The sequence below is a fragment of the Lissotriton vulgaris genome, unplaced genomic scaffold (assembly GCF_964263255.1).
Source record: "Lissotriton vulgaris unplaced genomic scaffold, aLisVul1.2 SCAFFOLD_4485, whole genome shotgun sequence".
NCBI classification, from domain to species: Eukaryota; Metazoa; Chordata; class Amphibia; order Caudata; family Salamandridae; genus Lissotriton; species Lissotriton vulgaris.
The window spans coordinates 8,572-152,750 of NW_028252393.1; the positions used below are offsets into that span (position 1 = coordinate 8,572).

At 43.3% G+C, this 144,179-nt stretch overlaps 1 protein-coding gene across 1 annotated transcript; it reads right to left on the reverse strand.

Annotated features, from left to right (window-relative positions):
* Positions 1–25,702: 25,702 nt before the first annotated feature.
* LOC147662578 (extracellular calcium-sensing receptor-like) lies at positions 25,703–97,559 on the reverse strand. The gene is made up of 5 exons (XM_086951070.1): positions 97,528–97,559; positions 86,199–86,490; positions 42,918–43,748; positions 29,379–29,606; positions 25,703–26,188 (listed from the first exon to the last, which is right to left on the reverse strand). The coding sequence occupies exons 1-5, from the start codon at positions 97,557–97,559 to the stop codon at positions 25,703–25,705; spliced, it is 1,869 nt and encodes a 622-aa protein (XP_086807196.1).
* Positions 97,560–144,179: the final 46,620 nt, after the last annotated feature.

Sequence of the window (144,179 nt, forward strand, 5' to 3'; positions counted from 1 at the left end):
GCTAACCTCAATATCTAGTTTTCTAAAATGTCTAATAGTTTCCTCCAGGTGATGGCCTACCCAAGCCACAACAGTGCAGTTGTTCATCATGGCAGGTTCAACGATATTGGAATTCAGCCACACTATTCTGGCCCATATGTAAAAACAACATCCAAAACAATCAAATGTTATCCTGCTTGCCATTGGGATTGGATGTTTCAGTCCAGAGTAGAGCAGAAAGACAATTGAGGCATTGGGGGTGAGGGTGGCATCTGATGTCAGGATGGGACAGACCTGTGCCATTATTTGATTAATTCTGGGGGCACATTTGGAGCAAATGCCCCCTCTGCCCTCCAGGGAGGCAACCTACTGTTTTTTTTCGTATGGGGTAAGAGCATGGTCTAATGTCAAAGTGTGATGCCTGTGCTCCTTTCTTTTGCCCCAAAAGTAAAATTCCTGATGTCTAATAGGCTTTTTTTATCCCTCTGTCAGATTTGAGGAAACCTCCCCAGTTGGGACTAACTTCCCCTCTGCCCCATGTGGGCAGAAAGACACTATTACCCTTTCTGGGGTTGGGGTATAGCTCGATGTCAGGGTACACTGCCCCATCCTTTTGTTTGTGTGGCACCGTTCTGAATTCCCTGGTCTAGTCTAGTGAGCTTTCTGACCCCCCCCCCTCCCAAAAGCAAATTGGAAGAAAACCCTCTGTCTGCCCCTGGTGAGAGGCAGAAAAACAGGTTTGTTCTTTTTGGGGCGTAAGTGTGGCTAATGCCAAACTGCAATGCCTGTATTAATTTCTTTTGTCCCAAATGAAAAATCCGTAGTGTTTAGTGGGGTTTCTCATGTGCCAGGGGGACAGATTTGGGGTAAATTCCCCAGTTGGGAAAAACTTCCTATCGTCTCCCAGGGCTTTACGAAGACATCATTGCCCCTTCTGGAGTGGGGTTTGGTTTGATGACAGGGTAGGCTGCCCCCTCCTTATGTTTGTTTAGGCATCATTTTGAAATCCCGGGTGTCTAGTAGGCTTTTTACCCCTTCCCAGGGCGGCAGATTGGGGGTGAATAATCCTATCAAAGCCCAGGAGGGCAGAAAGTCTAATAGGTCCTGCAGTGATGAGGTTGAAGCATGGACCCATTCCCATGGGAGCCGCTTAACCCTAAAAATAATACTGCATTAATGCAGTCCCTGGTGGCTAGTGGGTTTTCTTGTGCCGAGGGGGCAGATTGTCCAGATCCACCAGCCGGACAGTTTGGGGGTAATCACACCATTTGCCCCCGGAGTAGCAGAAAGATTGTCATGTTTGGGGTGGGGGACTGGCCATGCCTAGCAGTCCCTAACCATGTATTTTTATAACAATTTTACCTGGTGTCTAGTGGGCGTTCTGCTCTTGCTGGGGCTTGATTCAGTATAATCACCCTCATTAACCTTCTGGGACAGATTGGGGGTAATTGCCCCATCTACATACTAGAAGGGGCAGTACATCTGTCTGTGCCCTTCTGGGGTGGGGTATAGATATGCCAATGGTGGACAGTCCCCAACCCAGCTTTTCTCCTTGGTGTCTGTTGGGCTTTCTGCCCACACAGTGGTGCAGATTGGGAGTAATCACCCCTATTACCCCCAGGGGGCAGAAAAACTGTCCGTACCTTTTTGGGGTGGGAGCAAAGCCAATGCGGGCTGCCCCTACCCCTCTATTTTTTTAAACAATTTTTCTTGGTGTCTAGTAAATTCACTGGTTGCTAGTGGACTTTCTGACCCCAGAGGAGGCAGATTCGAGGTTATTACACAATCAACCTCCTAAGGAGCAGAAAAACTGTTGGTGCATTGATTTGAGGTTGGGACATGTCCATGCCCATGCTGGGCAGCCCCACCCCTATATCTGATTTAACAGTTTTCCCTAGTTACTAGTCGGCTTTCAGCCCACCCAATTCAGTGTGAAATTTTACACTCTGCTTTGTCGCAGGGTTTCCGTTCTCTCACAGAACTGTGCACAGAGATCTAGAACCTGGGTGAGTCAGGGTGACCCAGAACTCACCGTTGTTTCAGAAATACCCTTACCAAGCTAGCTACAGTGTCTCATCGGTAGTAAATACTTCCCAATGACTTAGACAATCCAGAACATGAACTTAGTATACCTCAGGTATCGAGGAACACATGAACACTCTTTCGTTATATAATCATTACAAACCGAAACTGGGAGGCAGAGAACACACGTGCAAGTTTGAAATGTTTATTTTTCAATGCAACATTCTCAAACGCAGTATCTTATATAATATCAACATACATATTATAAAAATCAGAGTTAGCAGCATAGTCACTAATCCATAATAAGCAAAAGGTGATAGCATGTTATGATGCAAAGATCTATAGAATTCTGTATCACCTATATTTCGCGCACCCTAATTAGCATATTATATTATATCTAAGAAGGTCTCATCTGGGTTCTTAGCAGGGCGGACCCATACCTCTAATTCTCAGTAGGAGGAGATCACATCAACCGCTACCAGCTCTCAGCATGCAAAGCATCAAGTGTGTTGATTCATTCCCTGTAACTGTATCTTAAACCCGCGTAGAGCCCAATATTGGCAACAACATTATTTATGTTATGACTAACGTGGTGCGAGGATCAGGCCTTCAGCAATCTTGTGTTAGGGTATTCTTAGAGTGTGCAGTTCTCAGTGTGCAGACAGTTGTACCAAGTGTACCCAGCACGACTGATACCAGATAACCACATATGCGATACCGGCCTCTAACCCACAACAAAACTCGTTATTCAAAAGCAAATAACTACCGTTGGACAACAAAGTGAACGTGGGAACTATTGCAGGAACTGGTGTCCCTTTCAAAACACACGCCAAATTAGGTTTGTCCTGATTACAAGAACCATGCAACTGGATGTGTCTGCATATTTGTGAGCGGTCAGGCGATTGTGTACATTCTTCACCATTCAAATTCACTTCATTTCCCTCTTTTAGGCATCTATAAGTGTATGGTAAAGACCATGTCTCATGGAGAAAAGCACTGCCTAATGGTTAATATCGCCCTATAGCAATATATTTCATACAATTTGTAAATTTATACAACGCAAAAGGTAAGGTAATAACACCATGGATAAGCCAAGTTGCAGCCGTCACTTCAGCCACAGAAAAAGGCAAGGATTCTAATTTTTCAATGTGTAGCATAAAAAATGTCGCATCTCTCATTGATAACATGCGCTGTTTTTCAGTCAGATTAAATGGGGCAAATAGTGAGGATACGTTCATAAAATTCCACGGCACTCGACCAGACTTAAGAGTCTGTAGTGTCCAAGCAAACTGCATCACAGAACGTAATTGATTTTGACCATGATATAAAACGGACACTTCATCATGTACAATGTCAACAACAGAAGACACAATATTGTTTAACGTGTAAATTCGGGAAGAAAGCGTGTTAATACTGTTATCAACAACTGCAAGCACCTTTTCTAAATTTGCTTGATCAATAGCTCTCAGGCGTTTAGCAGCCTCAACTTGGGTAACTTTCCAGATTTCATTGTAAATTGCATACAGCCATCGTTTAGATCTACCTTTAGCCGGGCCTTTCATAAAATCGTTCAAATCCACATTATCAGTTAATTGAGACAGATGTAGTTTAACTGCAGTTAACGTGGAATGTTGTAACCAATTTTGACACAGCTTCCCAAACAGAATAAGTTGTGACAGTATAGTCTTCATCAAAACGTGGATCGGGCCTGACTTTTGTGAACCCTTCAGCCAAACCCATAAAACGTTGTTGGCAAGAATCAGCACTCTTTTGCCATACCAGCCAACCCTTGGAATCCAAATTGGAAATGTTAAAGGATGAATTGTGTAAAAGAGTTTGCAACTCATGAATGGAGAAATCAGTGAAATTACCCCAACCTGTATATTCATCTAAATCTGGGATGGTCGGTGTATTTAATTTTTTAGAAGTAGCCAATCCAAAGCATGTTGTTTGGAAAATGGTCGAATTTAAAAACAACATGTGATTCGGGATGAGACATGCACGGTGCAAAGCCTCAGTGCCTTGTACCTGCCAATCTTTGGTACCCCAAACCGATTTAAGGTAAATTGTTCCTTTCCAAAACTCGTAGCCATCCACAGCCAACCTGTCTAGAAAGGACTTCGAATACAGCAATTTTGTATCGGTAAGTCTAACTTTGGAAATGGGCTTTTGTGTCATTTTAAAATAAAATGACTCGGGATTAGACTGATTAAAGTCTGTAAAATAGGTATATTTTTTCAGAAATGTATTGGAACTGCCACCGAATGGAGCAGGGCAATGTTCCCATTGTGTATAATTTACAGCAACCCTCCTGGAATTTGTCTTATGTAAAAAATGATTACCATAGTGTTGAAAACACCAATAATTAATAGAATCAGTGTACAGATCCTCAGCATCGAAGGCAGCATAATACTTCAAATCCGAGAATAATGCTTCTACGGCCTGAATATCCCAATCATCAGAACGTATATTTTGTTTAATCACATCTCCCATGTTTACTCTAAGCACATTTGGAACATTAATCACTTCAGTGGGCCCATGTATCTGAAACCTAACCGCATCCCACACAATCCCATCAAGGACAGGCCAAGCAGTAATGTTAACTGTATTTAAGTTTCGTTTCAGTCTGTGCGCTGAATGTGAAGAGGAAAGAGGGGCCAATGTTCCATTAAGGTACCGAATTCCTGTTCTTTCTTTAACGTAGTGACCATCAATCAGACGGAAAAAATAAAACACAAAACCAATTGACATAAAAAGATAAAATGCAAATAGGATCACCCAAATGTATGTCCAAGGGGGTATTAAAAAATTTTTTTTAAACAACGTGGCATATCTTGCAATGTTTGAGGGTTTCTTTGAAGGTTCCGAATCAGAGTCAAAAGAGAATCTGGACTGGTTGGCCAAACGGGTCTGTAAATCAGGCATCGATAAATCAGCAGGATAAGTGTAGTTCAGCTCATCAATGTTAGTAACAGGAATAGTATTTAATAAAGGACTGGATATGGCAGGCATCTCGAGGGACACCTCCTGTTCTGCGCCAGATGTTATTGCTAGTACAGAGTGCCTCACCATGGAAGGACAGGATACAGCCGGTGTCATACTATGAAGAATCGGCCACCCTGTGTGTCTTGACATTGTCAATAGAAATAAATCTGTTTTCCTTACGACCTGGAAGTGGTGGTAAAATGACTGTTCTTGTGCCCTTCACTCCAAGAACTCGAACCGGTGCTCGATGTGAGGGACCAAACTCTTTCTTGTTATCGATCTTCTCTCGAACCAGTTCTCTAACTTGGGGTAGCCAGCCAACTACCGGGATCTGCAGCGCATCATCCGATGTGGAGGGCAAATGTTCCTTTGCAAGACTGTCTCTGGTCTTTTGTAGATTCTGTAAAACATTGCAATGTTCATCTACGTCAAAGGCCGTGGCCTGGGCCTTGTAGTCCAGCCCATCGAGGTCAGGTACATACATCTTGATACCAAAGAGCATTTCGTATGGGGTCCGCCCACCCAGAGACCTTCTAGGGAGATTATTAAGCACACGCTGCACGCCTATGAGGTGGGCTAACCAGTTACTGCCAGTGCCTATAACTCGAGCTGTCAAAGATTGCTTTAAGTCGCGGTTCATTCGTTCAACTACACTATTACCCTCGGGTCTGTAGGGACTCGAAAACTTGACTTGGACCCCCATCGAAACCATAGCATCCTTATATGCCTTAGAGGCAAAAGCCGGACCCTGATCCGAATGGAAGGTACCACAGGCAAAAATTCCCACAAAGACTCGCAAATCCTTAATGACAGTACGTGAATCAGCGCTTCGATGTGGCCATACCCACACAAAGCGTGTGCATGAATCTACTGCTACTAAGATGTACTTGTATGCAGTATCAGAAGAAAATGGACCGCAGTGATCCAAATAAACGCATCCAAGTGGTTTATTCGAGATGTACAACTGTGTCTGAGGCGGACGCGCAGCAGTTGAAGGCTTAATCTGCTGGCAAATGTCACATTGAAGAACATATTCGCGTGTCTGTTTATACAGTCCCCGCCACCAGAACCTCTGTTGTAGCTGCGTTACAGTGGCTGAGACGCCCGCATGCGCAGACGCCACACCTTCATGAGCCGCTGCAATCAAAACAGCCCTGCGATCCGAGTTGGGAACTAGACTTTCGCCAACATCAGGGATTTTCACATAAGGAACCTTATCGGGACTTAAGTGGTATGTGTATTTAGAAGGGAACCCCACAGGATATTTACTTCCCTTCTCCGTTGCAGCAACCGCTGCCAAGATGTCGTCATCTATTTTGCTTTTGGACCTCGTGACTGCTGCAACTAAGTATTTTGATACTGCTGACTTCGCGTCTTCATCAGCAAGCGAATTGCCAACAGCGTGGACCCCCACGCGCTGATGACCGAGAGTATGAATCACAAACACGAGTGGCAGCTTATCTTTAAGTTCCGCCACTCGGACCCAGATCATTTTATGTTTTATTGTGCTACCTTTGGAATCACGAAATTCATTCTGAATCCAAAAGAACAAGTTTTCATTGTAAGACTGGACACAGTAGTAAGAGTCACTTACGATCAAAGTCGTCACACTAGGATCTGCGTACTCCAATGCAAGCATCAGAGCACGAAGCTCTGCTAATTGTGCGGTGCAGTCTCCAAGCGTCTGCGTGTGCACAACACTGGACTTGAACTCATCGTTCACCATGGCACCGACCACAATGGCGCAAGCGGAAACGTAGGCATGTTTAGAGCCATGCGCAACCTGCGCTGAACCATCAGTGTAAATGATGCAATGGAAATCCTCCAACGGCCGCATTGCTAATGGAGCAGGATGAACAAATTCATACTGCAAATACTCCTGCGACCGTAAAGTGGCGTAAAAAATAAACGTGACATCCTGGGACGTCAAGGATGCAGCCCATTGAATCCACCGAGGGTGCAAAGCTTTGGAATTAGGTACACTGGCTTTCGTAACCGCCTCTAAGGCAGGACACGGGGTAACAACCAACATGCGCTTTCCTTGTGACAGGGCACGTTCCTTAAGAATTGCCATCTGCACAGCCGTTAAAACTTTCTCCACAGTGGAAAAACGCAATTCAGCCGATGTGTACAAGTGTGACTTGTAAGCAATAGGTACTGTGTCTCCTTCATTAAAAGTCAGGTACGTGAAACCCACCGCCCCAGGGATAATTCTTATCACCAGGTTGGTTTGGTTATCACGAGTCTGTAAGTATTCAGAAGCGAGCAAATCAGCCTGTAAAGACTGCAGAATGGCCGAATGCTCAGGCAGCCAGCATGATTTGGAAAAAGATGGTTGTATCAAAGCATACAAACGCTTGATACGCTGGGCATATTCCGGAATGTAAGTTCTCCCGAAATTTAAAAAACCCAACAGAGATTGTAATTTTTTCAGTGTTGTCGGAGAGCGCAACTGTGCGCATTTCTCCAGGAAATGGGGTGCTAAACCCTTCCCTTCATTGTTAAGCTCGTAACCTAGAAACAACACTGTGTACTCTGCAATGTGCGACTTTGCAAAGTTAAACTTGTAACCTATGTCAGCAAAGCTACAAATTATGCTATTTACTCGACACAGATGCTCCCAAAGATCGTCGTCTGTCAGATAAATGTCATCCACATACGAACAAGCAACTGGGTCGAAGGCAGCTCTCCAAAAGAGAGACAATGCGAGCGGAGAATACGCCAGGACTGTTCTTATAGCCCATTGGGAGACGCCGGAACTTTTTCTGCACACCGCCGCATGTAAAACTGGTCCATTGGGAACTTAGACCGTCTAATCTATGGGCATAAAAACCGTTGGAAATGTCAAGCGTGGTTTTGAACCGTTTACGCTCAAGACTATTCACTAACGCAGAGCCATGAGTATTCTGTACTGCACAGTTACGGCAATGCGAGTTCAAATGCCTATAATCCAAAACCAAACGATATGAGCCGTCAGGCTTGTTTACAGTAAAAAGGGGTTATTCATCGGTGACACACACGTTTCAATTACACCTTGATATTCCAATTGTTCAAGGATAGCCGCGACTGAAGCTTTGCCCTCACGCCGTATGGGATATTGAGGTTGAGGCTGTGGCTGTGACCGTAAAGGAATCTCGTGGCTCGGTGATAATTTATCCCAGCCACACTGATTGCGGTACACAGCCGGCGCAAGCGCCAGAGCCCACTCTTCTGCAAAATGCAGCGCTTCCACTCTCTGCACAGTGTGCGCGAAACTGGGCAGGATCACCTCCTCCCCGCGCGGAGCTGCGAGAACAAAAGGTGGGGGCCATTCAGCCTCCGAAAGCAAAATGTCATATGTGGACGAGAGATTTTCCCAAAATACCCCTTTTACAGTTCGCTGCATGTCACCTTCAATTAACAGGACAATTTAAAAAAGACGTTCAGGGGGAGCAACATGCGTGTCAGCAGTTTCTATCACAACATAAGAATCAGTCGCTGTCACCTTCAACAGTGGACGGAGGGCCTCTCTCACTATGGTAATCTCTGCTGCGCTGTCCAGCAAGGTCAGAGCCCACGTCAGATTCCGAAGCCGCGTTCTCACTATCTGGGGCATAACGATGCGCTGTCAGGGCGGCGACTTTCTTCGTGGCAAACTGAGGTCTCTTGGGCGTAGAGCCTTCCTGCTGCTCTCCACCGTTTCGCGGGCGGGGCTGAACACGTCCTTGCTGGCCACCCCGGCCCCTGCCGCCCCTCCACCACCGGTTGACGGAGCCGATGAGTCCTGAAAGGAACGAGGAGAGCGTTGGTCAGAAGCCTGAAACCTCTCAGGCGATTTAATCATCGCGCGGTCGCGCAAATCATAAACACGATCCGACTGCGCAGGCAATGGAGACGCAGGAGCAGAAACCTGTGTTTGCTGTTGTTGTTGCTTACCCTGATTCTGCTTTTTAGGCCAATTTTGCTTCTTGGACTTTTGTTGACCACTAGTTTCCGATGTCTGACCCTGGGGCTGCTTCTTTTCCTTATCAGGAAAAGCTTTAACCCCCTTCGCATTGCGGCCAACCATTTTGTAAGCGGCTACAATTATCCTTGCTAACCGTCGGGGTCGTTCGGCCTCGGGAACCAACGCCAATGCATTAGCCACCTGAAAGTTCACTGCATCCCCCTTGACATTCGCAAGGATCAGATCGCAAACCACATCAAAGGAGCCACACAGGCGCATACCCAATTCAACAGCCGATTCCGGTCCGTGTTCGTCTTGAACACGTTTAAGGACCCCACCTAGATTGGTCACAGACGGGGAGCCATAGCACCTCGAATAGACCGCTGCAAAAGTCTTGCCCCAGGTCTCACAGTCAACAAGGTCAGGAGCCAGATCTTTCGGCAAACTTAGTGTAAGAATCCGGTGTTTATCACCCGGACTCGTATTGGGAAACACAGCTTCCAGCTGGCCGAATTTCTCAGCAAGCCAGAACGGAAAATCATCCTTTTCCTGGGGCTTCTTACCCATCACGGAATTCACCATGACCGGATTGATTTTCAGACCAGCATGTTCACGAAGCTGTGCGCCCCTAGGGGCCGCGTCCTGAACATTACGGCTAGTGTAATGAACAAGCGCTCTAATCACTTCCACCGCGACTTCATGAAGCCGCCGCAGATCTCCCACGTTACAAGTGGCACGACGGGGGTGAGGAGTAAATCCAGCCAAAGCGGGCCAAGGAGTGCCCGGAATGGACAATGGACCTAACCTCGGAGCGGTTAAAGCGTGCGGTAGGGCGCCACCAAACCAAACTCCATGCTGCCAAGCGTCAATAGGAACTTCCAGTGCTCTGTACGGAGCATACGCAGCCGGTACATCTGAAGCAGTGTATGAGTGGAACACACCAGAATTAGCGTCCACCGCCGGAAATGTCACCCACGAATAAAATAGTTCGTACGGGTAAGCATGTTCCGCACTCACCACTAGAACCACAGCCAAGCCCTCCAGAGGAACATCATACATCCGCAAATGGTCACGCACCGCAATGCGACTATGCTGCGGGATGTCCACGGCTTGAGCCATGTCAGCACAGGAAAGTGAAAACACAAAGATTACTTTGTAGCACAACTGGGTAGTAATTCAAAGAAACCTTTTACAGTTAGATTCAAGCTTGAAAATGACCTATTTCAAAAATAGGTACGTTTTTCCGACACTGCAGTTTTCCGGAAACGGGAATGAAGGCGTTAAGGTTTGAATGTTATACTACTCGAGTGTCATGATATAAGGCCAACCAACGTATGGGCGCCATGTCGCAGGGTTTCCGTTCTCTCACAGAACTGTGCACAGAGATCTAGAACCTTGGTGAGTCAGGGTGACCCAGAACTCACCGTTGTTTCAGAAATCCCCTTACCAAGCTAGCTACAGTGTCTCATCGGTAGTAAATACTTCCCAATGACTTAGACAATCCAGAACATGAACTTAGAATACCTCAGGTATCGTGGAACACATGAACACTCTTTCGTTATATAATCATTACAAACCGAAACTGGGAGGCAGAGAACACACGTGCAAGTTTGAAATGTTTATTTTTCAATGCAACATTCTCAAATGCAGTATCTTATATAATATCAACATACATATTATAAAAATCAGAGTTAGCAGCATAGTCACTAATCCATAATAAGCAAAAGGTGATAGCATGTTATGATGCAAAGATCTATAGAATTCTGTATCACCTATATTTCGCGCACCCTAATTAGCATATTATATTATATCTAAGAAGGTCTCATCTGGGTTCTTAGCAGGGCGGACCCATACCTCTAATTCTCAGTAGGAGGAGATCACATCAACCGCTACCAGCTCTCAGCATGCGAAGCATCAAGTGTGTTGATTCATACCCTGTAACTGTATCTTAAACCCGCGTAGGGCCCAATATTGGCAACAACATTATTTGTGTTATGACTAACGTGGTGCGAGGATCAGGCCTTCAGCAATCTTGTGTTAGGTTATTCTTAGAGTGTGCAGTTCTCAGTGTGCAGACAGTTGTACCAAGTGTACCCAGCACGACTGATACCAGTGCAATAACATATTATTCTCAACTAAATCACCTCTTTCGTCTAGGTTAGAAGCTACAATAACAATTAGGTGTCGTGTGCAAACCGAAGCAGAAAGAAAATATGGCGTTTAAACATTTAATAAGCACATGCTAACTTAACACAATATATAGAAGCGTAGTAACCATATGACAGCTTGTTTTGCACTTTGTGAAATTATGCACCATTCAAGGAAACTCTTACCAGAAAAATTGCATTTGTGGCAAAAATGTACACAAATGCAAAGGAACAACAGAACACAAACTGCTTTTGTTCACTGAGCTTTTAGTTTTGCAAATTTTCATCAAGATGCATTCTCAATTAAAACATTGATGTGAAGACACATGTCATACTAACATTGAGATATCAATCAATCAGGGGTTTGTTGAAGTGAGACATATCACCCGTAAGGGTCTCATGGCGCTAGGGGTGGGGATGGGGGTCTGTCAAAGAGCCAGGTTTTGAGGTTTCTTGCAAAGATGGGGAGCGATGTTGTCTGTCTGAGGTGGAGCGGAAGGGCATTCCATGTTGTGGCCGGGAGGAAGGAGAAGGGGCAGCCTTCCGATCTGGTCTTTGTGGTGCGGGGGACCACGACATAGGAGAGTTGGGCTGATCATAGGGTCCTTTAGGGTGCGTAGAATTTGAGTCGGCTGTTCAGGTATGCTGGTCTGGTGCCATGAAGGGCCTTGTATGCATGGGTGAGTATCCTGAAAGTGATTCTCGGCTAGACAGGGAGCCAGTGGAGTGTGCGCAGGTGCTGGGAGATGTGGCAGTGTTTTGGCAGGTTGAGGACTAGACTTGTGGCGGCGTTCTGGATGTTCGGCAGCTTGCGGGTGAGGTTTTTGTTAATTACGGCATAGAGTGCGTTGCCTTAGTCGAGTCTGATGGTAACCAGGGCATGGGTCAAGGTCTTTTGGTGTTCAAGGGGGATCCATTTGAAGGTCTTATGGAGTAGGCAGAGGGTGTGGAAGCAGGAAGACAAGACAGAGCTGATTTGGCGGTCCATTTTGAGTTCGGAGTCCAGGATGATTTCCAGGTTGTGTGCGTGGTCCAAGGGGGTTGGTGGGTTTTTGAGGGCGGGGGGCCACCAGGTGTCGCTCCAGGTATTGTGGTTTGGGCTCATGATGAGTACTTCTGTTTTGTTGGTGTTTAGTTGAAGGAAGCTGTTTTTCATCCATTTGGCGATGGCTTTCATTCCTTCTCGAAAGTTGTATCTGGCGGTGTTGGGCTCATCGGATAGGGAGGATGAGTTGGGTGTGATCTGCGTATGACACAATGTTGAGTTTGTAGGTTCTGACGATGGGGGTGAGTGGAGCCATTTAGACGTTGAAAAGCAGTGGGCTGAGGGAGGAGCCCCGGGGACTTTGTAGGTGGTAGGTGAAGGGTCAAAGAGGAAAGGGGGGAGTCTGACCTGCTGCATACTGCCGGAGAGGAAGGAGCGGATCCAGTCCAGGGCCTTGCCCTCGATTCTTACATCGTAGAGTCTGCGTATTAGGGTGCGGTGGGAGACTGTGTTGTATGCCGCTGAGAGGTCGAGGAGGATGAGGGCTACTGTCTTCTCCTTTGTCCAGTAGGGTGCAGATCTCATCTGTTGCAGCGAGGAGGGCGGTTTCCGTGCTGTGGTTTTTTCTGAAGCCGGACTGGGAAGAGTCAAGGATGTTTTGTTCTTCAATGAGTGTGGGGAGTTGGCTGTTGATGGCTTTCTCGATGACTTACGCTGGGAACGGGAGCAGGGAGATTGGTCTGTAGTTTCTGAGGTTGGTGGGATCCACCTGAGGCTTTCTTCAGGAGGGGGTTGACCTTGGCATGTATCCAGTCATCGGGGAACAAGGCGGGCGCCAGGGAGTGGTTGATGGTGTGGTGGAGTATGGGTGCGATGGTGTCGGCGGCTCTGTTGAAGATGTGGTGGGGGCTGTGGTCCGTGGGGGCCCCTGAGTGGATAGATTTCATTGTCTTCAGTGTGTCTTCGGTGGTGAGGGCTGTCCAGTTGTCAATCGCTGGTTTCCAGGCGTCTGGGGTGATTGGTGAGGGTTCAGTGTGTTGGTTGTCTTCGTTGAAGTAGATGCTCTTGATTTTGTGGTGGAAAAAGGTGCTCAGTTGATGATGCTGAAGAGTTCCTTGCTGTTGTGCACTTGGGTGGAGATTCTGTCTTCAATCGCTTTTTTCCTCGTTTCTCTGATGAGTTGATGGTGGGCGTTGGTGGCGGCTCTGAAGTTGTTGTTTGCTTCTCTGGATTTGGTGTTCCTCCAGGCCTTTTCAAGGCTGGACTCTCAAAGTTAGGTGGTAAACCATTTAGCTTTCTTGGTGCGGGTATTGTTGTCTTTCTTGAGTGGGGCTTGGGTGTTGGCGCTGTCCGAGATCCATCTATGCAGGGTTTGGGCTGGGGTGTTGGGGTCATCGTTTTCCGCGACGGTAGGGGTGGAATTGTTGGGTGAGGAGGTGAGCTGGTCGTCGGTGATTTTGGTCCAGTTTCTTAATGGGAGCAGGTGCTTGTGTCTGTGGATGGTGGGTGTTCTGAAGGTGACGTGGACCAGCGATGCTCGGTCCATGGAAGTTCGGTGGTGTGGCCAGACCTTAAAGGACAGACCTTTAGTTTGTATAGTATTGCCCAAATCTTCTGTAATTACCCAAATCACATTCTTAGATTGAACTATTTCAATGTCACAGTGAATCACATGGTTAGTGCTAAACGCCCCACCCACCCTAGCCTGGAAGTTGCTTGTGATGTAAATCTGGGACTCTATTGGAAGAGGAAGCCGTTAGTCTCCCAAGATGGTTACTTTCTATCGTTCATGAAGAGAATATCGAGATTTCTATATGCCATGAGTGTAGGTGTTGTAGGTAGAAACTGTTTTTGAGGAGCTATTGTCTTGCATTATGCCTTATTCATGTGGTACAATGACAGTTTGTCAGTACAACAAGAGAGCGGAGTCTAGTTCTCTTGCAAGTGCAATGTTAAACTACCTGAGGTGCTGTTTATAGATATCAATCAGAGTGTTTCAGTGCAAACTGATTAATAGAGACTATATTAAACTATAAATATTCACATCAAGAACTACCTCATTATAAAATATCTCCTTGTCTGATTTCCAAGCTATCTAAGGATGGACAGACATATATATAGAACAAACATTGAAAAAGTCATAAGGTTTAGCGTTGGCGGCCATTATGCGGCAATTCTTTTTTTATTTTGCAAACTTTATTGTTCAGAAAGTTGGCAAGCTCTCATCAATGTAAATTATAAAAAAAAGGCCTAATAAAGTGCACATTACCAAAGTACACCCTCTCACTGAAGGGAACTACTTTGAGTGTGCATGTGCTCTCTGTGAAAGAACAGCATGCCTTAACTCGTTATGAAATCAGCCAATAGATGAAATGGGCTGGCATATTCCTCCTTGATGCATGGTGGAGTGGATGGACAAACAATTTGAATGACAAAATCATAGACAAATGGATAAAGTCTGGCTGAAAACAACGATAAGTAACTATGTTATACACACAGTTGTAATAAAAAAAAAAGTCCGGGCTGACAGAGACATTAAAAAGCCAATCAATCTGACACTGGCCCCTCACCTTCTGCATTTGAGAAATATGTAATGAAAGAAAAAAGGCAAGAAAGAAAGAAAAGTACAGGAAAGAAAGAAAGAAAGAAAGAAAGAAAGAAAGAAAGAAAGAAAGAAAGAAAGAAAGAAAGAAAGGACAGTAAGAAAGAAAGGACAGTAAGAAAAAGGGAAGGAATGAAAAAAGGAAAACAAGCAAGAAAGATGGAAAGCAAGAAAGAAGACAAGAAAGAAAGAAGGATAGAAAACAAAATAGAAAGACATACAGAAAGAAAAAAGGCAGGAAAGGAAGGAAAAAGGCAAGAACTATCATAAGGAAGGAATCAAGAAAGAAATAAACAAACAAACCAACAAAGAAGGAAAGAAAAAGGAAACAAAATGAGGCAAAACACAAAAGAGGCAAGAAAGAAAAATAGACAGAAGGAAAGTAAGAAGGCAAGAAAGGAAGAAGCAAAGATAGAAACAAGGAAGAAAGGAAAGAATGAATGAAAGAAGTAAAAGAGAAGGAAAGAGAGAAACAAGGAAGAATGAAAGAAAGAAGATGGACAGAATAAAACAAAGAAGCATAAGGTAGAAGTAAATAAAACAGGACAGATGAAAGGAATCTAGAAAGGTGATAAGGAACAAAGGAAAGCAAGAAAGAAAAAGTAAAAGAAAGAAATAAAGGAAAGAATGAAATAAAGTAGACAAAAAGGAAGGAAAGAAGTCAAGAAAGAAGGAAACAGAAGGGAAGAAAGAAGGAAGGCAAGAAAGAAGGTAAGAAAGAAGAGTTTTCAAAGTTCTGGTGGTTACACTTATGCATGCGCTCTAAGACGTTCAGTATTATCTGTATATGTCACCAAATACGCTAATGAGCAATTACATTGCACGATTTCTACTCACAAGAACCTTTCTAGAAATCATTGAATAGGATTGAGATAAACACAGTAAGGTTCTACACTTATGGTAGGCAGTTTACGTGCAGCATTTTGATGCTGGTTTTTAACCCAGTTGGCTATCTTGGAGTATATCTTTTGACCTGTGAGCAACATAAGAATTTCGGCAGTACAAGTGTTAATCCACTAAGCAGTCTATACACTATACAAATCTGACACAGTGATGTGTTTTACTTTGTATTTTGTAGCATGCATGTTAACCCTATTTGCTATTTTATGATGAATCTAATCTGTGACTAGACAGCATGCAGATAGGTCCAGCAGGATGTATGACGTTACAACGCATACCATTACAACTACCTACCATTACAACGCGACCATTACAACGCATACCATTACAACGCATAGCGCTTAGAGGTGCTGGATAGTGGTAAGTATAATTTACTATTCCAACTCCAGTCCCCGTGGACACTAGGGAAGGTGTTGGATAGTAAATTAAACTTATTCCCTATCCTGGAGCGCCCCCCAGCGCAATGCGTTGTAATGGTATGCGTTGTAAAAGTTGCGTTGTAATAGTAGGTAGTTGTAAAAGTTGCGTTGTAACAGGTGTATACCGGTCCAGCAAGTGCATTAGCCACCAATGTTCTGGTAAGATTTTTTAAACTGCAGTCTGTTTGTGGCCAATTATCTCATTTATCCTTGGGCCAATTTCTTCAATGCAGAGAATTTAAAAAGAAAATGTCTGAATTTACTATCAAAATTTGCTTCTCCCCTCCAAACGTAGACATTTGCTTGCTTAAACCATAAAAAAAGGGAGCAGGCACCTATTTATTTCAAAATTAATAATAAAGTATTTCAGTTTTATAATAACAATTGTAAAATATAGGGCATCAATGTTGTTTTGTGACCAGGAGTGCACAGAATTATTCTCTTTTCATGAAAATAAATGATGTATCATGGTCATTTTGAGAAACTTTAACCTAGATTCCCTCAGGATTAGAGTACACTATGCTAGCACAACTTTAAGTAATGAAACACTTGTTGGTTGTTTCTGTTATGTGATTTCCAGTCCAGTTGCTTACAATAGAGTTTTGTCACCCTGAGTTTGTCTGTGTAACAGCTGGCCTGAGGTTGTGTTTTTGTTGGGTTGTGCTTGAGGGGAGCCACGGTGTGGGACATGCGTTGATCCAGATTTTGGGGCTTTTGATGGCTTTCAGCAAATTGTTTGTGTCCTCGGGTCTGTGCTTGGCGAAGGCAGAAGCCATTCCCTCTTCTGAAACGCTTTTCAAGCTGTGGCATATAGTTCCAGTCGTGGTAGATCTGTGAGGGTGCTGAATTGATACTCTGAAGCAGACAAGGGGATGGCCTGTCCACGTCATAGTTCCTGGCTTGTTTACTGTGATATTATGGATTGAAGAGAAAATCAGGTCTGGCAGAGTGGATTGGCTCAGTAAATTGTTGGGAGAGACCACGGATTCTGAGATTTTATAGAAGGGTCATAGAGTTTGGGTTAGAGTTGTCTCTTAAGTGAAAGGTAAGGTCACCATGGAGGAAGAAGGCATTGGCATTAATACTGAGGGGTGGAGCAAAGTCCATCATGTCACTGGCAAAATTGCTGCAGGGTCCAGGTGGTCTGTATACTAGTGTATAACCCAGGGAGAAGTTGGCTCTGATGTGTATCCTGAACACAAGGTTTTCCATGTAGCTGGTAGGGGTGTATAGGCAAGTGGTGGAGCTGATGGTACTTTTAAATATAATGACGACTCAACCTCCAGGATTGTGTTGTTGCTAGGATATGAATTTACCTTAAAAAATGTGAAAACACGAGGCTTGTAGCAAATCTGGAACAAGTTGGTTTAATTAAATGCAGTGGATGAGAGTGTATCAACAGAGTGCGTCCAAAGAAAACCTCTTGCTATATAAAGTTTCGGCTGACTCTATATACATCTTGTGAGGGAAAATAAACCAATTCTGCATTCTTGAAAAAAACATCTCAGTTGTAAATAACAAGTTAGGGCATCTGATACGGGACACAGATGGCCCTCGACCTTGGGGAGAGTAAGTGTGGGGCAGTGGGTATGTGTCCAGATGTCTGGTGTGGGGAGAGTGTGATCACTAAGAGTGGTGTGCATGCTGTGTTCTGATTGGCTCAGTGTTTCTATATACATGTGGCATCTAACATTGCGTTTCTTTGGGCAACGTGTGCTTCTGGCCAAACGTGTTTAATGGGGCCAATTTCCCAGACATATTTGTGGTGCAACTGTCTAGCTGTGGGATCGGACAGGGTTTTCCCTAGGTGCACCACTTGTCACTCGATAGGCATAGGTTCAGGTCACAGGGTCTTTCTGACAGCAATGAAACAACGTGAACGTGAAAATGCTTTTATTGTTCGATTAATTAAAATCATTACAATATGCTAACATTCTAAAATAATTATCTAAAAACGAAATAGGTTAAAACCCCTGATTATTGCCACAGTCTAATTCGACCTAAAACATTCATTATAGTATCATAATCTAGCAATACAGTTTTAGAACAAAGTGCGTTCGTTTTTAAGACGAAGGTGTGTCCACCTCTCCCCTGCTTCCAGTCCTACAGATTTGTTTCTGCGGCTCAGCGTTTGTGGACAGTCCTGCACGGATTAGGTCTGTAAATTTCCCCAGCTGTGCTGCTATTTGACTTTCTGTAGACGAAAAACACAAGTCCGAGATTTCGCTGCATCGCTTAAGGCCCTGAACTCTGCAGATTGGGATGACCAAGTGATGCCTCTGACTGGCTAGCTTTGGGCAGCAACACAGCAAATGATACCAGGATTCCTGATGGTAGTCACAAAGTCTGCATGCTATTAATTTGTCCGCACGGGCCCAACTTTGATTAAACTCTACAATGGGTAATGCAAGGAGCCTCACATAAGTGATATTTTTTTGAGTTTGAACTGATAGTGCATGCTCAAAATAAGGCTGTGCTTTTCCCACTTTGTAAGAGGCATCCCGTGTGGAAAGATTTGGATGGTGATGCAGACTTTCAAGATCTCTCGCGAATGAAATGTACTTCACCTGTCTGTTCACTGCTCTTTTCCATGCAGCAATTGAAATATTAACATTGACCAGGTTTTGCTCCTCTATTTCTAGCGATTGAATAGCTCCTGTCAATTGTGCTTGCCATGGTGATCCGCTTTCTTCAAAGATTGTTTTAATTTGTGTTTTAAAGGCTGTTGCTGGAGCTCTCAAAGTGCTGATGTAGTATTTTATTGTATTCCCAGGCAAGAGATGTCTGGGCGAGAAAGCCCCAGCTCCAACCTTACTCTGGCTCTCCTGGCCTGTCGTGGGATTGCCAGCAGTTTCTTATATATGGAAGTTTGAAAGCTCATGAAAAAATTGTCCAAGGCGCCGGGAAAGGTTAGGTGGCCGTAATTATTTGAGGGCACTGTTTTTGCTTTCAGAACTTTCAGAATGGGTTCCTAGATGGACTATGTAATTTACGATTGAGATTTCTCAAGCTGCAAATAATCCCAGCACCTTTATTTCTTAGATGTTTCAAATAAGCTGTTGATTTTGCCCCTTCAGTAAGCCTGAGACCCAAGTAGGTGTAATTTTTGCAAGATCTAATTTGCTGATCCCCTAGGTGCCATTGAGCTGTCTGTTTTTGATGGTACTTTCCAAAGATGAGGATCTTGGTCTTGTCCTGGTTTACCAGTAGGTTGTTCTTTTGATTAAAGCTATGTAGCACGTCTAAGGCTTTCTGTAAGCCAGTCCTGGTATGATCCAAAATTACAAGATCGTCGGCATATTGAAGGATTTGCAGCCTCACGTTCCCCATCTTCGGAATGACTAAGTTTGCCCCCTCCAGTGCTTGACCCAAGTCAGATGTATAGATGTTAAAAAGGAGCGGTGCAAGAACGCACCCTTGTTTAAGGCCGCTGTTTGTGTGGACCTTGTTGGTCAGTGACCTTTGACTGGTCTTGATCATTACCCAGGTCCCATCATATAGAGACCTTATTGCCTTTAGCAGCTTTTGGGGAATAACCCAGTTGGTAAGTTTTCTCCATAGTATGCCACGGTCTACCCGGTCGAATGCTGCACTATAATCTACAAAGCAGCAAAACAAAGGAGGTTGAGCGGGCTGGATTGCACGTCTGGACAGGTATCCCAGTGCTATGATGTTATCTACTGTGGAACATTGTGGTCTGAATCCTGTTTGGAAAAATGGAAGGATGTTGTTCTCCTCTGCCCAGCTTTCCAGTTCCTTCAACAACACTCTAGCATATGCCTGTGCCTCAATGTCTAACAAGGCCACTAGCCGATAATTTTCAGGTTTTGTGCGGTCTCCTTTTTTATATATGGGAAAAAGAATTGAACCTTTCCACGATGATGGAATGGAGGCCGTTTCAAAGGCATGCTTGAAGAGTGGGGTTAGCTGGTCTGCCCAGAATCTGTATGCCACTTTGAATACTGCCGCTGGCACTCCATTGGGGCCCGGGGCACTATCTGACCTCATTTTCTTGATCAAGTTGATTATTTCTTTGTATTAAAAAACAAGCATGTGTCTTCTTTTTCTTTGTCTAGTGGAATTTGTTGTTCTTGCATAACCTTCCTTTCCAGATCTGTTGTGTACAATTGCAGTTCATTAGAACTTCTTAAAATAATGTGGCGTTCAATTATATCATTTTTACTGAAATTCTCAATATTGTGCGTACAGTCCTCATAGCGTACATCTATATTGTCTTTACTGAAATTGACATTGTTATGCATGCGTAAATTATGGTGTACATTGACATTGTTTCTATTGGTATTGACATTGTTATGCGTTCATGGATTATGGCATACATTGGCATTGTTTCTACAGATATGGGTACTGTTGCGCAGGCATAGATTATGGCATACGTTGGCATTGCATTTATGGGTATTAACAGTATTATGCTGGCATCTTTTATAGATATGTTGACACTGGCTTTATCGGTTTTGCCATTGTCAGGCCTGCACATATCATAGTATACATCAAGATCGTATTCACCCATCCTAATACTATTTTATCTGAGGTTTATGGTGAAGGGAACTCTGGCAATGCTTTCTTCTTCAGAAAGGAATCCTCATATTATTCAGATTCCTGCGATGATGGTGAAACATCTTTTATTGATGACCCAAGTTCTTTTTCTCTTGAGAAGAAAGTACAAGCTCCAGAAATAAAGTACCTCAAGCTTAAACACACCTGATAAACATGTGCTGCTAGAGCAAGGGCAAAGGATTTGTTGAGGTAGGTTGCTCCTTATAGATTCAAGCTGTTCTTTCAACTTTTACTCATTGTTCTGTGGACACAGACAAGTACACTCTAACTTGTTGATTTTTTTAAATGTATTTGTGGATGATGAGTTTCTCAGCAACAGCTGCTCAAACTAATCTCTGTGCCAATCAGTATTTGAGGCAGTACAGAGTCAGGCTTCTACCCCATTCAAGAATCCACCAGTGGGCTTCAACCACAATTGAGTAGGTGATGAAACTTTGGGTCTTAAGCTACTGATGGTGTATTATCTACTAGTCATCTGAAACCTCTCACTGGTCTTGTGATGCATTGCAGTGCACGCTATTGTTCTATGCTGCCAGGAATAGGGATCGGTTTTTTGTTTATGCAGTGTATGCATCATTTCAATGGCATGACATAGGCTTGTACGAGAGATCATCCACAGTATGACTGTCGGTTCAAATTTTGTCCTATGCTGGGCCATGTTACAGGTCATTTTCTAGCAATATATGCATCTTGAAAGAACAGAGCTATGCTCCTTAGGTTATACAAAAATATCAAGTTGTACTTACTTTCTGAAATTTCTCCTGGTTCTGACTACAGCCTATAAGTCTTTATTGGGAATTACTTTAACTTTTCACTACCTGGGTGCTCTGAGACTTTAGGTACGAGTGGAAAATCTTTTGGTAAATTGTGCATCCTCTTCTGAACAAAACACTCCACTTATCCCTAGGTAATTTATATACTGCATTTCCACTTTTCAGGTAGTTGTTTTCTATGTCCACTCCTAATTGTGCTACAATCAGAAGAAAAAGAAAATAATTGACCAATGAGCTGGTAACTAGGGAGAATCAAGTGGGCAGTACAGTGCTTTATATCATGAAAATCTGCTAGCCATGCAACATTTGACCACCATACCCAGCATGAAATCACCAGTGTCCATGTATGTTCAATTGGCTGGAGTCCAGATGTCTAATTGTGTTTTGAACTATAAACAGCTAACAACAACAAGCATGCCAGTACTGATAATTAATCAAACATCATTCCATAAGATCGCATGGATCTTTGAGAAGCTGTTGCCGTGCTTGGTGCATTTCCTTGCATAAGCAGATTAGATGGACTATATCGCCTTGTTTGGTTTTGCTCAACCTGCACAGCTCTAGTGCTTGTGACCTTAGCCATGGTGGAAAATATTGAGCGCACGGAAAGATTCCCAACCTATGTCTCAAAAATTTCATTTTTATGGACTTTGAGTAACCATGGATGAAAATGGATGTGGGGCCAGTGATTTGTTGGAATTCAGGGTCATCCAGGCATGCGATCTATTTAAAAAGCTTGCTTTGTCCTCCACCAAAGAAATTTGTTTTAAGATTTTTGTTCTAATAATGATAGCATCTTTCAGAGTAAAACCGAAGTAAAACCAATTGTTCAATGACTCTTAACAAATATAATCAAACTTGTATTTTAGTCATAATTTTTGTCCTTATATACCTAGATGCAAAACAACAGTTGATGGACAGAATGCAGATCAATGTCATACATTCACACCAGTACAGAGATATGGGCCCAAATCCATCGTTTATTTGCACTCCACACCACATATGGCTTGGCAGTTCGGACTGGACTGTTCCCAAGAGGCACAGGGTCAAGGCTGATTTGCATATGGCCATGTCTGAACTGGGGTGGTCTGGAGTGCACAAAAACGATGGATTTAGGCCGAGATCTCTGTACTGGGGTGAATGTATGACATTGTTCTGCATTCTGTCCATCAACTGTTGTTTTTGCATTTGTCACCCCGATGGGACGGCACGTGAGTCCCGTGCTCTCCACATCACTGGAGTCAAGCTATCCTGGCTGAAGATGGCTGATAGCCAGAAACCGGTCGTAGGATGCTTGAGTCCGGTCCAGGGAAGACATGGCTTGGCAGTTCGGGCTGGACTGTTCCCATGAGGCACAGGGTCAGACTGATTTGCGTATGGCCATGTCTGAACTGGGGTGGTGTGGAGTGCAAAAAAACTATGGATTTAGGCCCAGATCTCTGTACTGGGGTGAATGTATGACATTGTTCTGTATTCTGTCCATCAACTGTTGTTTTTGCACTTATATGGCTAGAAGCTATGTATTGCAGTTTAATTTTCCTTCCGACCAGCCATAAACCTCTTTTTGCAGGCCGTCTTGTTTATATTCTCAGAATTTCTCCACTTGTAGCAAGAGTAGTCTCTTTGCTGCTGGCGATGTCTACTTGCGGTGGACTGGTTTGGGGCTTGTTCCTATCAAGATGTACAGCAGTGCGGAGGCCTGGTTCAGTTTTCGTAGGTTTGGGAAATTTTTCTTTCAGCCAGCAAAAGGAATTTTACCAGTCTACAGTTTAGTTTTATATTATCTGGGTTTAAGCAGGCTAACACTGCTTGCCTCCTGGTGCAGATGCTTTTCTGTTTAAATCGCATGGGTCTTTGAGAAGCTGTTGCCGTGCTTGGTGCATTTCCTTGCATAAGCAGATATATCGCCTTGTTTGGTTTTGCTGAACCTGCACGGCTCTAGTGCTTGTGACCTTAGCCATGGTGGAAAATATTGAGCGCATGGAAAGATTCCCAACCTATGTCTCAAAAAGTTCATTTTTATGGACTTTGAGTAACCCTGTTTGAAAAATGGTTGTGGGGCCAGTGATTTGCAGGAATTGAGGGTCATCCAGGCATGCGATCAATTTAAAAAGCTTGCTTTGTCCTCCACCAAACAAATTTGTTTTAAGGTTTTCCAGACCAGTTTTCTGAAGTTGGGGTAGCCAATTTGCGCATCTCAGAGTTCTGTAAGTTTGGTGTATTCTAAGGCTAGCTGAAGGTAGCTTCTGGCTTGGGAGATCTCCCTATGCTGTATATCCTGCCACAGCAGATGGTTTAGCGTGTTTGTGGTGGCACTTCTTATCCTGTACAAGCAGATAATATAAGTGCCATACCTAGATCTTGTCGTAGGAGTCCGAACTGCAGCCTTATTTGAGCAGGTGATGTATAAGACAGAAGGCTGAACATAATTCTATAGGCTTAGACCTGAGTATTGTCCAGCTCCCTTGCATCTCTTCCTTGCATAGCCTCGCTACCGTAAGCGATTGATGGAAGTAGTTTAGCCTTAGCTACCTTCAGAAGCGGAGTCAGGGATGGCCCCGTCAGTTTGCAAGATTTTTGAGAGTTAAGGCGATCAGCACGCCTTTCCTTCTGACTTCTTCTTTCTGGCGCCAAAAAACCCTTCCTTGTCGAATATAACTCCAAGGTACTTGTATTCCTGAACCGGGTCAAGTTTTGTGCCTCCAAGGAGGCAACTTTTATGGAGGTTCTTTTTGTTGTTTATTGACATTGTCCTTGTCTTGCTCACGTTTATTATTAAATTGTTTTCTGTGGCATAGTTCTGCATTTCCGTCAGTATATGCTGGAGATCAACGTAAGTGTGGCTAAGCAGAACTAGGTCGTCTGCATACATGAGGTTGGACAATGATTTCCCTCCAATCCTCGGAGAGTATGAGTTGCAGGCATCAAGCACCTTTGAAAGGTCCGCCATATATAGGTTAAACAGGGTTGGTGCAAGCACACAACCCTGTTTTAGTCCCTTTGTCATGAGAACTTTCGTGAAAATATGTGTGCTGCCTAACTTCACCTACACCCAGGTATCTATATGTAGAAGTTTCAGCATGTTCAGAGTAGGCTGTGGTATGCCCCATTGTGCCAATTTGCCCCATAGTCTGTTACTTTCTATGTTATCGAAAGCAGCACTGAAGTCAATATAGCATAAATACAGAGGTAGTTTTGAGGCTTTGGCTGCATCGATTATTAGAGAAATTGTGAGGATGTTTGTGGATGTGCTGGCCATTTTGCGAAAGCCTGTCTGGTTCAGCGGTATAATAGAGTTGACCTCCGCCCAGTTTTTCAGCTCCTCTAGTATGGTCCCCGCAAAGTATTTTTCTTCATTGTCTATTAGAGCTACCAGGCGGTAGTTATTGGGCTCAGCCATCTCACCTTTTTTATGGATTGGCCCTATTGTTGAGCCCTTCATGATTCCGGTGTTCTATTTAGCCGTCTGACTTCCAGGAATAGATGTTGCAAGATATGAGCCCAGTCTTCACTCAGTTGCTTTGTACAGGACAGGTGGAATTCCGTTTGGTCCCGAAGCCCCTTCCTTCCTCCCTTTTGCGATCTGCTTTTTGATTAAGAGAGACAGAGAGTGTTTATCAGTGCCTAATGATCCGTTTTCAATGTGTGGCTCCTCCGGTTCCTTCATCTCCGTGTTGGTAGCTCCCATTTGTTCTTTAAATGTCCAACTATTAGCCATTTGGAATCCAGCACTGTCTATTTGGCTGTTGAAATGGGTAGTGAGGAATTTTACCCAGATTGCTTCCGGAATATATGATCCACTTCCCTTGTGGTGTGGGTGGATAATGCTGTTCACAGTCTTTCAGAAGCTGGCGCTGTTTTTACTGTTTACGTCGTAAAGAAGTTGTGCCCAAAATACCTTCTCACGCTCACTGTTTATTTTCCATTTCAGCGTTTTTAGTTTTGCCCTTTGTGCATTTAAGGAAGCTTGTGCAGAGACGTTCTCTGGGAATCCTCTCAGCCTGCGCAGAGTTACATTTATTGATTTTTTTAAACGCTTCAGCAGTTGTCTTTGATCCTTCGAGATTGAGTTTTTTTCCAAGCTTTCTGTCAGTAGTTTTTTGTAGCAAAGGGTTCTGCATATCTATCTAAAAGCTTGGCATTTGATCCTTCTTAGGTTGAAGGTATAGGTCGTACCCAGTGTTGCATCCATGCTGATTGGTCTTGCTCCCGTCGCTTTTATTTGGATTTCTTGGGGGCCGTGGTCGCTGTCGCCCTTGTCCCCCATTCAATACCCAGAATGTGGAAAGAGTGCAAGACTTGCAAAGGTGTGGTCCAATATGGAGCTTGTTGTGGAGGAATAGAAAGAGTTGACTGGTGGAGTATCGTCCGGAAATCTTCCACTTAAGGCTCAAAGATTTAGGTGTTCTAAATCTGCAAGTAGGCGATTGTTGCAGTGCTTTTTCTTTCTGTACGGTGGATGACACTGTGTAGAAATGTTGTAAATTCCGTTTTGTATTGCTACCTCCTCTCCTTGTGATGAACCTATAAGATGTTGGGTTACGTCCCCAGTCAAAATGAAGGTCAGGTTTTTCATCGCTGTAGCATGCTTTGCTACTTGGTTTGCAAGTGCTGTTGAGTCTTTTGCTTTCCGTTTAGGGTGGACATACATGTTAATTAGGCACACCTCCTTTACTTCGTCCTCGAGAGGGATTGCAATTATAACTGCAATTGTTGCATTTGTCATCGAGTCCATGAGAGTTGTTGAGGATATATTTGTTGTGGAGACAAAGGTTGCTAGCCCACCTGAGCTGTGGCCAAATCTGCCTATCCTTGTTGCTGGAGTAGCAAAGCAGGTATAGCCCTCAATTTGCTGAGGAGCCAGGAGCCAGGTTTCCTGCAGAAAAATGATATCAAAAGTTGTTACATGCTGTAGGAATTCTGGATCCTCGATTTTAGTTGCTAGGCCTTTTATATTTCACAAGCATGATCTGAAATAGGACTCATTTTCTCTGCTGTGGCTTCTGTCGCGTTTGTCGCATCAGTGGTCCTCTGTGTGTAATGTGATGGTGCGCGATATTACTTCCTTATTGCAGCCTTGGCTTGTTCTAGCAGCAACCCATGGAACCATTTCTTGTCGGTCCCAGTTGCTGCTTGCACTCTGTTGACACGATCGTCCCCGTGCTCCCCTAAGTACACTGTTTAGGTGTACTTGGTGTGTCTTTAGTTCTGGGGTTGCGCTGCTTAGTAATGGCAATGGATAGGCAGGTTTTTGGAAGGGGGCAATATCAATGCCCCAGATTTGAAATGCGCCCACTTTGGCCAAGGTTGCTTCTGCGGTTTCACTTGTGGTCCACGTTGTATTTTTTGCCTCTGGACATTGAGGGTTGGTGGTATGTATAAACTCTATAGAGAGTAAATCCTTTGTCCTCATGCCCGCAAGATTAGGTATTGATGCCGTGAGTCTTAAGATGTTGCCTCGATTTAGTGTGTCCTGATGGCCCTTGGAGGTGTATAGAGGGTAAAATACTAGAACGTCTGACTCAAGGTGCCTTCTTTGTTTCAGCCGCAGCTTCATAAATCTCTAAGGTTAACACAAAAATACCATGAGCCAATTTTACATAGACCACACATATTTGAACACATACATTACATATTTTGCATATACTATTCATCACGCTTATTAGTCAACACAAAACATGACATAGACAACAAATTGTACAATTCACAAATGAACAAGCTCTATTTCCAAAGTTCAAATCGTGAAAAATTAAGGACGTGGAAAAATTAAAAAGTGAAGAAAAGGCCCAAAAATGGTTGCACATTATTTGGAAAACTGTTTTTAACAACCTTGGTTTGGGCAGTGACCAAACAGTGTACTATTCATGGTACCCGGGCAATCTCGTCAAATTTTTACCCAAGAATTATTTTCAAAATGCAAAAGAGGGAGAGCCTGATAGTATACTTTTACACACTTGAATGATCATAATATAGTCGAGGCGTTTCGAACTCCCAAAAAAATGATTATGTGGGGTTCTCCTCTGGACCTAGAACTCAAAAGAGCTGAAATGAGAAAAAAAGAGAAAAAAGTGCTTGTGTTAACTCTTGATCAGAGCCGGAATGCTCTTGCTAACGATTTATCTTCCCGAAGCGCTGTCTGCAGATATTGACTGATAAGCAACCAATTGGTGAACTTGGGGTTTCATTTAGTGGACCAACCATTTACATTTCAGACGCTCTGATAGAAGATACCAATACCAGCAAACATATTTGCGGTATCCAAGTCTCCTTATTATTCCTCTGGCCCGATTACTCTTGTCCTCACTGCAAAGGGGCAACTATTGTGCATAAATATTAGTCCTGATGATGGTCTTATAGACAACAGCACTCAAGACCGAAACGTCGACCAAATCATCATCTCCAAAGCTAAACATCGCTTCAAGAGTAGACCTTTGTTCATGAGTGGACTCGGTTACCCTGTACCAAAGAAAGGAGTTGATGAATTGTTATGTACTGATCTGTTGACTTACGCATACATCTGTTCATAACTTGCTTTGCTCACCTTTATTTGTTTTTGATTCCCCGTGAAATAATTTCCTGATTAATTCAATATAAATACCTTTTCAGATATAATTATTTTTCCGTGTGCTTCTTTTATCTTTGTGCTTTTGACATTGAATGTTTTCCTTATTGAAAATAACTGTACTGTTATCCTATGGTTACATTTTTGTTTTAGTTTAGATTCTTGAGAACTAACTCTATTGACTGATGCCACCAAATTAATTCAACTCAGTAAACAAACTAAATCCCTTGTAGCTTTTCCCTACTTTGAATTGTTCATTGCCCTTACCTACAAGGGTTAATTGGGTTACCCATTACCTCTTCACCTTTGCACAATGGCACCAGGGCACCTGCGTTGGCGCTAGACAGCAGATTATGCACCAGCACAGGCGGAGAGCTGTAACGCTCCATATAATAGTAAATATGGCACTTTCCTGCCTCTCCCTTCTATGTAGCGCGGAGCAGCACAGAGCAGCAAGCTGTCTTTCTACACTGCAGTGTGCGAAAACTTGTGAATACATTTTGCTTGTATGTTTCTTTCACCTGTGTGGATGTACAGGGCATGAGTGTCAAAAACAGTCCTGATGATGTGGCACAAGTGACAAAGTTAAGGTGTGATTTGGAAAGTGTGGATAACGTTGGGTGACTATCATTGTGGTTGGTGGGAGTGTTAATATGTGGCTTGAGGTGGTGTGTTGTTTTATTGAGTGGGGCATGTACTTGAGTTGCAAATGTTAATGACAGCGAAGTGTTGGTTGATTTGCACTGTGTGGTAGGAAATTGCTGAGTGGCTAGTTGTGTTCTCTAGATACATCGTAAAGTAAGTCTCTTGTTGAGTGTCAATGTGTCTGTTGGGTGACTAGCCACAAGCAGTTAAGTTTTTGGTTAACTTAAGACCAAAACTTAAGTTTAACTGAGACAAAATCCTAACTTTAAGACTTTTGGTATTCACAAAATGCATTTAGGAGTACTAAAGCTAAGGTTCCTAACTTTAGTACTCATAAATGCACTTTGTGAACACCAAAAGTCGTAACGTTAGGATTTGTCTCATATTACTTTTGTGAATCGGGCCCATATGATATCATTTTCCCATGTTTTTCTCTGTTCCAACACAACATGGCAGGAGCAGGTTCTAGGATGCATCAGTTAACCTAGCCTCTACATCCTACTTTTGCTTTTCCTGGCAAGGTAGCAGCCAGAAGAGGTACAAATGGCTGAACAGTCCTGGCACCCTGGAAACTGCAGCCCCTTAGAGCAGAACAAGCTAAAGAAGTGGAGCAGCGCCCGCATAGGAAACTTGGACTTCCCGTTTCCATTTAAGGTTTTGGAGCTATGTAGCTGCTATATCAAGAAATCTCCTCACATTTTCTTGTTGAAGTACACATGGGAGGCTGTCATGGACAGATTTTGATCTGGGATTTTGTAGATGAAAGAATCCATTTGCAGTGATAATCTCCATTTTCCTATGTCACTGGCGAGCTGTCTCTACTCAATGAGATGCAAGATCTTTATGAAAGATGGCGTACCTGAGTGTCTCCTGCTGTCCATCGAAAGGCATCAGCATCAATGACCAGACTTTGATGTAAGGTAGAACTGGAGCCATAGCTTCCCACCATCATTTGCTTGATGCTGCCATTTTTATCCAGCTGCCAGTTTACAACATCATACACTGCAGGGGGGTTTCCTCTCTCATCAAAATACAACTCTTGCCCATCTGAATTTGGGAAGTGAACATTCTTGATGTAGTGGAGCACCTGGTGGTCAAAGAATGGAAGCACTCTTAAATATTTGCACTGTTTCAGTTGGTAGTTTGAGGTTGTTACAAAATAAGGGCCTTTTTCACAAGGGTAAACTTACAGTGTAAAATGTAATGTTTGGAAGAATGTACTATAAATATTTTATATCACACCCAAAAATGTTTGAATAGTATGGTAGGGAGAGATTGTTTTCAAATAAGGGCCTGATTTTCAAATTTAAGCGTACAATTTTTTTGTAAATTGTTTTTCGGGGTATTGACAAACTGCGAGTTTAATTTTACAAAAGTAATTTTACAGCTGTGGATACTCCGCAGTTGGAGCAGAGAATATCACGTATAAAAAGATAGGACAGAACTCAAATTACTATTAGTAAAATTAAACACAGGGTTTGTGAATAACAAAATAATAAAGAGCTGATAGTGTGATTTTTATAAATGGAATACCATTTATTCAAAAGAGTATGCATGTGCTTTATTGTTATGCAGTTTTTCTTGGTTCTGTATTATCTGTGACGTTTGTGATACTGATATGAACATGGGTCTCTGGCTCCTAGATCATTTCTTTATTCCAGTACTCAATTTTTCTTTTTGCAGTGATTGTGTATTTAATCCATTGCTAACTCCCCGTAGAAAGTGGTGAGTTTTTAGTGTTTATGTTACTGACTGCTGAACAAGAACAAAACAGTGTTCTAATCCAGTCATCTATATTTGCCCAGCTTTTAGACCTGTCAGCCTTAGGGTGGTCTTCCTCTTAAACTTTGCCTTCCTATTTGCTGATCTTGTTTTGTTGGTCTCAGAACACTGTGAACTTTGATACTGAAAACCTGAGCTAAAATGCATGCGCTCACTTCTTAAAACATGGTAAAATTGGGAAATGTATTTTACTTGTTGTTCCCTAGTAACGTGGCAGTGCATGTGCTCAAGGCCAGTAAATTAAATGCTACTAGCAGGCCTGTAGCACTGATTGTGCAACCCATCTATTAGCCCTTTAAACATGTCTCAGGCCAGCCATTGAATCCTGTATGCAGTTTTTTACTGTCAGTTAAACCTCGAAAAAGAATACTTTTGCCATACTCAAACCTTCCATTTTTTTTAGTACATATGTGGCTACTCTGCTAGAAAAAAAAACTGCTGAGATGCTGAAGGACTGCCACTCTGGCAGACTGCTACCCTGCCGGACTACTGCCTTGCTGTGCTGCTGTCTGGCTGTGCTGCCTGCTGCCCTATTGTCTGGGCGAGAAGGACTAGACCTACATCTCTTGAACCCAGAATGCCAGGGTGACTCCGAGGGCTATTTGGTTGTTCACCTGATCAGAGGCTTCATATACATAACAGACTCCCAACAACCTTCAATCTGGATTTGGAATTCCGCCATCTCTAAATCCTTCCCTCCCAAGTGATGCCACCTCAGACCTGAGCCCTGGGAAGTGGGCCTGTAGGTGCTCTGCCAAGCCCAGCTATAGTCCCCGTAGAAAACAATGAGAAGCAACGTAAAAAAATGTAAAGCCCCACAAAGCCACAAAGTTCCCATAATGGCTGCCAGTATCATCAGAGGCAACAGAGAGTGATGCAAATCCTTGCCACAAAGTTGCTAGCTTATCAGAACTGATGCAAAACCCCAGAATTCTTCACAGCCCAGCTCACTACTGTTTGAAGTGTTGTACAAATACTTTATTGTTACAGCAAACAAATGACAGACGGAATACTGACAATGCAAACATTCTCCCCTAGTCAAAAGATCTGAGTTAAATTCATCTTTCTTTTGCCCATTACGCCACCCAGTTTGGACCGAGCCATATGCAAATCAGTCTTGACCCCATGCCCCTTGGGAACAGTCCAAACAGAACTGCCAGGCCAAGTCCTCCCTGGACCGGAAACAAGTATCCTGGGACCGGTTTCAGGGTATTTCATCCTTCTTCAGCCAGGCTACCTTGAATCCAGTGGCACAGTGAGCAAGGGAACCACGTCTGAGCATACTCATCCCACTTAGGGCGAAAAGTGTTACAACAAACAAATGATGGACGGAATGCTGACAATGCAAATATTCTACCCCAGTCAAAAGATCTTTGGTAAATCTATCTTTCTTTTGCCCACTACGCCACCCCACTTTGGACCCATCCATATGCAAATCAGTCTTGACCCTGTGCCCCATGGGAACAGTCCAAACCGAACTGCCAGGCCAAATCCTCCAAGGACAAGAAACAAGCATCCTGGGACCGTTTTCAGGGTATGTCACCCTTCTACAGCCAGGCTAGCTTGAATCCAGTGGCACAGTGAGCAAAAGAATGAAGGATTAAACCCGGATCTTTGTGACTTGAAGTAAATGTTTGCAGTGTTCTGCATTCCGTCCATCAATTGTTTCTTTTGCACACGTCGCCCTAAGTGGGAAGGGTGAGCCCAGACGTGGGTCCCATGCTCACTATACCACTGGATTCAAGATAGCCTGGCTGATGAAGGGTGATGCCCTAAAACTGGTCCCAGGATGCTTGTTTAGGGTCCAGGGAGGACCTGGCTTTGTAGTTCGGACTGAACTGTTCCCACAAGAAACAGGGTCGACTGATTTGCAAATGGCTGGGTTCAAACTGGGGTGTTGTGGTGAGCAATAGAATGATGGATTAAACCTAGATCTTTGTGACTGGGGGTGAATGTTTGTATTGTCCAGCATTCCGTCCATCAATTGTTTCTTTTGCAAATGTTGCCCTAAGTGGGAAGGGTATGCCCAGACGTGGGTCCTGTGCTCACTATACCACTGGATTCAAGCTAGCCTGGCTGATGAAGGGTGATGCCCTGAAACCAGTTCCAGGATGATTGTTTCCCATCCAGGGAGGACCTGGCTTTGCAATTCGGGCTGGACCGTTCCCAGAAGTAACAAGGTCAAGACTGGTTTGCATATGGCTGGGTTCAAACTTGGGTGGTGTGGTGAGCAAAAAAATGATGGATTACACTCAGACCATTTGTGACTGGGAGTGAATGTTTGCATTGTCCAGCATTCTGTCCATCAATAGTTTCTTTTAAAAATGTCGCCCTTAGTGGGAAGGGTATGCCCAGGCATGGGGCCCGTGCTCACTATACCACTGGATTCAAGATAGCCTGGGTGATGCCCTGAAACTGGTCCCAGGATGCTTGTTTCCCGTCCAGGGAGGACCAGTCTTTGCAGTTTGGGCTGGACAGTTCCCACAAGGAACAGGGTCAAGACTGATTTGCATATGGCTGGATACAAACTGGGGTGGTGTGGTGAGCAAAAGAATGATGGATTAAACCCAGATATTTGTGACTTGGGGTTGAATGTTTGCATTGTCCAGCATTCCGTCCATCAGTTGTTTCTTTTGCGTACAAATACTTTAGACATTGCCTCTGAGTTAGGCCTAATTACTCTGTACCAAGCTACTCAAGGGTTCAGCATAGTTTAATTTAGGGTTTGGTTATGACTTCACCATGGAAAGAATTTTGGTTGCTGCATCAGAAAGCTTTAACCTCCTCCAACCACAGCCCAATTTTTGACACTGGTGTTTAGCAGTGAGGATGTGGACTTGTGTTTGTGCAGTGCCTTACAGTAATTTAGTCTTACACTACCACCCCCATAAATAAGACCATTTCAAGTTGTTATATTCTCCTTGATTAGTTATTTTCAAATCTACTTTCCTTGCTAGCTGGCTGTCTGCGACCATGCCTGCAGTGATGGAGCTTGAGGAAGTCAACTTGGAAAGTTATACTGTGGCTGAGCTCATGCAGTTCTGCCAGGAAAGGGTGCTCCAACCAGGAAGGGTACCATGAAGTTGGAGCTACAGTAAGCTCTGAGAACTTAGAGGAAGGTCTAGTCACTGACAGCCACAGAGGAGCAAGGCGAGGAGAATGGTGTGGAGAAGCAGGATCATGATGTAGACATCAGCCCTGAAATGCAGTCATCAAGGGAGGGGGATGACCTTTCCTCTGAGTGAAACTCCCTGCCAGAGCAGCAAACTGTTTTTCATTGTGTGCCCTGTCCTAAGAGGAGCTGGAGGCATAGAGGGAGTTTCAACTACAGATGGCCAAGATCAGGATGGAGGAGAATCTTGATTAGAAGTATTTATACTCTGGAAGGAGCATTAAAGAGCTGAAACCGAGGGCAACGCAAGTAGAGTCCAGCAATGGTGTCAGCATTACCTCAGTGTCTGAAGATGATAAGAAGGTCAAGATCTCCAAGGACTTGGTACTCATTTATATGGTCGGGAACGACATGGATGAATAGTTGTCAGCTTATGAGGTGACCCATAGAATACACAAGAACCCAGTGGAGTTTCTGTGGAAGCATAGGCTTCTAGTAGGGAGGGACACTTGGCTGACTCTAGAAGTAGCAGACCAAACCAGATACAACCCCATGAAAGCCATCCTGTTATCAAAATTTGGGCTGTTTACTAAAATGTATTGCCTGAGGTTCAGGGACAGTCACAATTTCCTGTACCAGTCTTGAGTGAATTTCAGGGACCACTCTAACAAGGCACTGAAGGGATGGATGAGGGGCAGCAAAGACAATGAATATGATGGACTGTACTACTTGATTCTCAGGGAGCACATACTCGTTATTTTTTATAGAGCTGCATCACCATCTAGTTGACAGCAGACTGACTGTTCTCAGGAAGCCTGCTGACGAGGCAGACCTCTGGGTCAGCACCCAAGTGACTGAAAATGCATGAGCCTAATCCCAAAAAGTAGTCAGGGGTCCGTCAAGAAGAAAGAGGGTCGACAAAATCCTAAAAGTTAAGAGTTCTCAAATGGTCAAAATAATGTTCAAGGTTAAAATGTTAACCAGTCCCAGTCTAGGCCCCAGAAAAAGAGATTCCCTGAGAAACAGACAGTGGTGTGTGTCTCCCAATGTACTGAGGGTTACACATATGGGCACTCCAAGGGAGAGTCTAAATGTCCCAAGAAGGCATGGTCTCCCACTGGTGGTCAGGTGCCTGGGTTCGTTAGGGAAGTGCATGGGGTGGAGATGCTACTGCTTAGCATTGGGGGAAGACAGAGGTGACCCTAGAAGCACTGCAGGATAAATAGATGGTGTCAAAAACCCATATGCCAGTAAATACTTCCAAGTATGGACATGGGGTCACTATCAAAGGGCAACAATTTGACTGTCTAAGGAAAAAAGAAACCAGCATGATTCTGTAAGATGTCAGCTAGTGTCTTCGGAGCATTTCTTCCTTAGGACATTCCAGCAAGTCATAGTTTGCAGACAACTGTGATAGTCATAAACCAGTGACTATGTTTCCCTTGGAATGAGGTGGGACTCCATTTCTCAAAAAGTAGCTGCTAGCGCTACCGTGCCAGTAGATTGTCTGTCGGCAACATCTTGGAACACACTATCTGGAAGGAAGTACAGCTCAGGTCATACTTGGAGATATTTGGATTGCCAGAGTGGATCTGTGTGGTCACACAGGCCTTGGCTGACCAATAAGGGAGTTAATGGTGCCTGGAGCCTGAAAAAATTGCCTAGGCATATGCCACAAAGAATAAGGGCAAGGGTTGTGTAAAACCCGCCCCTGAAGTTCCCCTGGTCAAGGTTGATGGGACATCTGAGGAGGATGCTCCAGCGTCAACCAGGAAGGACATTACACTCTGGGTGAACTGCCTGAGCATGCTTTTTGGCAAGTTGAGGGTGGGCCCACCAGAGAGAAATTCTGCAAGCCATAAAAAAGAGGCCCAACTAGTGGGCTTGAGGTGGCAAGCTGAGGACCAGGCAGCAAGTGATCCTTCTGGAGATCACGTTGTCTGGGAGAATTACCTCCCATAATGAGTCTAAGGTTCCTAGACCTGGGGCAGCCTGTGTGGTAGTGGTCCCCCAGTGTTACAGGGACTTCCTACAAGGGTTGGCTCATGATATTCTCTTGGTAGGACAACTGGGGTAAAGCAAGACTTTCACCAGGCTTGTTGCTCACTTCTATTAGCCCTGGATTAAGACAGCCTCAGAGGCATTCAGTAGGTATTATCCCACCTGTGGTTGGCTCTCCCTTTGAGAGGGTAGGCATCAATATTGTTGTACCTTTGGACCCCAAGACAGCCTTAGACAACAGGTTCATCCTGGTTGTTGTGGCCCATGCCAAGAGCTATCTAGAGGACATGCGGTTAAGAAACAACAGTATAACTTAACACAAGATAGCCCATTCTTCCATGTTGGAAGGTGGATTATTAGTAAGGGTAAGTATGCACATACCACTAGCTATAGGCCACCAACACAATGTACGCCCAGACAAGGTCTCAATACATTATTCCCTCCCTCAGTCCTTGATAACTGGCATCTTGGTTACCCCAAAACTGGTTCCAGGATCCTTGTTTCTGGTCCAGGGAAGACCTGGCTTGGCAGTTGGACTGATCTGTTCCCATGAGGCATAGCGCCAAGACTGATTTGCATATGGCTGGGTCTGAACTGGGGTGGTGAAGTGAGCTAAAGAGCGATGGTGGATTCAACCCAGATCTGTGACTGAGGGTGAGTGTCTGAAAAGTTTCAGCGCTCTGTCTATCATTTCCTTGGGTTTGCTTTGTTCTACCACATGATTGTGACTTACAGGTAGGTTGTTTGTGCCAAATGTAGTTGCTCCAAATTACCATATACCCTTTTTAAAAAGAGCACTGGACCTGCGTCTGGTTAGCAGGGCTCAGGGCACATTCAGAGTCAGTTATCACCGGTATCAGCCAAAAAATGGGGTGTGATCAGGGCAGAAAGGATGACCTTCTCATATTCCCTCTTATAGAAACTCAGAAATTAGGAAATAGTCCTATTTACAAAGCATGGCCTCAGACACATTGTAAGATGGTCTTTGGGTAACAACCCAAAACCTTTTACAGGACATGACATAAAACACACTGCATTAGTAAACTCAGAGTAACAGATACAAAATTGCTGTTTCATACTAGAGATAAGACAGGCATATCACCAACACAATGGCATTTGTATCTCATACCTATTCACAAACCCAGTAGATTCACATCCTCTGTTAGGATTCCCATCCATCTTCTGTCTAAACTGTATTGTCTAAGATCTTAACCATACATATTTCTGCTAAACTTAGATTTAACTCCTCATTTTACTGATACTTTCATCTTCGCCCAATATACCTTTCAGCTGGCACAGATACCCGTGACTGGGAAATGGGGAGATATTAATTGAACTGGTAGATATTGTTGACTGTGGATATTGTCAGATACATTGTGGGTTATCAGGATATTGCATAATCTTACTTCCACAGTTAGTAAGAACAATTCCAGATTATTCAATGTAAAATTGAAAACCACTGGGGAGAGGATGAATTCTTGCTGACTATCAGTCATTTATATCATCTGAGGTCTTGAGAAACCCTACAGACCATGTTTACTGTAAACACAGAGGTAGGGTGCAGGCAAATAAAGCATGGCAAGGTGAGATGCATTTGACATTGACTGTCTCATTGCTGCATTATGATCTAAAGGTTGATTCATGAGTGTGTTGTGTTCATCTACATATGAAGTTGGATGACACAGCTTTTTCTGTGTTACTGATCAACAAAAGGCATGTGGTATGTGGCAAATTTGTCAGATGCTACATTGCCAGGATCGAGGTTTTATTTTTGCCAGTATGGATCCTGAGTATCAACTCCAAAATATTGTTGACCTTAATATTTACATCAGAATATTCTGGATGCAAACATATTGCAGTCAAGGGAGATTATTTTTTCTGTTTTTGTTTATAAATTATGATATCAAATGTTTATAATACTATTTGCTAAAATAATGTGGTAGTTAATATTGGTTTTGTACTGTATTTGTTGTTTATTAGTTTACTGGCTGAGAATGTTTTGCAAACAATATTAATTATGTTGTAGGTTTATTGATGATTAAATGATTTATGTTAATCATTTTTCATGTATTCATTTTTTATCTATTGCATTGATTTATTGTTTCAACAACAAAAATTGAGCGGAAGGTTCCCCTGGTTTACTTAAACACAGGTAGGGGGAAAATGCTGCAATTAGAAAATGTGGACCTGTGATTTTAGTGTAGGACTCTGTAGAGTCAAGAGTCCTAGCTAGAAAATACCAATATCAGCACAAAACCTATTAACATGTGGGTCCTTAAAATAATAACCACTCTTGAACACATAGGTAAACTAAATATCAAGCATTATCCCAGGAAAAACAATATATTCTGATTTAGAATAGACATCTATCAACAAACAGGTAAACACACCAGAGGAATGAAAGTGTTAACAAAATTTATTAAAATACCTCCCACTAGGGGTTACATTCTAGACAAAAACAATAAAAATGAACACATAAAAAAGGTCAAAGTACAAAGGGTCGACGCTGCGTTTCGGTGTGAGTTTCAAGTATTTACACCTTCTTCAGGACACTTTGACAGTTTCTTAAGTAATCTGATGATATTCTCTTTTGGACATTGAGAGAGACTTCAAAATCAATTAGAATCGTCTGTGCCTTCACTTTTGCTCAATTACTTAAGAAACTGTCAAAGTGTCCTGAAGAGTGGGAGGTATTTTAATGAATTTTGTTAACACTTTCATTCCTCTGGTGTGTTTACCTGCTTGTTGATAGATGTCTATTCTAAATCAGAATATATTGTTTTTCCTGGGATAATGCTTGATATTTAGTTTACCTATGTGTTCAAGAGTGGTTATTATTTTAAGGACCCACATGTTATTTGGTTTTGTGCTAGGTGATTTATTGTTTCCCCATCATTTGCAATTGTATTAGGAAAATGCGGTGGGTAGCGTTTTAACATACATGTTGAATTCTATTATTGTTGATAAATTAGTTCATTGTTTATTCACTATATTTTGATCAGTTTGTTGAGATTGTAATTTTACCAGGGTTTTAGGTTTTACTGAGGCAATAGGGTGGGCTGAATTTCAAAATCCTTTTTTAAAAATATTTTAAATCATTACATGCTATAGATAAAATATTTGTTCTTTTCTACATTTATGTAAACTAAGCATTATTTCAAATATGTTGCTGGTGATAATTAATGTAAAATGTGTTAATGTAATAAGTACATAATATATACATTTACAAATTGGTTAAAATATGTTTCTAGTTCTCAATATTAGTAATAATGTATGTATATGATTTATACTTTAAAACAAACAATGAACAAGACATAAAAAAGTAACTGAAATGTATAGTTAACATGTTAAAAATGTAAATAACATCAATATGTTTTAAGCTAGGTGTTACAATGTATCTAGCTATAAAACTTTGAATTAATAAGTTTGATGGAGTGTACTATTAATATTACATGTGACACCCTACAGAGTTTGAAAAGTATGGAAAAGATGTTATAGAATATTCAAAGCCTGAAAACATAAAAGTTTTCTATATTATTTTTGTGATAGAAATTCATATTGTTAGTATACATTTTCACAGCTTTTGTAGGGCTCCAGCTAGACTAGTAAATAGGAAGTCTCTCCCTCCTTTTTATGCTCATTTAATAATGTAAGTGGGATTGGAGCAAATATCAAATATGATCCCGCCAAATATATGTACTTACCACATAATTTGTAAGTTTACACCTATTGTTAATAAACTGGAATTAAAATAGTAAATTTGACAGCCAAAAATATATGCATTTTCCACAATGATAGTAGGATGGGAGTTAGAATAGATACATTTGGCACCCCAAAATGTATGTACTTACCCCAATTTTAGTAGGATTTGGGTTCAACTAGTACATTTGCCTTCCTCAATTATATGCACTGTTCCCATTGTTCATAGGACTGGAGTTGACATAGTTAGTATGCCGCCCAAGATATATGTTCACTTTCCATTATATTAGGGGAATTAGAAGAGCCCATTTCATACCCCAAAATATATGCACTTAGCCAAATATTAGTGGGACAAGAGTTACAATACAAAACATGCCCCTGATATATACTTTGTCCCAATGTTTGTATGACTGGAGTTAGATTGGTACATATGTCCTCTCCCTTTTGTACCGCTCTCCCTAATGTAGGCACATTCCCCAATGTTAGTTTACCTGGAGTTAAAATAGAACATTTTGCAGCCCCACATTTATATAGTTTATCAATATTTGCAGGGCTATAGTTAAAATGGAAACTATGTCCCCCTCTCCTAATTATTTCTCCAATGTTTGCAAGAGTAGTGTTAAGAAGATAAATGATGCTCCCAAGTAAAATTTTATATTTTTTTAACATTTTAATATTCTAATTTATATCTTATGTTTGAGAAATTGGTGGGTCTTTATTTTGAACTGCTTTTATTCCTTCGGATTTTTAAATAGTTTTTTATGTTTATGTTCATTATAAATATTACAAAAGTTTGATATTTAATATATTGTATTTTTCTGCATTTATATTGGCTGAGTGATATGGAGAATGTGCTTTAGACTGTATTTAACAACATTTTAAATTAAAATAATTTTGATTGCCATTTGTGTAAAAACCTTGCAGTTACAGAAAAAAACCTCATGAACGTCTGTTATTAGGAAAATAAAGACACCCATTTAATTTATGTGTGTTATTAGATGATTTCCTGTATTTAAAAAAAGAAACTAATTTACATTTCAGTTTATATATTTTTATTTTAGTTTTCAAAATATATTTTTATTGCTACTGCTTACATTTTTCCAAAGCTACAAAAAATGTATTTTTAGATGTGAGTAGACCATCATATTCAATATGCTAATGTTTCTAATTTAGAAATAAGTTACATTTTTAATTATTACAAATATAGTTATTTTGAAAATTATATTGTTGATAGTTTTGCTCAGCATCATTTTGCAATAAAAAATGTTTTTACTGCTAATTCATTTATTTATTCATTCATGTGCATCACACTTTGTTCATTATTTCACTCTGTGTACATGTTTCATAATGACATGGTTTGAGATATCTTCATTGTGCTTCAACAGCCAATATGGTATGTATTCATATAGCGTGATTTATGAAGTGCAGTAAAATGAAGCAAGTGGGCAGAAGAAATTCATACGTTATATTTCCACTCATTACATCACAAATCACAAGGCCTAACGTCTTCTTGACAATATCACAAGCAGCATATAAGACCAATAGACTAGAGAACAGTTTGAAATTTCTTGGTGAATTTTGAAACTGAAGACACTTTACTGAAAATCAAGCACCAACAATGCTGGTGTTATCTGAATGTATCAGAATGTTTTCCAGCACAGGCGTGACAACCTACAAATGGACATTATCCTGCTCAACATAGCAAGACTTCAAATTGAAAACCTTCAACTAAAAATAAGAGGAAGGTATGAGTGTTAATAGCTCATTCATGAACCTCCTTTAAGACTCTTTTAATAATAAGACATATTTACTCCCAAATATGAAAGAAAGGATTCCATTGTATCATCAAAGCTTTATTTAATTATTGTTTTGATACAATAAAACTCACTTGATCTGCTGCCAGTTTCTATATTATATTTCCTGTGTAGCATTTTTTCTTATAACCATTACGTTTATTTCTGCAATAACATCAGTTCATATAACATGAACAAGAACAGGGATTTAGTGTTTTATATAAAAATAAGCCATATATGTACATTTTAAAAAGGCTTTATCAATTATAAAGCCTTTTTAAAATGTACATATATGGCTTATTTTGTGTGTTCACCTATGGAAGCAAATAGTGCTTGAGTTCACTAACATAATCCTGTAGTCTCTGAAAGGAATGATAATGTTCTAATATACATGTACGTCTGGTAAATTGTGGGGGATATATAGTTCACAGCCTGTATATCTGTCTGGTTCAAGTTAGTTCAAACTTTCTGGGGCATTATCTGGGCTGGATTAAAAAAAGATATATGTAAAAAGATATCAATCTCCATGCCTACAGTGGTCTTCTGTTTGTCATGCTTGTTGTCCATATCCCTAAATTGCTTGTGTCCTCACGTTTCTCCTCTGGGTACCCTCTTCATCCTTACTCTGTTTTCTTTTCCCTCTACCTCCCGCTCATATTTTTTATTTGACCAGGACATTTTGTCCAGTTTCAGCTGTGTGTCTGTATCCCATTTGTTTTTAATTTGCCTTTTTTGTTTCTGGTTCATCATCTCCATTACAGGTTCTATACCATTTCAGAATTATATCAGTTTTATTCACACTTGTATTTCCCTATGCATTTTTCTTGAAGGTGTCTTCTTTTTTTTTTTTTACTAAGTATGATTATTTTTTCCTCCCTCTTACCAGAGTATTGGTTCTAATATTGAAAAGTACATTACGTTTGCCATTATTGAATTGTTCTCTGAATATTACACTAGATGGATCTAGCAAAATAATTTTTTTGCTATATCTACAGGGCAGTGTAAATGCAATGGCAGGCCTAAGATATGGTTAAAGGGCACACTAGTAGCATATATTTACAGGCCATTTGTAAATGTGCTACCACTTTACTAGAGATCTAAAAGTAAATTAAATATGATATAGGGGATAAACCAATATTACCATGTTTAGGGGAGAGTGCACGAGCACTTTAGCACTAGTCAGCAGTGGTAAAGTGTGCACAGTTTTATTATCGGCAAACAAAAGGAAAATAAAATGGAAGAGGCAAAAGCTTGGCTGTCAGGTCTAAACAGGCCAATTATAGTTAAATTGGTACAGGGTATACCGCATATAGAGCAGTCCAATATGAATGCTAGACTTATACATCAGTTTTGTGATATTTAAGGCATTCTCCTTAAGTTCCAGTACCATAGATATGCCGATACCATCCATATCCTAATTAAATAATGCAAAATAATTTGAAGCGGACACCATGTTCTCTAGTCAGACCTCTGAGGTATTGTTTGAAATATTGAGAAGTGACTCCATATATTGATGAACTCTCTTTAAAAAAAAACCAGAGCTGTTAGAAAACACAAATATATGAAAACATATATTAGTAAAAGGTTCTAATGTTATAAGAAAGAAAGACTGATGCAGCAATTTACTGCTGTTACTTGGACGTAGCACATAACCATCGCAGATTAATTAAAAATTAAAAGGAGGGTTTGCTCTGCTTATTTATCCTGATATGTGAGAGTGAAAAGGGAGAGCTCAGCAGCTGATGTGTTTTGTAATAGGAACATACAGAGCATTGCATCATGGGTGAGATTTTAAATAGGAAGGGTAACAACTGCATGGATCTAACCCAAGATACAGTACAAAGAGACAAGTGGCCTTCTAGACTATACTTTACTTTATCGTTCAATAAAACATTTCAACATCCCCCAATGGCACACAGAAACTGTGGATCACCAGCTTAAAACAAAATCCATTCTGCATTATCAAGAGCCATTAACATATTATTAATTCAATTGAAGTAAAGGTGCTCACCTGCCATGGATGGAAATTGATGATGTTGGCACAGCGTTGACCTGGGAAGTGTCCTGTCCCGTTTTTGCAGGAATACATGTCATTTAAAGCATGTGCAATGACATAAACAGCAATATAGACATTGTACGCTATTCTCAATTGTTCTATATCATTGTAGCTAATATCAAGGCTGTCCAGATTTTCACTTCCTGTGCAGAGTTGAGTTTGATTTACCCACGGCATCAAGGCTTTTTTATGATCTAACCACCTGCAGTCAAAAGCATCTTCCCAGAACTGTTTGAGGAATACATCATCTGAAGTCCCTGAAGGATGGATCTGGTTTAAATGTTCTTGAAAGCCTGGCATTTCTCTACTGTGGATTGCAAACCCAACAGTGCCAGCGAGGATTCCAGAATATTTCTTGTGTGAAAGGAGAGTAGATGTTGACCATGCCTCACTGGCAATCCAGATAATCCTGCTCACATTTTGTCTCAATATCTCCTCCATTATAGGGATAAGATTTGCATCATTAGAAAAAACAACTATGGCTTTTGCAGTGGAACGTTTTATAACTTGAACTATATAATAAGCATTCTTGTTGGCTGCACTTGTAACGATTTTCTCAGAGAAAGCAACGCACACCTCAGTCTGTGCAAGCTCTGCCTGAGGTATTTGGATGCCTTGTTGCCCATAGTCATTGTCCAGAGCCAAAAGGCCAACCCAGGTCCACCCAAAATGTACCACGAGCTGGGCTAGACCATGGGATTGGAAGTCATCACTGGGTATAGTGCGGAAAAAAGAAGGAAACTGACTCCTGTCACTCAGAATTGTGCTTGTTGAAAAATAACTGATCTGCATTTTAGAAATGAACATAAATTAGTTTCCTGTTCCTGCAAATCAGTTTCTGTATATCTGTTGTAACAGAGTGAGCATCATTCAGTTTAATGAGGACAAACTTGATAGTGCTGTAGGTGATTGGCATGCTCACTTTATCATCACAGTAATTGACTGTTCCCATGGTCATGTGTAAAAAAAGGTCTACATTTAGGATTCTCAAGATGTAGTCTAGCATTCATTAGCAGAATACCTTACTGTTAGACTTGTCACCCTTGGGGTGGTCTTCCCCCAAATAAACCCCCCCTTACCTCCCCCAAGCTTACCTCCTTTTTTGGTGAAGGAATTCATTTGTGTGGGCCTTAAGACTCTATCCACTTTACTGCTGCTAACCAATGCTAAGATGTTACTGCTTCCTCCCCTAAACATGGTTTGATTGACTTGCACCTGATTGGCATATTTAATTTGCGTATTAGTGACTTTTAGGGTGGTATACCATAAACCCAGGGCCTGTAAATTAAATGCTACCAGTGGGCCTTCAGAACGTATTATGCCACCCACTGAAGCAGCACCTTAAAAAATGCCTTAGAAATTCCACTGCAGCTTGAATGCAGTTTTAAACTGCATGTATATTTTGCATTTAAACTCCCTTGCCAGCCCTACCACCCCCCCATTATTACATATAATGATTTCCAAAGATAGACCTTCAGTAGGCCATAGGGTAGGGTGCTGTATAATTAAAAAGTTGGACATATTTTTCAGTACTGTGAGGCCTACCCCTCTCATAGGATAACATTGGGGTTTCCTTATTTCTTTTAAATAAACTGAAACTCCTAATTGGGAGCAGGTGCTTATACCATATTTTCTATCTATAACATTGTAAAGATAAACCCTCTTTAATCATAAGGTGTGATTTTTCATTACTATTTTGAAAATTGCACTTTTAGAAAGTAAGCATTTTCCTGCCCTTAGCTTTTTGGTCACATGACTGAGTGAAGCTGAAAGGTAGACTTTTTGAATAACTCCCGGACAGTCCCACAATAGAAGGCTTAGGTGTAACTCAATGGGCCATCTGCTGTCAGGATGGGGGTGTAGTTGAGCACAGCCCCACTGCAACTGAATAGGGTTTGCACTGCCTTCACACAAAGGTCCCTAAATACCTCACAATATCACTGCAGCCAGATTGGAACCATGGCAGGGTAGTTAGGAAATTCCTGTCACTTCACTAAACATTTCTAAAAGCTTCTCCCATCTTCCAGAAGAAGGACACAAGGGTATAAAAATCTGCCCTTCAGACCCACTCTTCAGTTCACTACTGGACCTATGGAAGGACTTTTAGAAGACTTCCTGCTGCTACCACTGGCTGTACACTCTGAAAAACTGATCTTGTACCTGTAAGGGCTGCTTTCCTATCTGGAGCCTGCCTTAATAACTCAGAGAATAGTTCTGCTGTTGAGCCCTGCATTTTCACCTAAACCCAGGACTATTTGATTTACTTCAAGCGCTAACTTGCTGTCCTACTATTCAGAGCCGCAGAGATACAAAAAGCTCTCTCCATGTTGATCCCACACCTGGACCCAGCCTGAGTTAGTCATGAACCTCCAAGAGGTGTCCCACCAGTCGAGGACTCTTGGTTGTTATGCTGAAGGTGTCCAAATGGCCAAAACACAAAGCTGAGGTCCTAGTAAATTGTGGCCAAAACAGCATTGAAAACTGGTAGTAGACTAGGACCAACCACCTCAGGTGCATCGTCGGTCTGATTGACTTTGTGCCTTCTCGGCTATGTTCTTCTCAGCAGCAGCAAATAATTTTCATTGGTCCTTGCCAAACAAGTGTCCGACCTCATGGAAATGTTTTAGACACAGACATCTGCCTCCTCCTGCTAGAGATTTTGAATTCTATTTTAATGGCTAAGTCCAAACGTAAACATCTTTGGACCCAAGTCAGTTCGAAAATAATGCTTCCTCCTAAAACAACTCGGGCAGCCTTGCCCCACTGAACTTTAGCTTCTTATAATTTCTTTTGATTCTAAAGGTAAGTGCTTACTGGGCCCAATCCACTTATTGTATCTGAACCACGCTTCATCATAGTTCACATATTTTTCAACTATGAACCAGTCTTGCTTGACTACATGTTGCTGTTTTGATCTTAGACTTGTGTGTGTTTTGCCAAAAAACGTATGACTTTTTTACTGTTTGTGTGCTGAATAAATACTTTACTCATTTCCTCTAAGTTAAGCCTGACCTCCTTTGGTACTGAGATCCACAGGGTTAAGCAGAGGTAACATTATAGACTTTGTGAGGTTCACCTTGCAAGGGATTGCTTGACCAGGGCGCATACCCCTGTCAACCAACAACCCAATTTCTCACATTGGTGGCAGCTGTGGGATCAAAGCTTGTATTTGTGCAGTGTCAGTGATTTGTGTTACACAAAACATACAGTTAAATAATTTGACAACAGCATAACCCTTTTTTTTATTCTTCTGTAGTTTTCCATATTTTCTCCCTTTTCTAGATTTCAGTGCCCTAATTTTCTTGTAGCACCATGGAGATGTGCAACTTTCATGAACTCAGCAGGAGTGAGCTTCTGCAACTCTGCATGAGGGACTGAAAGAAGACAAGAGGGCTACCACACTGGGTGTGCAAGAAGCTCTCAAGTCTTTTGAGGAGGTGCAGAGATGGCAGTCTGCCTCAAAACAGAAATGATGGTGAGGACAATGAGGACAGAGCACAAACAGAAGATGAGGAGAAAGAGGAGCCAGCCCAGAGTCCTGAGCTGCCGGGTGAACCTACCACAACACCATCAGATGACCAGGATGCCTGAGATTGAGTAGGGAGCAGTGTGCCTACCAGGAGACTGACTCTAGAAGAGCTGGAGGAGAGGAGAGAGGAGAGGAGAGGAAACTCAAACTGGGGATGGCCAAAGCTAAGAATGGAAGAGAGGAGAATTGCCTATGAGCCCATTCTTGGGGAGCTGGACTAGCAAGTGGAGTCCACCAATAATATTGGCTGCACACTAACAGGGCCCACTGTAGAGGTGAGGGTCCACATACCCAAGGATCTGGTGCCTGGCTGTGTGGTCGGAGATGATATTGATGAATGGTTCTCAGTATATGAAGTAGCTCTGAGAGAACACAAAGTCCTAGCAGAGTACTAGGCAGATGGCTTGTGGAGGTACATTCCTGTGATGGCACGGGACATACTCCTAACACTTAAGGTAGAGGTCCTGACCAAGTATGCCCCTATGAAGACCATTTTTCTTTCCAAATTGTGGCTAACCCCTGAGGGACAGTTGCCAACCAGGCCTGGGTGGACTGCTTAGATTATAACAACAAGGCGCTAAAGGGCTGGATGAAGGGCAGAAAGGGAATGATGTTGCTGGGCTGTATAACCTGATTCTGAGGGAGCGCATGCTTGTTCCTGATTCACAGAGCTGCCCCAAAATCTGGTAGACAAGCTGACTGACCCCAGGAAACTTGCTGAGGAGGTGGACCTCCGGCGCAGCACCAAACTGTCCAAATGACATCTCCGGAGACCCCCAAAAGGGTGGTCAGGGTTCCCACCAGAAGAAAAAGGGGAGGGACAGAAACAAGAAAGTCCTATCTTAGTGATCACATGCAAGGGGTCGCTCTTCACCCTTTTAAGTCAGAAGCCAAGCCTTTACGGTGTGGGTTACCACAGGGATCGGCATTGAGCTCTTTACTCTTTTGCGTATATCTGGCTCCCCTCTTCCTGCTAATTGCCAAATGTGAAATAAAAGCTATTTTCTCTGCGTGTGACACCCAGCTGGTATTCTCCTTCAAGGACCTCTCAGTTAACACTTTCGCCAGATTTAAGGGATGCCCGAGGGACATTCCCAGCTGGATGAACAACAATACATGAAAGCTTAACGTGGAGAAAACTGAGGTCCTGTTTTTTTGCAAGGCAAGCCCCCCATTAGCTGGACTATGGTGGCAGAGGAAATTGGTCTCCCCCTGCCCCTCAACTAGGGCAAAAAACCTGGGTGAAAAATGGGAATCCTACTTGACGTTCTCATTGCATCCTCTTGCTTTGGTATACTGGGAAGCCTTATAAAATTTCTACACTTATTACCAGAGAGTTGCCGCAGATCCCTTGTTCATGCATCAGTGACATTGAGGTTGGACTATGCCAATAGTCTCTACCTGAGGCTGCCTGCATATCTCATTAAGAGTTTGCAGTTGGTGCAAAATGCGGCTGTGAGATTGATCAGAAGAGCACCTTTTAGACAACACATCTCTCTGCACATTAAACAGCTTCACTTGCTACCTGAAGCAAAACTGACAGAATTCAAGGCCCTGACAGTAGGGTTAAGGGCTCTGAGAGGCCTCTGTCCCAGCTGCATTGCCATACAAATCTACACGTATCAACCCAAACACTCTTCAAGATCGAACTCACAGAATCTGCTTTGCGTACCTTGATATGTGAAGGCACGCATGGGGGCAGATCTTTTACGGTAGTTACGACCAGATTATGAAACTCCCTTCTGGTTAAACTTCCCCTAATTCAATCTGAATTGGAGTTAAGGAAAGCGCTGAAGACTTGGCTATTCAGCCAGAGCTAGACTTCAGGCATTCTTTCCTGCTTGCCTACGTTAGCGCTGGTACACCTCTGTTTGACGTCGCTGTTGTGCTTTTATACATTTAATATTATTATCGTTATTATTATTATTATTATTATGAAAGAGTTCGCTCAATGCCCCCAAAACAGTTCTCATGAAAAAGGGGCCTAATCCCAATCTGGCCACCAGAAAAAGACTTCCTTGATAAGAACAATGACAAGTTTGTCCCCAAGTGCTATAAATGTTATGGGTATGGAAACACCAAGGGTGGTATCAAGTGCCCCAAGCAGGCACAGCTCCTCAGAGGTAGGCAGACCCTGGGGTTGCTTAGCATAGTACTTTTTGAGAAGATGATCCAAGATAGAGTGGGGGAGGTCAGGGAGGTTACCCTAAAGTCTCTGGGTGACAAGGAGATTGTGACCAAAGTACACATACCTTCCAGTACTTTCAAGTACAGGCAATAGGTCATCATCAATGGTCAGAGGGTTGAGGCTCCGAGGGACACAGACACCAGTATGACTACTGTCAGGTGTCATCTGGTGTCCTCGGAGCAAGTGATTCCAAATACGTTCCATAAGGTTTTAGTAGCAAACAAACAGGAGAGCCCCTACCCTGTGTCTCTGATTCCCTTTGATGTGGGGGTCTAAAGTATTTAAAGAGATACTGTCTTTTAGGGAATGATCTAGAGAACACTGCCTGGAAGTAAGTGGAGCTCAAGTCATATCTAAGAAGATTAGGGTTCTCTTAGAGGGACTGTGTACCTCCACAGGTCCATGGTTGCCCAGGAGAGGAGTCAAGTAGTTCTAGAGCCTGGATTGAAAAATTGCCCAGACAGCTGAGGAAGGAGGGAAGGGCAAGAGCCATGGAAAACCAGCCCCTGAATGTCTATAGCCCACAGGGGAGGACAATGCTAGGGATGTGAGGAATTCATTGAATTTTTCTCTGCGTAAATTTGCATGAAATTCTGCAGAGTTACGTGAAAACTTTACGTAATTACCTGGAGTTCCATCCATTGCAGTAGTAATTACAGTTATGGCAGTATCAAGGGGTGGTTACAATAGCTCCTCACTCTTTTCACTTGCATTTAGCTTGTGCATTATCAGTAGGCCTGGGCAGAGTTCGAGGAGTTCCAAAAACTCTGAGGCGCTACGCGGAGTCCCACAAGTGGTGGAGTGGGTTACGTTGTGCTGTTCACACTGATTTTCAGCACTGGGTGTTTGTCCCACGCTGTAAAATCAGTGAGACAGCACCATGTGCAGAATAAGAGAGTGCTGCTTTTTTCTGCTGCTCTTGTAGATGTTCTACTAGAGAAGCAGCATCCTCAACGCAAACTAAAGGTTTCTCAACGTGAACGGTAGCAACCATCTGCAACCACCAATATTGAGAAATCTCGCCAGGAGAGGGTCGGCAGTAAGAGGTTCGCGCTTGAGCTCACCAACTTAATGTTGGCGAAAGCAACTGAGAAAAAACTCCACTCTGCGGCGACCATGGAGTGGGAAAAATGCACCCACTCTGTTAGCAGAATATTACGCCAAGGCCTAGTTACTGGCTTAGTTAGTGTTTTCAATTGCTGCTGAAGTAGTCGCTTACACTCTAGAAAGCCCACCAGTTGGGCCTGTTATTGAATTGTTGCCGTTTCCTCAGGATATCCGTTCATTTGCTGTGGGAAGTACATTTTCAAAAATTCACAGTCAGACAAAATGAAATACGTTGAGCCATATGTATCAAAATCCTTGTTTGCAATTCTAAAATAGCAATTTTTTGCGAATCGCTATTTGAGAATCGCAAAATGCTATGTATGTAGGATTTGCAATACATTTTGCGAATACTTCATATTCCTTAATTGCAATTCGCAATTAAGGAAGACCTCACCATTCATTCCTATGGGCCCAGAGGCCCATAGGAATGAATGGGAAGACATTCTCAATTTGCAATTAGCAATTAGAGAATCGCAAATTGAGAATGCAATTTCAAGGGTGCAAGGGTGTCAAAAGTACAACCTGTTGCACCCCTGAAATAAGCATGGGTGCATATGTGGCGCACATACATGCCCTAAGGGCATGTATGTGCTTCACTTTGCACTTTGAAAAATGCAAAAAAGTGCATTTTTCAAAGAAATCGCAAATTACCACCAACTTGAAGTTGGTGGTAATTTGCGACTCCTTAAGACCAAATTGCACTATTTTGGTGCTTCTTACATTGCATTTAAGGAATCGCAAAATTTGTGATTCCTTAAATGCAAGCCCAAAATATGGAATCACAAATTTTGCGATTCCTTATTTTGCAAGCAGATTTGACTTCCTACATACCATTTAGCAAATTTCTGCGTTTGCGATTGCAATTTTGCTTGATACATATGGCCCAAAATTCTTTATCTGCCACAGATTTCTGCAGATGAACAGCTTTCTTATGAGGCTTAAATACAATTTAGTGAATGCCATCTTTCAGCCATCCAAAATTGAAAGTGATCAGGATAAATATTGCTTGTCCCACATGCAGGCCAAAGGGTTGCGCATTCAAGGTAAGCTCGACTGCTGTATTCAAATTTTTCTGTGCCAAATATTTACCAAGTTATCTCCAAATAAAATGTTATGGGATCCCTGTGTAACTAAATAAGTGTGCAACATTCAATCGTGGCAAATGAGGGTGCTTAGTGTGCATATCAAGGGGAAGTGTTAAGACTTGCTAATCTTCTCGCTAATTCTCAACTACGGTAAAATGAAGCCATAAAGCACATAGACTGCAATCGATGGAAACGTTACTTTACGGATATGTTGCTTTCATGGTGATTGGAAGCCTCCCCGTCAGTTTTCTGTATGGTGGATTAGGGTTGCCATTCCCACCTGAAAGTGAGCCAAGGTGAGGCTCTGGGTCAGAAGGCAAGTCATGCTCGATAATAACATAAGCCTACAAGCCTTTAAGGGATTAAGCAGAGGACAGTGCCAATTTCAGGCCATCAGACATCAATTCTTTCACCTTTTCTTACCTGCTGTAGCAAATGAGAAACAAATTAAATTTCATGCCACTACCTCCACAGAAACTATTTACATTTTTCATGGAAACTAAATTGTCCCCAGAGTAATGGACTTCTGATTCTATGAAAATATAGTGCAACATAAGTAACGGAAATACATGTGTGTCTCTCTGGATGTGCCATTCTCTTTGATGTCATTCATGATGGCCGATAAATGGAGCTCTGGCATAGCACAATGACAGATGCACATCGGTGTTCGGGGTGCATTTGCATTGTCCGCTGACTCTTCGCTTCCTGCTGTGCACCACCTTCCCCTTCTGGCACTGCAACACGGGTGCTCTCATATGTTATTCTTCCTGCTATACATGTCCAAGCATTTTTATACATTCATAAGGCTCAGATGGAATGTGAAGGAGGAGCAGAATATGTAGACAGCAGTCGCCCTGACTGGGCTGCCCGTGTCATAGATTCATGGACTTACATGAAAATAGTTATCAGTCAGAGAGATGAGCAGTCACTGCTGCTAAGAAACAGTGAATAAAATAGCCCAGACACAAGGAAGGAAATTACAAGTGCTAAGGGAATATTTAATAGGGTCTATCTGTTGTCGGGAGCACTGAAGATAACTTATTACTATGAGTGAGAAATAAAGAATTCTTACTCAGGAATAGAAATAGACACACTTCGCTCTCCTCAATACCAACTTGCATACTACCACCTCTTGCACAGTCGCACTCTGAAGTATATATAAAAAATATCTGTGTTTGGATGACACAATTGAAAGCTGCACCGAAGCCAGAAGTGATGTTTGTTTCCATGGTGACGAAGTCTGTTTGGGACACTTGGGGCCATTAGTCTGTCTCTTAATCATGAAGTTCATAGTATTAAGATATTTTCACTAGAGCTCATTCTGCAAGTGAAGCAGAGCGGCAAAAAGTATTAGTAGTTCTGCATTACAAGAGTAACTCGGAATTACTCAATTCCTCCACTTCCGCCAGCAGAAATAAAAACTTCACCAACCCATAGACATTGTATCGCTTGATGACCTACCTGAACTTGCTGGGTGGCAAGCAGAAGGACCCCCCCCCAAGGAGGAGTCCTGATAGGCAAAACACCCGAGGTCATGAGGCGGCAAGCTGCATCCCAGGCAGCTGGTGATACCTCTAGAGATCACCGGATATACTGGGAGAGGGACCTCCTGAAAAAAAGTCAGCCTAAAGCATCTGGCATTGAACAACATGTGTATTGGTAGTCCCTCAATTCTGTATGACTTCCTACTGGTGCTGGCACATTAGATAACCTGCCAGAACATCTAGGGCAGGAAAAGACTTTTCCTAGGCTTGTCTCCCACTTCTATTGGCCTCAGAAAAGGATCTTCTCACATGAATTCTGTTGGAGTTGCCTAACCTTGTAGGCCAGTGCGAAAACAGAGAAATAACTGAAACTTCAGTGAAACCATTAACCTGCCATTAGCACCCCCTTTGAAAGGGCAGGCATTGACATTGTAGGAACCTTGGACCCCAAAACAGCCTTAGGCAACTGGTTTACCCCAGTCTTGGTGGACCATGTCACTAGATACCCATAGGCCATAGCTATGAGGACTGTAACTAAACCTGCAAAGGCTAGGGCTTTTATGTTTTTTTCTCACCAGAATGGGTTTCCCTAAACAAGCAGTGTCTGACAGGGGTGTCAATTTCATGTCTGCATGCATGTAGTCAATGTGGAAGGAGTGTGGAGTAACTTACAAGTTCTCCGCTCACTACCATCCACATGCAATTAGACTTGTTGAAAGATATAACAAGACCCTAAAAGGAATGATTAAGGGCCTACCTGAGCACATGAGGCAGAAGAGGGACATCCTCCTACTATGCTTGCTCTTTGACGACAGGGAGGTGCCACAGAAGGGGGTTGAATTTAGACCCTTTGAACTTCTGTATGGACACCCTGTTAGAGATTTGGTAGCAAGCTCCCAAGAAACCCCTTCCCCACGATGTGGTTTCCTACATGCTAGTTCTTAGGAACCAGATGGCCAAGTACTGGAGTAAAGGCTTTGAGAACATGGGGCATATTATCAACAACTAGTGATATTTATCGCTAAATAAGTTTAGCAACATTTTTTTATAGCCGCGCATCACCGGATTTTATCGCAGAGATAACGTGCTATTAGCAACGTTTATCTCCAAAGCAATAACATTTCCGGCGATAGCGGCGAAATGCGTAAATATTGCTGGGAATCCAGAGATATTCAGGCATTATCATTAATAGGGACTTAGCCTGAATATCCACCTCCCATTGGATATACAGGCTAAGAACTGGTCTGAGCAGGAGTTAGTTTTCAGCGATATTCGCGCGTAGCCCAGAATTTATTTGTCGCTCGCCTGTGTTGATAATAGGCGATAGCGATGTTAGCGACTGCTTTCAGTCGCTAACAGGCTAACCACTTTGCATGTCGTTAGCGATAAATATCGCTGACATGCAAAGCGGGCCCCAAACCGCTCCCTATCACCTAAAAGCTGTCGCTAACTGATGTTAGCGACAGCTTGCTAATAGGGCAATTAAATCATCGCCGCTTTGCGGCCGAAAACGGCCGCAAAAGCGGCGATAATTTCTTTTCGCCTGCCTTTGTAATATGCCCCCATGAGACTACACAGGAAGTTTTGAAGCATTGATACAACAGATGGCTACCTCTTAGGAATATCAGCCTGGGCACAAACTGTGGGTAATAGAGCCTGTGGAGCCCAGGGCCGTCCATGACCCTTGGGGTTGGTCATATGAGATCATTCAGAGATGGAGGGCACCTACCTGGTGGACCTTAAGGCCACAAAACACCCCTTAAGGGTACTTCATATCAACTGCCTTAAACACACTGTGAGTGGTCTGGTGTCACCAACCTGCTGGCGACAGATGACGAGGAGGAGGAAGAGAGTGATCCTCTCCCTCACCTCCTGTCATCAAAAGAGAATTATGGATCAGTGGAGTGTGTCAATCTCTCCTCTACCCTGACCAAAGAACAGCAGAGGGACTATCACCAGTTATTGGGAGAATATCAAAGAGGAGGTTTCTTAAGTTGAAATTAGGGGTGATGAAACTCTCCAGTGGTCCCTTGTCCAGCCCAGTGGTGTGGGTACCAAATCTGCCCCATGGGTCATTGCCTCAAAACTCCAGTTCTGCATGGACTATAGGGGGCTCAACTAAGTCACCAAGACTGATGTTCATCCCCTCCCCAGAGCTGATGAGCTCATTGACAGATTAGAGGCGGCCGGGTTTCTGAGTATCTTTATTATAACTTCAGGGTACTGGCCAATTGCCCTAACTGAAGGGGTTAAATCCTTTTCCACTCCAGAGGGCCACTTACATTTGCACTTTGGGCAGCAAAAATCCCCTTTCCACTTTCTAAAGGCTGGCAAACCAGATCTTGGCTAGGAGGGAGGCCTTCAGTACTGATTATTTTGTTGGCATGGCTATCTCCATTAGCAGTTGGGAGGACCACCTCTTTCACCTGCAGGGAGTGCTTCAGGTCCTGCAACACATAGGCCTGACTATCAAGGTCAGTGAATTCCAGATAGGGCAGTAGTCTGTGTTGCACTTCAAACACCTTGTGGGTATGGGGTAAGGTGCAGCCCCTCCAGGCCAAAAGAGAAACTTTTCTTGCCCAGGAACCCCCCAAAAACTCAGATTAAAGTGAGGGCCTTTCTGGGCCTCACAGGATATTACATGAGGTTTTACAAGCTGTATGGCACCCTTGGTATCCCCTTGACTGAGCTGACTTCTAAGAAGCAGCCCGAGATGGTGATCTGAATGGAGGCCTGCCAGAAAGCCTTTGAGCCCCTCAAACAGGCAATGTGCACATCCCATGTGCTCAAGGTCATTTCTATGGAATTCATATACCAAATAGATAGGGTGTATTCCTGCTCTCTGCCTTGAGTAAACAGCTGCTTAGTGCCAACGCAAGCTCCTTGCACCATGATGCAAGGGTGCTTGTGCTATAGGCAGGATTGTGTTTGTGCAGGAAGAGACACTTCCTGCACAAAATATTCCTCATGCTTTTTCCTCATTCTATTTTTCCTACAGTAAGCAATACACATAGGAGGACAAAAAGAAGGAGAAACTAATGGTAAATCTGGGTATGTGCTTAAATCCATGGGAGGGTGCGTGGGAAACCCCAAGCTCCACCTTAGGAATGCTTCCCTGGGGCAGAGTAATGCAGAGCAGTGACTTGCACTGCCTTGTATCACTTCACATTTACCAACCGACATAGGGCCATGCAAGGTGGGCTTGCGTGGCTTGTTAAATGTCATTCTAGGATCTGCATTAGTTTTGTGTGCCTCTTTGCATGACGTAGGGACTGTACAACTTCATGCTAAATATGGCCCACAGTTTGCTAAACTGAAGTGTTGACAATAAGTTGTATTTATCTCTTAAGCTCTATGACAGCACACTGTTGAAAGTTCTAGAACCTACTTTCATAGAGATCTTTACCATTCATTAGGAATCATACATTTACTTTGGATCAAAAACCTGTAAGATGGGCAGTTATCGCATCATGTTTTCCAGAATAAAGATGTATGGATATTTTAAAACATTTGGCAGAATAGTTTAGTCTCCAAATCAGGTTATTCCGTATGCAAGGTAATATGTGCATCAGTCTTAGCTGAATCAACATTCTCTTTGTATTCCCACTGATTTCTTCAATAACTATCGTACCAAATTGACAGGTGGTGTGTCATGTTCCAGGGAAGTCCAACTTGATGTTGCACCTTTAATTTAGTGGTCAAATATCCCTCAGAACCTGCAGACCATATTTGTGCAGGAGGGCTGCATCTCAATTCACATATCGGTATTGGCAAGATCACCAAGATCACTGAAAATGCAACCTAAGCTCAACTCTAAAATCATGTCAGTGCTAATCATCTTCTGAACAACTACCTCTCAGGTGTCAGATCATGTTGTAGCATGTAGAGAACTACATTACACATAGTAGATAATGCTCTTCGGACAGAGGAAGATGAACCCTTCCTCGTGATAATGCTGAATGTTTCTGCTGCTTTTGACACTATCGATCATCTAATCCTCGTCTATACTTAAGAGCCTGGAGTGGGATTCATTTGCAATGTTCTTCACTGGATCTTCATTCGCATAGGCATCTCCAGGTCTCAAAAAAACTCTACCTCCTATGGAGCCCCCCAGGGTTCCATACTGTCCCATCTCATCTACATCTTCTATATGGAACCTCTTTGTGCTCTATTCATAGATACCAGAATCAATTTAACCACTATCCCAACAGTACACAACTCTAGTTCAAGTCCTTCTCTGCTCCAGACATTCCGCACCTCAACACTTCCTGCACCTCATCCTGACCTGACTGTTCAGTGCCTACAAGAAGGTCAGTCTTACCAAAATTGAATTCCTGTTATTTGCCAAAAACAACAAGTAGGACGTAGCTGTAAAACATGGATGATTAACAAGAACCTTGATGGTTTTGAGCCCCGACTTTCACCAAATGCAATGTCACTTGGATTCACTTTGGACACCAACCTCACCCTAAAAGAACACATAGAAAAAAGCAAAGATGACCTTCTACCACCTCTCTCTTCCAAAGGAAAATGAAATAATTTCTTCCAGAAAGTGACATAGGAATAGCTGTTGAAGCCTGTTAGACCTGGCACCATTGGCGTGAGTCACCCTTCCAATGTTTCGCTTTTGCCTTCTATGTTTTTGCTATCTTTTGCGGGCCTAGATGCTTTGGGCACTTTGCCACTGTTGTTCAGTGCCAAAGTGCAAGTGCTCCCTGTTATAAACTGCTGTAAAAGATTAGTGACTCCATGATTTGCTTATTTGAATTACTTGTCAGACCCTAGTACAGTGCACCATGAGTTCCCAGGCCTGTCAATCAAACGTTGCTGGTGGGCTTGCAGCACTGATTGTGCCACCCACAGAAGCAGCTTGTAAAATATGGCTCAGGCCTGCCATTGCAGAATCTGTGTACAGTCTGGGACTGCCATGTCGACTTGCAAGTGCACCCACTTGCCAGTCCCTAAACCTTCCCTTTTCTACAAGTTAGTCACTCCTAAGGTAGGACCACAGTACACCTATGGGCAGGGTGCTTTGTATGTGAAAGGTAGGACATGCCCTGGTATGTGTGGTATGTCCTGATAGTGAATTACAGCCAATTTCGTTTTTCACTATTGCAAGGCTATCTGTTCCCATAGGCCAGAATGAGCAGTTTGATGATAAAATCTTATAATGCTAACTGACCCAGGGAACAAGTTAGAGAAACAAGTTTAGCATGCCTGAACTCAGAATGTTGAAATACATCTTTTAGTGTGGGTGATTTTTACATTCTGTGTCTGAAAATACCACTTTTAGAAAGTAAGTATTTTCTTGCCTAACCATCCAGTATGCCTCTGCTAGGTTTGTGTATTACATGTCTGGTTTGTTAGTGACAGGGGGCTGGAGAGGGCTTTGGCACCAGCAGTCTGATGAGTCAGGGCTGGGCTGAATACGACCTGGGCTGAACAGAGAGTAGGGGGAGGAGACTTCCTTTCACTTGCCTGAGCCTACATTGAATAGAGAGTAGGGGGAGGAGATTTATTTTCAGCTCCCTGGACCAGGTCTGCTTCCAACAATGCTGTCTCCACCTCCTGCCAGGAAGCTGAACCAGGGAGGACAGAACTGGTTTGGGCTGGGTACAAACACTCTCTGCCTTCAGAGAACAAACAAATTGTGTGTATAAAATAGGGGCCCATACCCCAGAACTTTGGATCACTTCTGGGAATCAAGACAAACCTTTGCCGAGGAGAGAAACCAAGAAAGCTGAAGGAGGAGACTGCCCCTACGCTGTTTGGGGTTTGGCCTGCCATGGTTACTTATTGCCAAGGAAAGGAGAAGAGGAACTTTGTGTGTACTTTATCATCTTGAGGAAGATCTCCAAGGGCTTGAAGCTGATCTTGCCTCCTGTTCTGAAGTCTCAGGGATACAAAGACTTCACCACCAGCTCCCCTGAATTTCCTTGCTGGGGATTCTACCTGCAGAGAGGTGCCTGCTGCTGTTTTTGGGACCTCTAGAGATTGTGTGTCGCTGGAGATGGAAGCATGACGCAACGAGGAAAAGGTGTATCGCTGTCACAGCTGTTTACTGATGCATCCCGAAGCAGCGTGTTACATTGCCAGAGAAGCACGTCACCGCCGCAGAGGTTACCGTTACATCACCAGAGAAGCGTGTTGCAGGGCCTGTCGCGGCTCAATAATGCACGAGTTCGCTGCACGGCCGTCGGGTGTGCACACATCGCTTCCAAGTTGTTGCATCGCATCAAAGACGGCATCTTATCGCACCAGATTGTCACATCGCATCGAAGAGCCATCTTGTCGCATCGTACTGGGGATGGGACGAGGTAAGAAGCCAAGCATCAACTCCCCACGCAGTAAGGAAGATGCATGCCAACTCCCCTGTGCAGCAGTAAGGAACAGACGCATCCACTCCCCTGATTGTAAGGAGCGGTGCATCACCTTTCCTGCAACCCTTTTTGTTTGCTTTGCGTAACGCATCTAAGGTACTTTGCGAGTAAAGTGACACATTTACCATCTACATTGAACTAAGCTATTTCTATCATTTGAAAGTGGTATTCTTGATATTGTATTGTGGATTATTGTTGTTTGGTATTGTTTTCGGTCTAGATGAATATTACTTATTTTTCTAAACTGGTGTGCTGTCTATTTGTAGTGTTTTCATTGTATTACTGTATGTGTTCACAAATGCTTTACACACTGCCTCTGAGACAAGCCTGCCTGCTTGTACCAAGCTACAAAGGGGGTGAGCAGTGGTTATTTTAGGAGTGTAGCCCCTTTCCACTGACTAGAAGCAAGGGCCCCTACTCGGTCAAAGGTACCTACCGCTGCCAACTAGAGACCCCAATTTCTAACAAAGCCTCATTATTTTGCATCAGGATATTTGTAGCCCCCTACCCCAAAGCATCTCGTACTATTCTTAGTCCCCTTTAAGGACATACAATATCCTCAAAATGTCCCATCCATGGCACGAAGAAATCATCACATTATCCCATCCTGATGGAACTCCCTCTGCTCCTGTTGTAGGCACGCTCCATCATTAAAACCAATTGTATCATTTAGAAAGCCATTACAACCAGCACCCAAGCCTATCTTGCTTACAATCTCACCACCTCTGGTGGATCCCACCACATCCTCAAGCAGAATACCGTCAGACCAGGCAGCATACCTTTGTCATCTATAAACCCAGGATCCAGAACAACATTCCTGTATCTATGATGAATTAAACTACACTCCCCCAATTGAGAAACAGTTGAATATGCACCTCTTTACAAACATACCTTTCCAGTATAAATTCTATTCTAGACATGACACTCACACCATTGTACTCACTTATGCCAAGGCTGCCTAAATTGCACCATCAGAGGAAGAGGAAGAACTGAGCTAGATCTTAGTAGATAAGGTGTTGTTCTGCTGTGTTCCTTTGATCCAACACACTGCAGAAAATATGTTTCTGTCCTATACCGCATGAAATGTTTGTAAATCTAGGAGAAGCAGTTACAGTGAGAAAAAATGCCGGTACCTCTGTACATGCTTTCATTGGTAGGACACAATGACAGATGTTATTCCATTGATGTGATATCACACGAGTAGATATTGCATTCTTGAATAAAGATATTAGACATTATGTTACAACTGTTATGGCATACCATTGAAAGAACTGTTATAATACATATTTTTCATTACACCAGGGAAATTTGGAATCATTTTGGGAATTTTGTGTTGTGAATAAATAGACCTTTCCTGGGCAAACTGATAGAAAGAGCAGCTTTCGCACAGATGTCACAATTCATTGAAGGGAATTACATAGGGAATTACATACTCTCAGATTTCCAAACAGGATTCCGTCCAGGAAGAGGCACTGAAGCCTAATTTTTGGATAGATATCCGTTATCTTCGGCTCTTCTTACAAGGTTAGAGATTCGTGTTCGGAGGTCCTCGGTCGGGTCCCTGGTTAAGGGGATGTCGTTTTTTTTGTCACCGAGGAGGACTTTGCACGCCCTCTCGTAATCCACAGTGTTCTGGATCACAAGGCCACCGCCTTTATCCGCAGGTTTTATAGTTATGTCCGGATCATTCTGGAGACCTTGTAGAGCATGGTGTTCTGCTGTGCTGAAGTTCCCAAAGGTCGTGGGATTCTTGCAGGTTTCCAAGTCGAGAAAGACAGCCTGCTCAAAGGCTGTAATGGATGCTGGGACTGTATGAGGTGGAGGGTTAAATGTGGAATCCAATCTGAGTCCTGTATCCACTTTTCGAATTGCTTCATTGGGGTCTTCTTTACCCTTAAAAAATGCTTTTAGCTTAAGTTTCCTAAAAAAGGTCGATAGCTCACAGTGGAGCTTAAATTTGTCGGGGCGGGGTGGGGACTAAGCCTAAGCCCTTTTCAAGGACCTTGGTCTCAGTCTCTGTCAATCTTTTGTCAGATAAGTTGGTAATGAGACTTATAGTCCGCTCGTTCCCGGCTGGGGGTTCTTGCTGCGTGTGTGGTTGCCTACTGCATCTTCGTCTTCCCAGGATACCTGGTTGGACCCTCTCCTCTTCCCACTTCCTCTCTGGCCTCTCTCTAAAAAAGGCTGTTGGTATTGATTGGGGAAACCTGGTGGTTGCATGAATGCTGGGTTCCAACCCATCAATTGGAATGGAGGTTGTTGGAAAGGGAACTGATGTACTGCTCCACTCATTTGGGGGGTAGTGGCCATCTTGGTTGTTGGTTGAAGTTGCCTGGTCCCCCTCTCTTATTGCGGTTGCCCCTGTTGCCTCTTCTCCGTCCCTGTTTGTAGGAATCATTGCTAGACCCGCTACTATTAGATGAGTCCTCATCCGATTGGTCGGTGTTACTTGGGTTCCTCACTGGTGGGGAATAAGTAGCTGCCGAGTAGGGGTACACCTTTTGAGTAGACACTTTCTGGAGAACAATCACACCACCAACGATATGGGGTGGACAGTGATTGAGCAGCTGAACACTGGTAACAATATAACCAGTTGCCTGTTTGAAAAAGAGCAAAGGTGGGTCTATAGACTGAGGACCCACCTAATTGGACTGAATGATGACATCCCCTGGATCTCTGTCCTAAAGTAACCTTCATTTGAAGTCACTAGACTATGCCTAAACATCCACGGTTAACTGGCTCCCTAGACACTTTGAAACAGTACCCTGTGACTATTGCCCCAAGAATGCCCTTTATCCCCATCGCGGAGCAGGGTCATCAACCCCCTACCCTCTCACTGTGATTGCTTCCCTGGGTTTGATGATTCGCTCCCCTCTGAGTTACCCTTGACAGTTCATGTAACCCAGCGTGTCATCAATTGTGGCTTTATTCATACTGGTGGAGCCCTTTATGACTCACCGCCCTCTGTGACTTACTGCCATCTGACTGCTAACCCGTTGTATTCTTTCCGAGATGCGGATCCTTGAAATTCGGATCGGCTAGACTAAACCAACTAATTACAACCCCATAGGCTTTCATTTTTTAGAGCTCTAATACATGACTCACGTGACTCCACTGTATTTACACGAGAGTCCTCATCTGAGCAACTACCCCTATTACTTGCGCGATGCTTAGCACGGCATAAAGTTTTCAACTTTCAATCACTCAGATCGGGTTTCCTTGGAAACATCTACATGACGGGGGCCATGTCACCAACCACGTTACGTGACCTCCGCTCTGGTAGGCCGACTCCCTTTGGCTCCGCCCCCCTCCTGCGAACCGCGACCCCGGAAGCCACAAGCCCTACGCTCACAATCACATATAACCAGCTCCTCCGCCCCGTTCTCCATCGTCGGGGTCCGGTCAGAGGGTTCTCGCAGGTACACAGCGGGTGCCTAGCATCAAGGGCGTAAGTTCATTACGAGACCTGGGTGCCTCTCATCATGGCGGCATATCACTAAGCTAAGTACCGATCTCTGTATGTGTCAGTGTTTCTGACTCTTTGCTTGTATTTTTCTCCTTTACGAAGGGTGTGCCAAATACGCTTCCACCCCCCTCCCGTGACCCATGGTGTCCCTTCATTACACCTTTAAAGTGAGGCATTTTTACTTTGTATATATAGCGATCGCCTTTCAGTACGTGATCCATTGATCGCTATCAGGAAACTGTTTTTCCTTTTTAAAATACCCATTTTACCATATCATTTATTTCACTCTTAGCACCGCGCACATTCCAGTAATTAGTGTGTATTATCCCGGGGACTAAGGTGGTGTTAAACGTACATTTATAGCGCCGCTCACAGTCTACCAACCATGTATGGAGCACCATAGACCTACTAGTGTGATTGAGACCAACCGCTAATTGTGTGTCTTGTTCTACATGTATGTCTTTGTCATTTTCTTTAACAGGTGCAGAAACCTAATGTTTAGAAGCCTCCTAAACCAGGAGTTACAAGGAAGATATTTGTTTTCCCTTTTGCACTTTTTTTCACCCTTTTCACTTTCACGCCCCTAGGTAAGGGTGGGCCTTAGCGCGTCCATACCGCCAGGGTCTAGAACATCCTATAGTCCTGATGAATTCCTGGTAACTTTACACTGTTTCATTGGCAGAAACATGTTGACTGACGATAACTCTTGGAAATAACCACACAATTAATTGTGGACTACTTTCCAACACATAATTTTAAATATATGCCCTAAGTGACCATACGATAAATCATTTTTTGGCTACACTGAGACATTTTTATATACCCTTCACCACTATTTAATTTACTTTCACTGCACGCCCTGACTCACAAATCCTGCTCTGCAGTAAATCTGGCGTCGAAGCACACTAAAGAGGCACTCCGCCTCTTTAGTGGGGCCCAATGATGAAGCATGTCATCACTAGGTGGTGAGTGAGGGCCTTCCTAACCTACCTAAGTGAGGCCGGTTTCCTTATCCTTTTGCACCTACGTGTGGTCTTGTATAACCATACAACACTCTTTTGTTGTTTAACAGATATAACCGGGGAATAAGAGTGTTACCTACCTCTCCCTACCTCTCTCCTTGTTTTCACATAATCAGTAAGTGCTACCTCATTGGGTAGTGCCTTTCCTAGAGTACAGCTGCGGGCCAGAAGAGTAGTCTCCAGTGAGCATGTGTGTCTGTAACTTTGCCATCATGCCGAAAGGCATCCCTTGGGTCAGATGTCCATCATAGTGGGCAAAGGGCGTGAAGACTTTGCATACCACTAGTGTATGTGAGACGGGGCCAAACGGGCGGGGATTCTATGCGAGTTCACATGCCTCTTGTTTATAAAGGGTCAGAGAGCGATCAGAGCAGCAGATGAGGAGAAAGAACCTCCTGGTCACAGGAACTAAATGGGGATTGCCTTCGAGAAACTCATGGATGCAAAGACCTCCATCAAGGATCACAGCTCATTTTTGTTTGTAGATGTGGGGAGAAAGCACATCTACCCAACCCGGACCATGCTCACAAACCTTTTGGGCTGATTAATGCGTTACTGAATTTGATCTTCAACTCGGGCACCTGCTTTATTTATATCTGTAAGTGCTTCCTGTTCAGGTTTAATTTTTGTGACAGGAGCATCCTGCCAGAATGAATCCTGCCCTGCATATTTATCCAAGCTGATGCCACCGTTTTGTGCAATACCTCTACTCCACGGAAGTAATTTCTACTGGCTAATTAGTAAGTGCTACCTCGTTGGGTAAATGTATAGTGCCTTTCCTACACTACTGACTTTGCTTATTTAGATGAATTGAATGTAGGTAACTAAATTATCCTGGGGTAACTTACAGCCTTATTCATGAAGGCTAAATCGGCTCGCAAAGGGCCGGATTCTGAGAATCCGGCCCTTTGCGAGTGCGATTTTTGCATTTGGGATTCAGCATCCCAAATGCAAAAATCGCTAATTGCGATGTCGCAAATGTGCGAGGAATTACATTTAAGGAATCTCTATTAGAGATTCCTTAAATGCAATTCAACATCCAATTTAAATTTGCGAATTCGCAATTTCTTGCCGCAATTTACCGCGAGGTCAGACCTCGCGGTAAATTGCGAAAACTCAGAAAAATGCATTTAAATGCATTTTTCTGAGTTGCATGTTACACACACACATGTCCTTTGGACATGTGTGTGTGCAACACCTGTGTGAAATTTCATTTGAGGGGTGCTACAGGGTGTCCTGTGGACACCCCTGGCACCCTTCAAATCGCAATCTTATTTGCGATTAGCTAATTGCTAATCGCAAATAAGGAATACTCCCCATTCATTCCTATGGGCCTTTTGGCCCATAGGAATGAATGGCGAGTTATTCCTTATTTGCGATTAGCAATTTGCTAATCGCAAATAAGGAATCAGTAGGAATCGCATTTTATTATGCGATTCCTACATGATTACCGTTTTGCGAGTCCTTAATAGCGAATCGCTATGATTCGCTATTAGGGGCTCGCAAAACGGCCCCTTCATGAATAAGGCTGCTAATTTCAATAAATCAAATGGCTAAAGTTCACTGGACACAACAATACTCAACATTAACACAAATATTAACATAAAGACAAATAGACATGTGTATATGCAAAAAATAGATTTTATCAAAATTTAAATTAGCAGGGAAGAATTACAATAAACCAAAATGTACATCACAGGAATACAAGACAAGTGTTAGGAAATCAATCAAACTCTCTGTATAGCCTGTGACAAGCTTATCCAAAAATAAGGAGTGGAGAAATTTCCTTTCGGATAAAGCAGAAGTCGACGTTTCGGTCTCTATGGGCAACTCAACGAGACCATCATCAGGACAAATTGAAACATAATATTGTAACTCCCCAAGGACGAGAATCACTAGCCAGTATCTTAACTTTTAAGATTTGAGCGGCTTCAATACTGTTGGTTATTAATCTGAGAATAGTGACCACCGGTTGGAATCTTTTAGGAGGGACTCAGGTTGGGTTTTGTATTCTGTGCACTTCCAAGGAAAATTTGGGCACATCCAAGGAAAATTCGGTTGTGCTCAGACGAACGTCTGTTAATGGACGGTCTGTTAAGCTTCTCAGAGGTCAAATCACGCGCCAGTATTTTCGTCCTTGATCGAATGACGAAAATACTGGCGCGTGATTTGACCTCTGAGAAGCTTAACAGACCGTCCATTAACAGACGTTCGTCTGAGCACAACCGAATTTTCCTTGGATGTGCCCAAATTTTCACGGAGTAATTAATTTCCTCCTTCTGCACCCCTTGGAAGTGCACAGAATACAAAACCCCACCTGAGTCCCTCCTAAAAGATTCCAACCGGTGGTCACTATTCTCAGATTAATTACCAACAGTATTGAAGCCGCTCAAATCTTAAAAGTTAAGATACTGGCTAGTGATTCTCGTCCTTGGGGAGTTACAATATTATGTTTCAATTTGTCCTGATGATGGTCTCGTTGAGTTGCCCATAGAGACCGAAACGTCGACTTCTGCTTTATCCGAAAGGAAATTTCTCCACTCCTTATTTTTGGATAAGCTTGTCACAGGCTATACAGAGAGTTTGATTGATTTCCTAACACTTGTCTTGTATTCTTGTGATGTACATTTTGGTTTATTGTAATTCTTCCCTGCTAATTTAAATTTTGATAAAATCTATTTTTTGCATATACACATGTCTATTTGTCTTTATGTTAATATTTGTGTTAATGTTGAGTATTGTTGTGTCCAGGGAACTTTAGCCATTTGATTTATTGAAATTAAGTTACCCCAGGATAATTTAGTTACCTACATTCAATTCATCTAAATAAGCAAAGTCAATATTGAAAACAAACTCCTTTGGAGGCCCTCTTACCCATCTGATCACATTTCACCCAGCCCCCAAAGGTTTACTGGGTAGCTCACTTTACCGAATATTTCCTACACTACAGCTGCGGGCCAGAAGAGTTGTCTCCAGCGACCATGTGTGTCTGTAACTTTGCCACCACGCCGAAAAAGCGCTGGGGTCCCTTGAGTGAGATGTCCATCATAGTGGTTAAAAGGCGGGAATACTTTGCATACCACTAGTGTATGTGGAGCGGGGCTATACAGGCGGGGCTTCTGTGTGAGTTCACATGCCTCATGTTTATAAAGGGTCAGAGAGCGATCAGAGCAGCAGATGAGAAGAAAGAACATCCTGTTCACAGGAACTACACGGGGATTGCGCTCGAGAAACTCCTGGATGCAAAGACCTCCATCAAGGATCACAGCTCGCTTTTTGACAGTAGATGTGGGGAGAAAGCACACCTGCTCAGCCTCGACATGCTCACAAACTTTTTGGGCTGATTAATGCGTTACTCAATTTGAGCTGCAACTCGGGCACCTGTTTTATTTATATCTGTAAATGCTTCCTGTTGAGGTTTATTTTTTGTGAAAGGAGCATTGTGCCAGAATGAATCCTGCCCTGCATATTTATCCAAGAAGATGCCTTTGTTTTGTGCAATACCTATACTCACAAATTCCGCTGAGCCGCGGATCGTGGAATTTTATGCAGTTTTCCGTGGAATGCGGAATTTCTGACATTTTGCAAATTCCGCGAGCGGAGCGGAATATGCCGCCCACACCTACACAAGAATACTAGGCATCAAGAGGAATATGATCAACTTTAACCAGTCAATGCTCAGGCCCAAATAACGATCAGACCTGATTTATTACTGAATTACAGGTGCCAAATGTGCAGGATGGTCCCTGACATGCAACACCATGTTACCTGCATACAGGGAGGTATTAAGGGGACGCAGCCAAAGCTGTACATTGGAAGCAGCATGCCACTACCAGATCATGCAAGCCAATGAATCCAGTGTTATAGAGAATAATAATGACAACAGAGGGCACTCCCTATCAGCAGGGAATCCCTCAGATCTAGTACCATTATTACGCACTGGTGCAGCACGGTTAGTATGTAGCAAGCAAATATAACACATGCATGCCTCCGAAACCCACATATTGGCCATTATCATAAACATAGAGCTCCACTTGATAGAATCAAAAGCTTTGGTGGCGGGCATCAAAAATGCCGCTGCCAGCAGCGTGGGATTCAGTTAGTACAATAATGCAAACAGGGTAAGCAAATTGGCTGTAGTTGAATGGGCTGGAATGAAACCAGACTGATAGGGTAGCATCAGACTGGGGAAAAATGGCTTGAGCTAGGGCACCAATATTGAAGCTATGATATTTGCATCAATTTTGAATTAAGATTGCAGTTGCAGGGCTCACAGTGCTCCGGCGCATTGCCAGGCATCAGCAATGCGACGATGAGAGCTTCTTGCAGTGAAGCATGTAATACCTGTCGATTGTAACCTACGTCTTATAGGGCAAGTAGGTGTAGTGTCAGAAGGTTTGCAAATTCTTTATGTAACTCACCCTTTAGACCATCTACATATGGAGCTTTACTATTGGGAGCTAGCATATGGCATCCCTGACCTCCACAAGTGTAATTGGTTGAACCAGATATTCGTGCTGTCCAAGAGACAGCAGTGCAGGATTTACATCCTTCTGGTAGCCTCTAATCTCATCTGTTATAGTAGAGTGGCAGGTAATGTAGAGGCAGGTATAGATGTTCATGAAATCAGTGACTATAGAGGTTGAGTTGTAATGATCTATACCCTCTAGAGTAATAATATTCACAATGTGTGCTTGTCTCCAAGCTGCTCGCCGCTTTGCAGACAAGCTATGTCCTGGCCATCCACTCTCCTCATGCATCCCGGTGGTATGTTGCTTGATTAAGTGTAATTCATGAGCAGCTAAATCATTATGGGGAGTGATGTGTTACAGAATGGCAACAAGGGTGGTAGGGCAAGGGTTAATCATAGTCACATTCTAGGGATCTCAATATATCCTCAGTATTTTGTAATTGGTTGCGTATTGCCCTCAAACCCCCTGCCTCTCTGCTAATGCACACCCCCATGATTATGACCTTGAATGCTACCCAAAGGGCATCCATCCTGTCAACTGAGCCAAAATTGTTTGTCAAAATATTCATCAATATCTAAGCAAAGCCCATCTCACAACACCGAATCCAGGAGTACTATTGCTACGAATCTCTGTGTGAAATGGATAGAAGTATGGGTGGGGACGCAGACCACCAACTTCACTGACACATGGTCAGACAAAGTCTTAGGCAGGTGTATGACCTTTGTCTGTAAGGCACAAATCTCTATGGAGACCAACCAATAGTCCAGTCGAGACCACAACCCAAGTACAGGGGAGGTGAAAGTACATTCCTGTAGCAATGGGTGTTATATATTCACAATGCCATAGTTGTCCATGCCCTCCCATTTAACTCTGGTGGAGTACTTACCATGCCAGTCGGTCACTGCTGATAGTTGCAGCATGAGGTCTAAATACATGTTCAGTTCTCGACTCATAAAATAACCTTTTGTGGAAGGGCATGGATGTGGCACCACAGTGTCATATTAAAACCAGGATCGTCCATTAGGACCACACGTATTTACCAGAGTTATAGGGGTGCCTTAAAGACTCCCCTGTGGTATCACAAAACAGCCCTGCAAATCCACTGTGGAATGGGTAACCATGAACCACACCCCTAGTTTCACCAGATTCATGATGCCTCTGAAGGATGAGGAGTATGAAGAGGCCAAGCTATACACTGCCCAGCAGGCCCCAATGCCTAGGTCTGTGTGAAGTGTTAGGTGCATTTCTTGCAAGAATGCAATCTGGATATGATACCTGTCTAGATAGGAGAGTACCAGTCAAATCTTACTAGGGTCATTAAGCCCCAGGGTATTTCAAGTCAGTAAGACTATGGGGCATATTATCAAGGGGGTTTATCTCTGCTTTTTTGGCTTTAAAAGCCAAGAAAGCGGAGATAAAATTATCTCCCTATTACCTAGCTGTCGCTAACACCAGTTAGCTAACATCGCTATCTCCTATTACCAACTTATGGAGATATTCGCGCTAAGCGCGAATATCTCCAAAAGCTAACACCTGCCCTGAGCAGTTCTTAGCCATGTTATCCAATGGGAGGTGGATAACATGGCTAAGAGCATTAGCTCGGTAATGCATGAATATCGCTGACTTTTCAGCGATATTCATTCATTGCGGCCGATTTTTATTGCATTTGCGATAAACTTTGGTAATACCAGGGTTTATCTGTGATAAAAATCGCCGCAGCCCTGCGGTAAATGTTTGTCTCTAACCAAGCAATAGCGATAATTATCGCTATTGCTTGGTAATATGCCTGTATGTTTCCTCTGGGTTGTGCCATTATAACAGCAAAATACCGACCACAGCATCATGGAACTGGACAGGTAGTGTGTGATGGACAAGAACAACCATGTAGCACAGTGGTTCTTTCTTGTCACGCACAAATTGGAGCACCGTATTTCAATTACAGTAGTTTAGCAATTTCCCTATTATTGGGCATGGAAGCACCCCGCGGGGCAGCTGCGCCATGAATGAGTGATGAGCTCTCTCCACCACCAAGTACAACAGATTTTCTGGAACAAAAAGCATGGAGAGCATCTTTTCCACATAGGTCTCTATTTTGTCCGTGCTGGCAAATTCCGGGCGTCGTGATGCGCAGACTATTTAATTGAGAGCATGCTTCTAAATATACATTCTTGTATGACCACCAGCTCCTTCTCCACATTCAAGCATTTCATGCTCATAACTTGTATATCATGCGCCTCGACAGGGATCTGCTGCTCTGCTGCTGTGATTTGTGACATATGCTCATTGAGATTCTTAGACAAGTGGTCCATTTGCAGATTCAATAAGTCAATTTTGCCATCAATGGACTGAAGGCTCTGCTGCATAGCCATCAGTGTTGTTTCCAGGGCAGTTGCAACCTGGGTCCCCACCTCTAGTTTCTTATTTGATAGCTCAGTGGGGACCGCAAAAGAAAGCTAAAAGAAATGTTAAGCCAGATCTGCTATAGCGGTTCTTGACTTTGCACGCAGCTTAGGGTCAAAGCCAATACAAGCCATGTTAAAATGATATAGAGTCAAATGCATTGCTCTTTCTGGCTCCGATATATGGGGATATAGAGATGTCAAGGACATCCAAGTAGTGGAAAATAAGTTTTCAAGAAACCTACTATCAGTGCCACAATCAACATCTTCCTATATTATTCACCAAGAAACTAGGATAGGTTTTGTGTCAGATTTAATTGAAATTGCACCCCTACTCAAATGGATAGCGACCTGGATAAATCCAGAATTAGAACTGAACCGCAAAATTATGAGCAATTCCCTAGCACTTGATAGAACAAATACTATCCCCTAGCTGAGTTATGTGAAAAGGCTAGCAATACAATTAGGACGTCCCAACTTATTTAACTCTGCAGAAAAGCTGCGGAAGGAAGATCTGTTGTGGGCCAAGAAAACGTACCTATACATGACATATACGGAAAGAGAGGCTAGGGAGTTGATGAAATCTATGGTGTGAGTACACCAACTATTAAAAACCACATGTGCCATTGAACCCTATTTAAACGGAGTAACTAACCCACATCTTCGTTTCCTTTTAGTAAGATTTAGCTTTAATCAGTTGCACTTTCTACTTGCTGAATCCCAGGGGTGGAGAACGGTGGAGGATTTAGGTCTCTGTATTTGTGACAATTTCTCCACCCAGGACGTTTTTGTTGTTTTTTTGTTTTGTGAGCATTTTTTTCATTTTAAAAAACGTTTTATACTACCAATTTTAAGGGGAAAAGGTTTTTTACAGGTGAGGCCAGTCCTTATATATTTGCAGATGCTGACCAACGTTTGGGAAATTTTAAACACAGCCAGTTTTTTAACTGCGGCGGTTAGAATAAGGATTAAAAAAGAGAGTCCATGATCTGAAATATTTTAAGAGACTTTTTAAAATATATTTATAATTAATTGTATGCTGAACTGTTCGTTTATTAGCTGCAAGATGCATTTTTATAGTTTGTTTTCTGTTTATGCCTTATTGCTGTTTGAAGATTATTTTTTGTAGTATGGTTTTAATTAACCGAAAAAATGATTTTGACTGACTGACTGATATCTCATCTTGTGGGGGCATGGCCGAGAGTTGAGGCTCAAAGTTCAGGTGTGTTTGACTTTGATCTCTTTTCCCCATCATCACCAGCAGGTCTGTCCTAGTACAATCCTTGGTCACCTCCACCAATCACTGTACAGAAAATATCATTTGCCATGCACAGCAAGCTACCCTCAAGCAGTGCAGTAGAGCAGAAAGGACAGATAGGACGAAGGCTACCATTACATTAATATGTATAGTAAGGAAAGCGTAGAGAAATTCAGTTGGCTATCCTTAACATGCTTCTAATACATAGCCATTCCTATCTCAGGTAAATGTTCAACAATCAAATCCTTTTCTGCGTATCCCTGTTTAAGCCTACGGCAAGGTGAATGACTGGTCCAAGATTGTGTTAGGGCCCACCCTCCTACCGAAGTGTCTTGCACAGGGGTCCCAGTTTGCCAGAGGTAACTCCCCAGGCACCGCCTACGTCCTTAAATAATATCTCCCAGGGGTGCGCTGTCATTGCCAAGTTTCCTGCACCAATGCGCTTGTGTGGGGTTGGCCCGAAATGCCTACTGGAAGCGGAACTTCGGCTACCCACACCCTTCCAGCCTACTGGCTGTAACTACCCCCTGGAGTTCCAAGAGAGACCAACTGTCCCTTCCAACAGGCCTCCTCATTTACCAATGGTGATGCATAACAGGGACTGAAAAATTATGCCTACCAATCATGAGCTTACTGCCTGACCAAGCATACTCCATAAAATACAACTAAAAACATTGCCCTGAAAAGAAATCAGGTTAATGACTTAAACTCTGTTTATCAAAAGAACCACAACATATTTATTACAAATCACAAAGAACTTCTGCCTCAGGGGATGGTAGGTGGGGAAAGAAAAAAACAATGCGGTCTTTGGCGAAGCGAAAGACTGATCGCTGCTCCACAGCATACTTTTATTCTGCAAAATAGGAAGCCAACTAAATCGGCTTCCTGTCTGCCGTTCTTATTACGTGTAACCCAGAAGCATTTAACTCATTCCGGGTCACCGAAGCCCGCGCACAATCAGGCGGGGAGGCAAAGCCGGACACCAACGACGTCAAAGGTGTGCGATGCCAGTCCCAACCCCTACTAACGCAGATTCCAGCACAAACCGCCATACCCTGCGGTGTGTCTGAGTCCGGTTGGCACCTACGCATATGTCCAGGTTTTTTTCTGCGTCCCTACCCATACCTTTTACCTGCTCACTTGTTGATATTAAGGGACCACATACCCTCCTTGCTTCAAGGCATCAGCAATGGATAGTCAACACACATTGCCTTGGATTAGGGGTCGTAAAACTCTGGCTGTATTTTACTATAAACATAAAAAAACATTATTTAAAAAAAAATATTTACAGTATTTACAATACGCAGAAAAGTCCAGTCCATTACATTGATATGTACAGTATTGAAAGTGTACAGTATTTTGGTTGGCTAGCCTTAAAATGCTTCTAATACATAGCCATTCCTATCTTAGCTAAATGTTCAACAATCAAACCATTTTCTGCATATCCCTGTTTGAGTCTATGGCAAGGTCAATGACTGGTACAAGATCGTGCTAGGACCCACCCTCCTACCGGAGTGTCTTGCGCTGGGGGCCCAGTTTGCCAGAGGTTACCTCTCCAGGCACCCCCTACATCCTTAAATATTATATTCCTGGGGCTGCGCTGTCATTGCCAAGTTTCCTGCGCCACTGCGCTTGTGCTAGGATTGGCCCAAAATGCCTACCGGAAGCGGAACTTTCCCTCCCCCCACACCCTTCCAGCCTACCGGCTGTAACTGCACCCTCGAGTTCTAAACTAGACCAACTGTCCCTTCCCTCAGGCGTCCTCATTTACCAATGGTGATGCCTAAAAAGGACTGAATAAATATGCCCTCCAATCATGACCTTACCACCACAGGCCAGCATAGTTGACCGACTATCTAGCCTGCCTCTGCCTCTAGGTAGTCATGCCCTGGACCATGTTCCCTCCAGCCAAGCTAATAGGTTTTCTAGAAACATTTCATTTCCAATTCTGGAGAGATGTATGCCATCCTGCAGAAAGAACCTTTCCCCCTTGATGCACCCGTGTGCGATCGTCCTCATTCATGGGGTGCGAAACAACCTATCAATACGCTTATTGATCCTTTTGACAGAATGGTTCAGGGCCCAAACAGACTCACCCCATGCCACTGAAATCTAGGGACAATGTGTGACCATGCTATCACTGCCTGGGGGCACCTTCTTGCCAGACAACCTACCTCTGTGATCAGTGTTTCCACCACACCTTTTCTGCCTAGGTGAACCAAATCATTGCCCGCTAGATGCAGAATTACTGCTGCAGGAGGAATGCGTGCCCTGCAAATGTGCTCCCTAACATGTCCCTTAGCTGGTCAAGACACAAACCCCACGGCCATAGAAAGACACATTGAGACCTGCCTGCTGTGCCCAGTGTGCATAGTTGCCTACAAAGATAAACATGTTTTAACCCATAACAGTGGGCATGTGCCGAGGACAGCCGGGGGCTGTCAAAACCCCACCCACTGATTAGAATGTCCGCACCGTGGCAGAATTTGCGCCATGGTCAATGGGTTAACCTGCCTAAATACGAATTGACAAATATCCACACTTCCGCCTCCTTACGCCCCCAGGCGGGTACCTGGGCTGCGATGGGATCCAACGACGAATGAACTTCTGCAAGCGTCCAAGCCAAAGATAAAAAACACCATCAGTAACACGTGGCTCAAAATGTTCACCACCTGTGAGAAAAACGTACATAGATCATGCCACCATGTTCAGGCTTCCTTTTTGCGGAACAGGACATGGAAAACTGCTAACCAAACCAATAAATCCAATGATACCGTCAAAAACATAGCATACACAGCCTCTTCACAGTATATGTAACCACACACAGTGCTTATAGCAATCAGAAGACAACCTATCAATCCTCTGCCCGCGCTCCCTGGTCATGGCTTCCGTCGCAGCCCCTATCCTAAAAGTGTGTGTCCCAAACTTGGCTGGGTCCAAACCGGCCGCTTTGAGGGCCAGTGGGATTACTCTACTGAGTTGGAATTTAAAAGCGGACCCTCCAAAACTGGCGGCTGGTGTGTGATGAATGCTTCTAAATTGGTGATGGGGCAGCAAACACTACCCTTCGCCTTTTGGAGTATAATCTGGCCCCCTCTCCCACCCTGATCTGTCTTTGACGTAGGGATGATTACCAGCAGTGATTCCTCATGTATCTTCATGTGGCAGCATTGCATCCCCCCCATGACAGTCATGTTTGTTCCTTGCTACCAGTTCCCCCACCGTTAACACATCATAAAAGGCTTTAAAACTAAGCACCTCACCCGGTTGTTTAAGGCCTTCAATAATCGCCCTACATCTCTCATTGCTCTCAACAATGACACGACAGCCCCTGCTCCATGCCATGTTGCCTCATATAGCTGCTCCATCTCCCAAGGTGTGACAGAATGATGCGCAACCCTCCTCCCGATACGATGACACACCACCACCATTACCACCAGCACCAATACCACTAATACAACCACCACCCCCAATGCCAGTACCAGCACCACCAATACCACCACCACCAATACCACCACCATCACCACCACCACCAATACTGCCACCAATACCACCATTACCACCGATATCCTCACTACCAATACCACCAATGCCACCACCACCACCAATACCAATACCACTGACACCAATACCACCAACACCAATACCAATATCACCACCTCAGTGCCGCTTGCTTACTAGTAATAGCAGGTGCACTGTACTCTGTCAGAGCTGCAGCTGAGACCGTCCCACTCTCCCTCCCTTTGTGCCTGCCATAAAGCACAGCCCATCCTGCACCAGGAGGTGAATCCAGGGCCCTACTACAGATGGAGTGTTTTTTATTAGGCCAAAGATAGCAACGGCATTACGCAATACCATACTACACACTCAAATCAGGGAGAGGGCAGGAAATAGCCCTGCCTTCCCGCTTTTCCTCCTGTGCTGCAACAGTGTCATCAAATAGCGAAAGGTGTTGGAGCACTTTGTTAGTGTTAATAGCTCAGATTATTTGTAACTCTCACGTCACACTTTGTGTCTGTGTAATTTACAACACTTACACATCTTCTTCACTGCACTATTTATCACTTCTTTGACGACATCACAGGCCGGTCTCTACCTCTGATATTTACAATCTAATAAGCGGTCGAGAAGGCCCTTTATTGCAATATAATATGTCTCGCATTTGCGAGAGTTTAAGCTATTAGTATTTTAAATGACAATGCCTTTTACTCATGTTTCAAAACCAAAGAAATAAAGAAAAGGCATAGTCATTTACAATGCAAATAGCTCAAACTTGCATGAATGCGAGACCTATTGCATTGTAAATTCCTGTTTTTAAAGCATTGTCCTCAAAGGAAGGGGTCCCTGGGGCCTTAATAGGGTCTTCCAAAATATTTTCCTTGGTACATGAGGTCTCCGGGGCATCATTGAAGCTTAGGGAAGTGGGCCTTGTACACCTCTCCCTTATTTAAAATATTGGCACCAGGTAATGGGGTCCCCAGGGTCATAAGAGGCTTGGGGAGGAGGGTGTGTGCCTCCTCTCCTTTTTAAAAATGTTGGCCCTGGAGGTGGTGTCCTAGGGGTCTCATTGAGTCTGGGGGGCGGGCATGTACCCCTTCCCTTTTTTAAAATATTGGCCTGGGGATGGGGTCCCTGTGGCCTTAATAGGCTCAGGGAGGGGGACTGCATGCTCCACTTTTTGAAAGAGAAAGGCCCCGGTTATGGGGTTCAGGGAGCTCAAGCCCCCCCACCCTCCTAAATTATATGTTGGAGACGGGATCCCCTGGCCACTATTGGCCCAGATGAGCTGTTCACTCACCCCTTTTGCAGACCAAGTCATCTTTTCCAAATATTCATATCTATTTGCTCAATGAATTTCATCTGCTGCTTCTATATTATCTCGCATCCATAAAACAGTTATAATCATGTTTTAAGACTCTGCTAGAACCTCTACAGGTTTATGGCCGGTTCCAGGTTTAGCCACTGCTGTGAATTTTCGTTTCCGGGTATCAAAATGTCTATTATTTGTAAAAATAATTCCCGGGACCTATATCTAGACACAGTTTCCACTTCTTAGCCATCTAATCACTATGTTGATCTTATCCCTGCCTTAAGTTGTAGTGGGAATTAAAAACGGTGCATTCAATATGTTAAATAATAGTGTTATTAATACACGTAAAACTTAATTGTTACTTTTTTTTAATAGCATAGTAAATGATAAAATCTTGTCATTTTATTCTTTTGGTTAAGTTTTTATTTAATAATGCATATGTTTACATATTTTATATACATATGTATTTTTGAATCATAAAAACAATGGGGCATATGTGCAAGCCCCTATTGCCACCACAACATCACTTTTACGGACAGTGCGGTGGCGATAGGGGCTGCGCCTTTTGTACAAACCAGCGTTAAGCCACTCAACGTGGCTTAATGCTGTCTTGTAAAAAAGGCACCTTTTCACTCCACGGTTAGTGTGAAAGGGGCGTGCACTGGGTGATGTGGTGGGGGTTCCACCGCAACACCCATGTATTTAACGCTGCCCCCTATGTACAAGGGTGACATACATAGGAGGCAGCGCCAAAATTAAGACCAGGAAAATCCTGGTCTTAAGTTGGTGAAGCGAGGAGAAATGCATTATTTCTTCTTGTTTTTGCTTTTTCCATGTGTGCTGCGTTGTGCAGCACACATGGAAAAAGCTAAATGCCATGTTTTTTTATTTAGTGAGGTGTCCCTTCCTGTACAAAAACAAACCTTTTAAAAAAGTGCCACTTTTGTAACTTTCATGTGTGCTGCATGAAGTAGCACACATGAAAGTTACAAAATGACATTTTAGGAATGTTTAACTGCAGGAAGGGACACCTTCCTACACATAACCAATGCAATCTGGTGCAGGTGTGCCTGCATTGGTGCTAAGTTGTTAAACTTAGCGCCATCTCAGGGGGAAGCGCTAAGCTGCACGACATTCTTCTAAATATGGTGCAGCCCTGCTTTTCAGAAGTGGTTGAGCGAGTCGTTAAGCAAAGGACACACTCCCACTTCCTAGCGCATATCTCCCAATGTTTCTTAATTTTTTACCGATATTTGTTTCCCGCTGAATACTTTTTTTTTTAACATAGTTTCATATATTGGTATCTTTTTACATTTTACTAAAACAAAAAAATTTACATATTGGTATTCTTCGTATGTTTTCGAAACGCAAAACATGTTATTTATGTATATTTATTTACAATATTTTACATAGTGGAATTTTTCAACCTATTTATATGTTACATTTGCAATGTATCATTTTTTATTATAACCAGTTTGATATATTTTTTAAGTATATTATAAATAGTACTATATTATATTTCTTATTTTTGATACTATTTATTTTGTATTTTACCAATTTTATTTTCCACAAATCATTTATTGGTAATTACTACATATTTTATCATATTGTTGCATGTTTTTACACTAAAATAATTTTTACTTAAAGTCCTATTTTTTATGGGGAATTAGTTTTTCTATTTTTATGTAGCAGCCAATATTTTTTACTCTAAGTCTACTGTTGTAGTGTATTTGCTTCATTCCTCATCAGATTTTGCGGGAGTGAGTCACAGTTACATGCTACTAATTGCTGTATACGGTAAGGCCTTTTCAATTTTTTAAAGGGTTTTAGGGGTAGAGTGGATGGAGGTAGTGTTAGTGAAAGTACGCTATTGTATTAATTTTGATTTTGAGGGTTAGTTAGTTGTAATTAAGGCTACCTGTTTTCCGTTTTTACTAATTTTTACAGATAAATACAGACTGAAATCCACTTATTTTTTTGTCTGTATTTATTTTTAAATGTGGATAAAAATGGCAATTGGGTGTTTTTGGAGTGATTCTAAAAACACTTTTCCATGACTGGCAGGCCAATAACTGTGTCGATTGATAGGTAAGGGGGTAACAAAAAAAGGTATTTTACTAAAGAGGCTTAAACAGCTGTAGATATGCACAAGGCTGATACAAAATCTGAATATTTTCATATAAGTTCATTGATTTATCTTCTGTGGGTGTTCATATCACTGAAACCTGGCAGGCATTCAAGCATGACTGCATATTTATTGGGTAAATACGTGAGGAACTATACTAGTTTCAGCTTTGTTTTTTCACAAAATATGGATAAATACAGAAATGGCTGACAAAAAATAAATATGGATAAATACAGACAGAAATGTCCCAAAAATAAATACCATAACATTGGGAGACCTAGTTGTAATTTGTATTCTATTGTTTTTTGGGTTGTGTGTTAGGGCTACCTAGAGTATTGTTGGAATGCATTGTAGTTTTAGATATTTAACGTATTAGGTTGTGCTTATTACATTTGCAATGTTATGTTTATGTGGTATTTGAATATAGTAGTTTGTGGTGGTGCATATGCTGTGTTCTTTTAAAGGCTAAGGGATCAGTAGTCATTCATAGGGCCTGTGCTGTTATGTGTTTTTCAAAGGAAATGTATCGGGTTTCTCGTCAATTAATATATTTATTTTATTTCCTTAGATTTTTGGGGATTTTTGCTGCATTCTTAATTTTTTGAGTTTATTGTATGAGTTTTATGTTTGTGATTTTCGAATACATTGATGGATTGATCTTGGACGTGTTAATGTTTGCATTTTTCTTTTCGGATTAGTATTTATTTTGTTTGATGGATTATGCGTTGAGAAAGTGGACATCGATGGAGATCTATAACTACGGAATTGTAAGTTTATTTTTATTTGTGTAGGTGGGACGTTTTATATTTTAATATCTATCTGTATTTGCTGTAATTAATTGTAATGTATTATATTATATTTTCTAGGTTAGTCTTACTTAGTTTTATTTTTTGGACATTTCTAGTGTTGCGCTTTACGATTGTTGATATGTTGTCTTGTAATTAATTGTTAAACTTATTATTTTTATTTATCAGTCTTATTTCCTATGTTATTTCTATCTTTCGTGTCTGATGTATAAAGATATATTGTTTAATATTTATTTTGAAAATGGGTATATTCTAGTAACATATTTTTGTTAAGGCTTGTTTTATAGAGCGTAGGTTGCTAGGTGTTTTTTTGATAGGGATTGAGCAATTGATTCTAATGAGTGTATTTCTCTGTTGTAAAAAAAGTTTAACTTTACATTGTAACATGTTGCACATTCTACTGGTTGTTTACTTACTTTAGGTTTCTTTTAGCTTATTGAGTGATCTTTTCTTGGTTGTTGGTAGCGTTGTTAAATTTCTGTCTGGGGTTAATAAGTTGGGTGAATTGGAAGGGATTGTGCCATCCTTTTTCTTTGATGTTGGTTTTAGCTTTTTAATGTATGGTGCTGTCCTAGACATTCAATCATCGTATCTGGAATTTGGTTGGCATCTCTGTCTGGTGTAGTGCAGTCAGCATACCAAATGCATTCAAAATGGTCCATTAGGGGACTTGGTTTATTTTAATGGTGGGCTTTCTATAAATTGTAGTGGTCAGCTACTTCTGTTACAGGGTCCCCGGCTGGGGATGTTTTTAATTTTTTATTTCAAAGGCAAACTCGTTGTTTGCTGCATATTCTGGACTTGGTGCACATTGTTAGAGATGACTCCAAAATTCTTGATTAAATTGATAGTAACAGCTTTGAATAGCTGTGTGTGGTTAAAGTTTAAGTATGTTTTGTATCATAGCTTGTTCAAAGTTGATTATATTTTACGTGGGACATAGTGGTTTATTCTGTATTGAATGTGGTTTAGTAGTTCATAGTTAGAGATCCTTGTTTATTAGGTAGCAAGGCATATATGAGGGGTATATTGGTGTTTTGATATTCATCATGGATACCTGAGTAAATGGTTTGGCTCAAGGTTGACTCTAAGCCCAGTGAGAGAAGGGAGATGCCCAAAACAGAGGCTGCCCCATATAGAATGAAGGGTGGGCAAAGGATTGCACTCCCCACCAGCTGGCACTGGGCATATAAATGGCAACACTAGAATTCCCCTTATGATACACCTGGAACTGAGTAGAATCAGAAGAAGGACGGCCCTGCTGTTGGAAGAACGTGAAGGAAATTTGGACCTTCTTGTCTTGACTCCAGGGCCCCAGAAGGCACTCCAAGAATAGAGCGACCACCCTCCTGTTTGAGCTGCAAGGCCGCACAAAGCTTCCAGAGGGCTTTACTGCTTTCCTGCTGAACAGTCCCAACTGGACCTAACCTGATCTGCTCTGTTGGCCTCTGCAGACGTAAATCCTAAACCACAAGTCCTGGAGTCTTGGCTGTGGTGAGAGTGAACTCCTTCATGCCTAACTGAAAGTTTCATGCTTGTCAATGCCAAGAATACATGCTGACACCCTTTGTTGATGGCTTCCCAGGACTGAATGCCGAATTGCACCCAAGCAATGCTCTCACAGGACTCAAAGCTGAGCAGGACGGTATCAATGGCTTCACTGGGCAGTTTCAAATCAATGCCAACAAACCTTGCTGACAGCACAAACCCTGATTGTTAGATCTGGGGGTCTCTAGTTGGCAATGGTTATCACCTTTGTCCAAATAGGGACCCTTACTTCTAAGTCAGGATAAGGGGATTACACTCCTTAATAACCCCTGCTCACCCCCTTGGTAGCTTGGCACGAGCAGACAGGCTTATCTCAGAGGCAGTGTGTTAAGCATTTGTGAATACACACAGTAATACAGTGATAACACTACAGATGGACACAACACAGGTTTTATAAAAATAGGTATTCTTTATATAGACTTAACACAAGACCACAAACACCAAAAATCCACAATACTACACTTAAGGTTGCTTAAAATATGATTAAAGTCTCTTTATTCAGGTTGCTGGTAAATGCGACAAAGTTCTCAACAAAGTACCTGGATGCGTAACGCAAAGTGAACAAAAGGCTTGCACAAGGGGAGATGTGTTGGTTCCGTGACCCGGGGGAATGGTTGCATCCTTCCTCAATGCTTGCGCAGAGTAGGGGACTCATCGTGAGCCTTACCGGTGCGGAGGTGATGTGTATATTCTCAGCCTGCGGGCCCGTTGCGTTGTTCAAGATGGCGCCCTTGATGCGGCGATGCGATGACAATGCGATGATGCCCTGACAGCCTTGCGACGACTCTGTACTTTGGAGCCGCGACAGGCCCTTTGACACGCTTCTCCAGTGATGCGATGGCAACTCTCACGATGGCGTCACGCTTCTCAGGTGATGCGACAGCAGACAGCTTCAATGAACACACGCTTTCAGGGAGATGCAACGAAGGCTTGCTTCTCCGGCGTTGCGATGATTTTAGCTGCGACGGCGACACGCTTCCTCTCGATGCGTAGCACTTCCAGCTCCCAGCGGCACGCAAGTGACTGGAGTAAGAATTCCCAGCAAGGAAATTCAGGAGGGAGATGGAGGTGAAGTTTTTTGTCCCTGAGACTTCAGCAGGGGACAAGCACAGTTCAAGCCCTTGGAGAATATCCTGTAGATGAAAGTCCTTACATGGTTCCTTCTCCTTTCCCTTGGCAATTAAGCAACCACTGCAGGCCAACCCAGCAAACAGCACACTGGCGGAGGGGCAGTCCAAGCTCCTGCAGCTTCCTTGGTTCTTCTCCTTGCCAGAAGTAATCTAATTTCTTGGGATCAGGGTCCCAATATTTATACCCAAAAATCCTTTGTTCTATGTAGGCAGAGAGGCCTCTGCCTAGTCCAAACCAGTTTCTGAGCACTTTGTTTACATGACTCTCTTCTTCCTTTCACTCTGCAGGGCTGAGACATCCGCCGCCCCACAGGAGGTGGAGCCAGCACAGGGGAGGGAAGATACAGCTCGGGAGCACTCTGATGACATGATTCCTCCTCTCCTTTCACAGTGCAGGGCAGAGACATCAGACAAGCCACAGGGGGTGGAGCCAGCATTGTAGAGGGAAGGCCCAGCCCTATTCAGGTCTCAGATGTAACTCCTCCCTCCCATCTAGATGCAGATCTCTCTATTCACCACCAGGCTGCCCCAGCCTGTCTCTTGGAATTCCCCAGCCCTGTCACACACAAACCCAGACAGGGAATACACATCCCAGCAGAGGCAGGCTCAAATGGTCAGGCAAGCAAATACCTGCTTTCTAAAAGTGGTATTTGCAAACACAGAATATTAGAATAAACTTTACTAAAAGATGTACGTTATTATTCTGAGTTCAGGCATACTAAATTCGAATTTCTACCATGTTCCCTGAGTCAGTTAGAATTATAAGAATGTAATAATCTAACTGCCCATTCTAACCTATGAGAACAGGTAGCCTTCAATAGTGAAAAACGAAAAGGGCTGTAATTCACTATTAGAACATGCTACACACATCAGAGCATGTCCTAAGTAATACTTACAATGCACCCTGCCCTTGGGCCTACCATAGGGGTGTCTAATATGAAGCAAAGGGAAGGTTTAGGCACGGGCAAGTGGGTGCACTTGGCCAAGTCGACATGGCAGTGCTAGACTGCACACAGGCCTTGCAATGGCAGGCATGAGACACACTTTACAAGCTGCTTCTGTGGGTGGCACAACCAGTGCTGGAAGCCCACCAGCAGCATTTGATTTACAAGCCCTGGGCACACCTGGTGCACTGTACTAGGGGCTGACAGATAAATCGAATAACCCAATCATGGAATCCAATCAGTATATCAATTTAAAATGGGGAGCACTTGCACTGTGGCACTGATTAGCAGTGGCACAGTGCCCAAAGCATAAATCTAGCAAAAACATATCAAAACAGAAGAGGCAATCCGTCAAAATGGAAGGGAGACGCACGCCAATGATGTAAGGTCTAACACTGATTGACTGCCACATCTTAACAAAGTGATGATTCACAAAGGAGTGAGAAACCCAAATAGACCCTTGAGGGCTTGGGTGGTTAAGTGAAAAGGTAGGGAGGCCTTCAAGGGATTTGATTCAAAGCAAAAATGAGTTGTTCAATTTACTTAAAGGCTAAGATTAATTAACCTGGTGTGTAAGTCATGTAGTTAAATATGCATAATCAATTTGTAGAACACATAAACACATATAAACATATAAACAACAAAACACAAGGGGTGTATCAAAAAAAGAGCTTTATCAAATATTTCATTAGGTCAGCAATAAATCAAAAAAGCAGGTAAGGAAATGCTGATATGAAGAGCCTAGTAGCAAATCAACAGTAATGCAGCAAAACCTATAAAATACATCTATCTCAAGGCGCAAAAGTAAATCAAGTACTGTAGAGATAAGATGGAGGTCGACGTTTCGGTCTCTCTACAACCCAATGAACGAGACCATCTTCAGGACTGTTTTCAATAAAAACACTGCTATAAATTGTGCTGAAATCTCAACTCAATGAAAGCCACAATGTTGGATTTTTAGAGGCGAAATTGCACGTTGAAGCGGTATGGCCAAATCCTAGTTCGGGGAACACAACCGTCCCATAGGCGAAGACGCCGAGGATAACTTGATAGATGGTTATTCAATGGTAAAGAGCTCAAGACACCGGAGGGGTTTAAAACAATCTATTAGTAGATTTAGAGCCCTCTATTATCCCGAAGTAGTTGTATCCGTGTATATAGGATCTTATAGGCTGGTGCTGTAATCCAACCGATGGTTACGTGGGCGTTTAGCGGTAAAGGGTTTATTTTAACTTGGCAAACGAAGTCGGGTCAGAGTCAATCTAACGGCAGCCACGGGTTTAATTTAACTTAAAACAAGAAGAAGAAGGGTCAGACTCGGTCTTTCCCGTGTCTGATGTTAGATTGACTCTGACCCTTCTTCTTCTTGTTTTAAGTTAAATTAAACCCGTGGCTGCCGTTAGATTGACTCTGACCCGACTTCGTTTGCCAAGTTAAAATAAACCCTTTACCGCTAAACGCCCACGTAACCATCGGTTGGATTACAGCACCAGCCTATAAGATCCTATATACACGGATACAACTACTTCGGGATAATAGAGGGCTCTAAATCTACTAATAGATTGTTTTAAACCCCTCCGGTGTCTTGAGCTCTTTACCATTGAATAACCATCTATCAAGTTATCCTCGGCGTCTTCGCCTATGGGACGGTTGTGTTCCCCGAACTAGGATTTGGCCATACCGCTTCAACGTGCAATTTCGCCTCTAAAAATCCAACATTGTGGCTTTCATTGAGTTGAGATTTCAGCACAATTTATAGCAGTGTTTTTATTGAAAACAGTCCTGAAGATGGTCTCGTTCATTGGGTTGTAGAGAGACCGAAACGTCGACCTCCATCTTATCTCTACAGTACTTGATTTACTTTTGCGCCTTGAGATAGATGTATTTTATAGGTTTTGCTGCATTACTGTTGATTTGCTACTAGGCTCTTCATATCAGCATTTCCTTACCTGCTTTTTTGATTTATTGCTGACCTAATGAAATATTTGATAAAGCTCTTTTTTTGATACACCCCTTGTGTTTTGTTGTTTATATGTTTATATGTGTTTATGTGTTCTACAAATTGATTATGCATATTTAACTACATGACTTACACACCAGGTTAATTAATCTTAGCCTTTAAGTAAATTGAACAACTCATTTTTGCTTTGAATCAAATCCCTTGAAGGCCTCCCTACCTTTTCACATCTTAACAAAGCCATTTAGACACTAGTTTGATCCAAACCGCTGACTGGCCCTGCAGAGGAGTTTAAATTTCCATAAAACTTTATTCGTCCAAGGGTAGCTTTCCACCAGGCAAAACTGCTCCTTGTTTCTGACCAGCAACCTATTGCAAGTGGCCTTAACTCTTGCCTTTGACCTGGTTTTGTTCAATCAAAAGTACCCACAGTTGTCTTTTTGTGCTTTTTGGCGTTTATTTTCAACACAACATTTAAAAACTCATATCTTCGATTCTTCTATATTTTTACCTAATTTTATTCAAGTAAATTTTCTCTTGTTTTCTAAATTAATATGGAATTTTTATTGTGTCTTCAGCATCTCCATTACTTCACTAGTGTCCATAGGTATCCGCAGCCAATTGATAACCATCCAGTTCTACATAAATTGTTAAAGCAACTTGATTCAAGGTTCCCTAAATACAAAATAAACATATGTGTTGTGGACCTACCTGCAGAAGTGGTAGACTTGCAACTGGGTAGGGTCTAGGCAAAAGTAAATTTTGGAAAAGTCATTGGATAGAATGAAACCCTCAAGCACCACATGAACCACACACGATGGCTTGTTTATGATCCCATCGTTTGGTTTTCCCTGGACCTCGGTTGGCTCAAGAGAACAACAAAAACTCCACAAATCTCACAAAATACTCAATATCTGTCATATTCCCATGTGGAGTGAATTTGGGTGGCAATGTAACCGGATTTCACTCCACAAGTGACTTACAAAAAAGGTGTTTTAAAAAGATTTTTATAACTGCTTCACAATTTGCGAAATACTTTCACTCTCCCCTACATGAACAAAAGAAAAATATGTATCATTCCATAAATGCAAAATAATACCTACCATTATAAGCAATATAAAGGTATCTAATGATATTGGTCAAATACAGTTGCTGCTAATAAATAATAAATAAGAGTTAATGAACCAGTTACAACTCCAATTCAGCAGCCAGAAAAACACCAATGGCTTGCAGCTACAATTATGTTGGTAAACCATTGATACATTCCTTTCCATTAATGCATTACATTTTCCTTTCATGCCCCACAGCTATTTGTGATCCTGAAAAGAATATAAACAGCCTTTCCTGACTTGTATAGGGGCCTTTTTGCCCATGAAGAAAAGCCCATTTGTAGTCATAAACCCTGTGAATTTCTGAACCACAAGGTTTGCAATCACAGAAGTTCTTTGTACATGAGGCAGTGGTTCTATCACAATCCCCAAGAATGAATAATTTCATAAAAATAGGCGGTAAACACTTTATTCTACCTGAGGGTATCGTTGCAGACCCAAAATTCTTGCCATCGAGATGGAACGCGTTGAACTGGAATCTCCTACTATGGCTGCAGTAGGGAGGCTTCCCTGACACTGGTAGTTTGGAACAGGTGCTGCATCCTGTGTTAGTATCCATAGAGTCCCCTCAAGAGCCAGCTGTATTGCAGCACAGGAGTCATAGAGCTGGAATCCGAGGCTGATGTTGGGTAAGATGTTGGGGTTCTTGTTTATTTCTTCAATGGCAAACACAAAAGCCTGGAGCCACTGGTAATTCTGAACACCAAACCTGAAAAGTGGGAGCCTGGTCACATATCTGAAAAACCGGGGTTTCTAATCATTGGATTTGTTATTATGCAGGAATGGTAAAATTGAAACTGGGACAATTCGCTTTCAGAGACTAAATGTAAGGCATATTTGTGGGTCCAGGATAAACAGAAGAGACACATTCACTGTATTCCTTGAAAGCAAATTGCAGGTGCATTGCAAGATATTGAGTCCTAATGCACTGATCTAAGAGACACTCAGGTTTTTATCTATGGTTGAGGACAATAGAGTAGATTGCTTCTGCAAAAGAAGTCTTGGGACAATGCCTGTGATCCATTACAAAAACCTGGGTTTTATCAGCATTTTCATGCTGCATAATTCATTAGGTTATATTATAATATATTTTAATATGTTATGTTATGTTATGTTATGTTGTGTTATGTTATAGAAAGAAATAGTCTTTGGGACATGGCTCTGCCCACATCCATAGGCTGTCTGAAGCTGAAAGGTCGTAGATGTACTTGCATGACCACACAAAAAAACATTTATCATACAAGCCCACACTTTGTACACTACATTTTACATGGCACTCTTTGAATAACAAAGGTTCTAATGTCTTTGTGAAGCTAATGCGCCTTCTTTCCCACGCATGCTGCCACCCCACTAGGATCTCTAGGAACCCTGCAGACCATCCAACAGTCTTTTAGAGGAGCATAGTTATCTGGAAGGATTGTCGCTTCAAAAGGAAAAGTTAGACTTGACCCACACATCTCCTAACAAAAATATAATGTCCAAAGTATTGGCACAGCAATATTTTGCTGTTTGATTTCATAATAGAAAACCAATGCCCAATGTGATAATGAAGACAAGTAAACATTTGTAAAGGCCATGTGATTCATGACAGGGTAAATTTCTATGTTCAATATTCTCTCACATTACCACTTCGATTGCAAATTATTTCATAGCGTATGCTGAACACGATAAGTTATGTTATGTTATGTTATCCGGATTTATAGAGCGCACAGATGCCCCAGCAAAGGGGCGTCCCGGCACTGGTACAGAACAGAAGAGCCGGACAAAAGTGAGAGACACAACACAATATGTAGGGTTCCCAGAGCCTGTACTGGAAATGATTATTGAAAGGATGAGCAAGGTTCTTCTGAAGGGTTTATATGTTATTGTTCACCTGCATTGAAATTGCAGACCTTGGTGAACACAGAGAGATGCCACTATATTGAGATGCTATGGTACACCCATAGGACTAAGGTTTTACATAGTTGAGGTTTCCATTAGGAAGCCAGTGAAGCAGGACTATGGTAGGACAGTACCAGTGTTTAATTTGTGAAGCAAGTAGGAGCGGGGCTCAACATATTTTTAGGAGCCCTACTTTCACTCGATGTCATTACATACCTTAGTGTGTGTGTGTGTGTGTGTTTGTGTATGAACATACATATGCATAAATTTGATAGAATGTTCCACGGTTCCCTGTGAAATATGGGTTACATATTAATATTGATAACCCCAAACTACTCTGGAGAGCTTCACCACTCACAGGGCCACTACAGTTATATAGGATGATTACCTAAATTATGCTAAATTGCTATCTAAATTATAGAACAAAAAGACAAATTATGGACCACATCTTTTAGCAGTATTATTTACATAAATGTGAGCTAAAAACATTTCTATGCAAAATCTGCAAATGATGGATCTAATGTGAAAATAAAGTTGTAGGTTGTGTGGCACATGGTGTAAGTACACAATTAAGAGGCAAAATCTGAATCACACAATTGCATAAATCCACTGACCTTTGATAATATCCATTACTTTATCAACAATGTATAGAGAAAAAGTAAACATAAAAATGTTTAAACCCTATCAGTGTCCTTTGTTTGCTAGACTTTAAATAAAACAACTTTTTCAAGCCTCATGGTTTATGATGTAAACAGAAACCCTTGATTTAGGATAATATTGCACAGTAACCTACTATATGTCGTATGTATGATAAACAATGGGTAACTGTGCAGTATGGCAGTTACCCGTTATGTATCATATTCTGAACTGGGTCAGCGAGGACTGACTGGGAGACTGGGCTTTCGATCCAACTTAAGTACCGAAACGGCGCTCTTGGAAATCTCAGAGATTGTGAGGAGATGCTGGATGCCGGAGGCAGGGTGATGTTAGTTATGTTAGATCTGTCGGCGGCTTTCGACACCGTCCCCCATGAGGATCTCCTCACTAGGGGCCCGATGTAGGTAAATCCCATTTACCGATTTTGAAATACCGAATTTTACCGATTCGGTATTTCAAAATCGGTAAATGGGATCTAGGACCCAACATCTGGAATCGTTACCGATTCCTTACAAATTCGGTAATTACAGATTCGGTAAATACCGAATCGGTATTTGCTATTGAATCCTATGGGCCTTTGAAGCCCATAGGATTAAAGTCAAATACCGAATTGGTATTTACCGAATCGGTAATTACCGAAATTGGCAAGGGTGCAGGGGGTGTCACTTTGACACCCTCTAGCACCCCCAAAACGGGCATGTGTGCAATGTGGCACACAGACATGCCCTAAGGGCACGTCTGTCTGTCACATGGCACATGTGTACATGCACAGATGTGCATGTACACAGGAATCGGTATTTTACCATGGATTTGTATTCCATGGTAAAATACCGATTCTGTAAGCCATGTGCTGATGGAACATTGGCTACCTACATTGCATTTTCGGTAATTTTACCAAATCGTTATCATTACCGAATCGGTAAATATTACCGATTCGGTAAATTTACCGATTCGGTAATGATAACGATTCGGTAAAATTACCGAAAATGTGCCCCTACATCTCGATAGACCTTTACCGATCGGAAACGGCCGTAAATCGGTATTTTACGCCGATTCCGATCGGTAAAGGGCTACCTACATCGGGCCCCTAAATTACATGACATCGGTCTTGGGGGGAAGGTGCTCAACTGGTTTTGTTCCTTCTTAGCCAACCGCCGACAGACGGTCTGGGCCTCACCTGGATCTGCCGAAATGCCGCCATGGGGAGTTGGAGTTCCTCAGGGCTCAGTATTGAGCCCTACTCTATTTAACATCCTTATGACCCCCCTGGCGACATTGGTGGAGTCCTACGGGGCCCAGATCGTCTCATATGCTGACGACACCCAGCTTCTTTTCACCTGCCGTAAGAGCGAAGATTTCGATGGGGAAAGTATCCGTGAGTGCCTTGGGGCTGTTTTCAACTGGTTCCAACTGAACAGCCTCAAGTGCAACTTGGATAAATCCGAGATACTTTTCTTCGGATGTCCATCAGAACCGGATTGGCATGGTTGGTGGCCTGCCGACATGTTCCCCCCAGCTCAGTCATCTAAATGGGCTAAGAACCTGGGAATTAAAATCGACAACGAGCTTACGCTCAAATCCCAGGTGGCTACCCTCACAGGGACGTGTTTCGGTATCCTCAGGATGCTCCGAAAGTTTTTTCCTTTGCTTTCTGAGGAACATCGGAGAATAACTGTACAGGCACTCATTGGATCCAGATTGGATTATGCTAACATTCTGTATCTGGGTCTGCCGGAATATCTCTTACAGCGCATGCAGGTGACCCAGAATGCTGCAGCACAAGCTATTTTTGGCCTGCATCGCCGAACCAGTGCCTCTAACTTGCTGCAATCCCTCCATTGGCTTCCCATACGGAAGAGGATAATGTTCAAGGCCTTGACATTAGCCCATAAAGCCCTGCACGCCACAGGTGCAAAATACCTACAGAAGAGGCTGGACTTTTACCGGCCGACACGATCCTTAAGATCGGAGTCACTGGCACTTGCTGTAGTTCCCCGTATAAAGAGGGCCCGACTGGGCGGTCGGTCCTTTAGATTCTTGGCCCCCCAGCTATGGAATTCTTTACCGCTGTCCCTTCAGTCCACATCCAATCTGCTTGCCTTTAGGAAGGGTCTAAAGACTTGGTTATTTTCTGGTTAGAGCGCCTCCATCCTTAGCCTCTGTTCTCCTCTGTTGTTATGTTTTTCAGTCTCCTTTTTGGGTCTGGAGCACAAAGCGCCGGGCCACTCCTTTGGAGTAGCCGTTGCGCTATATAAGACTCATATATAACATATTATTGGAAGGCAATTCCAAGCTTGAGCTGCAATGACAAAAACAATCTGTCCCTGTAGATGCAGGTTCAGTGGGAACAGATCAAAGAAACTGCTCCTCTGATGTCAAGGATCTGATTAGTGTGTACCAGTTAAATGTATTGGCCATGAAATTTGATATGTGTTTATAGTCCAAACTATCCTCAGTTATCATGGCATTAGCTAGTTAATGGATGACCACTACATTCTGTCCTCAGCTGTATCTTTCTCTCTCTCCAAGTCTCTTTCCAACTCATGATCCCCACTCCTAGTATAATATTGACTTTAACATAATGGTGCTATTTCATGGAATATTGTGATTGAACCTGGTTATATATAAGATCCATATTTAACAGATGTTTTTTAAGAAGTTCCCCCCTCCTCCCAACCAATAAACCCATTTGAGAAAGCCAAGCTTGTTCGCTACACTTCCTCGCTCCTTTCATTGTGGAGGCTTGCCAGCCAGAACATTCAATAATCACCAGCCCCTAGCGCGTGGGAAGAGACCTCCCCAAACCAGACTTGGAAGCGTCGGAAAATGGTTCACTCTGTGAAGAGGAGCTGTAGATTCGGAGGAACTTGCTGAGTACAGGCTGAATCACTTTAAGTCACTGCCTACCCACACCCATGTCAAAAACTAAGTTGTTGAGGTTGTCACAAAAGTCCTGGAGAGGTTTCACACCCTTGGAAAGACATTGGCTGCATAGAGCTTCTGAACAATTATCTGGAAACCTGCTCTCTGCAGGAGTTTCTAGTTACTAGTGTGCACATCTTTTGACATCGGCTTCTCACTGCATGACCATATGTAAGTAGCTCATATCGTGTAACACACAGTGGCACCGTGTGAGTTGGAAGGTTTGCAAACCCCCCAGAGAAGACCAGTCTTCTCTGGGGGGAGTGGTATAAAAACTTTCACCAGGACTGCTTTTAGTTCTCTGTCCACACATGCTGGTAAATGACAAAACAAACACCACCTACATCATGTATGTTGGTGCCTAAAGACTCTTCAACTGTAAGGTTGCATGTTCCACGATATCCTCACCACCGCTTTGTGTTTAGACACTCAGAAGTACAATCATACTCATGTTTGGTTATTTTCCAGAATGAGCGAAGTATGAATCAACTTCCACTCTCACTTGTTTTTCCTGTGGTCCATGAATATGTGATTAGTTTAGTATTTCATGTAACTTTCAGCATGAAAGTCGGGACAACAAAAAAAAACTATGGGATGAATTTATTGATGATGTCAACCAAACACTAATCTTTCCTGCTGTGATTGTGGTACCTGATAATGTACTATTAATTAGCTGGAGCATTTTATTACAGTAGTAGTCATCAAATGTATTAACTGCTGACAATTAATTTGTGTAAATATGGACTTCTCCCCACCCCCTGCTGTGACGTAGCCTATTCATCATTGCATAGACTCTGTACGCCCCCCCCCCCTCCCCACACCCTCCCCAGATATGACTCAGACTTGTCAGGCCGGCTCTTAACTGATGTGCAGCGCCTTTCCGCCAGCCCACTTTTCAGGTCACCCGGCATATGGGTAACCAATGCTGGCTATAAAATTCCCTATGCTATTTCAGTATTCAGACCAGAAAGAAACCCTCAGATACAATGCACCTTAGACCTACATCTTTCACAAGTGTTGTGCAGTTCAGCCAATCCAACCAGCCCTGCAGAAAAGAATACCTGACTGCCAAACAAATCCTCTACTAATATACTGTGGCTGTGATCTTCAATGCATTCTGTTATTTCATCCTATCAATTTAGTTTGCGTTTAGCAACTCTTGGCTAAAAAAATTCATATGAGTTTCTCCAATTAATTTATTGTGCGAAAATATTTACTGCTGAACTTTAAGTGCTGGCTGCAAAGTGGATTTATCTGGAGCTAAACACTAAAACAGCAGAACAAACATGAATGAATGCAAAGTGTGTCAAATAATGTATACAGCAGAGACAATAGCAGCACAAGCTACCCTCTTACACAAACAATGGACACAACACTTGCAACAGTAGCATGCTTCTCGCATGCAAAAAGAATTGAGAAAGCACAGGCAACAGGAGTGGTGTTTAGATAAACATATTGTGTGGAGAAAATGTTGTGCCAAGAATATTGAGGCCAAATGTTGTGAAGGTCATTTTCTATGGTTAGACCACGTTTTACTATATAACATATGTACCTTGAGAACATATATATGTATAAAAACAAGATACATAGATGGGGAGTTACGAAAACTAAATATATGCTTACCTATTTGCACTTACCTTCTCGATATTTTGGTCCTGGATTGTGTCCTTACAATATTTTTGTTAGTGCTATTCTGTCTGTGAACCACAGTAGTGTACACTTATCCTTATAATCACAAATGGATTCAGGACTGCAAAAGTAGTGCATGCTTCTCTTATGCACAGATAATACATACAGCAGGGCCAACAGTAGTACATGCTTCTTCAATACACAAAGAATAGATATAGCCCAGTCAACAGTAGTGCACTCTTCTGTCTTGCACAAAGAATGGAAACAGCACAGTAAACAGTGCATGCTTGGCCCATTCACAAAGAATGCACACAGGATAGTCAACAGTAATGCCTGCTTCTACCAGACTCAAATAATGGATACAGCATTGTCAACACTCGTGCATATTTCTCCTATGCACAAAGAATGCATTCAGCCAACAGTAGTTCATGCTTTTCCCATACACAAAGAATTAGTACAGAATGGTCAACAGTAGTGCATACTTCTCCCATACACAAAGCATGCGTACAGCATGGTTAACAGTGCATGCTTCTCCCATACATAAGGAATACATACAGCAGGGTCAACAATAGTACATGCTTCTCCCATACAAAAAAAATGGATACAGCATGGTCAAAGGTAGCGAATGCTTGTCTCATGCATAAAGAATGGACACAGCACAGTAAAGAGTGCATACGTCTCCCATACACAAAGAATGCATACAGCAGGGTCAACACTAGTACATGCTTCTCCCATACAGATGAATGGATATGGCACTATCAACAGTGATGCATGCTTCTCCCATACACAAAGAATGCATACAGCATGGTAAACAGTGCATGCTTCTCCGTTACACAAAGAATACATACAGCAGGGTCAACATTAGTATACGTGCTTCTCTCATACACAAAGAATGCGTACAGCACAGTCAACAGTAGTGCATGCTTCTCACACAGACAAAGAATGGATGCAGCATAGTCAACAGTAGTGCATGCTTCTCACATAGACAAAGAATGGATGCAGCACAGTCAACAGTAGTGCAAGCTTCTCACATAGACAAAGAAAGAATATAGCACAGTGAACAGTAGTACATGCTTCTGCCATATACAAAAAATGCATACAACACGTTAAACAGTGCATGATTCTCACATACACAAATAATGCATACAGCAGGGTCGACAGTAGTACATGTTTCTCCCACACACAATGAATGCATACAGCATGGAAAATAGTAGTGCATGCTGCTCCCATACACAAAGAATGGATACATCACGGTCCACTGTAGTGCATGTATCTTCCATAAACAAAAAATGTATACAAGACGGTCAACTGTAGTGCATGTTTCTCCCATAAACATAGAAAGGATACAGCAGAGTAAACAGTAGTGCATGCTTGTCTCATGCATAAAGAATGGACACTGCACAGTAAACAGTGCACACTACTCCCATACACAAAGAATGCATACAGCATGGTAAACATTGCATGCTTCTCCGATACATACGGAATACATACAGCAGGGTCCACAGTAGTACATGTTTCTCCCATACACAATGAATCCATACAGTATGGAGAACAGTAGTGCATGCTACTCCCATACATAAAGAATGGATACAGCACAGTCAGCAGTTGTGCATGCTCCTCCCATAAACAAAGAATAGATACAGCATGGTCAACAGTTGTACATGCTTCTTCCATACACAGAACCGATAGAGCACGGTCACCAGTAGTACATGCTTCTCCCATACACAAAGAACGGATACAACATGGTCAACAGTACTGCATGCTTCTCCCATACACAAAGAATTGATACAGCATGGTCAACAGTAGTGCATGCTTGTCTCATGCATAAAGCATGGACATTAAACGGTAAACAGTGCATGCTTCTCCCATACACAAATGATGCGTTCAGCACAGTCAACAGTAGTGAATGCTTCTCAAATTGACAAAGAATGGCTACAGCACAGTCTACAGTAGTGCATGCTTCTCCCATACATAAATAACTGATATAGCACAGTCACCACTAGTGCATGCTTCTCTTGTACATAAAGAACAGATACAACATGGTCAACAGAAGTTCATGCTTCACCCATTCACAAAGAATTGATATAGCACGGTCGAAAATAGTGTATGCTTCTCCTGTACACAAAGAGTTGATGCAGCACGGTCAACAATAATGCGTGCTTCTCCTGTACATAAAAAGAGTTGATACAGCACGGTCAACAATAATGCATGCTTCTCCCATACACAAAGAATTGATATAGCACGGTCAACAGTAGTGCATGCTTCTCCCATACACAAAGAATTGATATAGCACCGTCAACAGCAGTGCATGCTTCTCCTGTACACAAAGAGTTGATAAAGCACGGTCAACCATAATGCATGCTTCTCACATACACAAAGAATGAATACAGCACAGTCAACAGTAGTGCATGCTTCTCACATACACAAAGAATGAATACAGCACGGTCAACAGTAGTGCATGCTTCTCCCATACACAAAGAATTGATATTGCACGGTCAACAGTAGTGCATGCTTCTCCCATACACAAAGAATTGATATAGCACCGTCAACAGCAGTGCATGCTTCTCCTGTACACAAAGAGTTGATAAAGCACGGTCAACCATAATGCATGCTTCTCACATACACAAAGAATGAATACAGCACAGTCAACAGTAGTGCATGCTTCTCACATACACAAAGAATGAATACAGCACGGTCAACAGTAGTGCATGCTTCTCCCATACACAAAGAATTGATATTGCACGGTCAACAGTAGTGCATGCTTCTCCCATACACAAAGAATTGATATAGCACGGTCAACAGTAGTGCATGCTTCTCCCATACACAAAGAATTGATATTGCACGGTCAACAGTAGTGCATGCTTCTCCCATACACAAAGAATTGATATTGCACGGTCAACAGTAGTGCATGCTTCTCCCATACACAAAGAATGAATACAGCACAGTCAACAGTAGTGCATGCTTCTCACATACACAAAGAATGAATACAGCACGGTCAACAGTAGTGCATGCTTCTCCCATACACAAAGAATTGATATTGCACGGTCAACAGTAGTGCATGCTTCTCCCATACACAAAGAATTGATATAGCACCGTCAACAGCAGTGCATGCTTCTCCTGTACACAAAGAGTTGATAAAGCACGGTCAACCATAATGCATGCTTCTCACATACACAAAGAATGAATACAGCACAGTCAACAGTAGTGCATGCTTCTCACATACACAAAGAATGAATACAGCACGATCAACAGTAGTGCATGCTTCTCCCATACACAAAGAATTGATATTGCACGGTCAACAGTAGTGCATGCTTCTCCCATACACAAAGAATTGATATTGCACGGTCAACAGTAGTGCATGCTTCTCCCATACACAAAGAATTGATATTGCACGGTCAACAGTAGTGCATGCTTCTCCCATACACAAAGAATTGATATTGCACGGTCAACAGCAGTGCATGCTTCGCCTGTACAAAAAGAGTTGATAAAGCACGGTCAATCATAATGCATGCTTCTTACATACACAAAGAATTGATATTGCACGGTCAACAGTAGTGCATGCTTCTCCCATACACAAAGAATTGATATAGCACGGTCAACAGTAGTGCATGCTTCTCCCATACACAAAGAATTGATATTGCACAGTCAACAGTAGTGCATGCTTTTCCTGTACACAAAGAGTTGACACAGCACGGTCAACAGCAGTGCATGCTTCGCCTGTACAAAAAGAGTTGATAAAGCACGGTCAATCATAATGCATGCTTTTCCTGTACACAAAGAATTGATATTGCACGGTCAACAGTAGTGCATGCTTCGCCTGTACAAAAAGAGTTGATAAAGCACGGTCAATCATAATGCATGCTTTTCCTGTACACAAAGAATTGATATTGCACGGTCAACAGTAGTGCATGCTTCGCCTGTACAAAAAGAGTTGATAAAGCACGGTCAATCATAATGCATGCTTCTCACATACACAAAGAATTGATATTGCACGGTCAACAGTAGTGCATGCTTCTCACATACACAAAGAATTGATATAGCACGGTCAACAGTAGTGCATGCTTCTCCCATACACAAAGAATTGATATAGCACAGTCAACAGTAGTGCATGCTTCTCCCATACACAAAGAATTGATATAGCACGGTCAACAGTAGTGCATGCTTCTCCCATACACAAAGAATTGATATAGCACAGTCAACAGTAGTGCATGCTTCTCCCATACACAAAGAATTGATATAGCACGGTCAACAGTAGTGCATGCTTCTCCCATACACAAAGAATTGATATAGCACAGTCAACAGTAGTGCATGCTTCTCCCATACACAAAGAATTGATATAGCACGGTCAACAGTAGTGCATGCTTCTCCCATACACAAAGCACAGGCACCAGGAAGGGAAGCGTCCGTAATGAACCAAATCCAGTACAGTAAGTTCCCCAATAGTATAATCAATCCTTCCACCTCTCTTTCTGGCTGTGCCGCAGTTATGATCACTGAAACCCACGCACTACATACACACAAGCAAATTTCCTTTCCTAAACCTTATGCACCAGATATTTATTGCAGGATGTTTTTGCACAACTATTATTCATCCCCATCCCCTAAAATTTCCCAAAAGAAGATTAGAGCATAAACGTAGTGAAAACAAGAATCTTACAACTGGCAGACAAGTTGCGCGGGTTCCGCCATGTACGTTGTTTCAGGGTAAATGCGGTCGTCGTGGACTGGTATGATTCCTCCAATCAGGATGTCTCCCGCTCTTGAGAACCCAGAAACCTCATGGCTGCGCTGGGGGCGGCAGCCAGACATGGACACCCGACCCACGGAGACAGGCAACAGGCAAGCCAGTGCGCCGTACAGCAGCACATTTAGGGTAGGGGCTCTGTGAAAGAACATACTACCCATTACCCAGCTACAGTTCTGACGGAAAGCAACACAATTCAACAGGAACAACGAAATATGCAAAACACGACCAGCAATTCCAAAAGCGAAAGAGTTCTGCAGTCACTTGCGCGCTGCTGCGCAATCCTGCCTGCATCAACATACTTGTATTATAGTAATACATTGACGCCATGCCTCGCACCGCTTGGCGTTGCTGTGCAGCACTCACAAGCTAAATAGTAAATATACCCACTGCACCCCTTAATGTTGACGAATGATAGATTGTTATCACTGTCTCATAAAGTACTCATGAACCATATCTGAAATTACAGGGTTCTTTATGGTTATTTTCAATTCATGTGCCTAGAAGAATGTATTTTCTCATTAGTGCCCATTCAATTCAAACTTATTGAAAGTTGATATAAATGAGTAGCAGAGCTTAAAGTATATGTATATGTATGTTATGGTTTTAGGACCAAACAGTCGTTGCTACATGAAGAAAAAATACTTGTGCGGTAGCTCTGCCTGATAGACCGCCCACCACAAACACCGCTTCACCGGCTTCTTTTAATTCCTATATCAGGATCATGCCCCTGACAGAAAGCACCTGTGCAAACAAATGCGCAGAAGTGTGCCCGAGAGCACAGAGACGCTGCCATGGTGTTTACCTAAGTGACATCACTGGTGGCGCGCGACAAGACTGTGCGCCACTATTGTTGACTAACCTTTAAGGCGAAATACACTTTTTTCATTCGCCTGGATTGGAGTATCAATCACCATGTCATAAGGTGTAAAATTATTTTCCTATTTAAATATTCTGTAATCAGTTATAAAAAATTGTTTTTTTTTCTCCCTTGAATGTTTTTAGTCATGCTTCGTAAAATGGGGGACGAAAGTCATTCTACTTCAAAATCGTACCTGCAACACCCGCCCACATTTAGAATGCGTGGTACCATGAAGCTGCCCAGTTTTGGGACACTCATTAAGAGCGTGAGGCGAGTGACACCCTTTAAGAGCGCGAGGCGCACTCCAGGCGAGTGACACCCTTTAAGAGCGCGAGGCGCACTCCAGGCGAGTGACAGCCTTTAAGAGCGCGAGGCGCACTTTAGGCGAGTGACACGCTTTAAGAGCGCGAGGCGCACTCCAGGCGAGTGACACCCTTTAAGAGCGCGAGGCGCACTCCAGGCGAGTGACACCCTTTAAGAGCGCGAGGCGCACTCCCGGCGAGTGACACCCTTTAAGAGCGCGAGGCGCACTCCAGGCGAGTGACAGCCTTTAAGAGCGCGAGGCGCACTCCAGGCGAGTGACACCCTTTAAGAGCGCGAGGCACACTCCAGGCGAGTGACACCCTTTAAGAGCGCGAGGCGCACTCCAGCTGAGGGACACCAGAGCCCTCTTTGCGGATGACAAGATGCTCGGCTGTCCTTCCTGTGTTATATGCTCAGTACAGAGTAAAACGCTTTTATAAAGCTGCTCTGATTTAGGCTTCCCTGGGACAGAGTGATTACAAACATGTTGGCTCATTAAACCCATTAACGCCATCAGGTGCATGAGGTGACGAGAGAGGCCTCCGGCTCAAATGAATAGGTTCACCTTAATGTAGTTATTTACTGCAACAAGGTGCTCACACTCACCACCTGCTCTAAGATTTCTGGGACCCCGAACCACAAAAATGTACAAGCCCCCCTCTATTTTGCATATGACGTGATTTCGTAAGTGTTGACATTCCAGAGTGCACCATCTATGGAACTATTAATCCTCCCACAAGGTTGAATGCGATTTTGAGCGAAGACATTCCTGGAAAGTATATCAGTTAAAAAAACATAAGCAATCACACTCACAAAATAAGTACATATATTGTTAAGCTCTGTTACGTTGAAATACATAACGTTATTATCACTGGGTGGAAAAACATGTCCTAGATCACTTCAAAGCTTATATATTTCCTCCAATAATAACACCTTGCTTCCTGATAAATACATTATGTAAGTATGTGGGATTTGTATAGCACAAATATAGCCAACAGCAGCAGAGAGCAGAACTAGGTCAAAGGCAAAGACGTAGAGCTGCGTTCACAAAGGTAAAATTAGACCTAAAGTCCAACTTTACTACTTTTTCCAGTATTCACAAAGGGGCTTACAAGTAATATCTTTATGGCTGTAGAGTGTCCGCACTTGGGCAGTGGTTCTTTCCCTTTTACTGCATGTGAGGCACTATGAAGGTAAACCATAGGTAGACCCATGGGCAGAGTTTAATGTATGTGATCGGTAGGGCATGTACTGGTGTGTTTTACAAGTCCTGATAGTGAACTACTGCCAGTTTCCTTTTTCACTATTGCAAGGACCAGCTCACCCAAAGGTTATCAATGGAGCTCCCTGTAACATTTTTCAATTGTAACTTTCAATTTGTAGGAGCTATAGATTTGGAGTTTGGGCTCACAGAGCTCTTGATTTAAAAACACATCTTTATGGAAAGATGGCTTTTAAATTGTGTGTTTGGAAATGCCACATTTAGAAAGTGGGCATTTTCTTGCTTTACCATCCTGTGCCTCTGCCTGCCTGTGACATCAAAGCCTGGTTTAGACTGACAGCTGTGTTGTTTGTGCATTCATTCTAGACAGTCACACAAAGGGAGCTGATGTGGGCCCTGCATATCCTGATTTACCAGACTGATGGGCCTTCCTGAGCTAGAGTGGTGGGAGGAGTTGTCACTGACACCTGAATAGGACTGTGCCTGGCCTCTTACAATGCTGTCGCCATACCCCTGGAATATGTCTGGAGTCAAGACAGGGTAAGGAAGAACGTGTACTCTATAAACACTATCCTTTAAAGTATGCCTACTTAAAAGGCCAAAAGGGGTATAAGTATTGGATCTAAAACCCCAGACTTTTAGAACACTTTTGGATTGAGGACTCTGCCAAGAAGAAGACCCGAAGACCTGTCAGGAGGAGAACAGACCCTTTGATGTGTCTTGCTTCACTGGGGTGGCCTGCAGTTGCAGCTTCTGTGGGTGGGCAGTGAAAAAATTGGACATTGTTTTTGAATCCTGCTTTTTCAAGGTTCTCCAAGGGCTTGTGTGTGCTTGACACCTGTTGGAAGTCTCATGCCATCAAAGACTTGACCTGCAGGATCCCTGTACTCTACTGCTGGGAGTTCTGACCTGCTAAGTGGTACCAATTTCAGGTCTGGGCCATTGGCGGGGGTTTCTGGTGTTAAAGACTCCAAATTTAATGCATCACCCTTCCAGTGCCTTTTTTTCCAACGCAACCACCATGCAGTAGAAATTCCCACAACACTGCCACCATGCGGCTGAATAAATCAACGCAGCACCTGTCCGCGGCTGAAGAAACCTCTGCAGCCCGAGTTTAGAGCACTGAGTCTCTGACATCCGGGACCTCTGCTCTAACTTTGCGCAGGCCCTGGTGTGCAGCTGAAAGATTTGACGCATCACCCATCTGTGGCTGGAGGAATCAGAGCAGCACCTGCTTTGATGCCGCTGCATTGACTCCAGTGAACCAGAATTTAATCGCATCACACCTGTGTGTCGAGTTTTCCACCGCATTAGCCGCAGAACAGATCTGCATTCCGATTTTACCGCATCCCTTCTCCTTACAGGCCGGAACAGACGCAACACTTCTCTTGCGTGCCTCAGAACTGAAGAGGGACTCAAGAACAGATGCATCGCTGTGGTTTTCGACTTGTCTCTCCTCTGCAGATGTTTTTACTTTTGGATTTTGATGCATCAAAGTTACTTTGTGCTAAAATCATGGCATCCAAAGAGTTTCATGGACAGAATTGCTTAAACTTTTAAAAAGTGATAATTTGAGTTCAGCATGTTGGATTTTTGTCCCTTTGGTCTTGTTTGGTTTAGATAAAGATTGCATATTTTTCTAAACTTATGTAGTGTCCAATTGTAGTGTTTTCACTGTATTAGTGTGTTTGTTTTGTACAAATGCTATACTTATGCCTGTCTACTTGTGCCAAGCTACAAAGCAGGTGAGCAGGAGTAATCTTTGGTGGGTAACTTCCTTACCCTGACTAGGTGGAAGGGTCCCTCCTTGGACAGGGTGCACACCACTGCCAACTAGAGACCCCCAATTCTAACAATTCCGTAGACCTGTGAAGTATGCATTTGTAATGGCAGGGTTTTTGGCTTTATTTAGCAGTGATAATAGATCATTATTCTTGCTCGCATCTAGTATAGGTATTCTTAGTCTGTGTGGGCCCTTTTAAGCCCTTTTTCCAGACCTAGAAGAGGATAGCTGCTTAATATGCCTTTATTCTTGACTTTAACCTGTCTATTGCCTATTGGCTTTGACATATTAGACACATTGGTATGGTGTATGTAGGTATTCTGACAGAGCTAAGGAGCATTTCACCCCTTTCAGGCCTAAAGCTAGAGAGACTCCATCTTGATGGAAGCAGAGAGGCTTTTTAGGGCAAAAGTAATGTTTATAGTTATAACTGTTGTTCGCCCTAAGCGGACCGGAGAGAACCGGCCAGAGCTGAATCTAATCAGGAATTGTTCCCGGGCTCAGGCTCTAGACGAAACAAGCAGACTGGTCACTGTGGGAGCGTCTAGCGCAAGGAGCCTGGTGCATGGGATTGGTGGGAAGATGCTGCTGGCTGGAACTTTCCATGAGGAAACAGCATTCTATATTTGTGAAGTACAGAGGCGGAGTCAGTCAGTCAAGCAGAGGGGAGTCGAGGAGTCAGTCGAGGAGAGAGTCCAGCAGAGAGGAGAGCAGTGGAGTGGAGTTGGCAGAGAGAGAGAGAGGGTTCAATCTGGAGAAGAGCTGAGTTGAATAGTGAGCTGGAACTGAAGGAAGCAGTCAGAAGCAGTTGTTTATCAGGAGGAAGTGTGAATAGCTGGAGTCTGAAGTAATGCCTTTTAGAAGAGATAGAGGAGAGCTCGTGGATTAACCTATGGGAGCAGATGGAATTGGACATTGGCGCAGAGATAGAGCGAATAAGAGAGACAGAATGAACGGTGATCAGAGCGGCAGGAACTATTAAAAGATTGAAGACGCAAAGTGGAGAGACAGTCAGAGCGGGGGAGAGGAGTCCAGAGACAGAGCGATCAGCGCAGAGGTGTACCCAAGAGTGCAGGAGAGGAGAGAGAGCATGAGATGAGCCAAGGCACAGACGAGAGAGGAACCCAGATGACAGCTAGAACAAGACTTCACACTAATCAGGTGATATTGTTTTCATCACATTAGCTACACTTAATCTTTTCCCTTTCAGCGGAGTGTTCCTGTTATGTGTAATCTTTTCTCTTTCAAGCGGTGTGTTCTACCTATAGTCTTTGTTAGATTTGCATAAATGTTTATATTACTGTAATAAATGTCCCCAGTTTATAACTAACTGGCGTGTAGTCCCTATTCTTGTTCACTAAAGGTAAATGGCACTTCTAGGTGTTTGCTAGGCGCATGAATGGATGAGTAATCCCAATCAGGTGAGTGGTGATCACATAAATAGGGAGTGAGTGGACCTTTGATGCCAAGAGCAGGTAATACATAATAATCTGAAACCATATCCAAAGTCATCATTGTAGTTTCATCCCGAGTAGACAGCTGAGATAATATCCCAATATATATATATATGTATAGGTGTTCATAGGAATGTGGTCGTCGTTTGACATGCGGCGTTAATGAGAGCACTGGAGGGTCAAACCAGTGTCTAAAGCCACCGGATTGTGGTATAAGATTAATGAGAGCGGTGAGAGGGAGATCACCGTGTAAGTTTCGCAGGATCGCGAACGGTTTGGAAAAGGGAGCATTGGGTTCTGCAGGCCCGTGTGTAGACGCACCAGATTGTGTGTCAGATCTGCCCTAGGGTAGAACGGTCTGGGTCAGGGTGGCCGCGAGACCAACTGATGTGAATAAGTGTAGTGTAGGGTATGGATATCCCTAGTAATCAGTGAGTATTCTTAGTATCCCTATAGATTTAGTGGTGTTTTTGATAATATGAGCTTGTATATTGCGAGTTCCCTATCCTCAGGTAGGTACCAGGTGCCTGGATAGGTGGTCCTGAGGACGGAAGGTGAGTACGTTTTGGCTGGGTCATAGGGGCCCCTGGGGGCTGATCCCATCTAAACAGAAAATCCAGCCATTACATTTTGGCGTAGTCGGACAGTTTACGAACTCTGTGTGCCTGGCCATGTGTTTAGATTGTCTCCCATGTGTTGTGTGGGAGTGCCCTGAACGCCAATTACATTTTGGCGTAGTCGTCATCTTACGAAGCCTGTGTGCCTGGCCATGTGTTTAGAGAGGTTCCCATGTGTTGTTAGTGAGTGCCATGAACGCCAATTACATTTTGGCGTAGTCGGACAGTTTACGAAGCCTGTGTGCCTGGCCATGTGTTCTGAGGGAGTGCCCTGCACGCTAGTTCCATCTGGCGTAATGTTGCAGTTTATGTAGCCTGTTAGACCTATTGGCTTGAACAGTTGCAGCGTGAGGAGATTGTATTACATCATGGCATTTGGTTTATTCAGGGTGGAAGGAATGGTTTTCATCTTGGTGTTTAAACTGTCAGAATTGAAGGATGGCATTACATGAGGAAGCCAGTTACGTTTTTGTGATGGTCCAATTGTATAAATGTGTGTAAAAAGTGCTTTTAAATTGCCCATTAAATTGCTTGCTGCATCTGCTTATGCTGTGCAATGTGAAATGTGTTCATTGTTCTATGATCTGTGGAGTTCTGTGAATATAGCTCCTTGTAAATATGACTTGTAAATAGCGCCATTTTAATGTGCCTTGTGAGGTGCATGTTCTCATGTTGATCTGTCGTGTTGCTTGTGAATGGTGCTTTGAATATATTCCTTGTGACAAGCGTGTTGTTTTTTGAGTTTGTTTACTGTCTTGTAAATATGACTTGTAAATAGCGCCATTTTAATGTGCCTTGTGAGGTGCATGTTCTCATGTTGATCTGCTGTGTTGCTTGTGAATGGTGCTTTGAATATATTCCTTGTGACAAGCGTGTTGTTTTTTGAGTTTGTTTATTGTCTTGTAAATATGGCTTGTGAATAGCGCCATGTGGTCATGGCTTGGACAGGGCATGTTCTCATTACGTTTGGCAGGAGAGGGCTGGATCTTTCTCGGGTGCTTGGGGATAACGTTTTTGAAAATATGTACGTGTCTTTTGTAAACGTGAAGAAATGTGCTAATGATTTTCCCATGTATAAATGGACGTTGGGAAATGTTTCCATTTGAGCTGCCAAAGGGTTAATATCTTGAGTTGAGATGGCAGCCTTTATTTTTTACATGCTGTCAACATGCATGGTTATCTGACCTGACTATAAAAGTCAGTGAATTATTTTAAGGATTTTTGATGGTTTGATTTTGACTTTTTTTTTGGTTCCTTGGTCAGCCTACGTGCTTTGTCAGTTTCTTGACGGAAAGGTAACATCTTGTGTTTTGAGAAGGGTTCTGTTCATTTCACATTCCTTTTGAAATGCGTCTACGAATTTGTGTGGGTTCACCTTGGAATTGATGTGGTTATAAATCAACCTTACGGAGAAAGCTGTGTTCTTTTAAAATGAGTGAAATGTTAAAAAGATGGCCCGTTAGAATGCATGCTACGGGCTGTTTTCATTAATTATTTCTGTGAGGGGTTTCCATCTAGACAGGAATGTGATGGTTGCAATAATAATAGGTTTAGAATAATAAATCTTGCCCGACAGTGCGTGGTAACATGTGCTTTTAATTAGTGTGAGGCAACCATGTGCTTTTAAATGAAAAAAGTTAAAACGTGACATTATTATTTTCCCAAATGTAAAATGAAAATGTATGTTTTTATAAATGTGAACTTAAATACAATGTTGAAATGTATATGTTGTTTTACAAATTATTTCTCTTTGACAAATGGGCCATGTTAATTCGTTTCTCAAATGCAGAATGTATATAATTTGGTGTGCAAAAGATAGTTGCCCTTTTTAAATAAGTACTCAAATTTTCCATGTCTTGCCTTTAGTTGAATTAGTTGGACAAACGTCTTTTTAAAAAAAAAAAAAAAAATTGGATCTTTTTTAATTGGCAATACACTGTAACAGAATTGTTTTTTTATTAATATTAGCCTCCGTTAGTTTGAGAATCAGGCCATGAGAACAGGCATAAGGAATTTGTTTTTTGACCTTGGCAGACCAGCTGGTCTGCGCAGATGAATTTCCCTTCATTCTGCAAGTTTCGATCACGTCCCAGTGTGTTATGATGGGCTACAATCCAATTTTCTTCCGCGCACGGCTTGTTTATTTAAGGGCGGGGTGGCCTGCCCTTCAGACTCTGACCAGGGAAAATGGGAGGCTTGCAGTGCCCTGCTGATGCTGTCATCATTTGGCAGTATTTCAAAAATTTTTCTCTTCACACTGTAGCATGGCTCTTGCCCAGAAGGGTGAGACTGGCTTAGTTAGGATTAGGGTATGTTAGGCCCCACTCAATGTTACTAAAAGTTAAATTTTGAATGTTTTTAATTAATTAGGATATTTTCTTTTCAATAATGAAAGGCACCCGGGGTGCTTTTTAAATGGAAAATTTTATTTTACAAGAATAATGATACTTCTTCTCTTGTTTCTAGGATTGCTGCAGTTGGGGTGCGTGCGTGCATCTGCCCACTCCCTTTATTTGTTTTAGCTTTTTATTTTCATGTTATTATTTTAGTTTATTGTTTTGGATGATGGAACCAGACCAGACCAGACCAGACCAGACCGGGTGATGGATGGCCGCATTGGAGGAAGTACCGAGGATGCAGGGTGGTGGCCTACACTGAAGAATTTGGACATTGAATAATCCCTTGGACAAGCAGGCCCCACTTTTGAAAAGAAATGAAACCCAAACATGTTTTATTTGTTACAGGATTGTAAAAGGACTTGATTCATAATCCCTTGTACAAGCAGGCCCCACTTTAAAAAAAAATATGTCACCTATTATAGTTTTTCCGAATGAAGGACTTTTTTCAATGATGGCGCACACATGTGCTCCACTGTGTGATTTAAGCTTGATGTTACACTAGTAATCTTGTAGACTGGGGTTGTAGTTTTTTACTGTTCTTGCATTTTCACCTTGATTAATCAAAGGGTGGTTACCTTACAATTTAGATGGTTCTGGGTGGTGTGTCTTTTAGTATGATTATGTGTTAATGTTTATCCAGACCTTGCAACAGTTTGTCATGTTTATTTCTCAGATTTCACCTTAAATTGACTAATGTCAGCAGGTAGGCCTCATTTAGGCCTATTGTTATTTTCATCTCACATATTAGCACCTACACCAATAGTTTCATGTGTCATCATTAGTTTAAGTTGCCTATAGTACGTAAGGCTCATTTAGGCCCTTTCTTGTTTTCTCATTAGAAGTTGAAACACATTTAGCCTTAAGTTGTCCGAAGTAGGCCCATTTAGGCCCCTTGCTGTTTTCATTCAACACATAAGTCCCTACATCATTAGATTTCACCAGTTATCATTAGAAGTTGAGGCACATTTAGTTTGAGGATGCTTTGGTTAGTTTCTGTTGTTATCAGATCCAATCTCAGATATGTTTCAGCATTCGAGTCAAGGGTGCTTTGATTTGTTTTTAGGTTTCTATTCCCTACAATTGAGTTTCAGGTGGAATTTCCTTCAGTTGTCATTGTTTTTAGGAAGTTTTTTAGGTTTTGATTTGTTGATAGATTGTGTTGATGTTTGTTTGTTTAGATGTTATTGTTTATAAAGATGCTCGCATGATAAGGATCTAAGGGTGGAGTGTAATGGCAGGGTTTTTGGCTTTATTTAGCAGTGATAATAGATCATTATTCTTGCTCGCATCTAGTATAGGTATTCTTAGCCTGTGTGGGCCCTTTTAAGCCCTTTTTCCAGACCTAGAAGAGGATAGCTGCTTAATATGCCTTTATTCTTGACTTTAACCTGTCTATTGCCTATTGGCTTTGACATATTAGACACATTGGTATGGTGTATGTAGGTATTCTGACAGAGCTAAGGAGCATTTCACCCCTTTCAGGCCTAAAGCTAGAGAGACTCCATCTTGATGGAAGCAGAGAGGCTTTTTAGGGCAAAAGTAATGTTTATAGTTATAACTGTTGTTCGCCCTAAGCGGACCGGAGAGAACCGGCCAGAGCTGAATCTAATCAGGAATTGTTCCCGGGCTCAGGCTCTAGACGAAACAAGCAGACTGGTCACTGTGGGAGCGTCTAGCGCAAGGAGCCTGGTGCATGGGATTGGTGGGAAGATGCTGCTGGCTGGAACTTTCCATGAGGAAACAGCATTCTATATTTGTGAAGTACAGAGGCGGAGTCAGTCAGTCAAGCAGAGGGGAGTCGAGGAGTCAGTCGAGGAGAGAGTCCAGCAGAGAGGAGAGCAGTGGAGTGGAGTTGGCAGAGAGAGAGAGAGGGTTCAATCTGGAGAAGAGCTGAGTTGAATAGTGAGCTGGAACTGAAGGAAGCAGTCAGAAGCAGTTGTTTATCAGGAGGAAGTGTGAATAGCTGGAGTCTGAAGTAATGCCTTTTAGAAGAGATAGAGGAGAGCTCGTGGATTAACCTATGGGAGCAGATGGAATTGGACATTGGCGCAGAGATAGAGCGAATAAGAGAGACAGAATGAACGGTGATCAGAGCGGCAGGAACTATTAAAAGATTGAAGACGCAAAGTGGAGAGACAGTCAGAGCGGGGGAGAGGAGTCCAGAGACAGAGCGATCAGCGCAGAGGTGTACCCAAGAGTGCAGGAGAGGAGAGAGAGCATGAGATGAGCCAAGGCACAGACGAGAGAGTAACCCAGATGACAGCTAGAACAAGACTTCACACTAATCAGGTGATATTGTTTTCATCACATTAGCTACACTTAATCTTTTCCCTTTCAGCGGAGTGTTCCTGTTATGTGTAATCTTTTCTCTTTCAAGCGGTGTGTTCTACCTATAGTCTTTGTTAGATTTGCATAAATGTTTATATTACTGTAATAAATGTCCCCAGTTTATAACTAACTGGCGTGTAGTCCCTATTCTTGTTCACTAAAGGTAAATGGCACTTCTAGGTGTTTGCTAGGCGCATGAATGGATGAGTAATCCCAATCAGGTGAGTGGTGATCACATAAATAGGGAGTGAGTGGACCTTTGATGCCAAGAGCAGGTAATACATAATAATCTGAAACCATATCCAAAGTCATCATTGTAGTTTCATCCCGAGTAGACAGCTGAGATAATATCCCAATATATATATATATGTATAGGTGTTCATAGGAATGTGGTCGTCGTTTGACATGCGGCGTTAATGAGAGCACTGGAGGGTCAAACCAGTGTCTAAAGCCACCGGATTGTGGTATAAGATTAATGAGAGCGGTGAGAGGGAGATCACCGTGTAAGTTTCGCAGGATCGCGAACGGTTTGGAAAAGGGAGCATTGGGTTCTGCAGGCCCGTGTGTAGACGCACCAGATTGTGTGTCAGATCTGCCCTAGGGTAGAACGGTCTGGGTCAGGGTGGCCGCGAGACCAACTGATGTGAATAAGTGTAGTGTAGGGTATGGATATCCCTAGTAATCAGTGAGTATTCTTAGTATCCCTATAGATTTAGTGGTGTTTTTGATAATATGAGCTTGTATATTGCGAGTTCCCTATCCTCAGGTAGGTACCAGGTGCCTGGATAGGTGGTCCTGAGGACGGAAGGTGAGTACGTTTTGGCTGGGTCATAGGGGCCCCTGGGGGCTGATCCCATCTAAACAGAAAATCCAGCCATTACAGCATTAGAGTGTAAGTAAGTGAATGCAGGTTTAGAATGTTGAGTTCTTTTTTACCCACTGAAGAATAATGAGATGTAAATACTCCCATAGGGAACCTTTCCCATTTGCGAGTGTCTTACCACCCATTTGAAATGGGTGATGAAATGCAAGGTTTTGCGGCCACAATTGTGGCTGCAAAATATTCATACATTGAAGTGCAAGTCGCTTTTAGGAAGGGACGCCCATGGCACCCCCCTTCCAAATAGCGAGTCGCAAACCCTATTTTGCGAGTCGGTTATAGGTTACTGACTCACAAATTAGGGTTTGTAAATAGGCAGACCTATATTGTGGTCTCAAAGGGGCTGATTTCCCATTTGCGACTGCAAAAAACAGTTGTACATCTGTCGTAAGGGAGTCATTATACCGCTGCCTGCTGTGGAGTGGCCCAGAGAGAGGGCCAGGTTTTTGCTTGCATAACTGTCCATAAATTAATTGGCCCATAACCAAAGCTGCTTAGTAGTGGCCCAGAACAACTCCATAAATCTCCATCAAATAAAGAGCCCCAATAGAGATCAAGGAAAAGGTCAAAGTTACAACAACTGTAAAGATGGACCCTGAAGCAAGCATGTAACAAACTTCTAGAGATGATCTGTATGAGCACGCTCCTCAAGAAGTGGTAAAAAGACCACTGCAGTTCACCAATGGTTATACAGCTGCTACTATTTTAATACCCCCATCATCAGTTGATACTGCCAAAAACACAATATGGGAATAAGTGAACTGCTTGGGTAGTGACTTTTGAAGATTTCATAGATGGCAAAGATCTTATCAAGTATCTTAAGAGCAGATCTGGTGAAGGTGTAAAAGAATGATCAACGCGGAGTGGGAAGGAAAACTTCTCACAAGGGTGTGCGCTCAGATATACTGAAAACCATGTGGTTTCTTAACGGTTCAACACAAAGTTCATGTAGAGTAATTAAATCATAATCCAGAAATTCTTTCAAAATTTATTCCAATGTTTTCATTCACATTGCATCAAGGTCAATTCGTAACTTGATCAATTAACATTTTTTTCAAATACCCAATGCATTTCGGGTCTATAGCAAGGACCCTTCGTCAGGGGTCTGTGGAAAAAGAATAATACAGGACCAAAATAAATACTCACTCCAATGGAATATATTCAACAGTAATGTCAACCTGTGACTAGCATGAAACAACAAATACGTGCAACAGACCTGAAGAAAAATTGTGCTGAAAACGTTGATCATTATCGAAGGCACGGCTTGACTACGTGCGTCGGATGGGGCGCCTACCCTAAACTTTGTTTATATTCTGAATACACGTTCTAATTATTGGGTGCACCAGGATACCACAGTTTGAAGGTGTAAAAGAAGCCATAAAAAAAGACTCCAGATGGTGAAGTGACGCACAATCAAATCAAAACAGCCCTGAATGCCAAGTTCAATCCAGTACTAAATATAGATTACAAATTCTACATCTTCAGTCGAGAATGCCAAAGAGAAGGTGAAGCCATCAATTAATTTGTTGAGAGACTGGATCTCCTTTTAAAGCACTTTAAGGACAATGAATCTAATGATGAGAAGCTGCCCATCTCAGAGTTACGTATGGATAGCTGTCAGATTCCTTTCAATGACAAATGCTGAAGAAAACTCTGAACTTGGAGCAAGTCCTCACAGGTGCCCAAGCTGAGGAGCATGCTAATTGACAAGCGGCTCACGTGGAGGCTGGAGGTGCCCAGAATGTGTCAGTCATGAGCATGAAATGTAGGCCCAAAGCTGAGGGATTCAATTTGAAGTCTCCACAGTAAAACAAAATGTGTTTGAGATGTGGATTGTTGTTTCCACATGACAGTAGATGACCTACCATTGGACCAAATTATAGTGGCTGTAGCAAAGCAGACTATTTTGTGATGGTTTGCAAAGGAAAAGTGAAAAATAAGTGCATCACAGTGTGAAGACAAAATGGCCAACCAAGCACTGCATCAACAACGTTTGACATGCTCCCATAAAACCAAGTCATCACATCTGCACTAAACAAAGTTGATCAACATCTCAATCATCATCAAAGAGTTTGTCAGTGTTGGTTTCCCATGAAAGTGACAATGATAACTGCGCAAAGTTGATATTTACTTCAGACAGGCATGTGCATGTGGGACTAGTCAAATGTGAGAAAAACCATAGATAGAAGAAGGGTAACAAAAAAAAGCACAAAAGACTTACAAATATTTTCCAAAGATTACCCTGAAGATAAATGGGTGTTTGATACCTTTTATTATTGACAGTGGTGTGTCAATAAACATCATGCCGGAAGAGAAATATTGTGAATTGTCTTCATTACCACAACTCACACAGTAGAAAACTTAAGTGTATACATGGGCTGCATCAACACCTTTAAAAAGTCAAGGTTCATTTGTATCCATGCTGAAGCATAAAAAACAGTGGTACGTGTGACTTTTCATAGCACAGTTTCAAGGGCCTTTTTGCTCAGTTTTAACAATGTTGCTGAAATGGGACTGATATCAATGAACTACAACATAAGTGTACACCATGAAAGAGTAAATACATTTCCTTCATTAATTCATGGGTTTGGAAAGCTGAAGATTATGAAAGTACAGTTACATATAAATGAGAATGTTCGACCTGCTGCCCAAAGACACAGATGAATTGTATTTCACTTGTAAGAAGTTATTGAAAGAGAACTTAATTTATTGCTCAAACACAATATCATTGAATGTTCCATGAGTCACACCCCATGGGTATCTACCATAGTAGTAGTGGTTAAAATAGACAGTGAAGGAGCAGTACGCCTTTAGGGTGAAATGCGTCAGGCCAGCAATGTAATTGAGAGAGAACAATGTCCAAATCCACACATTGCTGATATGATAATTTAATTCAATATGTTTTTTTTTTACTCGACTTGAACAAAGGCTATCACCAGTTAGAACTTAACAAGAATTGCAGGTACACAAACAAATATCCTGTTTTGCTCTAAGTGACTGAGTTTTGGTGTATTGTGTGCTCCAGAACTTTTCCAAGATATTATTTGACGTATCATACATCTTATTAATACCTTCAACTATAGTAGTGACATATTGGTTTGTAGAGCTACTCAGGAAGAGCATGACACATCTCTCATTCAAGTATGCTGTTTGCTAAATGATGCTGTACAGACTTTGAATGCTGACAAATGTGAATTCCATAAGACAAGTTTGAAATTCTTTGGCCATATCTTTTCTAATTGGGGTATGGCACCTGATCTAACTAAAGTGAAATCGCTATCTACTGCCAATATCTCACAGGACATTTACTTGTTACGTTCATTCCTTTGGAAGGCCAGTTACTGTTCTAGATACATACAAGACTTTGCGACACTCAGTGCACCATTATGAGAAGTCACAAAAAAGAACTTTGTGTTTCATTAGTCATGTGAGTCGGAAGAGAGTTTCAAGAGAATCAAGTGAGCCACTCAGAATGCCATGGAAATGGCCTACTTTGATTCCAAGCTTCCTACCGATGCTGTGGTTGATGCTTGCCCTGTTGGGCTAGGCACAATCCTTGTACAGCACCATGGACAGCCGAAAACTCTTTCGCATAATTGTGGTAGCTAATGTAAAAGCTTGTCACAAACTGAACGTGAATATTCACAACCTGAGAAAGAAAGCTTGCCAGTGGAGTGGGCTTGTGATATTTCCATGAGTTCCTATATGAGAAACCTTTCACAGTATTGAGCGATCGTCAAGCACTTTTGAGAATATTTGGCAATTCAAAAGCCAAAATACCAGGTCAGATTCAACTTTGGGGTCTACGATTATAGGAATAACTTTACACCATCATACACCATCCAGGGAAGGGTCAAAATCCAGCTGACTATTTTTCAAGAGTGCCCATACACTGCCATGGTACCCCACCTAAGACAGCTGCAGACTACACAAACTTCATTGTAAAATCAAGCGCATCAGCTGCCATCTCATTAGAGAAAATTGTCATTGCCAACAGCCAAGACAGTGACATGATGAAATTGAAAGACATTATTGCTCAACAGTAGTGAAACTAGCACCCTTGACCTCTCTCCAATGACAGTGATTACTTAATGTCAGAGATGAGCAATCTGCAACCAGGAAGGCCTTATATTGCAAGATATACATATTGTCATTCCAGTGAGTATAAGACAAAAAATACGTGAAGCAGGCTATGAAGGACACAGAGACATAGTTGCCACAAAGAGAGCTCTTCAAGGAGAGTCTGGTTTCCTCATCGCCATGAAAGGGTTAAAAGAGAGTTAAATGCATGTCAGTTATGCAACTATCTCTTATCCGATCCTACTCAGCACACTTTAAAAAACATGCTTGGGTGAGAATTGCTGTTGATTTCTGTACTCCTCTTGAGAATGAACATCACATAATGGTAATTGTTTATGAGGACTTCCATTTTCCATCGTTAGAAGATCTTTCATCCATCACTCATGAAAAGGTTATTGAAAGATTAGATAGCATCTTTGCAACATGGGGTGTCCCTGTGATCCTGAAATCTGACAATGGCCGACCCTTCAATAGTCAAGATATCAGAGACTTTCTCAGCCATGTAAAACATCAGAAAAGTACTCCTCTTGTGCCCCAGGCCAATAGCCTTGTAGAATGATTCAAGAGTACTCTAAAGAAAGCTGAGCAGTTTTCTGCATCAGAGAAGCTCAACCTCTAGTTTATACTGAATGCCACTCTCCGAGCTTACCAATCAATCCCCTCACTTGACTTCAGTGGCAAGCCCTGCAACTTTAATGTTAGAGAGAGGCATGACGACTAAGTAACCCCAATTGATTATTCTCAGATCAAAGACTGGGAAAAACTTTTGCACAAAGGATTCTGGTCACAAACGGAAAATGGAAATCTATGCTGACAAACGACATCATGTGAAAGATATCACTTTCAAGTGAGGAGATCGAGTACAAGTTCAACAACTTAGAAAGGAAAAGTCTGATGCTCCAGTCGAGGCTGAACCCTTTACTGTCACAATCACCAGAGGACACATGGTGACTGCCCAACATCCTGGGATGTCCCTTATGAGAGATTCTTATAATTTCAGACACATGACTCATCACTCACCAGACATAGATATCACCTTACAGACTAGGGGCCTCACTCCGATATTGGTTGGCACGCCACCGACTGGCTGTCAGTGGCGGGACCACCACATCCACTGAAGTGGTCCAACTGCTGGAATAAGATCCGGTGGTTGGAGGCATCGTGCTGTAGGGACTGACCGCTGCTGTTTGAACGGGATCTATGATCAGTACAATGGGGCGTTGCCTACTTAGGCACCCCCATAGGGATTACGATGCCTGTTTCCCTCTACCTTTTCATGGTGGTCCAACAGCCATGAAAAGGCAGATGGAATAGGACTTTGGGGGTCCCAAGCATGGCTCGTTCCCCATTGGGCCTCTGCTATGGGGTCAGGCGGGGCACACGTGCTACCACCTCAAATACCCAGGCACCCTGTGCCAGGCACAGTGTGGTGCCTCGCTCACAGTGCAGGGATGTTTGTAAACATGCCTTTTTCAATTTTGGCTTGTGCTTTTACCCATTTCCGCGCCATAGCTCAAGTCACAATTAAGAAATGCATTGTTCTAACCATCTTCAAGCGGTCGGGTCATAATAAGGTGGGTGGAGGCGCCAATTACTTGTCAGGCGGACTTCATCCGCATATGATTCGGTCAGATGCTCGTCTGACCGACATCATAATGAGGGTCTAGGTCTGGACAGACAGTGGATGATCCTGTGACTACTCTTGTTTCTTCCTCACCTATGCAGATCACTGACACTTCAACTGGCAGCTCCCTGTTTCCGAAGACCCAATCAGAATGTGTGATCAAAGTGACACGAAGGCTCATTGAAGAGTTATAAGTGTATGTGTATTTGTATTTATTTATGTTAAATATGCATTTATTTATTTATAAAAAAGGTTGACATTTTTTATTTGACTAAGGGGGAAATGTAGTGTCATGTAAATAATAAATAACAGAACTCTTTTGGTTCCTGATGAAGTCTGTAGACCTGTTATGTAGGCGCTGAAGGGTAATGAAGTGAGTGAGGGTTTAAAACATTGAGTTATTGCTTGCACGCTGAAGAATAAAGATGAGTATAACTAATCTCCATGTGTGGCGTTGTCATTGGTGAGAGCCGGGCTGGGCAGTACGCTACAGTTTTGAAACTGGCACATGAAATTGTGCAAACATTTGGAAACATCGTAGTTGCATTGACAATGGAAATCTATGTTGACACAATACAGTCAGTCAGTCAAAAGCACTTTATTTGATTTAAAAAAAATCATAAAAGGCATAAAACATTACATAAAGGGCTGGATGTAGGTAGAATAGATTTACCGATTTTTAATTACTGAATTTTACCGATTCGGTAATTAAAAATCGGTAAATCTAAGGGGTGGGTATGTAGGTATTCCAGATGTGCTGGAATACCGATTCTGAAGAATTCGGTAAATACCGAATCGGTAATGCCCATTCATTCCTATGGGCTTTGAAGCCCATAGGAATGAATGGGCATTACCGATTCGGTATTTACCGAATCGGTAAAAGTACCGAATCGGTATTTTACAGATTCTGTAAATTTACCGATTCTGTAAATTTACAGAATCTGTAAAATCTGGCCCCCTACATCTCAAGATGCCAAATACCGGTCGGAAACGGCCGAATTCGGCCGTTTCCGACCGGTATTTGCCACCTACATCGGGCCCAAAAAGCCTAAAAAATCACCAGAGAGCACAAGATGACTGCCCAACATCCTGGGAAGTCCCTTACGAGAGATTCTTCCCATTAATACATGTGGCTCACCACTCACCAAACATTGATGTCACTGTAGAGACTAGAGGCCTCATTGCGATATTGGTGGGCCCGCTACCAACAGGCTGTCAGTGGTGGGCCCACCGGCATCCACTGAAGTGGTCTAACTACGGGAATGTGATCAGGCGTTCAGAGGCATCGTGCGTTGGGACTGACCGCTGCTGTTGCAATGGGCTACGTAATCCCTGCTTTTTCATGGCGGTCCAATAGCCATGAAAAGGCAGACCGAATGGGACTTTGGGGGCCAAAGCATGGCCCCCTATCCCCACTGGACCTCTGCTATGGGGCCGTGGGGCACACATGCTGCCCACTCAAACACCCATGCACCCTGTGCCAGGCACAGTGTGGTGCCTCGCACAAGGAGAAAGGATGTTTGTAAACATGCCTTTTTAAATTGTGGCTTGTGATCCCACCCGTTTCTGGCTGCAGCACAAGCCATAATTGCCAATTACAAGTCTACATATGATTCAGTTGGATACTCGTCTGACCGGCATCATAATGAGAGCCTAGGTCTGGACAGACAGAGGATGATCCAGTGACTGATGTTGTTTCCTCCTCACCTGTGCAGATCACTGAAACTTTGACTGCTAGCTCCCTGATTCTGTTTACCTGACCAGGATATGTGATCCAAGCAACATGAAGGCTCATTGAAGAATTATAAGTGCGTGTGTATTTGTAATATTTATGTATATATGCATTTATTTATTTATTTATAAAATCTTTTTTTTATTTAACCAAGGGGGAGAAGTAGTGTTATGTAACTAATAAATGACAGAACTCTTTTCATTCCTGATAGACTCTGTAGACCTGTGCTGGTGGGTAATGGAGTGAGTGAGGGATACAAATATTGAGTTCTTGCTTACACTCTGAAGAATAAAGATGTGTAAAACTACTCTCCATGTGTGGCATAGTCATTTGGTGGGTGTCTGGGCTGGGTAAGAAGCAAACATTTTGTAACTGGCACATGAAATTGTGTATGAATTTGGAAACACCCTAGTTGTATTATAAATGTAATTAGGCAGCTATGTTCATCAATTCTTATATGTGTCTGTTAAATTGTTTGTTTAATTTTCACATACAATCAGACTAATTCCACCCACTGGGGCAGCGGTTCCTTCCCTCGCAGGAAGTCAACGTCATGGGCAGATCAACCACTACCCCCTGCACAAACTTGTATGTAAATATACCCAGAAGATGGTTCCATGTATGACATTATTATCAGACAACCTATAGATATTTTTTTTAAACTCCATCATTTGTTTGCCACATGTAATCTTAACTGGTATATTTTGGTTTTAACATGTGTCAAATAGAAATATAATGAAATTATAGTTATATCCTTATAGGCTCTTGGACGTTGGCTAGGACAACAAAAATGGTCAGGCACCACACAGTGAGTGGATGGTAGACCCTGTTAAGGGCACTTACATATAACTTTACATCACGCTCATAGTCTCGCATATTGCATGGCATGTTAACCGTATATGGTGTTTGTAAAATAACCCTATAGTCACTGAAAGCCGTATGCACAGCTATAGTTCATAAGAGTATACTACTTCACGTCATGTTGGTTAACACCTTCGCTGCTAGGTGTTTTCCCCTCCGGTGCTGGACTATGCCCATGTCCATTGTTTCATGACGAGCTCAGCTCGTCATCAGCACAGCTCAACCGTGCATCATGACGAGCTGAGCTCGTCATCAGCATGGAAAGGGTTAATGATATATGACTCAACATTTAAATTGAAATAATAAAGTACATACTAAATTGTTTATATTGTCTTACCTAAAGAGGAGTAGCACTGATTGTGTTGATAGTGTATTCTAATGACACATGCATATACAATAATGCACATCATCCTTTGTATTGTAATTGTTTCATTACAGCTGCTGTCAGGAGTACATCATTTATTCCAAATGTCATTAGTACCTCATCCGGGTACTTAGGAGACCTTCTGGCTGCAGCAGTCATACCCACATCCATCCGTCCGTCAAGTAAGTGTGCCATAAAATGTTGTAAACTATTGTTTCTCCTAGTGTTCACAATTACAAATTCATGGTGAAACTAATTTTGCAGATATAGCTCCTTTTCTATTCATCTAATTATAATGTGTTTGAAACATAATCAGTGATGTACTACTTTATGGTGTACTAATTTATTTTACATGTTCACATAATATTCATGCTGAGCATTAAGGTGTCACTTGCTTCTGAAGCTACAGGATTGAGGATGGTGTATTCCACCAAACAAGGAGCCATGTTCAGCAGCTGACATAATGGGGATGTCAAAACCACACAGATATGTGGCGGGAGTTGGTGAGGGTGATATTGCATTTCAAATCTTTATTGTAGCTCCTCAATGCTACAGTCTGAGCTGTCATGTAAGTTTATACAAACCACATGAACTTCAAATAGATACAAAGAAGAACTGATCAAACTGTTGTGTTGTAGTACATGATATATTATAGCAAAAAAGTAACATATTGGAACAACTGTCTTTCAGACAATGAGTTGCTTGATGAAGCTGATGGTGGCAGACAATCCAATGAGATAAGCCAATCCTTCTCCAAGCAGCAATGTCAGGGGCCAGCACTGCTCAACAAGATGAGGATGAGGAGAAAGAAGATAAGCTGGTGCTGGTGGCAGAGCAGGACCTGCATGGCATGAAAGTTCATTCTGAGGAAGCCTGATGATAGAGCAACAGTGTGGCTCAACGTACGAATAGCTGATACTTAGGTGGGGCAGCATGCTGTTTTTGCAGCGGGGATGCTACAGTGTATTGGCTGCCACATGACGACACCTTGGAGTCATTAAAGCGGCCCACGTGAGGTTACCTGCACTCTTGTATACATTGTGTTATAAGAAGCTACACAATTCAAATTCCCGATTGTATAAATGGTGCAGCAACACCTTGTCTTTTATTTGTCAAAGAAGAGGCTGGAATAACAAAGCCGAAACGCATCAACAGTCACATTGGAGGAGCCCTTTTGGATTGAATATAAATAGATTAAGGACTTTCAGAGCATACTTTGATATAAAACAGGGAGAAAATTGTTAACCTTAAAGTCGCACCACATATAGGCTACCTCTATTAGTGAACTGTGTGGGAATTATAAAACACAGCCACTTTTGATTAAACAACATGAAGAATGAAAGGAATAAAAATAATATTATATGTATGGGATATTTTTTAGGTATTTTTTGTGTATATTTATAGTCAAGTATATGTACACGCAAGTTTGTTGTCTTTTCTATGTAATCAAATGTAATGTGCGACACTAAGCAAAATATACAAATCATGTGGAAGGAGTTAATTGTAACCCTGATTGAAACATTCTAAATAAATATCCTAGAAGTATTCGAAAGCACCTATGATTAATTAAGGTAATCTTTGACATAAAATACTTTTAGAAATGTGTTCCTTCATCACTATATTTTTTGGTGATCTAGCAGTGCCACAGTGGCACCGTCAAATTACTGCGGCCTCAGACCACTACACCATCACTGTGGGATCAGGAATCCACTGGGGTTGCAGCAGTCCTTTGGTGGTTCAACTGCCAAAGCCGTAATACAGCAGTTGGACCGCCAGTGCCACCATCGGACCGCCAAACTCATAATTAGCCCCTTAATCTTTTCCTTAAATAACAAAGGCCAAATCCTGAATCTGCTCTAAAGCCCAAGGTGAGTGCTTTAAATTTAGAATAAATGTTTTTCTTATCTGCGCACTCCCTAGTGTAATACTAATATACTGTTCATATAATATTTGTACACTGTTTGTGTGCTGCTTGGTTGTAAGGCAGCCAGCCCAAAGTAACAATCAACCTCTGGTGGAAAATTCCACTAGTTTACCAAGCGCACTCCTATATGTTTAAAGTATAACCAATGTGAACAATTGATAACCTATAATATTTCAATGTTATCACTCGAAGAGAAAATTCAAAGAAAGAAATTCTTTTTCAAAACGTAGCTTTATATAATCTTTTGCTTGTAAATCTTGTTCATTTCAACATATTCATTTTGAAATCAATACACAATCTGAAAATTAACCAGTAAATGTCATCACATTATAAATTTGTTGTAATAACTCTGATGTTGAAAAACTTTTTGATGAAGGTGAAGACATAGTTGAGAAATAGGCCCAATGCATTTCGGGGGGTTCCCTTCTTCAGGGGCACTGTAAGAATGAGACAACGTATCAATAATCCGTGTTAATATTTCATTTGTTTACAAAAAACTACAACTAATATCTCATTAAATAATTTGCGAAGGCAGTTCATGAAAAACACTGAAGCTAGATATATATGCTTTAAATTTAGCACACATTAAAGTCGCCAGCCATTGCAGACGTTTCTAATGAGCGTAAATAGACTGATGGCATGGAATTCTTAAAATCAGCTTGTTGTTGCATTTTGAACCTACTGGAGTCTGTGGGTTAATTAAGTAGGAAGACCCAGATAAAGATTGTTTACATCATCCAGTCTTGATGTTGCCATCATATGACCAATAATTTTCTGAGTGTTCTCCTTGGCCATATGTGGCATATTTCTTTAAAGGATTTAAGCTTTGCAAAATACACATCATACAGCTGTTCGAATTCTAAAGAAAAGGACAGATCGGGGCATTACCAAAATGGCGGCTGCAGCACACTCTTCCTAAAGAGCTTGGTCGCAGACCTGCCAAATATCCTTCATTTATCCTACCATCGGGCATCTGGGTGCCCATGCCCTGCCTTATCAACACCCCTGGACTGCCCTGCTTTGGGCGGCCCCCTGGACAGTTGCCTGCGGGCGATCCCCGGTGATGGGGGCGGTGATGGGGTTTTGGCTCTGGATGTACGGGCCAGGTTTGTGGCAGCTCACTGATGCGGAGGCCCCTTGGTGGATTTGGGGGCTCCGCTGCAACCTGAGATGGTTGAAAGGAAACAGAAATAAGGAACATTGGGAAACAAAAACGGTGAAAAAAACAACTGAAACAAATCGTGCAACCTGAGCCGGCTGACTGGTTGTGGCTGCGGAGCTGGGCCGGTGCCTGTGGGGACAGCGCGCCGCAGATCGAGACACGGACTTGTGTGGCTTTGGGTCTGGTCGCGGCTGCACCTGGTGCCAAAATAGAGGCAAGTGCAGCTGACACAACGCCCGGGGGTGCCTGGGAGGCGTACCTCAGCCACCCCGGGTGTAGCTCCTGCTAAAGGCAGATTGCGATCGGCAGTGCCTGAGAATAGAGCACAGCTGCGGCATTGAGGCCTTGAGTGGCCTGGAGCAGCCTGGACCAAAGAGCTGAGACCCGGAGGTGAGGAGGTGATATGACCGGCTGAAAGTGGCCTAGTGGGGGTCAGGGGCCCAGCTGCTACCTACCTCTGGGACTTCTTTGATTACGCCCTGGGAGCTACAGACAGGGGAGCACCGTAAGTGTGTGGGCCTAAGGGTGACACTGGGAGCCCGGGGTTCTGCAGACTGGGTCAAGAAGCACCGGGGAGCCGGTCACACATACGACCACACAAGACTGGAGTTTGCAGTAGGTGGGGGCCCTTGCATAGCCTCGCTCATAGTGAGATGTTGACACGGGCTCCTAACAATCAGGAGTATTGAACCCGGTGGCACAGATATGCCTCAGCAGCAGACCCCCTGGGTTGGTGCATACAGACTCCGGGCCTTGCGCTCAATCGTGGACTCTCCCCTGGGACTCCGCCGAGACCCTGAACATCCAGGGCAGAGCACATTGGGCCAGCTAGATCTCCCCTGGTAGGAGTAGCCTGTGATAGACCAGGGGAGGAGGAGATCGGAGTTGGGCTTGCTACAACTAGAGCTGGGCCCACAGAACATTGACAGGGGGCGGCTAACATGTTAAACACAGGCCCCAAAGGGGTCCAACAAACAAAAATGGACCAGTTCATGGTCCATGGCACGGTGACACGCTTCAGCCTGCAGGGTTTCATCGTCGGCGGCAGTAGGCCCCGTGGGTGAGCCCTCTGGCACTCAGATTCTTGCTGCTATAGAAGCCTCTAGTCAGCTGGTCCAGGCCAGCATTTATGCAGTTTTGCTGGATGTGGGCCTGCTGCGGGTCGACTTGTGGGAGGTTGGTGGAACTATCCCTAGCTAACGATCAAAAGGTGACATCGCTGGAGACGGAGGTCTCTGCCAAGAAGGCTGCCTTAACGGATTTAACTGAAAATACAGCCTTTCTGGAGATCCGGGCTGAGGACATGGAGGAGTGCTCAGGCAAATGTGACCTCTGCTTCATGGGATTCTCGGAGGGGGGCGGAGGGCCAGAAGCCTGAGCTGGAGAAATGGTTTGAGATGACTTTTCCCTCAGCCTCTTTCTCCTCCTGTTTTGTGATAGAGCGGGCGCACCATGTGCTGGCGCCCCCTCTGATAGAGGCTGCACCCTGCACCATCATTAGTAAGATCCTCAACTACAGGGACCGAGATCACATCTTCCGGGAGACCTGCGCAGCGGCGATCCAGCCTTTGAGAATCACACTATCTGCATCTTCCCCGATTACACACGAATGGTCCAACAACTTAGAATGTCTTTCGGTGGTATGAAGCAGAAGCTCAGGGCAATGAACTTAAAATTTATGCTACAATACCCTGCTAAGCTCAGAGTATTTCACTAAGACAACGCCCATTACTTCACTTCCTGAAGCAGCCTGGGACTGGCTGGAGGTGAGAGGGAAGGAGCGGATTCCGGCCCGAGGGCTCTGGCATACTATCTGCAGAGCCCTGGTCGCTGCGCAAAATGCGGTAGCACAGCCGTCAAAACAAGCAGTACTCCCAATCCATCCAAAGAGTAGTGGTGCAACAAGATAGCTCCCTGCATCTGGAATGCAATAGCTCGGATCGCGAAGGTCGCCAGGCGACTTGTGTAAGCCAGGCACTCCTGCTGGCAGAACGTGAAGCAGCCAGGGCACTTGTGGAGGTGGTGACATTAGCTGAATCTGTGGTTAGCACCAGGAACATCGTGGAGGAACCCCACAGACCTCTAATACCTGAACAAGCTGAGTGGAGTTTATCCCACTAGAATCTTGACTGCAGCCACGCGGGGCCCTAAGGAGTTCGGCTGGCTGTGGTGCTCCAATGGAACTATGGGCTTATGCTAATCCGATACTCCTCAACAGTCCCTTTTGACACTTACCATGGGCCTGGACTGCTTTCTGGCACCCTGATCGATCGGCTATTCAGCCTGGATGGGCAAACCGCCACACCTATTTGTTCTCTTTTTCTTTTTTCCTCTCATGCGCGTCCCCTCCCACTCTCTCTTTATCTCTTTCCTTATTTTTCGATTAGCATGCTATTTTGAAGAACTGTATGGACATTGTTTTATTTTTATTTTTGTGTTGGTTAATTGAGTCTTGTAGTATGAGTGTCGGTGAGTGTGAATAATTGTGTGAGTGCAGCTGCGGTGGCGACCCAGGAGTTCAATCCACTCACTACAGTGGGCAGACACGATCCCCCTGCTGCCCGCATACAATTAGGTATAACGTGAGAGTGGTGTGTTTGATTGTAAAAAGGGGCTGTTTGTTTATTTTTGGTATATTATTTATTTTGTAGGTTGAATGCTAGATAAGTTCTATTTTGCTTTTTAAAATGGGTGTTGCAATGTTAGGATTAGAGTAGGAAGGTACAGTTGTTTTATTATCTGTTTACCCGGTGGGTGGGGGAAACAGTTCAGTTTTGTGTTTTTTTATGAGACGACAGCTGTGGTGAGGAGGCAGTGATAGTCCCAATTTCACCATGTAACCAAGAGATGGCAGGTTTTAATATCATTACTTGGGATGTATGTGAGCTTGGCACATTTGTTAAAAAGTATATGGCATACACATACTGGGGAGATTTCTATCAGATCACACCCAATAATATTACAGTGGGGTGTGGTGAGGGACAGGCCTGCGGTCCCACTTTGGAGACTACAGTCAAGGGCATTGAAGGATGCTATATTTTTCACATAGCTCAGTAGCTCAATTGCCAACTTCTTCAATAGTAATTGGCTGTCTACAGACTCCAGGGGCACAGAGTGGGATACATTAAAAGTGGTGTTACGGGGGGGAGTGCTTATCAAAGGTGGCTGGGATGAGACAGTGGTTGTAGGGGGACCTAGTGGCTGCCGAGAATGTCTTAAACACTCTGCAGACTGTGAATCCCAGCATGGATGCATGGATGGTGATCAACTGAGAGCTCACCGTCGAGTGGGAGAAATATGGGATAGGCTGGACTGTCTGGTTAGGCAAGAAAATAGACAGTTCCTGCACTAAGAAGGTAATAAAACTGAGAAGCTGTTGGCCTGGCTTCTTAAGAGAGAGCGTCTAACCCCTACTATATTATCAATTAGTCAGTCGGATGGGTCCCTAACACACATGCAATCTGCCATAAATCTGCAGCTGTGTGCACATCCAGCAAATGTATACACTAGGGGCCAGGAGACCAAAGAGGCAGCCATAGCCCTATTCCTTGAGGGAATACCCATGCTGCAAGTCACTGGTGAGCAGGGTGACATGCTAGCAGTGTTCCCTCTAACGTGCGCACTAGTGCACCCGCGCACCTTTAAAGCACTGAGCGCGCAGTGTCCCATGTGAAGCGCGCACATGTTCTCGCCGCCGCCCGCTTTTAAAACGCGAGTGGCGAAAAACGGCTATTCACCAGTTGCCTGAGGCCTTTGTGAAAGGATTCCTGTTAATCACAGCGCCCGTCATGCGCTGCAATTAACAGGAATACTTTCACAAAGGCCCACAATCAGCTGCAGCCAGGATCCATTAAAAATGCAGCAAGTCCAAAAGCACGACGTGTAAAGCACACTTCGTGCAGATTCCAGGTGCAAATGTGTCAGGGCTGTATTCTTTGTGCTCGATTTAGCCCTGTGCGTGCAAAAATTGTATGATTGTGGGAATGCTTGAAAGTCCATTTTGCTTCCGTTGTACATATTTTATATTTAAGCGGACAACTTCCAAAAAGTGCTGGCGCTACATTGGAGTAAACACAGTTTCCATTCAGCTCCTGACCGTCACTAGTGAAAATATGGACACAATCACAGTCCCGCTGACCCCAGAACGGTTCTTCCCAGGATGCATTTCTCATGGCTATGGTGTTATTGTTATCCTGCTCAAAATAATAGGGGTTTTCCTCGGAAACTGAGGCATTACAGCTCTTTATATTTAGGACTGATTGACTTCTGAGTGTCATTGTTGCTAGACAGCAAGATCCCCTGCTTCCAGTGCAGTGGTGTGGGACGAGCCCCTTTCCTCTCGCATCCTGGCAAAAGAAGCACAGCTTTCATTGTTCATCAGGACTTCCCAAGAGCCAGTCGCATTTTATTGTCTTTCACTGTTGCGATTTGACAACAATTGACTCTATTTTTTATTGTGTTGACAGTCGCAGGAGTTCACAGGATGGGATGGGCTCGAGCTGCACATTACAAGGTTGTTTCTAGCTCAATAACCCGTCTAGATCAGATTCCCAAGACAACCAGCGCCTTGAGGAAGATCCTTCTTGACCTGGAAGCAATCTCTGCACAGGTTGTCTTAAGTATCTACTGGCAGTCTTTTATTCTGTACAGTGTACAGCCTTATTGACGTCCATCTTCCTGCCTGAAACCCCTACCCCTTTCCTAATCCATTTATGGACTTATTAATTTTATATATAGCGCCCAGTTGCTGCGAGGCATCAATGCGCTGCACGGGTCACATAGACACTTGATAACAGTACCGCTATACAGAGAAGCGATAGATAAATTTATAACACTGCATTTCCGGTGATTGGCCTTTGAGTCAGAGTGTACGTGGATGTGTTACTGAAAAGCTGTGTTTTTCTGTTCTGCTGAGCACCTTCAGAGTGGGGACAGTTGTAGTTCCTCGCAGCGGCCCCACGGCTGTGTGGTTCATCGTTTGACCGTATTTTAATTAAGTTTCACAAACACTGCCTAAAGGCAACAGGCCTGATCCCTAATTGTTCAGCACACCTGTGTGTAATTTCGCTGTGCAGAAAAGCCATTTTCCTTTTGAAATTCCACATTCTGATTCTCAAAATGAGCTGAAGGGGAGTTTCAAACTTGTAAAGTGTGCTCAGGGGAGTGAACGTTGCACCATTAATGGACATTTTCTACTGCTGCAAATTAAGTCCCAAGGTGGGAACATGAATGCTGTCAGGAAGAGGGGCAAAGCGGTTGACCTTAAAATCTGGGACCGTTGTGGACATTCTCAAACATTTCCATTACCAAAGTCCTTCCATCAAGTTACTCAATAAAATGCAATATATGTATCATTGGCTCCAGCATTACTTTCTCCTACTGTAAATCCTATCTACCCCTTTCACGAACGAGGAAAACTGGGTTTGGTAATTCCTCAACGTGAAAACATTGAAAAATAAAAAAGAATACCTTAGGTCGCCATGTAAATGAGTAATACCAAAGGGGATGATGGACGGAGCGTTTGAGAAAAATAAAACACTCACCGCCAGTCAACTCATCTGAGTTTAATCCATCATCATTCTCTAGCACACTCCACCAACCCAGTTCAGGCATGGCCATATGCAAATCAGTCTGAACCTGTGCCTCATGGGAACAGTCCAGCCCAAACTGCCAAGCCATGACTTCCCTGGACTGGAACCAAGCATCATGGGACCGGTTTCGGGTTCATAACCCTCATCATGTGAGTAACTTCTTTTCTTCTATTTTTTCACGTGTGGCACACAATTCACGAGCCTGCCCATTTACATCCTCAGATGTCCCTTCATCGTTAGTCCTGAAGAGACCATACACTGACTATAGGGTCAAAACGCCGTCGACACACAGAAGAAGTGAACCATTACACAGCGCATTTCATTGCATATTGCTGTTGTCTACATAGAGAATATTCTAGTTAATGGTCGACTTAAAAATTGTGGAAACCTTGTATATAGAAATTCACACTGTCACTTAACTTTGGGTTACCATTCTCACTTGTGACACAATGAACTAATGTTTTTTGATTTTCAGATTATGTTTATATTGCTTTTGGTCCAAAAATGTATAAAAATGTTACATGGATTCTCCTGTTAGTGTTTCTTTTGCCCTCTGTCATTGAGGCACCCTCTAAAATATTGCAATTTTGCTTCCTTTATTACAAAGGCATCTTATCAATCCACAGGAACCATTGATTTTTCTTATATAACACAATCAGCCCGCAGCCTCTCTCTATTGAGAAAAGACATGCATCAAGTCCAAAAGCACGAAGTGTGTTTTACACGTCGTGCTTTCAGTCTTGCTGCATTTCTTTTCTAAATAGAGCGCGGCTGGGTGCGGATTGTGGGCCTTTGTGAAAATATTCCTGTTAATTGCAGCGCATGACGGGCGCTATGATTAACAGGAATCCTTTCACAAAGGCCCACAATCAGCCACAGCCGGGATCCATTAAAATACAGCAAGTACAAAAGCATGACGTGTAAAGCACACGTTGTGCTTTTGGACTTGCTACATGTCTTTTCTCAATAGAGAGAGTCTGCAGGCTGATTGTGGGCATTTGTGAAAGTATTCCTGTTAATTGCAGCACATGACGGGCACTGTGATTAACAGCAATACTTTAAAAAATTCCCACATAATTCACATGCAACGTCCATGTAAATCCAGATGACCCATACTGAATGCAGAAAGAGCTCAAAACCAATTTCTTCAAAAAGCACTATACACTCACTTCATCAAGAATCAGAGAGCTGCGTAAATTGTCAGCTATGCATTTCTCTAAAAGCTCCATGTGTTGTAGATCCGAAAGACATTGCCTTTTCTTCAACCCCTCGGTTGTTTTGTTTAAAAGTTCAAAAGACATAAATAATAAGTTAGTGCTTTCATGGCCATATGACTCATGGAAAAAAGCCATAAGTAATCATTCCACAAGATTAGAACCAATACCCCCTTACATTTAAATGATTTACTCCCAAAACCGCCATCTGGTAGTAAAAGAGAGATGGCAGTGGGCCCCTCATGCCTCTGGGCTTAGGGGTCACTAACTTTAAACCTTTCCCTAGCCAAGCCTTCCCAGGTCTTGCCTATCGAAAGCCTTTAGCTGTTGTCGAAGACGTATTGTGGACACAGGGGTAGGCAAAAAGGAAACTAAAATACCCCCCTCCCCAATTCGATTGGTACCTCATATGCCATCAGGAAAGTGAAGCTAGTAAGGTCTGTCCTCCCTAGAAGAGGTCCTCCTGTCTATTAATCTCTTCACCCTTTAAGCCTTTCATCCAGCGTCCATTTCACCTGTCTATTCATGCTCCCACCCATCTGTCTTTTCATCTAATCCATCCATCCTTCCTTTACCATTCCATCTATCCATCCACCCATCCATCCATCCATCATTTCACCCACCTTTTATCAATCACCCATCCTTTCACCCTTCCATCCAGGTTTCCATCCACCCTTCCAAACATTCATCCTACAATCCATTCTTACGTGCACCCACCCATGCAAATATAACTTTACTCTTCCATTTCTCAAACCTTTCACCTTTGTATCCATCCTTTAATTGACCTCTTCTTCTTGTCGCAGTTTCTACGTTCTTTTCATATTTCCTATATTTCATTCTTCCTTTCTGCCCTCCCTTTCTGTTACCCTCAATTTTCTTCGTTCTTTCTCCATCTGTTATGGTTTCTACCCCACATTTAGAAAAGAAATGCAGTAAGTTTTTATACAGTGCAAACTCAACACAAAAGTATTGGAGTGCTTTACATGATTATTTTTTTGGTATGCATGAGGAGATTAATTGATTTGCCCAGAATCACAGGATATTAGGCTGACCCGAGACTAAAAACCCATCTCCTAAATCGACAGCTCAAGCATTAAGCAACAACCCCAACCACAAGAGTGGACGCATTTTCAATATTATACACAACTTGATGCAAAAAACAACCACTGACAAAGCCAATAGTCTTGGCTTCTTGTAGGTGTAATGTTACTTGTATTATATATCTGGATGCAATGATAGAAGCAGCAAAATATCAGTAGGGTGGCACACTATGTGATGCACACATTTATAGCTTAATTGTTTTTAGGCCACATCCTTAATTGCATTGGTTACTCCCCTTTGAAAGATCCACAAGTATTTTCATCCCACTCAAAGCCCTGGTCCACAAGCGCGGTCAGGTACTTGGCGCACATAGCCTTGGCTTCAGAGCACAGAGACCTTACTCTGCAGCACACAGAGGAAACTAATTAGAGGGAACATTGCATGCTAGGGGCAGAGATTGGCCTCGAGGACCTCCAGGACATAGCAGGTGTCATGGCCCCTGAGCCAGATGGCTTCCCAGTGGAATATTACAGGGCTTTCGTGGACCAGCTGCTCCAGGGGCTGCTGGAGACCCTGAGTGAGGGTAGATTGACCGGGATACTCCAGAGCACTGTGAGAGAAGCTCAAATAGTAATGCTGCTCAAACCGGGTAGAGATCTAATGTTGACTAGTTCTTATCGCCCCCTCTCCATGTTAGGAGTGGACACAAAAGTCCTAGCTAAGGTCCTGGCATCAAGGCTCAACAGGGTGGTGACTCAACCGGTGCATGAGGACCAGTGCAGGTCGTTGCCAGGCCGGGCACAATATGAATCTGCGTAGGCTGGTGCATGTAATGCGTTCGATGGCAGGCCAGGAGACACCAGCTGTGGTGTTCTCATTAGATATCGAAAAAGCCTTTGATACCCGACAATTTGATTATTTATGGCAAGTTCTGCTTAGAATGGGTCTGAACCCAAATTTTGTGGCATGGGTGGGCCTCATGTACCAGATGCCCACAGCTAGAGTGCACACTGGTGGGAGGTGTCTGCCCTGATCACCATTGAACGGGGCACAAGGCATGGTAGTCCCTTGTCTCTGCTCCTATTTGCGCTAGCAATGGAGCCACTCGTAATCTGTCTTCAGAGCGACATGGAGCGTGGGGCCTGGTTGTGGGGGGCGAATGCATGTTGTATCCCTGTATACAGATGATGCACTGATATACATGCGTCAACCTGCAGAGGCCGCCTGGGACCTCCTGACTATGTTGGGTGACTTTGGTAAGGTGTGCGGGGTGATAATCAACCCCAAAAATCAGTTGCATTTCCACTAGGTGGCCTGGTGGGACAGGATGTGACTGAACTCCCACTGCTATTACTTACTTGGAGGAGTGATCAATTTCACTATTTGGGGATGCGGATAGCCCACTCACCTGAAGGCCAATATGCTCTGAATATGGGAAAGATGCTTGAAAGCAGGTAAGATTCAATACTTTTCTGGAATTGGCTACCACTGTCAGTCATGGGATGGGTGGCACTGGTCCTCCTAGCCCCTTGCCTATACTCTCTGCAAAATTCATTCTGTCGTATCCTGAATGATACCTTCACCTCTCTGAACAACCTCTTGGTTTAGCGGGTTGGGCCGGGCAAACGCAGCAGAGTTCAACTCGATTCACTAAAGCTGGACATGGAACAGGTCGGCCTGGGGCTCCCGGATCTGCGTCTTCATTACATTGCGGGTCTCCTCCAATACACGGCAAAATGGTGCACTGACGGTTTGAACACAGAGAAAAGACTGCTCGAGGGCTGGTGCCCTGAGGCGGATCTCCCCACATACCTGATGACAGGGGCGAGAACCCCTCCAGACTGCTCATTCTCAATTAAACTATACACCTGGGCATGGGAGCAAGCAGTGACTCTTGTGCTGTGAAAAGCCCCGTATGCAAGCACTCTCCCTCTGCAGTGGCTCTCGGGTTTCCGCCAGATACAATTGGTGCGGGTGGCTGAACCACAGCAGAGGAGCTATACTTTAACAACTCCTTCCTGTTCTTCAAGGCCGGTAAGGAGCATTATGGGGTCCCAGAAGGCGACTTACTCCAGTATGAGAAGATAAACTGCACGTTCCGTAAAATCTGGACCATGTTCCCGAACGGGAGGAATCAAGCTGGCTGTGCACCATGCTAGGCCCAGGCTCCTTTCGAGGACTAATATCCTGGCTATACAAGGCCCTTAAAACGGACCGTAGACTGGACCTAAAGGAGACTCGGAATAGGTAGGAGGACGGCCTACCTGTCCCATTATTGGAAGGCGAATAGAAATTAGCATTTGCGCAGGTCCTGGACATCTCAAGCAGTGCCTGATTCAAGCTCACACAGTTCAACTATCTCCACCGCACCTACCTGACTCCCTTGCATTTGTCTAGGATTGACCCATCGCATTTACCTAAGTGCCTGAGATGTGGCGCCACCCCTGGCCACTTCGCTCACGTGACCTCGTATTGTCCCATGCTCTGCTCTTACTGGGGGACAGTTTTTGGAGGGCAACAAAGCTCTCAATTGAGCACTCAGTCAAATATTGTCTGCTGGGTGTGTTGCCGATTACCAAGGCCACAACCCATATGCAGCAGAAGTTTGCGATGCTCGGGCTGGTTTTGGCTAAACACCGTAAAGCGATCCACTGGAAGTTAGCCACACCCCCTTCCAGAGAAATGGAGGTTGGACCTCTGCGAGTGGGGGGTAGCAGAAGAATGCCATCTACGCACGGTCTGCTCTGATAGGAACGCAGATCGGCCTCCATCAGTTACACAATGACTACAAGGTCAGGTTCCCTTACATAGACATTGGGGTAGTACCCCTGGACCCACAACATACACCCAATTGTTGATGACTGGCTGGATCATAGTGGAGAAGTGTGGCTCACTGGTTAGAGCAGGCAAACCCTGAAGCAGAGGTCAGACCCGGGACCAGGGTTCAATTCCCGACGCAGCAGGGTCTTGAGCTCAAATGTCCATGGACTCGATAATTCTCGCTTCGGTGCCTGACCTAATCATGGGTTCACACTCTGCAACTCTAGGAATTAAGCTTGCTTAATCTCCACAACGGCCCCCCCGCGGCGGGATGCCTGGCTTTCACCTTGGGGATGCCCTGTAAGGGCTATCTCACAGGGAAAAAAGCCGGGACGGGTTCCCAAGGCAAGCGCGGAGATACCCCTTCGGGGGTCGATTCAGGCGCTATATAAGAAACATAATAATAATAATAATAATAATAATCATATTCAAATTCCTCGGTGACCCTGTGGAGGAGTAGTACCCCCATTACTAGTCCATCCCCCACACATGTTCCAGTAGCAGTCCTGCGTTCCCAGAGGCTCCCCTCTGGAGAAAGTGAGAAGAGGTGTGAGACTCTGCATTTCTTGAAAACCTCACCCAAACATCATACATAGACATATAAATACAATGTGTGGGTGGATGCCTCTACCACCAGATGTTGTCAATAGCAATACATGTTTTATTCTTTTGTATGTTGAAAAATAAGTACATTTAAAAGTAGCAAGGTGACCGGAGGATAGCCATTACTGATAGATCCCCTCCAGGGCTGTACAGAAGTCGCCTTGAAACATCGCATTTGTTATGATGGGCTGGGTGTAATTTGCGAGGCCAGCACCTGTAAGATGCCTCCAAGACACCATTCTGTGCTGTGCGAATTGTACCAAGAGGCCCTGAATTGGGTAACTGTATATTTAAATTGTGTTTCTATAATATTGTCTGTATCCTGATCCGGATGTGCTTGGTACTAATAAAAAAGTTAAAAAAGGATAGGACAGATTAGAATCTAATAAAATTCCTACATTTCTGAAAATGGAGGTAGAGGTAGGAGGAGGGTTTAGTTCCTCGGGCCACCATTTACAAGGCTCTAGTAGACATTTGGCACAGAACAAAAGGATTTCAGTTTTATTTGAATTTAATTTGAGAAAGTTAGCATTCATCCACCCTACCTCTGCTTGAAAACACTGTTTAAAAGTAGTAGGAGCATTAGCATTCTGTTCCTGAAATGACAGCAGAAGTAGGATATAGCAACAAAAAAAGATGATGGACGGAATTGTGAACATTGTTAAACATTCTCCACCAGTACAGAAATCAGGGCCAAAATCAATTGTGTTTTTGCTTAACATGCCATTCCAGTTTGGACTAAGTCTGGGCGGTGAAGTCCGCTCTGCTCGCGGAGTTTGCAGAGATTTCCACATGCCCCATTATACAGAGCTTGTGAAGTTCCGAAAAACTCTGCTCCGAGTAGCGGAGTTTTTTTTCTTGCTTGCGTTTGTCAACGTCAAGTGGCTGAGCGCGAGCGAGGATGACCCACCTCCTGGTGAGAATTTTCCTCATTTGTGATCATCAACATCAAGTTGGTGAGCGCGAGCTGGGATAATCAACCTCCCGGTGAGATTTCTCAACGCAGGCGGTCAGATTTCTCCTTGCAAATGGTTGTGTATGCTTGCAAATGCTCGCGTTGTGAAACTCCATTCGCATAAGGAAAGCTGCTGCTCATGTATAAATCTACTCAAGTGGCAGAAAGGAAGCAGTGCCCACTTGCGCTGTGCATGGAGCCATTTGTGATGATTGCACAGTGCAGACAGGCACCTGTCACTGAAAATCACTGCAAACAGCATTTGTCCACTGAAGACTGCCGCTTGCGGAGCTTCGCGTAGCGCAGCAGTGTTTTTTTGCACTTCGCGGACTTACACGTAGCAGAACCCTGCAAACTCCGCCCAGGCTTAGTTTGGACACAGCCATATGAAAATCAATCTTGGCCCTGCTCCCCATGTGAAGAGTCCCTGCCAGGCCAAGTCCTCCCTGGACCATAAACAAACATCCTGGGACTGTTTTTGGGGTATCACCCCTCATCAGCCAGGCTAGCCTGAGTTCATTGTCATAGTGACTACAGAACCATCTGGGCATACCCTTCCCATTTGGGGTGACTATAACAACACAAAAAGATGATAAACAGAATGCTTGTCAAACATTAACCCCCAGTAAAGAGATCTGGGCTTAAATCCATCGTTTTTTTGCTCTCCATGCCATTCCAGTTTCGACCCAGCCATGTGAAAATGAGCCTTGACCCTGCTCCCCCTGGGAACAGGGCAGCCCAAACTGCCAGGGCAGGTCCTCCATGGACCAGAAAGAAGCATCTTGGGACCAGTTTTAGGGGGTCACCCCTCAGCAGACATGCTGCTTGAATCTGTGGGCCTAGTGAACACGAGCAAAAAGATCAATTGATGCCAGTATATGTGGCATACCTATGTAGACAGGCACTCTACTATTTATGCAGCTCAGCTCCTGATGCAAGCATTGGCTGGTTTACCTGATAAATGCTCACAATGTCACTGGAAACCTTCTGGAATGACCCAGTAGGAAGGAAATGTAGAGCCCCTAGGATCTTGACATAGGCTAGGAAGTTGTGGGTGCAGTATGTCGGTGATGTTCTTGTTGCCTCTTGAAGGGCCATATGAATATGATTATGATATTGCATCTTGCTTGATATATCCATAATGTTTTAGAAGTGTGTATTGCCCATCACAATTACCCCTCCAATACTCTTCCTTTATAGCTAACTGGTCCTACTACCATAATGTTTGCAAACCAGTTTTAGTTTTTCACCTCCAAGTAACTTGTGTCTCTCACTCATTGTGTAAACCAACGTTCAGTAACTTGTGGGACACCCCCGCGCCGCACGGCCACCAGCTGCTGCGTGTGCCCCTTTGCCTGCCTTCTGCCTCAGCGCCGGCCTCGCTGCCGCCTTTGTCGCTCCCCTTTGGTTTTCGCCGGTTTTGCCCTAAATTTGTGCTTGTTTTCTGTGTGTGCCGTATGATCGTTTCTTTAGCTGTTTTTCCACTGTTTTGCCCGCCATTTGTGCCTGTATTTTTTGTGCCGTTTTCCTTCCTGTTTTGCCCTCCATTTGTGCCTGCCTAATTGATTGTTACCTCTGTGCCGTGTTTGTCTCCTTCCTGGTTGCCCGCCTACCTCGCCGCCCTCCGCTCTCCCTCCCCGCTTCCCGCTACCGCCATTTGCCCCGCCCCTTTTCTCTTCTGTTCCCTCCCCGCTCCCGCCTCCCAGCTGCTCCGCCCACCCGCGCACTTCGCCTTAAATGGCGACCGTGCGAACGCGCAGCGGTCACGCGCAGCGGGCGCGCCGATTGTGCGCCAAAGGTAAGCCCGTCTGCGCCCGTCCGCGTCCGGATCGCGACCAGCGCCAGGACCCCTGGCCCCCGAAGACCCCGACCGACCCGCCTGACGTACTCCGCCACCTCCCTCATCACACTCAACACCGGCCGACTCCCAGAATGCCATCAAGCCACTCCACGACGTACCCACGGACCTTTCAGCTGCCACGCCTGCAAATTCTCCTGCATCCGGACCTACCTCGCACCAGCACCCGCCAAGTCGAACACCAGCAGCACCCACCTCAAGTGCATCTTGCTCAACACCCGCTCCGTCCACAGACACGCCATCGAACTCTGGAACCTCCTTGACGCCCCAACCCCTGACGTTGCCTTCCTCACGGAGACCTGGATGAACGCCTCTTCAGCTCCCGACATCGCCATCGCTATCCCAGAGGGCTACAAGATCGTCCGGAGGGACCACAACGCCAACCAGATGGGAGGAGGCATCGCCATCATCCACAAGAACACCATCCGTCTCACGACCAGCACCGACAACACCCTGACCACCGCCGAACACCTGCATTTCCAGATCCACACCAACCCGAACACCACCCTCAGAGGCACCCTGATCTACCGACCCCCGGGACCACGCACACAATTCAGCGAGGACATCGCCGACTTCGTCAGCCCGCTTGCCCTCCCCTCCTCTGACTACATCCTCCTGGAGGACCTCAACTTCCACCTGGAGAACAACAACGACCGCAACACCACCACCCTGCTGGACAACCTCGCCAACCTGGGACTCAAGCAACTGGTGTCCACCCCCACCCACCTCGCCGAACACACACTCGACGCAGTCTTCTCTTCCAGCACAGACATCGACTTCAGCCACGCCACAGAGCTTCAATGGACGGACCACAGCTGCGTCCACTTCACCTTCAAGAGAACGACGACCCACCACCACCAGCAACAGGCCGCCCGCAGAAGCTGGAACAAGATCACAGCAGACCAGCTCGCCACCTCCCTGAGCCAGCACCCTCCTGCCAGCTCAGCGGACCCCAGCCAGGCCGCCGACAACCTCACGAAGTGGATCAGCATCTGCGCGGACGAGCTCGCCCCGCTGAGGACCCCGCCCAGCAGACCCGGCAGCAAGAAAGCCCCGTGGTTCACCGACGAACTCAAGAGCTCCAAGAAGAACTGCCGAGCCCTCGAGAAAGTCTGGAGAAGGGAACCTACACCGGACAACAGGACCTCCTTCAAGCTTGCCACCCGGAAGCACCACCAGCTGATCCGCGCCGCCAAGAAAACAGCATTCAAGGAACGGTTGGACAACAACGCACACAACTGCAAGGAACTCTTCAACATCGTGAAAGAGCTTTCCAACCCCAGCGCAGGAAACAACGACATCACCCCATCGCAGACCTCTGCAACTCCCTCGCTTCATACTTCCACAACAAGATCGCGGACATACACAACAGCTTCAACAACCAACCAACGCACACCATGACCGAACAATCACCCCCCACCACCACCCTCCACGCCTGGACCCCGATCAGCACCGAAGACACCATCCGCACGATGAACTCCATCCACTCCGGATCACCGACCGACCCCTGCCCTCACCACGTCTTCAACAAGGCCGACGCTGTCATCGCACCCCACCTGCGAGACATCATCAACACATCCTTCAACACCGCCACCTTCCCTGAGAGCTGGAAACACGCCGAACTCAGCGCTCTACTCAAGAAACCAACAGCGGACCCCACCGAACTCAAGAACTACCGCCCCATCTCGCTCCTCCCGTTTCCAGCCAAAGTCATCGAGAAGACCGTCAACAAGCAGATGGCCGCCTTCCTCGAGACGAACGGATCCCTCGACCCCTCACAGTCCGGCTTCCGAGCCAATCACAGCACCGAGACCGCCCTCATCGCCGCCACCGATGACATCCGAGCCCTGATGGACAATGGAGAAACAGCGGCCCTCATCCTCCTAGACCTCTCCGCGGCATTCGACACGGTCTGCCACCGCACCCTAGTACAGCGCCTCAGCAACATCGGAATCCAGGACAAGGCGCTGGAATGGATCATCTCCTTCCTCGACGGAAGAACACAGAGAGTCCGCCTACCACCGTACAAGTCAGAGGCCTCCGAAGTCATCTGCGGCGTCCCTCAAGGATCATCTCTGAGCCCCACCCTCTTCAACGTCTACATGAGCCCCCTCGCGGCCATCGTACGCAAACACAACCTCAGCATAATCTCCTACGCCGACGACACCCAGCTGATCCTCTCCCTGACCAACGACCCCGCCTCCGCCAGAGCCAACCTGCACGAAGGGATGAAAGAGGTAGCCGAGTGGATGACGACCAGCCGCCTGAAACTGAACTCTGACAAGACGGAGGTCCTCATCCTGGGCTCTTCCCCCTCCGCCTGGGACGACTCCTGGTGGCCTCCCGCCCTGGGCACCGCACCCAAACCGACAGACCATGCACGCAACCTGGGCTTCATCCTGGACTCCTCCCTCTCCATGACCAGGCAAGTCAACAACGTCTCCTCGGCGTGCTTCAACATCCTACGCATGCTACGGAAGATCTTCCGGTGGATCCCCACCGAGACCAGGAATACCGTCACCCAGGCCCTCGTCACCAGCCGACTGGACTACGGCAACGCCCTCTACGCCGGTACCACCGCCAAGCTCCAGAAGAGACTCCAGCGGATCCAGAACGCCTCAGCCAGACTCATCCTCGACATCCCACGAACCAGCCACATCACCGGACATCTGAGAGACCTTCACTGGCTCCCCGTCAACAAAAGAATCACCTTCCGCCTCCTCACCCACGCACACAAAGCCCTACACGACCAAGGCCCGAGCTACCTCACCAGCCGGATCAACTTCTACGCTCCCAAACGCCACCTCCGATCAGCCAACCACGCCCTCGCCGCCACCAATGTTTGTCCTGTTATTTCTCTGTGTTCTGGTCAGACCCGAGTGCGGGGGTTCAGCCCTGAGTGTGGAGATTCTGCCCTGAGTGTCAAACCTCCTCCCGGGTGTGGAACATTGGCAGGCTAAGATACTCCTTGTAAGTCCCTTTGTGAATACCGAACAGCAGTAAAGTTTGAATTTTGCTTCAAGTTAGACTTTTGGTCTAAGTTTACCTTTGTGAATTGGGCCCTTACTCTACATGTGATGGGAGGGGTACCTGGTTTGCGAACTGATAATAAATCATAATGTAGTGGTCTTTATACTGTTGACTTTTCAGCTGTTTCCTAAGTGAAGCTGTGTTGGGACTGGCTGAATGGAAATGGGGAAATTGTTTCAGATCCTTTGCATGATTTTCATATTTTTCATTTCTTCTACTGTCTGAAGATGTCCTGGCTGTGGGTGTGCGGAACGCCATTGGAGATGATGATATGGCTATTCAATTAAGCAGGGGTGCCAGTAGTGATGACTTTGTCGAAAATCCATTTGGTTTTGAAGGTAATATAGGCCGTCAATGGGGAGTCTCTGGAGCGCTATCGGGGTTGGGCAATGTGTGCATATTTCTTCAGGCCCTAATGATGAGTCCTGCAGTTTTTACAATGCCTTTAAGGGGGGGGGGGGCTAGAGTGGGTTAGGATTCCTAGGCACCAAGAACATGATAAGGCACAGAATATGTTTAAGCAAGATCCACATGACAGCAAACAAAACATTTAAAAAAAAACTTGATTTCATTTGAAGGCATTGTTCAATTCATTGTAAAACCATGGATTAATCTTGAGTTCTGATATATTTACCTTTTTTGAGAGATTACAAAGCACAGGTCAAATCTTATAAAAGGCAGCAAAATGTTTTTCAAAGAAAGCATTGATTTTAGGGAATTGTCTGACAGTGATTAGCATTGTGGGATTATTCCACCCATTGTTAAAAGTGATGTCACCATAAAGCAATGAGATGCAGGCTAAAATAACTCAATGCAATGGATCCTGAGCATGGTTCCAAGACCCCCAGCAACCCCCTATGCAGCCTTTAAAGGTTTAATACTAATTATTAGTATACACTTAGGTGGTTAGCATGATGCAGATTCACTTAAGAGGAGATATATTTCCTTTCACCTGCATGTTATGTATTTTATAATTTTGCAGCACACTTGCAAAACACATGTCCAGGGGCCAGATGTAGGAAGGCAAATACCGGTCGGCAATGGCCGATTTCGGCCGTTACTGACCGGTATTTGGATTTGGGATGTAGGGGCATGTTAAAATACAGATTCAGTAATTTTACTGAATCGGTAATTTTACCGATTCGGTAAAATACCGATTCTGTAAAATTACTGAATCTATATTTTGACATGTAGGTAGCACTGTAATCAGTGCTACAGGGGTTTAAGAATCCGTTATTTAACATGAACTAGAAGTTGGTGGTAAATATTGAAAACCCTTTAAAAAGCATTTCTTTTGCTTTCAAAACAGTGCCATGTTGCAGACATACATGCCATAAGGGCATGTATGTATGCAACATGTGCACCCATGCACAATTGAGGGGTGCAACAGGGTGTCAAAGTGACACCCTGCCACCCTTCTATGTTTCTTCGGTAATTGACATTCATTCCTATGGGCCTAAAATTACCTACATCCCGATTGCCAGTTCTTAAATACCGAATCGGTATGATTCGGTATTTAAGAATCGGTAATCTGGGATTACCTACATCGGGCCCCAAATGTTGTGTTCTTGACTCACATTTGTGAATTATACCTACTAGACCCAAGTAAGGGAGGACATACCTACCTGGGGGCTTGCCACCGGGCCAGTATTTTACCAGGATGGCCAGTATTTTCATGCATAAACAAAAGAAACATTGGATAAGGAGCAACCTTCAGTATTTTTCTAGGTTTTCAAAAGGAGTACTAAGGCTAACTGCATATGGTTGATTCTCTTCAGTAGCACACTGAACAATATAACAATGGCCTGGAACATGTACTACAATAATTAACATGGGATGAAATTAGTTCAAGCATTTCATCTGTCACCTTTTTCTTTTTCTCAGTGAAAGGGTATGGTTTATGCCCAGCTGTAAGTCCGGTAGCTCAATGGACTTTAGGATATCATTTACATCTCACTGAAGTGGCCTATAAAGTCTAGACTGGGATTGCTTGTACTTCCATTAGGTTGAGACATGGCATGCCAATGCTGGACGGTTCCTGTCTGAGAAGCATCAGGACAGATTTGCATAAAGTTGGACCCTGCAATAGTATAAAATGTAATACATATGTAGGCTGAACGTCCACCCTTCCTTCACTTTTTTTTCCTTAGAAGAGTAAAAGAGCAAAACTATCAACAAAATTTGTGGGATTATAAATATATGGAACAAAAATCATTGGTTTTCTAAAAATTTTAAATGCCTCAAATTGGAAGCCCCCAGGGTATATTGACAATGGCATAAAGACTAGGAGATACATAAAAAAATGAATATATCAACATAGTTGCCAACTACAAGTTAAAGCCATGAAAGCACAAAAAGCTCTTTTTCTGATCATATTGTGAAAATATTGCTTAGTTGTTCTTCTACATGATTAAACTATAAGTAGAAAAAAAGGCTATACCTGACAACCTTCCTATGGCGATCCACAACATCAAAACTGTGATTAGTTTAAACTCTTTCATACCAATTGATGGGGGCAATCTTTATGCCTCTGTTAAAGCTGTCGCCCATAAAAGCATAAGCCCAAATAAATTCATGAGACTTATTTTATCTTTTTTCAAAACTCAACTGCTGTTCTTGCTTAACTGTTCTTTAGGACAAGATATTTTCCCACATTAAATTGTTGCGAAATCCCTTTAAAAAATACCAAAAGAACACTCTTCAACTACAGGTTAGCAACAGCTTTCACTCAATCTCTCTTTTACCAACCCTTGGCAAACTTTCATAAAAACTATTTTTAAAACAAAAATACTTAAATCTTTAATGCTTTCGAAACCAGATTCTGGCAAGGGAACAATACAGAACTGGCCATAAATATTGGTTTTTAATGTCTGTTGACTCCTAGTCTACAATTGTGGTGTAGGAGCACTATTCCTTTTTGACTTGTCAGCTGCCTGCAATACCAGAGATAATTCCATCCTAAAAAGACCCTTGATGAAGCTAACCACAGGCTGGTCCGCCACATCATCGAACTGATTACATAATTTCTATCTCATTATCAAAATATCAGTAACTGACCACCTTTTCATTCCCCACCATGCCTGTGTGGCTCAAGATATGGGACCATCCTCCCCTTGGTCTTGCAGTCCTCTACAGTGGCAGGGGGAAGCTCCCTTGGTTCTCACAGTGCTTGGCAATAACTGTGAGGCCAGGGAAATTAGGTCTCTACCCCTTGGTCTTTATGAATGCATGGAACAGGGAGGGAGCCAAAGCTTGTCTGCGAGGTGCAAAGGAAAGGTATCCTCCACTGGGCCTGGTAGCATTAGACAATGGCTGAGAAGAGGGCTCAGCTCCCCAGGACTCACAGCATTAGACCATGGCTGCGAGACAAAGGAGAGTGGAGGCCTCTCTTCTGCACCTTATACCACTGTACTATGGCCCATTTCAGGGACATCAACATTGCAGCTTGTGTACTAGCACCAGACCTAGACCTCACAGCACTTCACCAGGTTTGTTAGACACAGGGGATCAGACCCCCCTCGCCTATGCCTCAAAGCTACCACCCAACACTGTTATGCCCAACAGCGGGGTCTCCATTCAAATAGGCCTTACAGCTATGACCCAGTGAACGGAGGCCCAGCAGAGGGGGAGAGAAAAAGAACATAAATGATGGCACACTGTTGCGAGGCCCCATGAATGTGAGCTGAATACGAGGCCTTGTGCAGCTGCTCAAACTGCACTTGCCTAGCAATCTCAACTTACAACAAAGATGTTTATTTGCACTCCATTGAAAGTTGAATTACTTTAGAGATGCATCAGAAGTATTCCTGGCACTCAGGATATGTGTATTTCATATTTTGAAGATTTACTATATACTTTTTTCATACTCAAGATGATGATAGTCTGCAAGATCGACAAGTGCATCATGGACCAAATGAACTGCCCTAACACCCTATCAAACATAAAAAGAGGCAACAGAGGAAACTTGCATTGATCTTTCAGTTACTGGATGTGCACTTCAAAACACCAGATAGGTGCAAGCTTTACTGACAGAAATTAAACACATCTTTGAAAATATTAATACATTATTTTTGTATATGGTGGGGATGGATGCTGGTGACTCGTTGGCTTTCCGGAGAGCTTCTCATTGTTATATATCCCTTCTGCACTTAAATAGGAATAAGTACCAAATAATGAAGGCACAATGTACACTCTAAGGAGATGCTAAGCGCTTTTACTATCCTGAACTGAAATGCATTGAGAGGAAATAAGCACATGCCAAAAAAGTGTAGAGGCTTCCAATGAGAGTTGTGTAAGAGTCACAGGAGATACACAACCACCAAAAACGTTTCAGCAGGCTCAATATAAAAACCCTATGGATAACACTGTAAGACATAGAGTTTCTACTACATTCTGACAAGTTGCACCTCTACCAACGTCAGATTTCGATTGGAAACACTGGCCACAATGTCACAATCACATATTAGGTCCAACAACAAGTCCATTGTATGTATGTAACTGGTATTTCTATGGAGTGAGCCTGGCCAAAAAGTTGGAGGAAAAAGTTGGTGCACATGTTTTGATAGGTATTTCATGAGTTGACTAAGCTTTCAATGGGTGTAATGTCACTTCATAGGCTCAAAGATGTGTTTATTTCATGTCCGAGTATCATCATTATATCTATACAGGCTTTTGGACTGGTCACTAGTGCCAGTGTATGTGGGATGCTGGGAAATGTAGTCCAACAGGTTATTGGAAGCTACATTCACTCAGTTCTTAAATATGTGTGTTCTTGGTTCTGTTAATGGTCTGTAGTCCTCATCATAATGATCTATGCATGTGAGTTTTCTATGCTGAACGGTGGGAAATGTAGGTTATTGCAGGACACATATATTCAGATCTTAAAGATATTGTAGTTTATGCAGAGAACTCAATAAATGTTTATTTTGGACATTCTCAACAGTGTATACTTTCAATATCGTCTTTGCCTTAAAGTGAAGTAGAGATCTCTCAGTGTAATTTTCTCTCTACACTGTATACTTTAATATACTCCAAGTTTTTTTGTGAATGCAAATGGTTGTGTCTACTGTCGACATAATGCTGTACCAGTGGTGCATTCATGGTTTTACACCTTATTCATGAATTATGTTGAATAATCCGGTTTCGTATTTCTTAGACAGTGTTGCCTGTGTAGGCTATATCACAGGGACACTTAATCATATAATCACATTTTCTAATACAGTTTGTGAATTCCAAATGCCTTATTTTGATATTACAGGGTATAGTTTCTCTTTATCAATAGTTAGCTAGCACACCAAACTATTACCACATTTGTGGTGCACCAATACGGGGGAAGACCAATTATTGATCACAAGCCTGACAGGAAATCTCTTCATGAGTGTGGCGCAGTGAACTTTGACGGGGTGACGCCAGACGTATTGGCGCCATATTGCAGGAAGAAATTTTACCGGTCTAGTTTCGTTACACACAGGGAGCGTCCATTGTGCTGTGACTGGAACCAGGAAATTAGACTGGAATTACGAAAAAAGAGTTGGAGAGAAGATTAGTGTTCCGAATGGATTACAAGTGGTAATGGGCATTCAAAAATCTACACGGAGTAAAAACAACAAGCATTACTAACAGGTGAGAAAAATACTAAACAACATTCTAGTGTTAGTTGCAAACGAAGTCAGCATTACTATATAAGGATCTTGTTAGGGTTTGTGCACAGCAAAGAGCATGTCCCCTCTCATTGCACTAGTGGTCTCTGTAATAGCTCTCTTTAAACATACTACTGAAAGCCTTTCTTGTTATCTCAGCCCCTCCCTAAGACTTCTGTGTATGTTGCTCAATGTATTCACAAGTTTGGACATTGCTGT

Coding starts and splice junctions, on each gene's coding strand:
- LOC147662578 (XM_086951070.1), bottom strand. CDS start 97,559: ATGGCGGAACCCGCGCAACTTGTCTGCCAGTT. Junction 86,491..97,527: donor GCGCAACTTGTCTGCCAGTT/GTAAGATTCTTG, acceptor CCCACTTTTCAG/GTTTGGTGTTCAGAATTACC. Junction 43,749..86,198: donor GTCTGCAACGATACCCTCAG/GTAGAATAAAGT, acceptor TCTAAAATGCAG/ATCAGTTATTTTTCAACAAG.